Raw genomic sequence first — 133,113 nt, 5'->3', positions numbered from 1 at the left:
AGAACATGAGTTAATTTCGAACGTCAGGGGCGGGCGACGCAGGCGGAGTTTCACACATGCGTAGTGTGTAAAGAGGGCCCTTGCGCACGTGTCGTACGTACGTTCTGTGGTAGGTGATAGTGGACCAGGACGTTACAAAACGAAGGTAATTTTAGATATATATTTTTTGGGTTTTATGGTCATGACTTTGTAGCAAGCGGCCTATATGGCTTGATAGATTGATGAGGCCTACATAAGGAGAAGATGATGAGGGGTTAGCAGAAACCTATAATAAAAGTGTTTTTTGTCTTGTGACTTCATCTTTTCCAGATATAATGAATCCCCTATTTAAGGATCCAGAGTTCCTTACAGCTTTTATTTCGAAATATCGAGAGATGAGGAATTTGTGGGAGGTGAAACACCCTCAGTATTATGCAAAGCATGTGAGGAAGTCAACGCTGGAGAGACTTCTGGCCTTTGTCCAGGCGACCATCCCGGAAGCAACAATGGAGACATTGCTCAAGAAAATTGGGGTCTTGAGGAACATGTATAAGAGGGAGCATAAGAAGATCCAGGAATCAAGGAGATCAGGAGCATCAGCAGATGATGTTTATGTACCCAGGCTGTGGTACTACAATCAACTCCGTTTTCTGGATGACCAGAATGAAGCCAGGCCATCACTTTCAACCCTTCCCTCCACCCTTCCCTCCACCCTTCCCTCCACCCCAGCAGAGGCTGATGAGGAGCAAGCTGGGTCTTCCATCCTGGATGAACCAGATATGACCATCTGGAGTCAGGTAAATTATTTTAACAAATATTTACTGTACTAATATTAATGATGTTAACTGGATGTTATAATTGTCTAAAATAATTTTGCACTCAAAATTGTGTATACATATCAATTGACAGTAGTGGCTAAATATGTTTGGCACCTGCTTGAAATAATTAGGGTGTCTGATTAGACTCTTTTATTAAAGAGATGTATTCACATTGAATTTGCTATTCATGAGAAGCAAACTGTGTGTCATTGATGAACCCAAAAAAATATACTCAAACTATTGTCCTTTTTTTATACACAGGATGAGTCCATCCAGGAGGAATGTGGGGAAAGTGGCAGGCAGGAGGAGACCGGGCCCATGGACAGCCTGGAGGAGGCCGGATTCACCATCATCCTGGAGGAGGCTGGGCCCAGTGTCAGGCAGGAGGTGGCTGCTCCCAGTGAGGTGGCTGCTCCCAGTGAGGTGGCTGGGCCAAGTGAGGTGGCTGGGCCCAGTAGGAGCCTGACCGAATCCCAAGTGCCTCCCCTCCACCTTCCCAAAAAAAGGGCCAGGAAGGGGATGGTCACACAGGACGCATCCCTGCGCCTCATGCAAGAGGCCACCCGTTTTTTAAGGAGCCCCCCCGAAGCGGAAGAATCCTATGGCTGCTACTTAGCCAGCAGGCTTCTTCAGATGGATTGGGAGCAGCGCCTCATTTGTGAGCGCCTATTTGGGGAAACAATCCATAAGGGGCTGCAGGGCACGCTAACACAAAACACCCAACTACATGAGGCAGCCCCCCCTCCTCCTCCTCCTCCTCCTCCTCCTGCCACAACTGAAACACCAGAGCCACAGCCTCAAAAGAAGGCTACAGGGAAGGCTGCAGGGCAGCGTGGAGGAAAGGCTGCAGGGAAGAGAAGAAAGTGATGACCTGGGTTCAGTCTGGTCTGACAGAAGACGCAGGCTGTTGTAGGACCACAGTCTGGGGACATCTAGATCATCTGCTGGTGCTGTTGATCTCTGGGATTCTTGGACCAGATTGTGCTCCCTCTTATATGGACTCCGCAAGATCCCAATTTTCTGGTACACCTACTTTTTCCAGCGTTGACTTCCTCTTTATTTTATTTTGACCATGAATAAATGGATCTTTTTTGAGTTTAGCAAAAGACTTTATGTGTTTTCTTTTAAATCATTGATTTTACACACAATGTTAAATTAACAAGGGACAACAATCTCATTGAGTTTGGAAAAAACACACCAAAAATACATTACTAATGTTAATAATGTTCAAGTGGTAAGTCTTGAAAATAAAAAAATTTACATAACCAAAAACGGTGCTTTGGGTTAACTTTATCTAAAAACTAAAAAATAATCACTATAAAAAAAAAAAAGAATAATGGGTTCTTTGTGGTAACTTTACAAACCTAAAAAAAAAAAAAAAAGGGGAAAAAGTATTATTAGTATGGAAACATTGTTTTTAAAATGCATACTATATCATTCATGAGATCAAAGAGAAAAAGAATCCAGAAATCAGTTTGGGAGAACTCTGATTATGAACAGCAAAACACCTTCGTTCTTTAGAGCATTCGTAAAGAAGAAATAAAATGCGCTGCATTCAACGATCACAGATTTTGCAGCGTGATGAATGTGCTACCTACAATATGAACACTAGTTTTACTAGACCGAGTGCTTCCGTTTAGTTTTTGCTTATGAGCATGCGTCGTTTTTTTGTCCGTCGGACTAGCATACAGACGAGCGGACTTCGGGGTCCGTCGTAGTTACGACGTAAAGATTTGAAGCATGTTTCAAATCTAAAGTCCGTCGGATTTGAGGCTAAAAAAGTACGTTGAAAGTCCGGAGAAGCCCACACACGATCGGATTACCAGCCAGCTTTAGTCCGTCAGCGTCCGTTGGACTTTTGTAGACAAAAAGTCCGACCGTGTGTACGCGGCATTACTCTACTTCATGTTCTCCTTGATACTCTTAAATTGTATGTCTTGTCCTCCCATTCCCCCTTTCGCTCAGGTTTTTCTCCTCTCCACCTTTTCCCCTCTCCCTCTTGGCTCCGGGGTGTCTGATTGGAACGCTTTGTAGCATCACAACTCTGATTCCATGACCCTCCACTGGCTGTCCCTGAATGTTCAGGGCATGAACTCTCCCCAGAAACGGGTCAAAGTTTCCAAATATCTTAAACAACAAAAAATTGATATTGCCTGTTTGCAGGAAACCCATTTTCCTCTTCCTCCCACCCCAAATATTTTGTGGCAGATTACCCCCATGTTTATCTGGCTAATGGCCCTACAAAACAGAGGGGTGTCATGATGGCCATCCGTAAATCGGTCCCATTTACTTGCAGTAAACAAATAGCAGACCCAAATGGTAGATATCTACTCCTCCAGGGCAATATTCAAGACAAAGAAGTCACCATCGTGACTTACTATGCCCCGAATAAGAATCCAAGGCCCTTCCTGACCCACATCTGCTCCCTATTGAAGTCACACCAGAAGGGTACCCTCCTGCTGGCGGGCGACTCTAACGTGACACTGAACCCTTCTCTTGACAATTACCCATCGGACCACAGGCTCCCCTCCCAGGCCGCAAAAATATTCAATAGTGCCCTCCAAGCTCATGATCTAGTAGATGTCTGGTGGGAGTCCCACCCCCTGAGCTGGGATTACACTCACTACTCTCATCCTCATCATTCTTGTTCTAGAATAGACCACATGTTTGTATTAAGGAAACATCTCCCTCTAATAGACTCGGTCACTATTCTTGCTGCCCCGTGGTCCGATCATGACCCCATCTTGACGGTTTTTCAGTCTTTGCTGAGTAAACCGCAACGCTCCCCTTGGATCATGAACGAATCCTTAATGACATTCACAAGACTTCGGTGGAATATTTTAAACTTAATGCCGGGTCAGTTTCATCCCCGGTTACATTATGGGAGGCATATAAGGCGGTCCTTCGGGGCCACGTTATCCGCCTTGCGTCTAAACGTAAAAGGGAAAGAGTACAGGCTCGTCGTAACTTAGAACAACAATTGGAAGCCTTATCAGCGACCTTCAAAAAATACCCCACAGCTGCCAACCGCATTCTCCTAGACAAAGCCCGCACAGACCTAGACTTATGTTTGACTGACAAAGCTGAACGCACCCTGCGCTGGGCCCGACAAAAGTGGTATGTCAAAGCCAATAAACCCAATGCGATGCTAGCTAACAGACTGCGCACCTTTACCCCAAAATATACCCTCATTGCTTTGCACACTCGACATAACATCCTCACGGGCAACCCTCAACGGGTATTGGATGAATTCAGATATCGTCTTACTAAACTTTACTCTGTCCCTGAAAACTCTTCCACCCAGGGCCTTGATACCTTTCTGACAAAATTATTCCTACCTTCCTTGACTGAACCCCACACGTCCATTATGGATCGGGACATACAAGTCTCAGAAGTTCTTCAATGCATTAAAGAGTTGAAGGTGGGTAAAAGACCGGGCCCAGATGGTTTTACAGCCTTATACTATCGAAAATTGGCAGGTGTCATTGCCCCCATCTGACAAACATGTACAATTCAGTCAAGGAAGGTCAACCCTTCACATCCGATCTGCTGACGGCTAACATCGTAATGATTCCCAAACCAGACAAGGACCATTCCTCCTGGGCCAACTTCAGGCCGATCTCCTTAATCAATATAGATATGAAAATCTTGACAAAGATCTTGGCTAATCACCTTAACTCCTTTCTCCCACTTCTAATAAAAAAAGACCAGGTAGGCTGTCCCAAGGAGGCAAGCTAGTGACGCCATCTGACGTCTCCTTCAAATACAGCACATTGTTCATCATAGGTCCTTGGAAACAATGTTCTTGTCACTGGACATCAATAAGGCCTTTGACACTTTGTCATGGCCTTACCTGACGCAGGTGCTAACTCATTATGGATTTGGCACACCCTTTATGAGCTGGGTCTCAGCTATTTATGATGCCCCCCAGGCCAAAGTGAAATATTATGACTTTGAGTCGTCTCCCTTCCCTATTAAAAGGGGAATCCGCCAGGGCTGCCCACTTTCCCCGCTCCTATTCATCCTGGCACTCGAACCCCTGGCGGAGGCAATTCGATCCCACCTGGATATATCGGGGGGTGAAAATAGCAGGTACTTCCCACAAGTTGTCCCTGTTTGCAGACGATATTCTCCTCACTATTACTAAACCCAGACTCACCCTCCCAAACTTACTATCCCTTTTAAATACCTTTGCCATGTTCTCGGGCCTATCAGTCAACACCGCTAAATCTAAAGCAATGTCGGTCAACCTCTCGCCTCCGGAGCTAGATGCCCTAAAATCATCTTTTTCTTTCCAATAGTTAGACTCACTACCCTACGCTGGGGATTAAACTTACCTCAAGATACTCTGGCCTTTACCAAGCCAACTTCCCTTCACTTTTTGGGAAGCTGGCAGCTATGCTCACCTCCTGGTCTACCCTTCTGTTGTCCTGTTTCGGGAGGATAGCAACCATCCGTATGACCTACCTCCCAAAGCTGCATTATTTTTTTCGGGTCTTACCAGTTCACGCCCCCCCCCCCACATTATACGTATACATCAGCATAAAATCATGAAGTTTATCTGGGGTTCTACGAGACCTAGGATCAAAAAACAGGTTCTTTATGCCCGCAGGATCAATGGTGGCCTTTCAGTCCCCAACTTACACGCTTACTATGCAGCAGCACAAAAAACAGCAAATGCCGTTATGGGCCACCATTGAACTAGTGGACTCCCACCCGATACCATTGGCCTGGCTCCCTCGAGCCCATCGTCCAAATAATATTGGCCCATGTCTGGTCCACTCACTCTGGTTGTGGGACTCGGTTAAATATTCGGTGGGCCTGATCTCTCCCCACCTCCCCCTACTCCACCTTCTTCAGTGTCCACTATTCCCACCAGGATGCGATAACCCGTGGCAATTTACATGGTGGACGTGGCTTTGTGGATGTTCACTCCATGTTTACACCCACTAAGATTATCCCATACGCATCCCTACGATCCTCCCATGACATCCCCCTTAGGGAACACTATAGTTATATCCAAATCCGACATTTACTTCAGTAACTTACCAAGTCACGACCAACCCCCCTACACGTTACCCCCCTTTGAGAGCCTTTGTACATCACGACCCCAGTCCTCGGGTTTAATCTCCTTAGTATATGCTGCCATAATAGGCTCTAAAAAACACCTTTGAGGTCATATCAACTCCAGTGACCATCGCATTGTCTAAATGCTCCAAGAATGTACTCTTTTTGGAGAACGCCTACAAAGTGCTCTATAGATGGTACTATACCCTGGCCAGACTGGCAAGCTTTATTCCATCATATTCCCTCTTGTGTTTCCGTGGGTGTCCTCAGGAGGGTACAATGGCACATATTTGGTAGACATGCCCCAAGGTGAGCAGATTGTGGATCAGAATTTATGCACTTCTTCGTAACCTCTTTAGTGCAACCATAAGAAGGGACCCATATGAGGCACTACTGGGGAAACCAATCACGGAACTCCTACGACCAGAACGCCAACCGGCGTCACATATTTTTACTGCAACTAAGTTGACCATAGCAAAATCCTGGAAAACCCCGGCCCTCAGCTTCGAAGCAGTTAAAAATCGTGTAAATGATATCATGGTTAATGAGAAGCTGACAGCTGTGTTATCGGATACTCATGACAAATTTCTCCGGGCATGGCAACCCTGGGTGACGTATGTCCACCCATCTCGAATCGATCCAGCACTGCTCTCGCTTTAAGATGCCTCCAATCCCCCCGCACCCCGGGGCCTCCCCTTCTTTTCCCTACACCTATTTACCCCTCTGCACTATCCTTCTTTCTTCTTCTTGATTTTCCATATCCACTTTGTTTTCCTTTCTACCCACTCCATTTCTGCACTTCTTCCTTTTCTACATCCTCTTTTTTCTTGATTTCCTGACCCACAGGTTAATCTCTGTCGGGAATGGACGCTAGCTGAGAAAATTCCTTTTTCTCTTATTATCAAATACAGGGACATCTTATCTGGTCTCACATACGTTACATGGGACTCAGTAAGCTAAAACATATGCAATTGTAGTTAAATGTGTTATTATGATCTCGGTGTCCGCCGGGCTTTTGTGATAGCCCTTGAACTTTTAGGAACTGGTATAATTCTCTAGGTCCCCAACAAACAGCTTTTTGATAACTGAAATGTATGCAAGAACATTTACATGACATGTCCACTACAGTTTTTGTATTCATTTATTGATGTGTATTTTCAATAAAACCCTTTGTACAAGAAAACCTGCTTCAGAGCACTCTGGACCTCAGACTGGGGCGAAGGTTCTACTTCCAACAGGACAACGACCCTAAGCACACAGCCAAGATAACAAAGGAGTGGCTACTGGACAACTCTGTGAATGTCCTTGAATGGCTCAGCCAGAGCCCAGACTTGAAGCTGATTGAACATCTCTGGACATCTGAAAATGGCTGTGCACCGACGCTCCCCATCTGACCCGATGAAGCTTGAGAGGTCCTGCAAAGAAGAATGGGGAAAAAAAGCGACAAAAATAGGTGTGCCAAGCTTGTAGCATCATATTTAAAAAAGACTTGAAGCTGTAATTAGTGCCAAATGTGCTTCAACAAAGTATTGAGCAAAGGCTGTGAATACATATATATATGTGATTTTATTTTTGTTTTTTTATTTTTAATAAATTTGCAAAGATTTCAAACAAACTTCTTTCACATTGTTTTTTTGGGGTACTGTTTGTAGAATTTTGAGGAAAATAATGAATTTAATCCATTATATCTTTGGGAGCACATGAATGAGGTTTTATATATTTTACATTGAGTCAAGTGAAAATGTGAAGAGGTTTTGAAGATTACTGCGCTAAACCTATCATGTGAAAATCTGCTGACACTAAAACAAAGTCAAAAAGACATGTGGAAACACAGCGTAGCGTTAAAAAACATCAAACAGCATACTGTTAACGATCAGAAAGCAAAAAAAAAAAAACACTCAAAATAGTAATGGTATATACAGTGGAGAGTGACATAAAATACGGCCCAGTGATTAAGAACTAATATGAACGAAAAACTCTTACCAGGACCAACATGAAAATGTTGAAAAATAGAAAGGCTCCATATGGTGCAGGTCAAAACGGGGGATTTATTGAAAAAAAAAAAAAAGTACAAACATCTTTTCAGATGTGTACAATAATGTGATCAGAAAGTTTAAAAAGCAATGTGGGGAGCAAAAGAATGCAGGTCCGACGCATTTCGTCCTAACAGACTTCCATGGGGAACTGCAAGCCCCACAAAACGCATCGGACCTGCATTCTTTGCTCCCCACATTGCTTTTTAAACTTTGTGATCACATTGTTGTGCACATCTATGAATTGATGTTTGTGCTTTTTTTTTTTTTTTTACAATAAATCCCCCGTTTTAACCTGCACCATATGGAGCCTTTCTATTTTTCAACATTTTCATGTTGGTCCTGGTGAGAGTTTTCCTGTTGTGCTTCACCCATGATTGGATCGATTTCCAGCTGAGGTCCAGTTCCTTCCAAAGGCTTGTGCAACACTGGAATTCCTGGCTGTGGCCAATACAAATGTGAACGACTCTCTGCCACTGGCAAGTGAGTCTACTTTGTCTGGTAAGAGTGTATACCCCATTTCCTTGGTGAAGGACATTTTATCTCACACTATCTCTGGCGTTCCCACGACCAGTCATCTGTTTCCAGTCTTCCCATTTTTATTACAGAAGTTGATCTGGAGTTCTTTATATTTATGGACATTTATTTTAATTATATCACCTTAGTGGTGCATTCACGTTCAGATTAGTTCTTAATCACTGGACTGTATTTTATGTCACTCTTCACTGTATATTACCATTACTAATTCGAGTGTGTTTTTCCTTTCTAAACATTACAGTATGTTTAATGTTTTTTAGCTCTACACTGTGTTTCCACATATTTTACATTGATTGTGCTCAAGATAAAATTTGGTATTAGAGACGTGCATGCACCGTTTTTAAAGCAGCATCCATGAACAGAAAATCATTTGAAAGTACTTACACTGCTTGCATCTAAAAAATAAGAAACTGAATACAGCTGCAGTAAATTGTGCCTTTTATATCTGCTTGCAGGTCAGATTCAAAAGAAGATATATTGTAACATACAGGGGTTGCCATCACTGACCTACAAAATGCTAGCTTACTCTGAGACTTTCTCAATTACTGATATTTAAAGAACTCCAGGAATAAGTATTTTTTTTCCCCCATGCAGTGGGGCTGTGCCCGCACTGCATGGGTTAACTGTTGGTTTTGCCTAGGGATGAGGAGTGCGGAGATATACTTACCTGATCCTCCAAGTGCAAGACCCCCCCTGCATGTTAGTGGTCTTGTGCATGGACTGTTCATGACGTCATCATGCCCATAGATCGGCTCTGGACATGAGGACGACAGGAACAGTCCACCGCTGGGCGTGGTGGAGCGTTGTTTTCCGGAGGATCGCCCCTAGACAAAACCAGCAGTTAACCCATGCAGTGCAGTGCAATGCAGGCACAACACCACTGCATGGGGAAAAAAAAAGTAACGAGTTCTGCTTTAGGCATCCAGCTAGTGAAGATAGAGTTCTAGAATTGCATACCCATGGAGGGCATTTAAAAGCAATATTTAATATCATATTTGAAGTATATACTTCTTTCTAAAAGACACAGATTATCACAATAAATTTGTTCTTGGTCCAGGTCGTTTAGCATAGGTAGTTTTTAGGTACAGAGGTACCCCAAGCATTAAACTATATCAAAAGCCAAAACTTGTGTTTTAATTTTACAGTAAAAAAAAAAAAAAGTTAAAAAAAAAAAAAAAAAAAAATCGAAACTATTTAATGGCTTCCTATGTCCCCACTAGGGAAATTCACTCCATTTGTCCTGGTGACCACTGTCACAGAGACTGTAAGTGATGGGAAATCCAAAATTTTGAGTTGTCACCAGAACAAGAATAGATGCAAAATTCATTCATGGCGAAACCTAGCTCTTATTCCTCCTGCTCCACCCACATGTCAAGCCATTTTATATTTGGGTAAAGTTTTGCTGTGTTGAAGCTTGCCTGCCCTTCCAACATCCCACACATTCTTATTGGCCAGTGAGGCAACCCATCAAAGTGATGGACCAATACAAATTACCAAAGTGCAGATTTATTTTTTAAAATGTGAATGGGTTTAGTTTAGAACATGTTCTAAACCATATACAGTACACAAAAATACAGTATGATGTTTGTGTGTGTAACAGTATATAAAGCCATTTTTTTTATTTTTTACATAAAGGGCAGTGGTTCTCAACCCTGTCCTCAAGTACCCCCCCCAAAAGGCCATGTTTGCAGGTTTTCCTTTATCTTGCACAGGTGCTTTAAATCAAAGTCAATGGCTTGGTATTTTGGATAGCTATTTTATCTAAGAGAAATTCCCAAAACATGGCCTGTTGGGGGTACTCGAGGACAGGGTTGAGAACCACTGGAGTAGGGGAGGGTTAAAACTGCTCATTGCTGTCAATTTTTTTTTGTTTTTTATGCCATCTGTGTGTCATTAGGGAGATTTCCACTTACTGCCTATCTTGTAGACTCAACAGGACATGAGCGTACATCTTTCTAATGTGAGGGAAATCCCCTCTTAGTTATGGGAACAAAGTTCCCCCATTGGAATATTATCCCTGTATTCCTGTTTTGGTAGCAACTAAAAGTTTGGGATTTACCTTAAAGTGGATGTAAACCCTCACATATACCCAGTGAAGTGAACAGCCTCAGATGATACACAGGGATGAAACAAGGCCCTCTACAAAAGTTTTACATGTATATCTGCTGTCTTCAGCTTTATATATTCTTTAGAAAGTTCAGATCCTGTTAGATTTTCTCTTTCTGTTCAGCACTGCAGTGAAGCCTGGGCATACAGCCAAGACAGCTGATTGGAGGAAAGGCACACACCTCCTCTCCTCATAGGTAGAGACTTTCAGAACTGTTTGTTGAATAGTTGTGCTCATCTATTTATAGCATCCTCCCCAACACAAAAAACTCAGGCTGCTTTTATCTCAGTTGAGGAGAACTTGTCAAAAGTTATCAAGCTGATAACAGAAGAACAGAGCAGGAGAAAGCCACAGTACATAGGGCTTTTAAAATACATAAGAAAACACTGCTTATATATGTGCCCAGCTCAAATTTCATGAATCAGGTTTACATCCACTTTAATTTTCCTTCCCACTGACATTGGTAACCAATTTTCCCTCCAGAACTGGAACTGGAGTAGAAACCATCTAATGGGGACACTTGTACACACACACACACACACACACACACACACACACACACACACACACACACACACACACATACACACCGAATGTTTTTTTTGGTGCCGAAACCGATACCAAAAATAAATCTTCCTTGATCCCGAAAACGGAAACAACACCGATACCGAAAGTGGCTGTTTTTAAAAAATATTTTTATACAGGAGATGGTCAGAGACTGGGGACATGGTACAGGAGATTGTCACAGACTAGGGACATGGTACAAGAGATGATCAGAGACTGCAGACATGGTACAGGAGATGGTCAGAGACTGCAGACATGGTACAGGAGATGGTCAGAGACTGCAGACATGGTACAGGAGATGGTCAGAGACTGAGGACATGGTACAGGAGATGGTTAGAGACTGGGGACATGGTACAGGAGATGGTCCGAGACTGGGGACATGGTACAGGAGATGGTCCGAGACTGGGGACATGGTACAGGAGATGGTCAGAGACTGGGGACATGGTACAGGAGATGGTCAGACTGGGGACATGGTACAGGAGATGGTCAGAGACTGAGGACATGGTACAGGAGATGGTCAGAGACTGGGGACATGGTACAGGAGATGGTCAGAGACTGGGGACATGGTACAGGAGATGGTCAGAGACTGGGGACATGGTACAGGAGATGGTCAGAGACTGGGGACATGGTACAGGAGATGGTCAGAGACTGGGGACATGGTACAGGAGATGGTCAGAGACTGAGGACATGGTACAGGAGATGATCAGAGACTGGAGACATGGTACAGGAGATGGTCAGAGACTGCAGACATGGTACAGGAGATGGTCAGAGACTGCAGACATGGTACAGGAGATGGTCAGAGACTGCAGACATGGTACAGGAGATGGTCAGAGACTGCAGACATGGTACAGGAGATGGTCAGAGACTGCAGACATGGTACAGGAGATGGTCAGAGACTGCAGACATGGTACAGGAGATGGTCAGAGACTGCAGACATGGTACAGGAGATGGTCAGAGACTGCAGACATGGTACAGGAGATGGTCAGAGACTGCAGACATGGTACAGGAGATGGTCAGAGACTGCAGACTTGGTACAGGAGATGGTCAGAGACTGGGGACATGGTACAGGAGATGGTCAGAGACTGGGAACATGGTCAGAGAGTCAGAGACTGCGGACATGATAAAAGAGATCAATGCAGCCTCACCAGTGCCCGTCAGATGCAACCAGCCAGTGTCCCCGGTAGTGCAGCCAGTGTCCCCATTGCAGCCAATGTCCCCAGTAGTGCAGCCTGTGTCCCTAGTAGTGCAGCCTGTGTCCCCAGTAGTGCAGCCTGTGTCCCCAGTAGTGCAGCCGGTGAAGGGAGAGGAGAGCCGCTGCCTGCCACAGGACGGGTGATCTGTCTATCAAAGTGCCCGGACAAGGGGGAGGGGCTGTATGTGACGGCGCGCAGCGGGGAACACACAGCTATTGAAATGAAAGCTGTGATGTTCCCGGCGCTGTAATCAAACAGGCGGCGGCTCTCCTCTCTTCTACGATATAGGAAATTTGAAACACGTGACAAAATACACACAAAAGAATTTCAGTTACTTAATGATCAAACTTTTATTGGCAAGAGGTGTCTTTGAATCCACACAAAAATACTGCATATGTTGAAGATTAGTGAAATTCATGATATTCCTTTTGAAATTCAGTGAAAGAATGACCACTTAAAGACTAGACATGGCAAGGGCAAGTATCTTATGAAATAAAAAGAGATTAGCATAACTTTTTTTGTGAACTTATTTGACCATGTAGGTTAGACCTGTACTGAGAAAGTCATGGAGGCTGCCACTGTTAACTTTGTGCAATTTCTGGTTGCTGGGCTACCTCCAGCCTCAATGCTTTCTGGTCACTATTTTTACCCAATTTTTATTTTCCATCCATAACCATAAACATGCATACTTAGATGATATTAGCATACATAGAAAAAGGGTTCACAGAAAGAGGTTTTGGTGGACTGCTCTTTGAGGTCTATAGGTAGCTTCAATTCTTGATGGCTTTGTGAAAAACAAAGAAAAAACGATTTAAAAAGGAAGTTGTCAAAAGGAATTGCGGACTTGTTTGTAAAAGTGTAGGCTCCCAGGCTGACCCATGTTACTGACCCATAACAAGTATTAAAGTGGATGTAAACCCTCACATATACCCAGTGAAGTGAACAGCCTCAGATGATACACAGAGATGAAACAAATCACCCTACATAAGTTTTACATGTACATCTGCTGTCTTCAGCTGTATATACGGTTTAGAAAGTGCACATTGTGTTAGATTTTCTCTTCCTGGTTAGCATTGCAGTGAAGCCTGGGCATACAGCCAAGACAGCTGATTGGAGGAAAGGCACACACCCCTTCTCCTCCTAGGTAGAGACTTTCAGCTCTATTTGTTGAATCCTTCAAGGCTCTACTAATCTATTTATAGCATCCTCCCCAACACAAAACTCTGTCTGTTATCATATATGACGGAGAACTGGTCAGGAGGTATCAGGCAGATAACAGAAGAACGGAGCAGGAGAAAGCTACGGGACACAGTGCTTTGAAGAGAGGTAGCAAAACACTGCAGATATAAAATTTCACGAATAGGGTTTACATCCACTCTAAGGAAGAACTATCACCAGAGGAAAAAGTGGTAATTAAAAAAATAATTATAATATTATTAAATAAAACTTTCTAAATTAAATAATTCGGTCCGGCCCTTCCCATGGGTGGAGTTACAGCCAACACTAAATCCCGCCCCCAGTGCATACTACACTTGTCAGAAGCAGCCTAGCATAGTACCTGCTTGTGCTGTTGTCAGCTTGTGTTTTTGTAAATGAAAATGCTGCAATCATTCACCACACAAGCTGACAGTTTCCACTGAATAGCAGGCTGCAGCACTGGATTCAGTGTAAACTAAACAGGGAGATGGGAAGGTATGGCACTGCACAGCACTGTTTGATCTAACAGCTTAGGTTCTGTATACACTGCATGTCACGCCTCCTCACCTCCCGAGCTGTCACTCAGAAACCCACCCTGTTTTTGTTGATCAAGGTTGTCAAATAGGTAGGTATGTGGGTGGGGCTAGCTACCCAACACAACTCGGCAACCCCTGCATGGATTTATATGGGGACAAGTGCCATGTGCACAGGATCCCCTGGAAGGGTTAGCAAGCTATATTTATATAGCTATATATATATTATATTTTAAGCTATATTTAATTCTGGTGATAAGAATGTTAACAGGTACCTAATAAGGAAATGCTTGGTCAAGGGCAGTGACTCACTATTGAGTGCTGAGCACTGGGGGCCTTCACCTTTACAAACAAGCCCGCAATGAGAGCTCTCATATGTCTGTTAATTTCCCTAATTGCAGTTTGTGCATCAAACACATATACAAACCAATACTATCCATTAGGCATGTCATTTACAGTGTAAACTAAAATTATAACTTGTAATATTACACCTTAATTTAAGAAACCAGGATTTATTCTAACCTAGAAAGCTAATCAAATAAACTATTTTCACAGTCCCATTAAACTTAATTTACTGTAGTGATAGAAGCACATTGTACATAATTCTTCAGAGCAGAAGCCCCGTGTGTAAAAGTGAGGTTTGTCTTCAGAAGTTAAAATGGTAGCCATTTTGTTTTTTGAGAGCTGCAATTTTCTACACTGGAATGCTTCACACACTGCTGCCTTTAAGGCCAATGGATCCGTTCCCAGTGAGATTCTCAGGAAGCCAGCAGCCATCCAATATTTAGTTATCATTTCTGGGTGGACTTAAAAACGCCAATACAATCCGTTATGCAAATTAAGCCCTTTTAACATCCTGGGAAATATACTGATATTCACACAACAGAACATAATAATACAAATAGCAGAAAATTGTTATAGTATAATTTCCACTCCACCATGAATATAGTTGTATTGCAGTACAGCTGCAGTAGGAAAAGTGCAAAATCGCCTAGGAGGTATAAACTGAAACTTGGTTGATTGAATGCATTTCAATGATTTAAAGATTAAATATTTAACTCCTTTGTTTACTACTCTTGTGCAACCTTGTCTGTTTTATCCTGAAGAAGTTGCAATAAATATCCTCTATTAGGAAAAACACTGACAAAACAGCATGTTTGGCTAAATATAAATGGAATCATTAAACTGCATTATTTGAATTGAGTTTTAATTCCAAGAATAAAAGGGTACTGCAAGTTATTTTCGGTTTACGGCTTCCAGTAAGCGTAAAAGGTGAAGGAAGAGATTGATGACATCAAGATAGAGGTTGATGGAAGCAATAATGTGTTCTTCTGGGGACAATTTGTGCATCAGCATATGAGTATCATAGATGATGAATCCACAAAATAACAAAGCTCCTCCAGCAGCTAACACGATCTCCAGAGTCTCACTGTAGAAGAAAAACTGCCGAAAGAAAAAGTACAAAGAATGAGTATTACAATGACCACAGATGCATTAAAACTTAACCACCTCAATACAGGGCACTTTCACCCCCTTCCTGCCCAAGCCATTTTTCAGCTTTCAGCGCTGTCGCATTTTGAATGACAATTGCGCGGTCATGTTACACTGCACCCTAATGAAATTTTTATCATTTTTTTCCCCACAAATAGAGCTTTCTTTTGGTGGTTTTTGATCACCTCTGCGGTTTTTATTTATTGTGCTATAAACAAAAAAAAGAGGGACAAGTTTGAATAAACACATTTTTTACTTTTTGCTATGATAATTATCCAATTTTTTTTTTTTTTTTTTATTAAAACAAATTTTTCCCTTAGTTTAGGCCGATACATATTCTTCTACATATTTTTGGTTAAAAAAAAAAAAAAAATCACAATAAGCGTATATTGATTGGTTTGCGCAAAAGTTATAGCTATGTACATCCCTATGTACATGGGACACACCATCGGTCTCCTCTCCTCTGACAGGACGTGGATCTGTGTGTTTACACACACAGATCCACGGTCCTGCTCGGTTGCTGGGAAATCGCGGGTGCCCGGCGGACATCGCGGCCACCGGGCACGCGCATCGGGTCCCCAGTGACGCAGCGGACGCGCGCACCCCCTAGTGGCTCGGGAGGGCGGTCACGTCATATGACGTCTGCCCAGAACAAGAGCTGCCTCGTCCCACCGTCATATCACAGTGGGCAGGCAGCTAGTGGTTAAACAATGATCAAGCAACTATTCACAACAAAAAATTAAGAAACCGTAATAAACAGAAGAAAATAAAAAGCGAATCACCCACAAAATGTCACCAAACTTTTCAGTAGGAGGGCCACATGCACATTTTACAAATATTCGCAGGTCGAAAAAAAGCAGTTTTATAAATCAATGAATAACATAAATGAACTTGTTTTACTTTTTTGGAATCAGCCGGATGTGATTTGAAGCAAAAGATAAAGAACTTCAGTAAAACTTAGCAGAGTCCCCATTTACACCAGGGTCCTCATCAGAGCCATCCCCACATCAGACACCCCTTACATCAAGGTCTCCATAAGAGCCCCCACTTATATCAGAATCCCCATCAGAGCCCCTCCTTACAGCAGGTACCCAATTGCCCCCCCCCCCCTTACATTAGAGTTTGCCTTAGAAGTTCCCTCTTACATTAGAGTCCCATCAGATTTCCCCTTACATCAATGTCCTTCATCAGAGCCCCCCCCCTTATATCATGTCCGCATCAGAGGAGGAACCCAACCCTTGCTGCGGAATAGATGCAATCCTGCAGCAGGGCGGACTTGGCCCTAGGGCGTGGTTTGGATACTTCTGCTCTATGGGGTTCCACTGGGGTGAATTCTCCTGACTTTTTCTTGCTGGGAACATTGCTCACCATTACAGGAAGTTAAAGAAAACCTCCAAGGACACAGATTGCAATAAAGACAACTTTATTTTTTTATACTTGAAAGGGAGGGCTAATGTTTTTTAAACTCCGGTCAATGTTTTGTTTTATTTTCCCATACTTCCTCCCTGGTAACATCTTGGTCACCAGGATAAGAAATAGGGGAAATCTTTCCAACACCTCAGATACCAACAGGGGGCCACCATCACAATAAATATTGCATTTTGCTAATTGTTTGAAGTTAATGCATGTGTTAACAGCATTTAATACGTTTATTTTTTTTTTCAGTTTCTAGTGCCTTTTCTATATTTTTATCTACAATTTTCAGTGGACAATGACATGGGTTAGAACAAAACTATTATACTGCCAGTGAAGCATACGAGGGTCATCTGCGAGGGGCATCTAAACCCATAAACAGGAAATTAATGTGCTGTAGTCCTTAGATGAGGTGGCTGCATTAATTTTCTTTTTTCAGGCTCTTCCCCCTTTATTTTCACTTGGCAATCCTACAAACGATACACCCCATTCTCCTCTCCCCCACTGTAATTATTGAGGAAGCCACTAAAGTTGGATTTTGTGGTTCAGCCTTTATTCTTCTCCATGATATGGGGAATGACGGGATTTAGGCTGGGTTCACACTGATGCGAATTGGATTACTGTTTACCTGCATCAAATTCGCATGACAGTAGACTGTGACCGACTCTCAATGGAGCCGGTTCACACATCTCCGGAGCGGCCGTGGAGCGCATTGCACAAGGGTCCTGTGCATCTTTGGCTTTGTTTCAGGTCCAAATTTAGGCAAAAGTTTTGGCCCAGACCCCTGCTGTGAACTGCATCCGCACACAGTGTGAACCCAGCCTAGTAGTTTACACAAATAGGATTATTATTATTTCATCCCACAGGAAAAAACAAGGACACTGCATTTCTGGCAAGAGCAACAGATATTTTGTGTATTTGCTGAAAAGGCTTAGCCTGAAAATTAAAAATGAAGGCAGCCACCAAATCAAAGGACTTGTAAGCTGCAACATATAACATTTTATGTTCTTGGGCCTAAATTCATAATGTTGTATAGTGACATGGCTACAGTTATCAAAATACAAAACTGTTTGTCATAACGGCCCTTATTTCAGGAAAGGTGCACATCAAGTGATATCAACAGTTCTTTTAGACACACTGACAATATGGCCTAACCCAGGAAGGAGTAATAAAAAGTGCTTAATACTTAAAGCCTAACTCCAGTTTTAGAGAACTTAAAATATTTTACAGCATACAGTGCTCTGTTCCCGTCCCACTCTGGAAATAAAATCAAGTCAGGCTGAGCTCAGCCATTTACAGGAGGCTTTGGATTTTATGAATAAATACAAGGCTTCCTCTGCTTGGCTGAGGTGGAGATCGTGTCCTCTTCCGTCTGCCTCTCCATCTTAGCCAATCAGAGGACGCCTTGTATTCATTACAACTTGATTTTGCTCTGGAAGCAGGATGGGAAGTCCCTATCCTGCTTCCGGAATGCAGAGCTGTATACCATAAGTAGCTGAGACTAAATGCAGTGCTGACAGCTGCTGCATAGGTTAGTGAAGGAAATCGTTTATTTAGAACAACTTGGGCCAGATAAAAGTGGTCTCTGTGGCAGATTCGCCGCAAGATAACTTTTAATCAGTGGCGGGAGAGAGGCCCCCCTGCCGCGATCCAGTGGCCTCCGCCCCTTACTGGAGCTGTCGGCATCGGCGGAGGCAATCGGATCATTCCTGTGGCCTGGCATATAAACGAGTGAGGGGAAGATGGCCCCCACCCGTCTCCATATCATTGCAGTCAAAACGTCACTTTCACCCATAGCTCTTAAAGGGCCATTTAAAAAAAAAAAAAAAAAAAAAAAAAAAGTGTAAAAATAAAAAGGTAAAATAAGAATAATTTTTTTTTTTTTTTTTAAACACGCCCCGTCCCGACGAAATTGAGTGCAGAAGCGAACGCATACGTGAGTAGCGCCCGCATATGAAAATGGTGTCCAAACCGCACATGTGAGGTATCGCTGTGATCGGTAGAGTGAGTGCAATAATTCTAGCCCTAGACCTCCTCTGTAACTTAAAACATGCAACCTGTAGAATTTTTAAATGTCGCCTATGGAGATTTTTAAGGGTAAAAGTTTGTCACCATTCCACGAGCGGGCGCAATTTTGAAGCGTGACATGTTGGGTATCAATTTACTTGGTGTAACATTATCTTTCACAATATAAAAAAAAATTGGGCAAACTTTACTGTCGTCTTATTTTTCAATTAAAAAAAGTGTATGTTTTTCTAAAAAAAAAAAAAAGTGCGCTTGTAAGACCGCTGCTCAAATACGGTGTGACAGAAAGTATTGCAATGACCGCCATTTTATTCTCTAGGGCGTTAAAAAAAAAAAAAAAAAAAAGAAAAATTACTTACAAACCCCAAACATTATACATTTTTTTATTGCCTTTTCACAGTAGATAGTACAGTACAAGTTGGAGTTCGTACAAAACAAAAAACAGTAGGTATACAAAGTGTTAACACAAGACAGGTTATCAAGGTAAAAGCATATTTAATCATATTCAGGCTCTTCATAATGCAACATGAGATAGTGTCGCAGTGAGCTAAAACCTGTCACCCCCCTTCGGGTTCATACTGTGAGCAGGCTTTGAGACATACATTAGTAAGAGGCCCGCCCCTAATCCTGGAGAAGGGCTGGGAAGCTCTTTCGCGTGAAAGCTACTTGTCTTTTTTGGGTATTAGTTGACAGACAAACTCAAACTCATGCATACAGAGTAGCTCTTGGCACATTTACAAGCTGTTCTTGGCCTATACAGTCCTACAGTTGCCTCTGGTAGATTGGGGTAAACATCAGTATCACCACTGGAGGGCGAGCCCTTTATAAATTTATATCATCATGGATGAATTGTTTATACATCATATATGTGAAGAGGCATTTGGGGAGTTTCTCCAGATATCCCAGTATTTATGGAAAGCCGAGGCTCTCCCGTTCTTGTACGCAAACATCTTTTCCATAATGTATTGCGTGTTCATTCTGGAGATTACCTCCTCAAATTTTTGGGGACATCTTAGAGTGCCATACCTTTGCTAATGTAATACGTGTAGCAAATAGAATGTGCATAACCACTTTTCTCATTAGTGGGGGGAACTACTCAATTCCCAAGCTCAGTAATGCTAAAGATGGGGTTAATGCGCATCTATACCCAGTCGTTTTTGGGAAAAGGTTATATCCCTTATCCAAGAAAGGTCGTATCACTACACAGCTCCAAAGTATGTGAAGGAGATTACCAGTACTACTACAATCTCTCCAGCACATTGGTGAGGTGTTTGGATCCATTTTACTTATGCGTAAAGGCGCGAGATACCACCTGTGAAGCAGTTTCTGGGTATTGTCCCAGTGGTCTATACACGCTGAGGACCTACTATTATATTGGATAATTAAACGCCATTGGGGTAGTGTAAATTCTTTTTGTAGATCCCTTTCCCATTTTATCATGTTTGCTGATTTAACCTGAATATATAGGAGGGAGGTAGACTTATAAAATAAAAAGATATCCCTTTTATTTTGCTTGGTTGTTTGTTCTTGAGATAGTTCCATACCAATATAGGTATTTCTATAGGGTTGGCCCTATTCAAAATTTTATAGTGCTGTATCTGGTAGAATTTATATCTATCTAGTGCATCCGGATTTGTTAAGTCATCTGTAGAGAAGTGCACCCCCTTTTTTGCGCAGGATTGGGTGGATAGCCCCAGAATTAGGTATTCGTAGGATGTTAAGGGTACTGGCGGTGTACATATTGGTGTGTCAGCAAATTTTTGCTTTGTCAGCGAGGACCATGCTGCTGTTGTGGCTTGTATGGTCGGATAAGAAGGAATTGATGGGCTATGGTGCAGGCTGGCTGCTATTGCTAAGGCTGGAAGATTGTGCCCTGGGGTAATTTCTCTTTAAATTTGTGTCCACCTGTTGTCTGTCTGGCAAGAGAACCAATACTTCATATGGTCAAGTACAGCAGCTCTATAGTATTCTTGCGCATTGGGAATGCCTACGCCCCCAAGTTGTTTAGCTTTGTATAGCATTGTTAGTGCTATCCTAGGTTTTTTTCCCTGCCCATATGTATTTCCGCAGGCATATTGTCAGCTGCGAGAAGAATGGCTGAGGTATGGGAATAGGTAGTGTTCTAAAGAAGTATAGTAGTTTGGGCAAAACTTCCATTTGGTAAGCAGCAATCCGTCCAAGCCATGTCAGGTGGAGTTTGCCGATCTGGTTCAGTTCCTCTTCCACTTTGGTGAGCAGAGGAGGGTAGTTACTGGAATAAATTTTATTGGAGGATGAGGTCAGCTGAATACCTAAATAGGTGATCGAGGGGGTCCCAATTACAGGGGAGCTCCTTTTTAAGGTTGACTGCTTCCTTTGACATGTTTAGAGTGAGGGCATAACATTTAGTTGTATTAACTTTATAGAAGGAGACCTCTCCAAATGTGTTCAGTAGAGCTTGTATTGCTGGTATAGATGATTCTGGTTTGGTTATAGTCAGAATAACATTGTCGGCAAACAAACCTAGTATGCGACTTTCAGTGCCTATGTGGATACCTTGTATTGCTTTGTTGAATCTTATGTATTCTGCCAGGGGCTCTAAAATTGGTGAGAAAATGATCGGGGACAGTGGACAACCTTGACGGGTCCCTCCCGTTTGAGAAAGCAAATGGATCTCAGAGTAAGCTGGAAGTACAGACTCGGGCAGAGGGGCTGGAGTATAATGACATGATAGCTGAGTGGATCATTCCAGATATACCGAATTTATGCAAGGTCCTAGACAGGTATCCTCAATGGACTCTGTCAAAGGCCTTTTCAGCGTCCAGGGCTAGGAATACGCTAGGTTCCTTAGTCACTTCTGCAAAATGCAGTAGATTGAGCATTCTCCTAGTCCCGTCAGGTGCCTGTCTGCCTTTTACAAAACCAACTTAATCTAGACCTATGAGGGATAGGGTGATTTCCATTAATCTGTTAGCTAGGGTTTTGGCATATATTTTAAGATCTGTGTTCAGTAAGGATATGGGCCTAAAATCTTGGGGGAGTGATGAGTCCTTGCCAGGTTTGGGTAGTGTCACTAGGACTGCTTGTAGCATTTCGCTCAGGAAAGAGCCAGCTTTAGCTGCCCCGTTGAAAACTTTAACTAGTTTAGGGGTAAGCAGCTTAGTAAAAGCCTTGTAGTATTCAGCAGAAACACCATCAGCTCCGGGTGCCTTATGCATAGGAAGGGTCTTAATAATCGCTTCAATTTCCATTGCAGTAATTGGGGAGTTAATTTTCTACAGAGTGGTGTTATCAATGGAGGGTAATTGGATACCATTAAGGAAGTTATTGATCTCAGCTTCAGTGGGTTGGTGAGTGCCAGGATCATTGTTACGATTGTAGAGGGAGTGGTAGTATTCTTTAAATACATTAGCTATGGCTTTCGCATAAAGTGGCGTTAGTTTGATGGTGTTTTATTTGAGTGAGGTTGGAGCGTGCTTGTCGCTTTTTGAGTTGAGAGGACAGCAACTTCCCTGCTCTATTGTTTTGTGCATAATATGATAATTTAAGTCTTTTGAAATACATGTCATATTCCGCCCTAAGTTCCTGTCTCAGTTCCTCATGGCAAGAATTAAGTCTATTTAGTACCAGGCTGGAAGAGGAATTGGGGATTTTGTGTTGCGCTTCTAAGTCAGCTATGGATTTTTGCAGTGTTTTTTCGTTCTTTTTCTTTTCCCTAGAGGCAATTTGTATAAGAGTTCCCCTGATGACTGCCTTGTGTGCACACCAAACAGTTGTGGGGGAACAGTCACCAAGTGCGAAGTATTCCTGTATTTTTCCTTCAATCTCATCTCTTAATTCAGGCTGCAAAAGAAGGAAGGTATTATTGCGCCACAGGGGTTTGTGGGATACGGTGCTTGTATCCACAACCTCAATGGTGACCGGTGCGTGATCTGACCATGTGATGTTGTGGATATCCGCTTTGCCTATGGTCTGCAGGGTGTACACATCTGTAAGAAAGAAATCTATTCTTGAATAACTGTGAACCATTGAATAGTGTGTGTAGTCCCTTTCAGTGGTTCGGAGGCATCGCCATGGATTGAAAAGCTTTTCCTCTAAGCATAGAGAACCTAAAGTAGGTCTCCTTCTCCGAGAAACTGAAGAGGAATCAAGGACATCATTTAAGACCATGTTAAAATCACCACACAACAGTAAATTACCCTTCAACATCTGCTTAGCAAGCTTAACGACTTTACGGATAAACTTCAGAGGTGTTGGGTGCGTACAAGTTCACTAGGGTGTAGATTTTGCTGTTAAAGCGGAGTGTCACCTAAAAAAAATTTTTTTAAAAGTCAGCAGCTACAAATACTGCAGCTGCTGACTTTTAAAACATGGACACTTACCTGTCCAGGGCGCCCGCGATGTCGGCACCCGAGGCCGAAGCGTCTCTTCTTCCTCGGGTGCTGCCGCCTCCATCTTCGGAAAGGGAATCAGGAAGTGAAGCCGTGCGGCTTCACTTCCCGGTTCCCTACTGCGCATGCGCGAGTCGCGCAGCGCAATACGGATGGTCCCTGCTGCCTCTGGGACCCGTGTGTTTCCCAGCAGGCAGCGGGGGGGGAACAGGATGTGGCGTAAATACCCGCAGATTCTGCGGATATCTATGCCGGAAGTGGGTACAGATACCTGTAATATACAGGTATCTGTACCCCCCTCCCCCCTGAAAGGTGCCAACTGTGTCACCGGAGGGGGGGAGGAATCTAATGAGTGGAAGTTCCACTTTTGGGTGGAACTCCACTTTAAGTTCTGCAACCAGAATGATAAAGCGCCATTGCTGTTGAAGTAAGGAACAGGATACAGAGTCCTTGACAGCAATGAGTACTCCATTTCTTTTGGTTGAGTCATTAGCTGTGAAGACTTGTGGAAATTTGACATGTGTGCATTTCGGAGGGTTGCCGATTTCCAAAGAGTTCTGCGCTTGTATGGGCTATTCAGGCCTCTCACATTAAATGCCATTAGTTTAAGATTCATTTGAACCATAGGCAGTGCATTGTCGCCATCTAGTGGTGACATTTGGTATAAGACGAGATGAGACTTCAGTGCAGGAAATGTGCATGTGCTGAGGTGAAATATTTTGCATAACCATTAATGAACAGAGTCCTTCAAAACTAAGCCAAACAAAGATAGTCACTAACTTGCTAGTCACAATTATCAACTACTGTTGAGAATAGAATACGGGAAACATCACGTATATAAATGTGGGGTTAAGAATAAGTCAAATATCAGCCGAACAACGGGCATTAAATAAAGTGTCACAGAAAACATGTGCTGAGGCCAAAAGGCACCAAGGCTAAGTAAACTTTGAGAAGGGTGCCGATGCCTGTGTATAGGCCGTGAGGCTCTTGTAGTGAAGCACTAATTGTCTCTCCTGTTATGGTGGTGGTTGTCATGTTGTTCCAGGAATGGCTGCGGATGAGCAGTGTCGCCTGTCAGCAGGAGCAGATGCCATTTCTGGAGGAGTGCCATGCCTCTGTCTAGAGAAGTGATGGAGTACGATTCATTCTGCATTTCCACTAGCAGTTTGGCCAGGAAGCCCCGTTTGTAGATAATTTTGTGGTTACGCAGGATTTTCGTAATTGGCACTAGATTATGTATCGCCAGTCATGGTAGCTTGTGACATGTCGGCGTACATAGCGATGCCTGCAAAGGGGTCTGGTAAAGCAGGGTGTTGCCTGGAGTAACGCATTAATTGATCTTTCACATGGTAGAAATGGATTCTAGCCATCACACCCCTTGGGGTTTTTTCAGGTAGGTACGATGGTTATGGCAGCCTGTGGGCTCTATCTATGACAATGTCAGCAGGCCCCAGGGATGGGAGCGCAGTTGTCATAAGCTTTTGAAGGTATGAGTGCAGTTCAGCTGGTTTGACAGATTCGGGGATCCCCCTAAATTTGAGGTTGTTCCTGTGGGACCTGTTCTTGATATCCACCATTTTGAGGAGCTTGGCTTTGATCTCAGCTTCCACATCAAAGTGGGCATCTACCAGCTCATTGTGCACTAGAGTAAATTACTCAATTTTTTTTCTCCACATACTCCACTCTATTGTCAACTGCAGTTATTTCTGTTTTTGTGGATTTCATAAAAGCTGCCATATCTTGTTGGAGAGCCCCCCCTTAATGTTTGCAGCATCTCCTTCATTGTAGTGTCAATGATGGGTTGCCCTGTGGTAGGGAATGTATCTAACTGCTGGCCGCATGAGGGAGATTGCTCCATTTCTCCCCCCTCCTGTTCTGTGTCATCCTGCACACCTCCCTGCTCCCCCAGCCTCCATTTTTGTTTAACAGGACTGTTGAATGCTGAGGATGGCAGCGGATTGCCTGTATCAGGCGACTCACCCCCGGATGGTGCTGGATGGCTGGACATGTTAGCTGATGCTGTGGGAATACAGGTCCCAGCACCGGCACCATCTTGGATCAGCCGGTCCGTCACAGGAGGGAAGAAGTCTGTTAGTTTCTGTGGTCCCTCTCTTTCCTTTCTCTTATTCATCTTGCCCCTGGTGTTCTCCACTATCTCCCCTCTCTGGTGGTGCGATTTTTGAGCATTTGTGCGCTGTGAGCTGCTGCATGAAGCCCGTTGTTGCAGAGCTAAGCTCTCACACCGCCACCTGCTCTGGCCGCCGGCTCCACCCCTCCTAAGTAATTTTCTAGCAAAAAAAAAAAAAAAAAAATGTTTTTAACATGTCAACAACAATTCCCAGAAAGAGGCTTGGCCCTTAAGTGGTTAAAGTTCAGTAAAACATGGAGTTAGGCTTTCAAAAACAATAGACATAATGCTCACAGTCTCATATCTGCGAGGAGATCCCAAATCAACCATTCGATTAACATTAACGTTGCAGGTTCAAAATCTGCCCCAAATGTTAATTTCTTTCCCTGAGCACCAAGCAAAAACTGTCAAAAATCACTCACTGGCTTTTGTCTTCTTACAAAACACTCTAAATAAAGCTTACCCTAAGAAATCCAGCAAGGATCAAAATCCATAACCCAGCAAAGAGCCTACAAAAGTAAAACAAACAGTTAGTATGTCTGCAAAGATTATTTATCCAGGTAATTGTATAGCTAGCACTGGTTAGTCACATTCAACTAGTCTTGTTCTGTAATGTTGAAGAATTTTAGCAGCTTATCGAAGCAGCTTCTTTAGTTGTAAGCACTATTAGCTACACAATTACTACAGTTAGTAGTTTATGCTTTTTTTAATACCTTTACATGCGCCGTGTAGTAGCAAAGCATAACTATGTATCATCCCACAAAACCCAGCAACTCTGTGCCACTAAACTACCATAGCATAATATGTAACACATGTGAAGGAACTATTGTAAATACCCTCCTATATCTACCCTGCGGTGTTAGGCTGGCTACATACATTACTATCCACTTTTAAATTTACCAGCATCTATGTATATCCACTCAGGTAAGACCTCACAATGCATTGTTTTTGATAAATATAAATCAAAGTGCACATTCTGATTGTAACACGTGTGGCCAGCTTTAGTGGTCCATATGAGCTTATATATATATAATAATTGTTTACTATACTATAATTGTATAACTATAATATAATAATTGTTTACTGTTTAATAATTGTTTACATATATAAAATGTAATTGTTTACTGTCCTAAAGCCGTGTACACACGGGCCAAAAACACGTTGAACGGAAAACCTATAGTGTGTACCAGGCTTAAGAGACAAGGGTTGTAAACACTACAGTTGGCCTATATTTATTGTGTGTTTTTTTCAATAAATGCAGATAGATAGCAGTTTAACAACAAGATGAAAAGCGTGTGATCAACCAGTCAGCTTCCTAATTAGTAAATAAAGAAAAATATGCATATCAAGAAAAGGTTTAACTGCTATGAGAGGATGATAGAAGGAATGCCCTAAACCTGGGTATATGAATGCATGCCCTGGCATGAAAGACACATAGATGTATATATAGATTGGACATTAATGCAGTATTAAGCTACAATATAATTGTTTGCTTTTGGGTTTATCAATTCTTAGATCTGATGACTGTATGAATTTCCTTTTTTCTTATATTTTCACTTTGTGATCCAGCCAGTAAGTCTGTTGTTTTTCACAGTAACATCTGCAACAGTATGTATCAGATTACATGGATGAGACAAACCATTTAATAACACTGGCAGGAATGATTAAAATGATCAGCATTTATTTATGTAAAGCTTTTATTTTAAAAGGAAAAAAAACTGTTTGCTGTAACTGCTTATAAAGTATTAGCTGGAGTTCAGCTTCAATTTGTTAGTTTATTTAAACCTGCAAGTACATCTAACACTCCCCTCCCACGAGAGACTGACAATGCTGCTGTCCAAATCTGCCCCCCCCCTTTTTTTTTATATGAATGGAAAATAAGATAGTGAAGAATGATATGGAAGGAAATAAATGTAAGAGTAATTGTATGGAATGGATACAAAACAAGTAAGACAGGGATGAATGGAATATGGTAAAGAAATATATGTCAGATGGTTTAGTTTAGAACAGGTCATTAGAAATTAATATAAAGTGATGAAAGATATTTATATGCATTTGTATAATTGTTTTAAAAATTAATAAAAAAGGAAGATTAAAAACAAATCTGCCCCCCGTGCACACACACACATCCAAAGTGGAGGCACTCTAGTACAGGGGGTAGGTTACTGGCCAGATCAGCAGGGGAAAACAGAGGGAAAAAGCCTAAAAAGAAAAGTAATAAAGCCACTACATCTAATGATTGGTAAACGGTTCGATTTTTAGTTTTGGGTTTAATACAACTGTATTGCTGGATGCGTGGAGTGTCTATATGCTTGCTAAGATATAAACAGAAAAACTTGGTATTCTGGAAAGGGATCTTAAAAAGGATTTTCAGTCCAAAAAAATAAATTAAAATAAAAGTCAACGGCTCCAAATACTGACCTGTTCTTTGCTGGTCTTCAGGTTTCCAACGCAGCCATTTTGGATGTGGGAAGCCAGCTACCACTTTCTGCAGCTTTACAGCCGGGCTCCCCACTGCGCTTGCTCAAAAGACCGCAGCCTCCTGGGACCTGTAAGGTGTCCCAGGAAGTTGCAGGCAGGGAGCGGGGGTGCCAAACGTCTGCCCAGATTGTCTAGACGTGCTGTGCAGAAGTGGGTACCTGCTAGAAATAGGTATCCACCCCCTGAATAAAATAAAATAAAAAAACCCTTCCAACAATGTTTGGAGGGGATCAGAAAAAGCATAAGTTCGCTTTTCAGGTGAAGTTTTGCTATAAGGTAGGACTTCTGTTTATTGTATTATTTTGTATACACTCTGCTGGACTTGTAATATGTTGCTGGGATCCAATAAACGCTACACTTTCTAGAAAAGGACCGAGGTTGACTGGAATTTGCTAGGAGAAAGTTACATTCTACACATCACTTCCTGTTTCCATAATAGTAATAATAATCATTTATAAATTATTATTTATTATTATTAACAACAAAGTACTACAATATTACTAATACTGAAGTGTGAACGGCTAGTATTAGATTTGTTTCTAAATCATTAAAAATTAAAGTGGCATGAAACGCATAAAACCAACTTTACATGTTCAGTTTAACTGCACGGATAACAGTGTATGCAAACGACTGCAATCCTATTGTTCTAAAGTGTCTGCAAACAAACATACCCAGCTCCAAACTTGCTGAAGTCTTTCTTGGTCTGGAAAGTGTATGCAGTAAGGCCAAGGAACACAGCACCAGTCAGTATAAATGCCTGTATAACCACAGCCACCTCATAGAACGTCACTGAAAAATACATACAAATGGAGAAATCAATGGAAACATCCAATAAATGAGCAGAAATATACAACACGTAAAAAACAATAGCCATAGATCAAAAGCTAAAAAAAGAATCAGTTACCTGCAATCCCAACAGTCACAGCTTCCAGTAAAGTCTACAAAATAAAGATTAAATCAGTCAGTAAATTCCCATCTTTCCAATTACTAATGAAATATATTAGCAGCTTGGTAAATGTCCAAACTGTTATGCCGCGTACACACGGTCGGACTTTCTATCCTACTTGGTCCAGCACACTTTCCGACGGACTTTGTCCGCCAGGTGCGCCGGACTTTAAAACGGACGGACTTGCCCACACACGCCCGGACTTTCCGGCGGGCTAAGTCCGCCCGTCTTTCCGACGGACTTTCGCCGGAGTTCCGGCGGACTTTCAGAATGAACGGACTTGCCCACACACGGACAAGTCCGTTCATTTTGAACGTGACTCAGGTGCGACGGGACTAGAAAAGGATGTCAATCTTGCCGCTTTTATCGGCGAGATTGACACCTTGCGAGCCCCGTCGTGGGGCATACCAGGCCCTTAGGTCTGGTATGGATTATAAAGGGAACCCCCTACGCCGAAAAGACGGAGTGGGGTCCCCCCTAAGGTCCATACCAGACCCCGATCCGAGCACGCAGCCTGGCCGGTCAGGAAAGGGGGTGGGGACGAGCGAGAGCCCCCCCCCCCTCCTGAACCGTACCAGGCCACATGCCCTCAACATGGGGGGTGGGTGCTTTGGGGGAGGGGGGCCGCCCTGCGGGCCCCCCCCACCCCAAAGCACCTTGTCCCCATGTTGATGAGGACAAGGGCCTCTTCCCGACAACCCTGGCCGTTGGTTGTCGGGGTCTGCGGGCGGGGGCTTATCGGAATCTGGGAGCCCCCTTTAATAAGGGGGCCCCCAGATCCCGGCCCCCCACCCTATGTGAATGAGTATGGGGTACATGGTACCCCTACCCATTCACCTAGGGAAAAAGTGTAAGTAATAAAACACACTACACAGGTTTTTAAAATATTTTATTAAACAGCTCCGGGGGGGGGATCTTCCTCCGGCTTCGGGGGTCTTCTTCCAGCTTCGGGGGTCCCTCCGCTTCATCTTCTCCCGGCGTCCGGTTGGTTCTTCTCCGCTCTCTTCTCTCCAGTTCTTCGGCCGGCTCCTCTGCTGTCTTCAGGTAGCTCTCTTGCCAGCAGGGGTCCGGACTTCTTGTCTTCTTCTCTTCTCCAGATGTTGACACGACGCTCTCTCCGGCTGGACTGCTCTCCGAGGGCTGCGTTGTGACTTATATAGGCGGAGACCCCGCCCCCTTTTGATGTCACGGTCCCTGGGCATGCTGGGACTGTGACGTTTTAGGGGGCGTGGTCACTGGGTGATGTTGACCACGCCCCCTAAAACGTCACAGTCCCAGCATGCCCAGGGACTGTGACATCAAAAGGGGGCGGGGTCTCCGCCTATATAAGTCACAACGCAGCCCTCGGAGAGCAGTCCAGCCGGAGAGAGCGTCGTGTCAACATCTGGAGAAGAGAAGAAGACAAGAAGTCCGGACCTCTGCTGGCAAGAGAGCTACCTGAAGACAGCAGAGGAGCCGGCCGAAGAACTGGAGAGAAGAGAGCGGAGAAGAACCAACCGGACGCCGGGAGAAGATGAAGCGGAGGGACCCCCGAAGCCGGAAGAAGACCCCCGAAACCGGAGGAAGATCCCCCCGGAGCTGTTTAATAAAATATTTTAAAAACCTGTGTAGTGTGTTTTATTACTTACACTTTTTCCCTAGGTGAATGGGTAGGGGTACCATGTACCCCATACTCATTCACATAGGGTGGGGGGCCGGGATCTGGGGGCCCCCTTATTAAAAGGGGGCTCCCAGATTCCGATAAGCCCCCGCCCGCAGACCCCGACAACCAACGGCCAGGGTTGTCGGGAAGAGGCCCTTGTCCTCATCAACATGGGGACAAGGTGCTTTGGTTCAGGAGGGGGGGGGGGGGCGCTCGCTCGTCCCCACCCCCTTTCCTGACCGGCCAGGCTGCGTGCTCGGATCGGGGTCTGGTATGGACCTTAGGGGGGACCCCACGCCGTCTTTTCGGCGTAGGGGGTTCCCTTTATAATCCATACCAGACCTAAGGGCCTGGTATGCCCCGCGCTCGCCGCAATAGGAAAATTTGTTTTTCCTATTGCAGCGAGCGCGAGATGCAATACCCTGCCCTCGTGTCGCATCTGGTCCGTCGGACCAGCATACACACGAGCGGGCTTTCCGTCGGACCAGCACACACACGAGCGGACTTTCCGCCCGAAACTGAGTCCGGCGGAAAGATTTAAAACTTTCTTCAAATCTAGGTCCGGCGGGCTTTTGGGAAAAAGTCCGCCGGAAAAGTCCGCCGGCGCCCACACACGGGCGGATTGTCCGGCACACTCTGGTCCGCCGGACCAAGTATGCTGGAAAGTCCGACCGTGTGTACGCGGCATTAGAGGTTTTTTTTTTGAAGGACACATTGGAGGAGATTTACTAAAATGGGTGCACACCGAATCTGGTGCCACTCTGCAATGAGACCAATCAGCTTCTAGGTTTTATTGTCAAAGCTTAATTGAACAAGCTGAAGTTAGAAGCTGATTGGTTACTATGCACAGCTGCACCAGATTCTGCATGCAACAGTTTTAGTAAACCTCCCCCTTTGAGGCTAGGTTCACACATACCCGAATCGGATGTGTTTTGAACCGCATCAAATTCGCATGACATGTGAAAGAACATTGGCGATGAATCAATGGGTATATAAATGTGTATAATACAACAATATATAATCCTGCACTAATGGATAAGTAAACTAAATGAATGTAGTGTTAAATATGCAAACAAACTTAAAATTAAATTAATTAAAATTAATGGTTGCCGCTCTCAAAGGTGTATGTGCCTTTAAATGTGAAAATCAATATAAGAGCGCTACCCAATGCTAATTATACTAAAACACAGTTACCATTGTGCAACAAATAATACATGGGGGGGGGGGTCTAATTACGGGTTTTTATACCTGTCATAGCATTTTAACATGTGAGTGGATAAAGATTTGTTTTTTATGGAATAAACGGAATTACGCTATATTGCTCTTTCTCTGCCATTCATTTATACCGTATGACCGCACACTGAGGACAACCCAAGCCACAGTCAGAGATATAGCCAGAGGGACAACAGAGCCCAGCCATCCACACAATTGTTTGTGACATCTGTCATGGGAGTCCTTAGTATCTGGTGAGTGAGAGGGCACGCAAAGGGGAGCACGGACTGCACAGTTAAATCTCTTTTTCACCACTTGCCACTTTTATTTTGCACAAAGAAAATTTGAAACTGCACTTTGAAGATTGTGAAGCCTTTGAACTTTGATGAATTCATGAACTCTATATGGACTTTATTCATTATTTATTGTCGTGTATTATTTGTTGCACAATGGTAACTGTGTTTTAGTACAATTAGCATTGGGTAGCGCTTATATTGATTTTCACATGTGAAAGAACATTGCTTTCTATTGTGCCTGCTCACATATGTCCAGTGCAGCCGGAGTGCGGATTGTTTTCTGAGAAGTGCAGTCCGGCTCAGGTGCAAATTCAGGCCCATTGATTTCTATGGGAACGCTTCTGAATCGCACATGTCATTCAGTTGTGAACAGGATAAAATCCTGACCTGATCCTGATCAAAAATTGACCTGAACCACTGAACAACTACTTTGTCAATTAGCTGGGAAAGCAGCTTCAATTCGCACCGCACATGTGTGAACCAAGCCTGAATCAAGTCATAAGTTTTAGGCTGGGTTCACATATGCTGCGGCCGCGGCTCACAGCATGAGGTCCGAGGCGTCCCTGTTCACCGACTCAGGTCCAAATCTTTGCCCGAATTCGCACCCGAATTGGAAACCAAAGACGCACAGGACCCTTTTTAAATGTGGGCCGTGGCTGCCCTGGAGCTTTGAGAGCCTGCCACACTCTTCTGTCATGCGAATTGGATGCGGAGGGGAAACCCAGCCTGAAAGGTAAAAATTTTTTAATTTTTTTAAAGTTTTGGATAGAGTGGAGATGGATTAGAACAACTGTCAGTTTTTATTGCTGTCTGCGCCCCCCATTAATGACATTCACCCTATTTGTCCGGTTTACCATTATCATTGAAAGTGAAAATAAAAGAAAACCCCAAATTTTGGGTTGTCCCCAGAAAAGTAATAGAGGGGAAATCATCCAATCGGGACACTAGTGCTGGTGACCCAGGGGTTCCCCAAAGAATGCCCTTCATTTTCTGAGATTTCCTCAAACTACCTGTTTGGCTATGGGACAGGGAGTGAAAGGAAATATCTGGGACACAGATGGCAAAAAGAAAAAAAAATAAATAATCGGACAGGGGTTATACCCCTCCCTTACTCAATTCAAAATGGGAAAAAAAAAATAAAAAAAAAAAAAAAAAAAGGAAAAAGGAAGACGTTTGGCCCAGAGTTCTACTTAAAGGGAATATCCTGAAACTGAAGCCATGCAGCGTAATTCTCATCAGTCATCAGAACATTTTAAGATGTTTGTTAACTTAAATCATGCCTGAATCAAACACCTATTAAAAGGACTTTCTTGTTTGGCTTTGACAATCAGGTGATCATTAACCACTTCAATACAGGGCACTTTCGCACCTTCTTGCCCAAGCCAATTTTCAGCTTTCAGTGCTGTCACTTTTTAAATTACAATTGGGCGGTCATGCTACACTGTACCCAAACTACATTTTTAGCTTTCTTTTGGTGGTATTTGATCACCTCTGCGGTTTTTATTTTTTGCTAAACAAATAAAAAAAAAGACCAACATTTTTGAAAAAAAAAAAAAAAAAAAAAAAAAGACTTTTCTTTGTTTTTGTTATAAAAATGTTTTCTCCTTCACTGATGGGCACTGATAAGGTGGCACCTCTGAGGTGGCACTGATAGACGGCACTGCTGGGCACTGATAAGCGGCACTAATAGATTTCACGGATAGGCATCACTGGTGGAACTGGCAGGCATTTTTCATTGGCACTGATTGGCATTTCCCTGGTGGTCTAGGGTGGCATACCTGGTGGTCCAATGTGGTGGCCATCCCTGGTGGTCCTGGCAGCATCCTGGTGGTCCTGGGCGGGCATCCGAGGGGGGGGGGGGGGCTGCACTGATAAACAAACAGCACAGACCCCCTCGTCAGGAGAGCAGGCGATCGGCTCTCCTCTACTCGCGTCTGTCAGTTAGTCTTTTGTGGTATTTGTGGATGAGGTTCTTTATCTTCTCAAATGGTAAAGCTGCCCTTTCCTCTTGGCAAAAAGTCTCCAGTTCCTGTAAATTCTTGGACTGTCTTGCATGAACTGCACATTTGAGATTTCCCCAAAGTGGCTCAATGATATTGAGGTCAGGAGACTGAGATGGCCACGCCAGAACCTTTACTTTATTCTGCTTTAGCCAATGACAGGTCGACTTGGCCTTGTGTTTTGGATCATTGTCATGTTGGAATGTTCAAGTACGTCCCATGCGCAGCTTCCTGGCTGATGAATACAAATGTTCGTCCAGTATTTTTTGATAACATACTGCATTCATCTTGCCAACAATTTTGACCAAATTTCCTGTGCCTTTGTAGCTCACACATCCCCAAAACATCAGCGATCCACCTCCGTACCTTTCATCATAGGCCTTGTTGACTCCTCTCAAAATGTAGGGTTTATGGGTTGTGGCCAAAAAGCTCAATTTTGGTCTCATCACTCCAAATTACTTTGTACCAGAAGGTTTGAGGCTTGTCTCTGTGCTGCTTGGCGTATTGTAAGTGGGATACTTTGTGGCATTTGCATAGTAATGGCTTTCTTCTGGCGACTCGACCATGCAGCCTTTCTTCAAGTGCCCTCCTTATTGTGCATCTTGAAACAGCCATACCACATGTTTCCTGTATTTCATCTGAAGTTATTTGTGGGTTTTTCTTTGCATCCCAAACAATTTCCTAGCATTTGTGGCTGAAATTTTAGTTGGTCTACCTAACCATGGTTTGGTTTCAACAGAACCCCCCATTTTCCACTTCTTGATTAGAGTTTGAACACTGCTGATTGGCATTCTCAATTCCATGGATATCTTTTTTATACTTCTTTGCTGTTTTATACAGTTCAACTACCTTTTCTCGCAAATCCTTTGACAATTATTTTGCTTTCCACATGACTCAAAATCCAGAAACATCAGTGCAGCACTGGATGATAGATGCAAGGGTCTGTCAGGAGTCCAGAAACTCATTGACCTTTTATACACACACTAATTACAAGCAAACAGATCACAGTTGAGGATGGTTACCTTTTTATAACCATTCAACCCCTGTGTGTTAACTTATGTGCATGTTATCAGGCCAAAATCACCAGGGTGTGTAAACTTTTGATCAGGGTTATTTGGGTAGTTTCTGTTGCGATTATGATTTAAAAAGAGTAAACACAGTTGATCGATAATAAATGGCTTCAGCCAAACACTAACCATGAGTGAAAGAAAAGTTTTTGTGTTATCATTCATATTCTCTGAAAAGTGGCCAAGAAATCATAAATTCTGCCAGGGTATGTAAACTTATGAGCACAACTGTACACACATGCAGTATACATGGCATTCTGTCTATTCTATTCCCCACAGAACGAACAATATTGTTCAAAAATCAAAGACACATATGGTTGTTTGTATACCATTGTCAAAACTATGATATGAAATGCTGTTGGCAATATTTCATAAGTGGGTAGCTATTCTTTAATTATACTTTTAGAGTTGTGTAAAATCTGCATGTTGTTGCATACATACAATATCCACCATCTTAAAAAAAATAAATAAATAAAAAAAAAAAACAAAAAAAAAACACCCACTTACAAAATTCAGATTAACATTTATTTTACCAGCACAGACTGAAATGAAATAGAGACTTACAAATCCAAATAACAGATACAGGTTCACTGGATGTTGATGCCTGTAGATGGTCAAGGCAATAATTGTACCTAGAGATCCGATGGCACAGATTAAAAGTAAAGCAGGGCTAGAGATAAGACAAAATACATGAGTTAAAGAGCTTTCCTAATTTATTTGTACTGTATAAATTATCCAAACTAGTGTTGACATTTTCAAGATGTTAAATACCACAATACTGAAGTTAATGCTATTACTAGGCAAAATCACTTTTCCTTCATGCTGGCAGGCAATCAGCTCATGCAAGGCACCATCTAATTTGTGTTTATTTCATAGAGTTTAGCAGCAGAAAACACCTTACTTATTGTGATGCTATCTCTCACACATTACTAATTAATCAATGTTGCTGCTTTTGGAGCTTCGTTTATTACTGTCCATGCTTAGTGACACAAAAGATGAAAAAAAAAAAAAAGTGGGAAGCAAAATCTACAACATCAGAAATATAGTATTGCAAACATTGATATGAATGCTGATAGGACATGAGAATAACATGGATCGGACAATATGACTTTGGAAGGACTGTGATGCGAGGCAAATGACAGCATTCACAGCCACACTGCAGTAAACAGGGCCAAAAGAATGTACAAGGTCGTTATCATCTGCCTAATGAGATACCTGAGGCTATTCAACTGCCTCCTCACACCTGGCCAGCATGGGGCCTGAGAGGTGATGAATTGGATGGACACGCTATCTGCTCAATCAGAGCATGGGAGAGGAATGAATGATGTACTCCAATCCATAAAGTGCTCCAAAAATTAGAGGTGCGCACCACCCCCTCCTGTGTCCCCACTCACCGGAGGGAATGGACCCTTAGCTGTTCAGTCTAGGGGTCGTTTCAGGCTTATATTGGTGGCCAGGGATGGCAGCTTAACATCAATTCACCAGGCAGCTCTCACATGCTCATGATAATCATCCATAGAAATTAGGAACTTATTCTCTCTGGAGAAGAGACGCTTGAGAGGGGATATGATTTCAATATACAAATACCATACTGGTGACCCCACAATAGGGATAAAACTTTTTCGCAGAAGGTAGTTTAACAAGACTCGTGGCCACTCATTAAAATTAGAAGAAAAGAGGTTTAACCTTAAAACTACATAGAGGGTTCTTTACTGTAAGAGCAGCAAGGATGTGGAATTCCCTTCCACAGGCGGTGGTCTCAGCGGGGAGCAACAATAGTTTCAAGAAACTATTAGATAAGCACCTGAACGACCACAACATACAGGGATATACAATGTAATACGGACATATAATCACACACATAGGTTGGACTTGATGGACTTATGTCTTTTTTCAACCTCACCTACTATGTAACTATGTAAGTAAATCCAGCCCTTATTCTAATGGGGCGTACACATGGTTAGACTTTTCGGCTACAAAAGTCTGACGGGCCAAATCCGGCGGACAATCCGATCGTGTGTGGGCTTCCCCGGACTTTCAGCGGACTTTTCCAGTCGCAAATCTGACGGTCTTTAGATTTGGAACTTGCTTCAAATCTTTACGTCGTAATTCCGCCGGACCCAGAAATCCGCTCGTCTGCATGCTAGTCCGACGGACAAAAACCCATGCTAGGACAGCTATTGGCTACTGGCTATCAACTTCCTTATTTTAGTCCGGTGTACGTCATCATGTACCAATCCATCTGACTTTGGTGTGATCGTGTGTAGGCAAGTCCGGTCGTTAGAAAGTCCGTCGAAAGTCCGTCGAACAGGCTCTCAGACTTTTGTAGCCAAAAAGAATTAGTCGTCCTTTTATCGGAAGCGAGACACCCTAAACAGAGCACATGTTACAAGAAGGCAATCATCATTTGAAATATTGCAAATGTGCATTCTTGACATGTCTTTAAAGGGAGGTTCTCACCAAATACCTTTTTCTTAAATTCCTCCTAACAAATTGCAGTTGCAATTCTTGTTCCTACAGCAACATCCAGTGCCTTGAAAAAGTATTCATACCACTTGAAATTTTCCACATTTTATCATGTTACAACCAAAAACATAAATGTATTTTACTGGGATTTTTTTGTGATAGATCAACACAAAGTGGCACATAATTGTGAAGTGAAAGAAAAATGATTAATGGTTTTCAATACAATAAATATGTGAAAAGCGTGGTGTGCATTTGTATTCAGCCCCTTTACTCTGATACCCCTAACTAAAGTCTAGTGGAACCAATTGCCTTCAGAAGTCAACTAATTAGTAAACACTTGTGTGTAATTTAATCTCAGTATAAATACAGTTTTCTGTGAAGCCCTCAGAGGTTTGTTAGAGAACCTTAGTGAACAAATAGCATCATGAAGGCCAAGGAACACACCAGACAGGTCAGGGATAAAGTTGTGGAGAAATTTAAAGCAGGGTTAGGTTATAGAAAAATATCCCAAGCTTTGAACATCTCACGGAGCACTGTTCAATCCATCATCCGAAAATGGAAAGAGTATGGCACAACTGCAAACCTACCAAGACATAGCCGTCCACCTAAACTGACAGGCTGGGCAATGAGAGTATTAATTAGAGAACCAGCCAAGAGGCCCATGGTGGGAGAATCTGTCCACAGGACAACTATTAGTCGTGCACTCCACAAATCTGGCCTTTCTGAAAGAGTGACAAGAAGAAAGCCATTGTTGAAAGAAAGCCATAAGAAGTCCCGTTTGCAGTTTGCCAGAAGCCATGTGGGGGACACAGCAAACATGTGGAAGAAGGTGCTCTGGTCAGATGAGACCAAAATTGAACTTTTTGGCCTAAAAGTGAGTGAAACGCTATGTGTGGAGGAAAACTAACACTGCACATCACCCTGAATACACCATCCCTACCGAGAAACATGGTGGTGGCAGAATCATGTTGTGGGGATGCTTTTCTTCAGCAGGGACAGAGAAGCTGGTCAGAGTTGATGGGAAGATGGATGGAGCCAAATACAGGGCAATCTTAGAAGAAAACCTGTTAGAGTCTGCAAAAGACTTGAGACTGGGGTAAAGGCTCAAATTTTGATTTAGTTTTAGTCATATTTTAGTCTTTTGACTAAAATGCCATTTTAGTCGACTAAAATTGAATGGGTTTAGTTAAATTTGAATGCATTATTTCTATAGAACTGCCAAACATTATATACTTCTGGTATAAAACAAAAAAAATCTTATAAACATGTTTATTATTTACGTTATTAAGGTTTGAACACTACAGACACAGATTTAGCCATTGTGATATAAAATTCCATTTAGTTTTAGTTATAGTCTTTTGACTAAAATGCCATTTTAGTTTTAGTCATATGAATTGTTTTAGTTTTAGTTGACTAAAATAGTATTATCTCAGTCGTCGAAAATATTTTAGTTGACGATATTAACACTGCCTCCCAGCAGGACAACGACCCTAAACATACAGCCAGAGCTACAGTGGAATGGTTTAGATCAAAGCATATTCATGTGTTAGAATGGCCCAGTCAAAGTCAGGACCTAAATCCAATTGAGAATCTGTGGCAAGGCTTGAAAATTGCTGTTCAGACGCTCCCCATCCAATCTGACAGAGCTTGAGCTATTTTGCAAAGAAGAACGGGCAAAATGTCACTCTCTAGATGTGCAAAGCTGGTAGAGACATCCTCAAAAAGACTTGAATCTGTAGTTGTAGTGAAAGGAGGTTCTACAAAGTCTTGACTCAGGGGGGCTGAATACAAATGCACGCCACACTTTTCACATATTAATTTTAACACATTTTGATAACCATTAATCATTTTCCTTCCACTTCACAATTATCTGCCACTTTGTGTTGGTCTATCACATAAAATTCCAATAAAATACATTTACATTTTTGGTTGTAACATGAAAAAATGTGGAAAATTTCAAGGAGTATGAATATTTTTTCAAGGCACTGTAGCTGTATAACTACAGGTACTGATCTCTGATTGCTAGTCTTGCAGATTTGGTGATGCCACTACTCTTCTCCTCGTTAAAAAAAAAAAAAAAAAGCGTACCCAAGGTCCTGGAGAAACGTCTCTTAAATTCTGCTTCATCCATTCTGAGTGTTTCTGAACCTCTCCTGCTGCGTCTTGATTATTCCTCCAACAGTCAGTGTAGCAGTTCTGACATGAGGAAGAACTCCTGCTCCTCCAACAAGATGGTCATCTCCACGCAGAGACACAGGGGTTGATTTACTAAAGGCAAAAAGACTGTTCATTTCGCAAGGGAATTTTCCCCAGAGATTAGTGAATGAGGTGAAGCTCAATCATGTGCAAGCAAAAATATTTTTTTTTTTATCTACATTTTGTCTGCACAAGATTGGGTATTCTTTGTAAAATGAATTTTCACTACAGTATACTGTATTCTCCAAACTCTGAAGAAAATGTCCTTGCAAAGTGCAGCAGCCTATTTGCCAATGATAAATCAAACCCACAGTATGGAGCAAGGTATGATAAGTCAGTACTGAGGAAGACTTGTCTTTTGCCCACTGTTGCCTATATTGGGCTCAGCTTCCACAGCTAAGGTAAGGCATAGCAACATACCATAGTAAAGGTGCAATTTAACTTTGTCATCTATAGTAGTCATTTTGACATTTGCATCTATGTAATTCACATTCATGTAGAATAACAAAGACACCAATTCACATTCATGTAGAACAACAAAGACACTATCCTACCTTTCATGAACAAAGGTCTTGATTGGGTCACAATAGAGGAATACTGCAGCTGTCACTGTGGTCAGAATAATTTGTACAGACAAAATGGAATAGACCTTCCGTAGAAAATCTAGTTAGGAGAAAGAATACTTTGGTAAATATGGAAATAAAGCATCAGTACGAAAAAAACAATACATAACAGAGAATTTTTTCCTCTACAACAGAGAGTTTCTCAACCTTTTTAACAAGCAGGACCCCTTAAAATAACTCACAAGTCTCAGGGAACCCCTAACAATAGTTATTGCATCTTGAGCTCACAGCACGTTAGCATGGTAGTAAGGGGAAAGGATGTTCCTTACGTTGGTGGTCAGTGGAAATAATGCCCTCTTTACGGAAAAGGGAAAAGTCCTGAAAGTTGCACATCTCTGCAAAATCAAAGTAAAAACGGTGTATGACAGCCTCGGCCCGGGCTGGTTGGAGCCCAGGCTGGAGCTGTCATACACCTTCTTACGGACTTTCAGGACTTTTCCCTCTTCCATTAGATGTCTACAGCTGGGACAAGCTCTGTCCTTGTCTGCACCCCAAGCCTTTGCTACATAAGAGGACCTGGTGAAGCCTTGAGCGGCACCTGTAAACTTCGTTTGGGTCATACCTGTTGATCCTGCCATTAATCTAGCAGTGCTGCACTCTAGGAGGAAGTGTTCTGTAGTCCTGTCCTAGGGTGACAATGCTGCTGCTCTATAGATACAGTACAGTGAGTGAGCTTTGTAACCCTAGGACAGGAAGTGTGTTACTGGCCGGATCACTAGTTGGAAGTAAAGGGAAAATAAAAAGCTGAAAAAAGAAAATGAATGCAACCATTACATCTGAGGACTCATAAGCTGCAATATATTACATTTTTGTTCTTGGGTTTAGATACACTTCCATAACTTGGGAGACTGAGGTTGATTTATTAAAACCACTTGCCGACCGCCTAACTGTAAATGTACGTCATTGTTGTTAAATATGGGGGGTTATAGCAGCAGCTAGTTACCATAACGCCGGTATCTTTTTTCAGTCAGGCCACCGGCTTTCAGATAAAAGTGGTCCCAGTGGCGGATTTGCCGCCAAATCACTTTAGTAGGCAGCGGGAGCGGTGCCCCCCCACTGCTTCCCGGTGGTTTCAGAGCTTATCGGAGCAGTCGGTAAACCCGGAACCCATCTAGTGCAGCTGATGGCTATGCAGGAAGCCAAGTGAGGGCAAGATAGCCCCTGCTCGGCTCTATGCCCACGGAGGACCAGACTGACCTCCTTCACTTCTGGTCCTCGATCAGATTGACAGGATTTTTTTGTTTTTCTTAAAGTCAAAATGACATTTTATTTTTTTTGCTTTTTAACCACTTACCGACCGCCGCACGACGATGTACGTCCAAACTTTGGCGGCGGATATCGTTGTTATGGCAGCAGCTAGCTGCCATAACCCCGGTATCCCCGTTTTCGTGCGGCGGCTGGCTTTCAGATAAAAGTGGTCCCTGTGGCGGATTCGCCGCAAGATCACTTTTATCGGTCCACGCCTCTTAAAAAGGCACATTTTTTCAAAAGTCATTTTTTTAAATGACTTTTTTTTTTTTAATTGCATTTTAGTGTAAATATGAGATCTGAGGTCTTTTTGACCCCAGATCTCATATTTAAGAGGTCCTGCCATGCTTTTTTCTATTACAAGGGATGTAATAGGAATAAAAGTGACACCATTTTTTTTTTAAAACAGTGTAAAAATAAATAAAATAAATAATAATAAAAAAAAAATTTTTTAAACCCCCCCCCCCCCCCCCCATCCCTACGAGCTCGCGCGCAGAAGCGAATGCATACGCGAGTAGCGCCCGCATATGAAAACGGTGGTCAAACCACACGTGAGGTATCGCAGCGACCGGTAGAGCGAGAGCAATAATTCTAGCCCTAGACCTCCTCTGTACCGCAAAATATGCAACCTGTAGAATTTTTTTAACCGTCGCCTATGGAGATTTTTGAGGGTAAAAGCTTGACGCCATTCCACGAGCGGGCGCAATTTTCAAGCGTGACATGTTGGGTATCAATTTACTTGGCGTAACATTATATTTCACAATATAAAAAAAAAAATTGGGCTAACTTTACTGTTGTCTTACTTTTTTATTCAAAAAAGTGAATTTTTTCCAAAAAAAGTGCGCTTTTAAGACCGCTGCGCAAATACGGCGCAAAAAAAAGTATTGCAACGACCGCCATTTTATTCTCTGGGGTGTTAGAAGAAAAACCATATATAATGTTTGGGGGTTCTAAGTAATTTTCTAGCAAAAAAACCTGTTTTACACATGTAAACACCTAAAATCCAAAACGAGGCTGGTCCTTAAGTGGTTAAAAAAATGAGAGATCTGGGGTATTTTTGACCCCAGATCTCTCAATAAAGAGGACCTGTCATGCTTATTTCTATCACAAGGGATCGTCAATTACGTCCAATTCTTTTATTGAAGAATGATTACAACACAGAAGACAGTGCAACGTTTTGGATTCACGCAGGACCCCTTCGTCAGGCATGTGTCACATGCCTGACGAAGGGGTCCTGCGTGAATCCAAAACGTTGCACTGTCTTCTGTGATGTGATCATTCTAAAAGAATTGGACGTAATTGACGATCCGTGCTGTGCTGGCAAATATGTACATTTAATGCCACATACCATACACCCCCCCCCCCCATTTTTTTTCCCTACATTCTCTCTCTGTCACTCACCTTCAATTAATTTTTCTCATTTCTTCCCATTCCAACCTCCCCCATCCCTGAAAGTGGAGCCCTGGGATATGTAAATCTTGTCTAAATACAAAAGTCATGTGTATGCTTTCATAAATCCTGTTGTGCTTTCTGTATTTATTCCAGATCTGTGCAGCAACGCAGTGTGAAACTTCGCCTCTGTGCAGAGCTTCCTGTAAAATAGACTGGTCAACACTGCTCTCTCTTCTTGTGCAGGGACACTGGTCTTGTCTCTGCCTTCTCCTGTAGTTTTCTTCAGGCAGCCTGTGGTGGATGGGACCTGCTGGGCCCCTCACACAGTACATGTACAGCACCATGGTGATGTCACAGCTACTTTTACAAAGTAATATCTGAGTTTGCAAAGGCATTTTGTGCATGCAAAATGTATAGCTCCCATTCCTATTAAGGACTATATTTATATAAACATTTGTGTTTCTGGAGTTCAGCTTTAATTACCTACTGATTCACATAAATCTCCATATTATTAAATAAAAGATATGATATTTAAAGCTCTGGACCATGTTTCTTCCATGTCAACACATATACCTGAACATGCATAATGTTGTAATTATATTGAGGCTTCCTCATACAAGAGATTAAAACTGAACTTGTTGCTAATGGTATTGATAAGAAAAATCAGAATAAGACTGGTCCCCAGAAAAGGTAACAACTTTAGCCAAGAGAAGTATGGAGGCGGTCATTGCTGAAAGTGTAACAAAAGTCAACACCCCAGAATGATGTACATCAAGTTTCAATTCTCAATGGTTTCATTCTGCTTCTTCAAAAATTCAGTGTAATTCCCAAACATACCTTAGAATCGTTTCAGAGATTACTCTCTGCATTCAGTTCCTTTAGGGTTCCTAAGCAGGTGGTACAAGCAATGGGTTTAGAGTCCATTTCAAAGAAGGACATGCAGCTGATCAGGGCTGTACACATGCCGCAGCCAAGATGCTTCGCATCCATAGCAAAAAATAAACAGCATGTTGCATTCAGTGGGAGATACTGCAGGTGAACATAACTCATTTAAATGTATGGGGCCGAGCCGCAACTGCCTGTCAAACACCTCTGGAAAGCGATTGCTTTTTTTAAAAAGGGCAGAGAAAATTGAGTACTGCCTGTGATCCTTTTTTATATTTATTTGCACTAACATACAATTTTTCAGGACAAGCTTTCAGGGTACGTCCCCTTCTTCAAGGTCCAAGCAGTACTGATTCACAATAGTTTTAGCAGAATGTTAAAATGTTAAAAAACAACACAATCTCTGAGGGAAAGGAAAAAAAAACAAACACATACAAATCAATGTATATGGCAATGGTAATAAAGCTAGCTGCATAGTTAGTGAGATAAGACAGAGGGATAGCAGCAAGGGCTTCCACATGTATGAATGAGCCCCTATGCCAGTGTCTACAATTAAAGCGATTGTAAAGTCTTGTTTTTTTCTATTAAAATAACAAACGTGGTATACTTACCTGCTCTGTGCAGTGGTTTTGCACAGGGCACCCTAGATCCCCCTCTTCTCAGGTCCCTGGCTGGAGCACCTGGCCCCCTCCCTCCTGTTGAGTGCCCCCACAGCAAGCAGCTTGCTAAGGGGGCACCCGAGCCGAGCTGCAGCTCCGTGTATCCATTCAGACATGGAGCTGTGGTTCAGCCAACCCCTTCTCTCTCCTGATTGGCTAACTGAGTTTGATTGACAGCAAACAGCACCATTGGCTCCAGCTGCTATGTCTCAGCCAGATGGGAGCATCCTGGATGGCCGAAGCACTCGTGGACATCGCTAGATGGGGCTCAGGTAAGTATTGGGGGGGAGGCTGCTGCACACAGAAGGCTTTTTATCTTAATGCCTAGAATGCATTAAGATAAAACGTCTTCTGCCTTTACAACCCCTTTAGCTCTCTTTAAAGCCACCCATTCTAATGTACTGAGAAGAGCGTGTAAGTGATTGAGTGAAAGAACTCATCCCTTTAGATGATGATGATTCCTCCCTATTGGTCACTGGATGATGCAGATTTTAGCTGTGTTGATCAGTTATTTGGTTACTGTTCCAGAAGCATGTGAGATAGCAGATAAAATAAAATCATGGAACGGGCTGACTGCATAGCTAAAGCCTAAACCATCCACTGGCAAGCTCTCTTTCTGGAACATGCATGTCTAAAAAGGTCTTTGGGATCTATGCTTTCATTCTTTGCTCAGACAGAACAGCAGTACAGTGACTGTGAGCTCTACAAGGAACCATGGGAGATGTAGTTTTGCAATCAGCAGGAAGCTGATGTATTACCCCTCTGCTGAATGATGGAACTGCTGCACATAGCAGTTGTAGTATAGGAGCACATACAAAGAGGAGGCATAAATAAATCGGGGTGTGTGTCAGCGCAGCCATGAGATGAGAACTGTGGCCCTTTAATGAAGGGTCAATGGATCTGTATGCTCAGAATGATACGACAACATTAGTAAACATCCTTTAGACCCCTTTCCACCGCATTAGTGGTAAACGCCGCTAGTTTTAGCAGCACTCTACCACTGTTATGGCGGGGTTTTTCAGCCGCTAGCAGGGCCCTTTTAACCCCCGCTAGCGGCTGAAGAAAGGTTTAAAAGTGCTCATGTTGCGGCGTTGCATTCATTTCAAAGGGCAGGGGCGGTTTAGCTCCCAAACCAAAGATGCTGCTTGCAGGGCTTTTTCTAACGTCCCGCAAGCGCACCGCCCCAGTGTGAAAGGACTCAGGCTTCCACACTGGGGAGGCGTTTTTTTTAGCGCTAAAACACCTGAAAAAAGTGACATCATCACGGCTCTGGCCAGTCACAGAGGTGGAGCCCGCGAACCCCGGAAGCAAGATAGGTGAAGATGGAAGTGGCTGCGGCGCTGACATCACGGCACTGGAAAAACTTAGTTTTAAGGTGAGTTTTACATAATGTGCTAGTATGCAATACATACTAGCACATTATAACTTTACCTTGCAGGGAGGAAAAAAAAATGTCTAGCGGTATACACCGCTTTAAGGCTGTTTTTGCCTTACTGTTTCCTCCTGTTACATCGTCAGGAAAGAAAATCTCCCCACTGGGGACACCACAAAAAATAAAATAACAGATGGGGGTTTAACCCTTTCCCTGACCTAGCCAAAATGTTAACTACAGATTTGGCTATACATACACTTTTAAGCTGGCAAAATACGATACAATCTCCTTTCTATTTACCAAAACTATGTAATATGAGTTAAACAACAATAATTACCTAAACAATTAATTATGTATCATTATAATTAAATATAATTACCTAAACAACCCATTCAACTAGTATGAAATCAGAGAGGCCCTTGTACTACATAACTGATGGTAGATCTAAAGCTGGCAATACACTATACAATCTGATTTTACAATCTCCTTTAGATTTTCCAAATAATTAGAGGACATATGTTAGCTATCCAACCATTCTGTATCCAATCTGGCTGGTCCTTGCACTACATAGTTGAAGGTAGATTGAAAGGAAACTGAAAAATCAGATTGTGGGCAGATCTAACCATACCAGGCTATAATGGATTGCTGTACAACAGGTAAGATCGGTCACATTTGGACACACAGATTCAGGCTCACCCATACGGATATGAATACTGGCCGAGGCGACGTTAGACCCATAGTTGAAGTCATCTACGATGGAGGACATGGGATAGTGATCAGCAGACGCCATGATCACAGGTTACCTAGTTGACAAATACGGATTTTCCCAGTCCAGACAAGCTGGAAACGCAACAGGAAGAACGGCAGCCAATAAGAAGCAAGATCGTCATCGAGACACTGGATTTGGTGCGTATAGGCATACGTCGGAGTATAGCAGCCATTTTCCTGAAGACCATTACTATCCGCTCTTGTTAGAGCAGCACTAAAATCTTTCTGACGCCTTTGTTTCTATCTCTTTACTACTAATGTTATCACACGGGGAATATAGTCATGGTATACTATAACGCATGCCATCACGCCCGGTCACTCCACTATGGAAGCCCCCTCTAGTGTTCCCATTAGAGAGTTTCCGTACGGACGTCATTTCCGGGGCGGTGCTTTGTACAACGTGGGTTCTCGTGTGCTGGAAGGGTAAGTGCTTCAATGTGTCTGTCGTAGGGTGCGTACACTGCGTGTCCAATTAGGTGGTCACAGTTGTTGACTACACCTAAGTACTGGTTGGTGGGTTGGGGTTTTTCTTATCCACTTCAGCCCCGGAAGATTTTACTCCCTTCCTGAGCCCTTTTTACAATTCGGCACTGCGTCGCTTTAACTGACAATTGCGGGGTCGTGTGATGTTGTACCCAAACGAAATTTGCATCATTTTTCCCCCCACAAATAGAGCTTTCTTTTGGTGCTATTTGATCACCTCAGCTGTTCTTATTTTTTGCACTATAAACGAAAAACATGCAATGATTTTGAAAAAAAAAAACGTATATTGAGTGGTGTGCGCAAAAGTTATAGCGCCTACAAACTATGGTAAAGATTTATGGCATTTTCATTATTAATAATAATAATATTTGTTTTTACTAGAAATGGCAGTGATCTGCGGTTTTTAGTGTTACTGCAACAGACACATCGGACACGTCTCACACATCTTTGGGACCATTGACATTTTTACATCGATCAGTGCTATAAATATGCACTGATTAGTGTATAAATGTCATTGGTAGGGAAGGGGTTAACACTAGGAGCGATCAAGGGGTTAAATGTGTGTTCTCTCAGTGTGTTCTAACTGTATGACGATAGGACTAACTAGGGGAGGAGACATATCATTGTTCCTACTTAGTAGGAACAAACGTCATGTCTCCCCTCCCCTGACAGAACAGGGATTTGTGGGTTTACACCCACAAATCCCTGTGCTGGCTCTTGTGCACACGTGGCCGGTAGGGATCGGCACCCATGCGCATTGGGTCCCCCGCTGTGCAGCCGACGCACGCCCTCTGGCGGCTCTTAAGCCCCGGTTCACACAGGGGCGGCACGACTTGCAGGTCGCCTCACCAAGGCAAACTGCACACGACTTCCACGGCGACTTGCAAAACGACTTCTGTATAGAAGTCTATGCAAGTCGCCCCCAAAGTAGTACAGGAACCTTTTTCTAAGTCGGTGCGACTTGCGTCGCTCCTATTAGAACGGTTCCATTGTACAGAACGGGAGGCGACTTGTCAGGCGGCTAGGTCGCCTGACAAGTCACCCCTGTGTGAACTGGCAGTAAAGGGAAACCTGTACAAGGTTTGGCGCAGGGATGCCATTCTGCCCCCCCCGTAAAAAGACTTGAGCCGGTCGGGAACAGGTTATGGATAAAGCACATGTCACATTGACAGGGCAACACAACCTTTTTTAAAAAATTAAAATAAGGATATTATACTAACCTCCTATTTTGCCCCCCCCCCCCCAGCACTTTTCCCCTCCTGCATGTGCCAATATAGCAAGCTACGTGCTATGGTGGCAGGTGTGTGTGCTCGCTCCCGAGCCGGGCTGTGTATGTCCATAGACACACACACACCGTGGCTCAGCCACACCCCCGCTCCCTCCTCACAGGATTTGACTGCCGTTGGCTCCCGCTGCTGTCTGAGTCTCCTGTGAATGCAGGATAATGCGAGAAGAGCTGCAGATGGGACAGTGCTGGATCAAGTGGTGACTCGGAAAAGTATTTAGGGAGGACTGCACACAACAAGTAGTAAAATGTTTTTTTTTTATCCTTAATGTGGAGTTCCAGCCTTTTTAACCACTTGCTTACTGGGCACTTAAACCCCCCTTCTGTCCAGACCAATTTTCAGCTTTCAGCGCTGATGCAATTTGAATGACAATTACGCGGTCATGCAACACTGTGCCCAAATGAAATTTTTATCATTTTTTTTAACCACAAATAGAGCTTTCTTTTGGTGGTATTTGATCACCTCTGCGGTTTTTATTTTTTGTTAAAAAAATTTTAAAAGACCGAATTTAAAAAAAAAAAAAATTATATTTTTTTAAATATTTTTTTATAAAATTTTGCAAACAGGTAATTTTTCTCCTTCATTGATGTACGCTGATGCGGTAGCACTGATGGGCACTGATGGGTGGCAATGATGGGCACTGATGGGTGGCAATAATGGGCACTGATCAGCACTGGTTGGTTACACTGATAGGCAGCACTGCTGGGTGGCACTGATTGGCACCACTGGCGGGCATTGATAGGTGGCACTCATGGGCACTGTGGGCACTGGCAGGGGGACACTGGTGGCACAGATGAGGCAGATTGCCTCTTCCTCTTCGGGACCGATGTCCCTTGCACATAAGCCAATGACGGCTTTTTCGTGAGGAGGAAAAAAAAACTATTACCGAGCTTTTGTTTACATCATGTGATCAGCTGGTAAGGGGTCGGGACCGGCCCCTTACTCGGATCTGTGATCAGCTGAGTCTCAGTGACTCGGTGATCACAGTGTGCGCCCACAAAGGGGAGGTCCACGCTGTGGCCTTCATTCGGCTATAGCGCGGACGCCAAGAGGTTAAAAAAAACAAGACACACAGCCCCCCCCCCCCCCCCCCCGCGCGCGCGCGCGCTGGTCACATCTTATAATAATACATTCCGGCATATGTAGTAAAGGAACTCTTTTTTTTTGTTCTGCAATTTAGTCGCTATCACCTCTTTAGCAAACGTGCTCCCATCCTCAGTGTGGACATCTGAAGCCTGCTCGTAGCTCCTTCTGGGATACGGTGCTGCTGGCCACTCAGCATGCACCTCTCGATTTCGCGCATTCACATTGCGTACAAACCACGGTGCACTCGTATTGCGGAGTCTGTCCATTGACAACACTTATGTCCCAGGAGCCAGCAGGTGGCTGGATGTGACGTACCTCACTGAGGCGAGGTACAGCAGAAGTGCACCTAATAGCCAAAAAAAGTAATACGTTTTGGAAAAAAAAACATTCAGATGATTAATGGCAATGTGATCAGCAATGAGGGGGGTGAACTTCAAAAATTGGGTGCAACTCCGCTTTAACCACTTCAGCTCTGGAAGAATTTACCCCCTTCATGACCAGGCCATTTTTTGCTATTTGACACTGCACTGTTTTAACTGGCGATTGCGCAGTCATGCAAGGCTGTACCCAAACAAAATTTATATAATTTTTTTTCACACAAATAGAGCTTTCTTTTGGTGGTATTTGATCCCCACTGGGTTTTTATTTTTTTGCAATATAAAAAAAGAGCAAAAAGTTTGAAAATATGTTTTCTGCTACATGATTTTGATTAAAACAAATCCCAATAAGTGTGTATTGATTGGTTTGCGTATTTATTCTACTAATGGCGGTGATCAACAACTTTTATAATGGGACTACAATGGTGCAGAGGGCAATCTGACACTGGGGGGAACTGGACACTGGGAGTCCCACCGAAAAGGGGGAAGCTCCGCTTGTTTGCCTCCGCTGCCACATTTGGCTCCTTTTTGGAGGGGAACTGGGTACTTGGTTTTGATTGGTAACCGCTCCCACTTCCGGCTGAGCTAGCCGTGGCGAACTCAACCAGAAGTTCGGCTCCTCCTTCCTCCGCCGCCGTCTCAGGTGATGACATCGCTGGATACATGGACAGGTAAGTGTCCTAATATTAACTAGGGTTGCACCGATACCAATACTAGTATCGGTGCTGATTCTGAGCATTTGCACAAGTACTTATACAGGCCATTTTTTGCTATTTGGCTATTTTTCCACTGGCAATAGAGGTAGATGCACTGGTAATGCTTTAGGGACCAGTTCTCCCTTATTGACAAACAATTACAAAGATCTTGCGAGCTACCTAATTAAATATCCCTTATCTCTCTGTGATATACTGACAGCTGCTAGCACCCATCATGCCGCACACTATCCTGGGACCCCATCACCCGCAATCCACCTATTTTTGGCCGTCGCAGGAGCTGACACAGCGAGAGTGCTTGACGCTGTCACTGCCTGCCAAGAAGCCATAATGTCCTGCCAAACCACCCTGACCACCAGGATTGAGGAAGTAAAGATGGACATCTTTCTGGTAAGACAGGACTTCCAGTAGCTAAGGGACAGAGTTAAGGACACAGAAACTCGGCTGAGCACTGTGGAGAATTCCCTCCCTCCCCTCCAGATCTCCACAGACAGCATGCAGCTACAAGTGAACCAACTGCTCCAAAAGCAGGATGTAATGGAGAATAGGCTCAGAAGGAGCAACCTGAGATTCATCGGACTGCCTGAGGGAGAAGAGGGAGCAGACCCATCTTCATTCCTGGAACAACTTCTGTGCATCCCATATGGTAGTGAGGCCTTTTTCCCTATGTTTGTTGTTGAACGGGCCCACCACATGTCTGGGAGACCACCCCCGGTCGGGGCCCCACCTCGCACATTCATTGCAAAATTCTTAAACTATAGAGACCGGGATACTATATTGCGCCTAAGTAGAGAGAAGGGAAATATTCCTTATGGCAATAAGATGATTATGGTGTATCCAGATTTCTCTGCATGAGTGCAGGGAAGACCCAAAAGCTTTCTGAAGCTAAAAGAGGCCTCCATATTAAGCACATTAAGAGATCTTTGTTTCTCATCCTTGTTTTGCAGGAATGAGAAACTGACAGATCACTCCCTCTGTACAGAGCTCTGTATTGTTTACCAACACAAGATCTCTGGGCTGTGATTGCACACAGCTGATCAGCAGGTCCTAGACATGGATCTTTGGCCAGGACTTGCTGACAGGCTCCTGCTGTGTGCAATCACAGCGGGTGCTGGGCAGGGGGCGCTCATCAGTGTGCCTGAAACCCAGAAGTAGGCAGCAACATTTGGCATGCCTATAGCGACTGCCCGTCCGCAGTACATTGCTGGCTAAAGTGGTTAAAGGATAAGTTCAGTTTTGGGAACATGTTACATGTTCCACCCGTTTTTCTGGGGTGGAACAAGTAACATGTTCCTGCTCCTGCAACCCGAGCTCTCGTTGTGACAGCAGTATGGGGATAAATTGTCACGTTTTGAAAAGAGCACAGCTGTGCAGGACTCTGCGCACATGGTCTCATAGTTCATTGATTTTTCAGAATTCTGTGAATGAATGTCAACTACAGACAGCCTTTGTGGCTGTCCGCGTGTAGTTCTCAATTAACTACCATTGATTCTTCCTGTCAGTGTGCAACTGCCTGCCTGTACGAGGTACAGACAGCTTGCATTGACAGTCTGCAGGAGACCTGCATGGTATCAGCGATCTGCTAATCACTGGTGATCTTTCTGATGGTGCTGATGCTTTCCAGACTTCTAAAAAAAAAAAAAAAAATGTTAAATGTTGCAAATTTTTTTTTACCTGCAATAAAATGTGCATTTCTTATGTTTTTTAAAAGGTGAACTTTAATTTAGGGAATGCATTAATGTAAAAAAAAAGTTTTAACTTAAGAACCATTTTAACTAAAAATTGCTCTGAAATGATAGCTAAAAGTTAGCTATTCCGTTAATAATACCTAAGATATTCTTTGCAGGAAATTGATAAGGGGTCCCTGGTGAAAAAATTGCCTTTTTTTTTTTCTTAAGGAAATCAGATTTATTCTCTTTGTGATTGTTAACTCGCTAACTTAAAGCGGAACTAAACTCTCTTTACAGCCAAGGAAACTGCCATTTCGGCTTCTGTTTGATCTGCAGTGCCGCCTTCATACAGAAGGTGACTGTGGGTAAAAGCACAAACTTTCCACTAAAAAGAAGGCTCAGGTGACAGTTTGTAATCCAAGAAGAGTTCCTTGTGTAAGCAACCAGCTTCAAAAACCTACATCCAAGTTCCATAAGAAGAACTGGACCCCCAAGTCCTCCAGAAAAAACAAGCCACTGCCAGAGGCAAATTCTGCTCACAGTGAAGGGGTGCCCTCACTTGTGCAGGTGGGGAAAAGTCTATTGGCCTTTGTAGCTGCCTGGACTCAGTCACGGGCGACTGGGTCTGCAGCGTGGTGTCCAGAAGCTACAAGCTACAGTTTTGCTGCTTTCTCCCTCCACAATTTTTGCACTCAAGGGTATCTTCAGGACCACAAAAAGAGTGGCTTTCTTTGTGGCCTGGCAAAGATAGCTGTCCCTAGGGGACATTGCACCTGTTCGGGAGATGAGAGGTCTCGTGTCTTCTGTCCTAAGCTGTTCACGCTTCCTAATGCAAATGGACATCCGGCCTATTCTGTAACTCAACAAGTTTCTGAAGGTACAGAAATTCAGGATAGAGTCCACCTGGTCACGGATTGCTTTCCTTCATCTGGGGGGATTAATAGATATCATGGATGCCTAACGCATTAAAATTATCTTGCCTCACCAGTGGTTTCTGCAATTCGCCATGGAGTATCACTGCTAAAGAGTGTTTACCAATATGTTGGCTCCAGTCCTAAGGTTGTTGAAAAACTGGGGTATCCCAATTATGGGGTACCTGGAAAACCTGCTTCTCAGCGAGCACTCTGCTCAAAAACTGGCATCAAATGTTCAGCAGATAACAGATGGTACAAGTCCTGGACAGGTTCAACTGGTTGCCAAAACCGTCAGAAGTTGGCTTTGGTTTTGACACAACATCTGAAGTTAAAGTGGTTGTAAAGGCTGAAGGTTTTTTACTTTCATGCATTCTATACATGAAGGTAAAAAAAACCTTCAGTGTGCAGCTCCCCCCACAGCTTCCCCTAATGCTTGGGAGACGGGGTCCTTCAGTCAAAGGTATTTGAAGAGATTTGTCTGCACTGGGGGACACCAAGATATGCTCATATTCAACAACAAACTGGGAAGATTTGTGTATTGCATAATGGGTCTTCAGGCATTTACGGTGGACTGCATAGCGGTAACTCACATTCCCACATACAGGGGGGGGGGCATTTTGGAGCATTTTCACTCATCACACATAGGGCAGCCTATCCAACTGAATGGGCTGCCCTACACACAGCAATCTCCCCAAAGAAGCTTCAGAACTTTTTTTTTTTTTTTTTTTTTAGAGTGGAGCTTGGTGCATGTTTTGGTGCAGTGCATTCTGAAATGCAAGGAAACACACAGATGTGAATGGAGCCTCATTGTTCTTGTGTTAGCGCACCAATTTCACTTTCAGGACCAATTCCAATTCACATCTAGCATAGTTAGGAGCACACATTTTGTGTCTGTTTTTTCCTGTGACACGCAGAGGGCAGCCTGTTGATTTCAATTGGCTGCACTACATGTGGTTAATGGGACGTTTTGTGGGTTGTGGTTTTTTTTTTTCTGTATGTTGTGCAGCATTTGCCCATCTTTTTTCCACATGGCAAAATGTGTTTTTGCTTCTGTTTTTGGTGTGCCGTTAACAATTAATGGCACTTAAACAAGCGCAACTATTAATTTTAGGTGTATGAACATGGCCATACACTATGCAATCTGATTTTATATTGTGTATTTAGTGAGAAGGATGATCGCTGATTGCATTTCATTTCAAAAATGTGCACCTGGGAATAGGTGGGTGAATGATGCAGGGTGTGTGCTAATGAGGTCAGTTGGTCAACTCCTTCCTGTGTCATGACCTAAAGTCTGATCAGGAAGAAAGACATTAGAAATGGAAACGTCTGGAAACATGGATTGGGACAACAAAAGTAAGTGACTGTAGATTTAATGGAAAGCTTTGATATTTTTGCAAAAAAAGTACATGAACGCTTTATTGCTGCATAGGGGAGCTGGAATTTAGAAAATAAAAGTGTACAAAGGTTAACTTACCCTTTAACTTCAAATTGGACAGTCACAGGCTTGTGTACAGCCTTGGATTTAGGAGCTCCATTTATTGGGAGCTTCAATCATAAATGATTGAAGGCTAACAAAGGTACCCAATGACGTGCCTGCACTTTAACTATGTTGTTAACTTAGAAATGTGTTATGCCAAGTAAGGTTCACTTTAAACAGACCTCAGTAGTAGTTGTTTACATGCGATTCCTGACATCATTTGTATGCTAATATTGCACTTTTTGTTATTTTTTCAGAAAATAAAATGGCCAAAAGTCTAAGAAGCAAATGGAAGAGGAAAATGAGGGCAGAGAAGAGGAAGAAGAATGCTCCTAAGGAACTTGCCCGCCTAAAAAATGTTGTGGCAAAAGCAAACACAGATGCGTTGATGGATGACATAAAAGAAATAGCAACTGTTGTAACGTCTAAAAAGTTGAAGGATGAAAATAAAATGGAACTTGATGCAATGGAAGGTAGTAGACATTCATATATTGGTAGCGTTAAAGTGTTTTTTTCTCTAAAAACAGTTTAAATGTTTTATGTTGCTTTTTTTTACACAAGCCCTTGTCAATGTAGTCTCTATTTTTTTTTTTTTTTCCTTTTGGTGCTGATAAATACCTGATGATCCTGTATCAAACTGACCATGCCAAGCATGGAAGCAAATCCATGCTAGTGCGGTCAGATTGTGTCCCTGGGATTGCTGGCAGGAGATATAGGATGCTATGCCAATGCACAGGGTTTGCTTTTATTTCCCTTAGTCAGTTTAGGTGCCACACCCACTGCCCAGCCCTGCTTTGTTAATGTCCCTTGGATTACTGCTCTGAGAAACAAGACGCTCTGCCTGCATCCTTTGTAGTCCGTTTAGGTGCCTCATCCTGAAGTCTGTGATAATTGACAGAGGATTCCAGGCAACATACTTTTCTGCTGTGCTTGATGTCACAAACTGCCCGCCCACTCTCTATGCATACACACCCCCTCTATGAGAAGAGAGCAGATAACGGGAACTGAGCAGTCACTAGACCACGGAAGTTAACATTTGAAAAAGGTACTAAACTTTTATTTTTTTAAAAAGGAAATGTGGTAATTGGAAATGTTTGCTGTGTCTTTTTGAAGTTGTGTGTTCACAAATCCGTGTGTATATAATATGCAGAATGAGAGGAGAAATGAGCAAGTGATAGTGCACTTTTTAGAAACATGCAATGCATATCATAGCGCACAGTGCAGTGGTCAGGAACTTGTAATACATAGGGGTTGATTTACTAAAGGCAAATAGTCTGTGCACTGCAAGTGCACTTCAATTGTACTGCAAGTGCAGTTTCTCTAGATCTGAGGGGAACATACATGTGAAAAAAAACAAATAAAACCGCATTTTTGCTTTGTACATGATTGGATGATCGAATTCAGCAGAGCTTTCCCTCATTTCAGAGCTTCCCCACCAATCTAGCACATGCACACATGTGTGTGCACTTGCAGTGCACAGCGTGTTTGCCTTTATTAAATCAACCTCATAGTATGACATACAGAGTGCAGTGAAGTGGTTAGGAGCATGTAACAAATAATACGTCACAGTGTCTGGAACTTGTAAAACATAGTGCACAGAGTGCAATGGTCAGGAACTTGTAATATGTAGTATGATATACAGAGTGCAGTGAAGTGGTTAGGAGCATGTAACACACAGTACAGCACCCAGCTGTGCAGTGGTCTGCAACTTGTAAAGCGTAGTGCACAGAGTTTATTGGTCTGGAGCATGTAACGTACATTGCATCATTTTACTTTGACCACACGCTGAGCATGTGGGTGTGTTTCACTAAGCTGACATGGTAGTCTACTCCTTTGGGAAGCAAAAACATTGGCATACCCAAGCTGGGGGAAGGACAAGATCTAAAAATGTCACCAATGTATTACTATACTTGCCTTCACTTTGTCTCAGAGCTCTGGCCCCTGACATCTTTGGCCTGTCTGCTTCCAGATACCAATCTTCACCCGTTTTGATTGGTCAGGCCGAGATGATGTTGCTCCCAAATATGTGTGGGAATTCATTAATCTTTTCCTAAAGTTCCACTTCAACTGCAGTAGAAAAAAAGCAGACAGGATTTAGATTTGTAGCGGAGATGTGTACATCATAGAACTGACTGGACAGAAGTTTTCTGCCAGGTAAAACTGCACCCTTATACAGTTGTGCTTATAAGTTTACATACTATGGCAGAATTTATGATTTCTTGGCCATTTTTCAGAGAATATGAAGGATAACACAAAAACATTTTCTTTCACTTAGTGTTTGGCTGAAGCCATTTATTATCAATCAATTGCGTTTACTTTTTTTTAAATGATAATGACAACAGAAACTACCCAAATGACCCTGATCAAAAGTTTACATACCCTGGTGAATTTGGCCTGATAACATGCACACAAGTTGACACAAAGGGGTTTGAATGGCTATTAAAGGTAACCATCCTCACCTTTGCTTGTAATTAGTGTGTGTGTGTATAAAAGTTCAATGAGTTTCTGGACTTCTGACAGACCCTTACATCTTTCATCCAGTGACGTTTCTGGATTCTGAGTCATGGGGAAAGCAAAAAAATTTTCAGAGGATCTGTGGGAAAAGGTAGTTAAACTGTATAAAACAGGAAAGGGATATAAAAAGATATCCAAGGAATTGAGAACGCCAATCTACAGTGTTCAAACTCTTATCAACAAATATATACCGCGCTGTCTCAAAGAAAAAAAAAAAAAAACTAAAGCAGCCAGCACAGCAGTGGATAAAGTTGCAAAAATGACAAATTGGGTGAAATATGCAGCGCTTATGTGACCATGTAAACCATAACAAATAATATGAGTACAAAAAACGTGAATAATAAATTATGTGCTCAAAAATACTCCAAGCAGTCCTCTATTATGACATGTGATGTCTCTAAACAAAGGAACTTGGACGTGTGATGTCCAAAAAGAAGTAAAAAGGCAGTGACAAGCTTCAGTCATGTGTGATGATAATCCTCAACCACATGTGGATATAATATAGTGACAGTCTTTAACTTCAAATATGTATGGTGTAATAACAGTTAATAGTAGGTCCACCACCAAAGACACCAGAAGCTGTTTACCAGAGGGATTGAACTCAAATAGGTGTACACCTAGTGAGTCAATCAAGCTTTGTGGTATAATATACCAAGGGGATCAGATGCTCTATCCAGATATGACCTCCAGATGGACCTCCAAACAAGTGTAAGGTATGGATGGACTCAGGAGATATAGGCAGTCAGCCCCATCATTAAAAGAAAGAGGAAGGCATATAGTATGGAAATTTTAATACATAAAAAGTACATTTCCATACGGAGTTACACTATATGCCTTCCTCTTTCTTTTAATGATGGGGCTGACTGCCTATATCTACTGAGTCCATCTATACCTTACACGTCCAAGTTCCTTTGTTTATAGACATCACATGTCATAATAGAAGACTGCTTGGAGTATTTTTGAGCATATCATTTATTATTCACGTTTTTTGTACTCATATTATTTGTAATGCCGCGTACACACGGTCGGACTTTTCGTCTACAAAAGTCCGACAGCCTGTCCGACAGACTTCCTGCGGACTTTCGGCGGACTTGCAGCAGACTTTCTAACGAACGGACTTGCCTACACACGACCACACAAAAGTCCGACGGATTCGTACGTGATGACGTACACCGGACTAAAATAAGGAAGTTCATAGCCAGTAGCCAATAGCTGCCCTAGCATGGGTTTTTGTCCGTCGGACTAGCACACAGACGAGCGGATTTCGGGGTCCGTCGTAGTTACGACGTAAAGATTTGAAGCATGTTTCAAATCTAAAGTCCGTCGGATTTGAGGCTGAAAAAGTCTGCTGAAAGTCCGGAGAAGCCCACACACGATCGGATTACCAGCCAGCTTTAGTCCGTCGGCGTCCGTTGGACTTTTGTAGACGAAAAGTCCGACCGTGTGTACGCGGCATAATGGTTTACATGATCACATAAGCGCTGCACATTTCACCCAAACTCTTATCAAGAAGTGAAAAATGAGGGGTTCTGTTGAAACAAAACCACGGTCAGGTAGACCAACTAAAATTTCAGCCACAACTGCCAGAAAAATTGTTCGGGATGCAAAGAAAAACTCACAAATAACTTGAGGTGAAATAAAGGATTCTCTGAAAACATGTGGTGTGGCTGTTTCAAGATGCACAATAAGGAGGCACTTGAAGAAAGATGGGTTGCATGGTCGAGTCACCAGAATAAAGTCATTACTAAGCAATTGCCACAAAGTATCTTGCTTACAATACGCCAAACAGCACAGAGACAAGTCTCAAACCTTCTGGCACAAAGTTATTTGAAGTAATGAGACCAAAATTGAACTTTTTGGCCACAACTATAAAGGCTGCATTTGGAGAGGAGTCAACAAGGCCTATAATAAAAGGTACACCATTCCTACTGCGAAACACGGAGGTGGATCGCTGATGTTTTGGGGATGTGTGAGCTACAAAGGCACAGGAAATTTGGTCAAAATTGATGGCAAGATGAATGCAGTATGTTAGCAAAAAATACTGAGGGAACATTTGCATTCATCAGCCAGGAAGCTGCGCGTGGGACATACTTGGACATTCCAACATAACAGTGATCCAAAACACAAGGCCAAGTCGACCTGTCATTGGCTACAGCAGAATAAAGTGAAGGTTCTGGAGTGGCCATCTCAGTCTCCTGACCTCAATATCATTGAGCCACTCTGGGGAGATCTCAAACGTGCAGTTCATGCAAGACTGCCCAAGAATTTACAGGAACTGGAGGCTTTTTGCCAAGGGAAATGGGCAGCGTTACCATCTGAGAAGATAAAGAGCCCCATCCACAAATACCACAAAAGATTTAAAGCTGTCATTGATGTTAAAGGGGGCAATACACGGAATTAAGAACTGGGGTATGTAAACTTTTGATCAGGGTCATTTGGGTAGTTTCTGTAAACACAGTTGATTGATAATGGCTTCAGCCAAACAACTAACCATGAGTGAAAGAAAAGTTTTTTTGCGTTATCATTCATATTCTCAGAAAAATGGCCAAGAAATCATAAATTCTGCCAGGGTATGTAAACTTATGAGCACAACTGTATCTACTAAACTTGTGTATTTTTCAGTTTGCCTGAAGGTCAACTTTAATTTTTATGGGTTAGGTGTATACAGATAAACGGAAGAATAAGGGTAAGTGTTAAGGTGAGATTTGGGGTTGGAATCGTGGGTGATCACACAGCAAATCACTTTTGTCAAGGTGGCAAATTTACTGTGCTGGGTTTTTTACTTTTCTGAAAAGTAACCTACAGAGAAACTTACAGAATGAATTGAAATCTATTTTATTCTACGGCTTTTAGAATTTTTGCTGTAGTATTCCAGCCCAAGGTGGTCAGCGCGGCATTGACTATACGCTTAGTTATATAGTTATGTTATATGTTAGTTTGGTTAAAAAAAGACACTAGTCCATTTTAGTTCAACCAGTAAAATAAAAAAGGAACACAATAAATCGAAAACACTCATATAAACTATCCTAAACAAAAAGTGGATCCAGAGCAGTAGTCTCCAAATTGTGGCCCACAGGCCGGATGCGGCCCTTTTGCTTGCTCTTATCCGGCTCTTGGGGCATTGTTCCTCCTACTCATACCAGGCACTATTCCTGCTACTGACACCAACAATAGGGTATTATTCTTCTTACTGACACACAGTGGGGCACTATTCCTTCAACTAATACCAATGTCGGGCCACTATAACAGGCACTATATGCTTTTTTTTTTTTACTCTCACTGACCAGAAAGGCTGAGACATTGTCTACTCCCATTGTCTACTGGAGCATTTTCTATTCCCACTGGCCACAGTCTGGCCCCCCTGAAGTCTGAAGGACACTAAAGTGGCCCTTTTGTTTAGAAAGTTTGGAAACCCCTGATCCAGCAAAAAAAAAAGTGATAAAGCATGATCCTAGTCACTCCTTCCTCCTCTCCCAGGAGGCATTAGGATATTCCCTGGATCAACTACCCTTGATGTTATTACATCTAAAAATGAGTATCCAGGTATAATTTGCGCATATAGAAAAGCAACCAGCTCTTTTTTAAAACTATCCACAGAGCTGACAAGAACCAGTTCTTGAGGGAGTCTATTCCACATTTTCCCAGCTCTTACTGTGAAGAAGCCTTTCCGTATGTGAAGGTTAAATCTCTTTCCTTCCAGATGTAAATAATGCCCCCTTGTCTTCTCTAATCACCTGAAAGTGAATTCCTGCACCAAGTTCATTATATGGACCTCTTTTGTACTGTATTTATACATGTTGATCATATCCCCCCTCCAATGCCTCTTCTCAAGAGTGAATAAATTCAGTTCCTCTAATCTTTTCTCATAGCTGAGCTCCTCCATGCCTCTTATCAGTTTGGTTGCTCTTCTCTGCACTTTCTCCAGTTCTCTGATTATCCTTTTTGAGAACTGGTGCCCAAAACTGAACTGCATATTCCAGATGAGGTCTTACTAATGATTTGTACAGGGGCAAAATGATATTTCTCTCTCTGGAGTCTCTACCTCTCTTGATACAAAGGATTTTGCTCGCTTTGGTAACCGCAGCTTGGCATTGCATACTATTATTAAGCTTATGATCTACCAGAACATCCAGATCCTTCTTCACAGCTGATTCCCCAGTTGCACTCACCGTTAAGGACTTGAGCTTCCCCATTTTCCTTTGTATACACAGAGCTGAAGAAGGTATTTAATACATTTGCATTCTCTGTCCCCAGCAACCAACTCAAACTTATCTAGTCAAGGACCTACATGCTTAGACCTGACCTTTTTTATTGTCAATATAGTTGAAGAATTTTTGGGGGGGTTTGTCCTACTTTCACTTTTCTGTCGTTCGTTTTCAGTTTTTGCAGCCTTGATTTCCTTTTTACATATTCTGTTTATATTCTGTGACCTTTTAAATGATAATAATGTTCCTTCTATTTTTATATTGTTTTTTAAATATGGCCGTGAGCCACATAGGTTTTAAACTTATTCCCCATGAGAATATATTTTGCAGTGTTTGCATTCAGTCGATTTTGAAGCATTCCCACTTCTGTTCTGTGATCTTTCATGACAACATTAGTGGGTTGGTGTAATGTGCTCTTGAAAGTATTTTTGCAGTGGTGGAGACAAAGTGCCTGTGATTAAGGATGCTCTGCAAAAATAAGTACACCATGGACCTGAAATACTACGTAGCAATCTCTGCACATGATGTCTGCCAGGAAAACATTTTTTGAACCGAGAGCAACAGCCCCATTATTTCATACGTTTTTATTTTTCTTCGCTACTTTTAATCTGCCAGCAGCAGAAACAAGAATATAGACTTATATGAAAAAAAGTACAACAAATGATTGAATAGATAAGTCTATTTCAATCATTTGTTGTACTGTTTTTCATTACAAAGGAGAAAACATGACATCCTTTTATTTCTGACCACCAAGGCTGTAATGTGCTGTAATTTGGCTATTTGTGGGCTGCTTGTTCTATTGCCCAAATCTTGTCATGCTCCTTCAGTCTTTTGGCATCGGCAAGCTGTTTTTGAACCACAAGAATTGTAAAGGGGGGATGTTTTTAGTTTATTGTACGGTTTTTAATAAATCATTTTATTCATTTTGTGTGAAAAGCCCCAAGAGAGTGTCCGTTTTGGAGACTGTGCTTTGGGCTAGGCAGCAATTGTCGTAGTTAAACACTCCCTGTTTTTTTGATGGCTGAGATGGGGGTCTATTCTGGATAAGATCACTAATTGTATCACGCATCGCACAATTCCCTGCCAGTAGAGCTCAAAGCCGCATTTTACCATGCGGGTAGTGTGAACCTAGCTAGAATTTTTTATTTTTTTATTAATTTTAATTTTATGCAGTCACAAAGGGGGCTGATGTGATAGCATAGTGCAGACTGTCTTAGGCCCTTAATGTCACCCCTGCACTCTGTTGTAGCCAGGCAAGCACAGACTGTGCTCCAGTGAGCTTCTTCCCTGGGCAGAGCAGATGGGAATTGACAGCACTGAACCTGGAAGTGCTGAACACTTCAAGGTTCATTCATCAGGGGAGATCAGCAAATGTTCGCTGATCTTCTATCTGTCTGTTTTGACACCCAGAGATCTTGGTTACCCAGGAGAGATGGGTAAGCCCAGGATACATATTGTCAGCATGTTAAAAAGCCAAGAGAAAAAAATGTAAACATTGCAGCCGGGAGTTTGTTTACATGCACTGCTGCTGACGTATAACTTTCTATGGCAGAAGCAAATGTGTCCTCTGTCTTCACACATTATGTCCCTAGGATATGCTGTCATTTTGACCTCCAAGGTCCTGATCATATAGTAAAGCTGCTGTCATCGTCTCTTGCAGCACTGATTTAGCATCAGTGTTTGTTGACATTTAACCACTTCAATGCAGGGAATTTTCACCCCCTTCCTGCCCAGGCCAATTTTCAGCTTTCAGAGCTGTGACACTTTGAATGACAGCTGTGTGGTCATGCAACACTACCCAAATACATTTTTATAATTTTTTTTTCACACAAATAGATCTTTTCTTCGTGATCTTTAATCACTGCTGTTTTTTAAAAACTTTTGCAAAACAAACGAAAAAAGACCGAAAAGATTGAAAAAAGAAAACCCTTTTTTTCTTTCTGGTATAAAATTCTGCAAATCTATCTTCATTAATTTAGGCCAAACTCTACACTGCTACATGTCTTAGGTGAAAATAATCCAAATGAGTGTTTATTTTTTAGTCTGTATGAAAGTTATCGAGTCCACAAACTATGGTGAAAATCCATTAATCCTGATGTACTGACATACAGAAAAAAATCTCATTTCTTGAGGCATACAAATGCCAGTACAGATATTTTTTTTTTTCTTTAGGCAGCTCAAGGTATTTAGTAAGAGGCATGGCGAGTTTTTGAAAGTTGTAAATTTTTGGGAAAATAAAGACATTAGAAAAAAATATTTGCATACTGTCACCAGTGCTGTATAGTGTCATCATATAACTAGTGTGGCAGTGATCAGGGACACTGGCTGGTGACCGTATGGGGAAAATAAAAAAAAAAAAATGTGTAAACACACAGATCCCTGTTCTTTCAGGGGAGAAGAGACTGATCGTGTGTTTATACAAAGTATGAACACCGATCTCTCTTCCCCTAGTAAGTCCCATCCCCCCTTCAGTTAGAACACAGTTAACCCCTTGATCGACCCCTAGTGTTAACCCCATCCCTGCCACTGACATTTATACAGTAATCAGTGCATTTTTATAGCACTGATCGCTGTATAATTATCAGTGGTCCAAAAAAATGTGTGAAAAGTGTCCAATATGTCTGCCGCACTATCGCAGTCCTGATAACTTTTGCGCAAACAAATCAATATATGCTTATTGTGATTTTTTTTTTTTTTTTTTTTTTTTACCAAAAATATGTAGAATACATACATATCAGCCTAAACTGAGGAAAAAAAATGTTTTTTTGAATAAAAAAATGGGTATATTCTAAATATGGGGATATTTATTATAGCAAAAAGTAAAAGATATTGTGGTGTGTTTTTTTTTTTTTTTTTTCAAAATTGTCGCTATTCTTTTGTTTATAGCGCAAAAAAAAAAACCGCAGAGGTGATCAAATACCACCAAAAGAAAGCTCTATTTGTGGGAAAAAAAGGATGTCAATTTTGTTTGGGTACAGCGTCACACGTCCGTGCAATTGTCGGTTAAAGCGACACAGTGCCATATTGCAAAAAATGGCCTGGTCATTGAGCAGCCAAATCTTCCAGGGCTGAAGTGGTTAAAATGGAACAAAACTGTATCTAAGCACCACAAACTGAAAACACTATTCATTTTTAATATTCCCCATCCATCTACTGTATGTTGCCATGCTTTATTTTGTTGAAAAACTCTCCCTGGCATTTCTAGCTGTGGCCATTTTGAGTAATTGGTGATTCATGTAGCATTTACATCCTGGAATCCATCTGTCCTTAGCTCAGGCATGCAGGCAAGTGGATGTTGATGGGCTCTGGATGTTGGCCTAGACCAGAAATCAGAAAACAACTAAAAAGATGTAAACAAAAAGGTTTTAAAATAAGTAATTTAATATACCTACATATATATCTACAAACTAGTTAATGCTGATTAAGAGTTTAGTTCTGTTTTAACATAGAACTAAAAAGAAAATGTTTTTTTTTCCCATTTTACTAAGTGTGTCCCATTGGGAAACTTTCTCTTAACTTCCTATCTTCTAGTCAAACCATGAAGTGAGAGGGGATTCCTCTAAAGCCAAATTTCCCCTCTTCCCATTTTTTTTTTTTTTGGTGACCGCCCAAATATAGGATTTTATTTTACTTTCACTCTTTGTGATTAATGGTAAACAGGGCAAATAGAGAAGGTGACTCTTCGTAATGGAGCACATACATCACTAAAAACCTGACAGTTCTAATTCCTCTCAACAAAAAAGCTTTGCCTTTTAGTTATACTTTAAAGTGATTGCAAAACTTTATTCTTGTCCTTTTAACTATAGATACTGTAAATATCTCCTAAACGTGCACGTTTAGGAGATATTTACTATATATGCAGCCGATGACGTCATCGGCCATGATGGCCGTTCCTTCAGAATCTTGTGCCGTAAATTGCGGCGCCTCCACATGTGCGGGCGTGACATCATCGTGGCTCCAACCAGTCACACAGCCGGAATCCGTGGACCCAGAAAGAAGACTGGTGAAGATGTAAGCGGCCACCAGCGATAAGACCAGGAGTGCTTCGTTTTCAGTTAGGTTTCACATAATGTGCTAGTTTGCGATGCATACTAGCACATTATGGCTCTACCTTGCAGGTCTGAAAAAAAAAAGATACCCAGCAGTTTATAGCCGCTTTTATCCCTAAGTAATGCCTTTAAATAGACATAATTAACACTTTCCTCTTGCTGTTTTACATGGCTAGTTTTTCGTACATTCATTTTGGTGGGGTTTTTTTTTTTTTTTCTTTGCTTTTTTAAGCTCCACATTTACAAAATTTTAATATTTTAAAAATTGAACATGAGTACATTAACCACTTGCTGACCGCTGCACGCCAATATACGTTGGCACAATAGCAGTGGTGGGCAAATGGGCGTACCTGTACGTCCCCTTAAATTGGTGGGGTTATCGGGCGCGTACAGCATGACCACGGGACCCGCTGACTCGATGTCCGTCGGTCTCCCGGCGATCATGTCACAGAGCCGCAGAACGGGGAAGTGCCTGTATTAACAAGGCATTTCCCCATTCTGCCTTGTGACATGACAGAGATCATGTCAGTGGAGGAACGTTAAGAGGGAGCAGTGGCTGCTACCTATGGAGCTGCATTGATCCAGGTTGGAGACTGCATCTAATTAGCTAAATAGAGCCCGGGGGTGGCTCCACAGCGTGTTCTGACACAGCTAATCACTGTGTCACACGCTCTAAGGTGAGCGCAACCACTTTGGGGGGTCACCGAGGCACACCGGAGCATGGTTTTGCAACACTTGGATCAAGCATGCTGGATGACACTTAATTTGGACATTTAAATGCAATTTTTGGACACTAATATATGCACATTTTTTTGGGGTTATTTTAAATGCAATTTGAGGACACTGTTATATGCACTTTTTTGGGCGATTTTTTTTTCACAGATACTTTTACAGGCCTATTTAATTTATATATGGTTCACTGGGCACTTTTGTGTATTTTTATTTATTATAATTTTTTGTCCTTTACTTATACAATAGTATATGCATGTTTCACTTTATAAGAATCAATACACGTTTTTTATGAATTTATGTATACATTCACATATCTATATTTATTTGCACAGTACACTTGTATGTGATTTCATGGTTATATGTTGGAAAATTCATACTTAGTTTTATGTGCACATCGCACTTCTATGCGATTTTGTGAAAGCACTTTTTATAATTTTTCAGTTATATATTTTTTTCTGGTATTATAGTCACGTTGAGAAGTTCATATGATAGTGTGATTTACTCTAGCACAGCGCATTCTTGTTCTATAATGACAGAGATCACTGCTCCCTGTCATCGGGAGCAGTGATCACTGTCATGTGAGTTGTAGCCCCCCCCCCGCACACAGTTAGAATCACTCCCTAGGACATGCTTAACCCCTTCATAGCCCCCTAGTTGTTAACCCCTTCCCTGCCAGTGTCATTTACACAGTAATCAGTGCATTTTTATAGCGCTGATCACTGTATAAATGACCATGGTCCCAAAATAGTGTCAGAAGTGTCCAATGTGTCCGCCATAATGTCGCAGTCACGATAAAAATCACATATTTGGGGGATATTTATTATTATATTTATTATAGCAAAAAGTAAAAAAATTTTCAATTTTGTTTGCGTGCAACATCGCACAACCGCGCACTTGTCAGTTAACCACTTGAGCCCCGGACCATTATGCTGCCTAAGGACCAGAGGTCTTTTTCCAATTTGGCACTGCGTCGCTTTAACTGCTAATTGCGCGGTCATGCAATGCTGTACCCAAACTAAATTTGCGTCCTTTTCTTCCCACAAATAGAGCTTTCTTTTGATGGTATTTGATCACCTCTGCAGTTTTTATTTTTTGCGCTATAAACGGAAAAAGACCGAAAATTTTGAAAAAAAATGATATTTTCTACTTTTTGTTATAAAAAAAATCCAATAAACTAAATTTTAGTCATACATTTAGGCCAAAATGTATTCGGCCACATGTCTTTGGTAAAAAAAAAAATGTCAATAAGCGTATATTTATTGGTTTGCGCAAAAGTTATAGCGTCTACAAACTAGGGTACATTTTCTGGAATTTACACAGCTTTTAGTTTATGACTGCCTATGTCATTTCTTGAGGTGCTAAAATGGCAGGGCAGTACAAACCCCCCCAAGTGACCCCATTTTGGAAAGTAGACACCCCAAGGAAATTGCTGAGAGGCATGTTGAACCCATTGAATATATTTTTTTTTTTTGTCCCAAGTGATTGAATAATGACAAAAAAAAAAAATATTTACAAAAAGTTGTCACTAAATGATATATTGCTCACACAGGCCATGGGCATATGTGGAATTGCACCCCAAAATACATTCAGCTGCTTCTCCTGAGTATGGGGATACCACATGTGTGGGACTTTTTGGGAGCCTAGCCGCGTACGGGGCCCCAAAAACCAATCACTGCCTTCAGGATTTCTAAGGGTGAAAATTTTTGATTTCACTCTTCACTGCCTATCACAGTTTCGGAGGCCATGGAATGCCCAGGTGGCACAAAACCCCCCCAAATGACCCCATTTTGGAAAGTAGACACCCCAAGCTATTTGCTGAGAGGCATGGTGAGTATTTTGCAGCTCTCATTTGTTTTTGAAAATGAAGAAAGACAAGAAAAAACATTTTTTTTTTTTTTCTTTTTTCAATTTTCAAAACTTTGTGACAAAAAGTGAGGTCTGCAAAATACTCACTATACCTCTCAGCAAATAGCTTTGGGTGTCTACTTTCCAAAATGGGGTCATTTGGGGGGGTTTTGTGCCACTTGGGCTTTCCATGGCCTCCGAAACTGTGATAGGCAGTGAAGAGTGAAATCAAAAATTCACGCCCTTAGAAAGCCTGAAGGCGGTGCTTGGTTTTCGGGGTCCCGTGCGCGGCTAGGCTCCCAAAAAGTCTCACACATGTGGTATCCCCGTACTCAGGAGAAGCAGCAGAATGTATTTTGGGGTGTAATTTCACATATTCCCATGGCATGTTTGAGCAATATATCATTTAGTGACAACTTTGTGCAAAAAAAAAAAAAAAAAATTTGTCTCTTTCCCGCAACTTGTGTCGCAATATAAAATATTCCATGGACTCGACATGCCTCTCAGCAAATAGCTTGTGGTGTCTACTTTCCAAAATGGGGTCATTTGGGGGGGTTTTGAACTGTCCTGGCATTTTATGCACAACATTTAGAAGCTTATGTCACACATCACTCACTCTTCTAACCACTTGAAGACAAAGCCCTTTCTGACACTCATTGTTTACATGAAAAAGTTATTTTTTTTTGCAAAAAAATTACTTTGATCCCCCAAACATTATATATTTTTTTAAAGCAAATGCCCTACAGATTAAAATGGTGGGTGTTTCATTTTTTTTTTTTCACACAGTATTTGCGCAGTGATTTTTCAAACGCATTTTTTGGGGAAAAAACACTTTTTTAAATTTTAATGCACTAAAACACACTATATTGTCCAAATGTTTGATGAAATAAAAAAGAAGATCTTAGGCCGAGTACATGGATACCAAACATGACATGCTTTAAAATTGCGCACAAACGTGCAGTGGCAACAAAATAAATACATTTTTAAAAGCCTTTACAGGTTACCACTTTAGATTTACAGAGGAGGTCTACTGCAAAAATTACTGCCCTCGATCTGACCTTCGCGGCGATACCTCACATGCATGGTGCAATTGCTGTTTACGTTTGACGACAGACCGCCGCTTGCGTTCGCCTTAGCGCGAGAGCAGGGGGCGACAGGGGTGCTTTTTTTTTTCTTTTTTTATCTTATTTTTAAACTGTTCCTTTCATTTTTTTTTTTTTTTTTTTAATCATTTTTATTGTTATCTCGGGGAATGTAAATATCCCCTATGATAGCAATAGGTAGTGACAGGTACTCTTTTTTGAAAAAATTGGGGTCTATTAGACCCTAGATCTCTCCTCTGCCCTCAAAGCATCTGACGACACCAAGATCGGTGTGATAAAATGCTTCCCCAATTTCCCAATGGCGCTATTTACATCCGGCGAAATCTAAGTCATAAAATGCTCGTAGCTTCCGGTTTCTTAGGCCATAGAGATGTTTGGAGCCACTCTGGTCTCTGATCAGCTCTATGGTCAGCTGGCTGAATCACCGGCTGCATTCTCAGGTTCCCTGTTGAGACAGGAGAGCCAGAGAAAAACACGGAAGACGGTGGGGGGGGGGGGGGTGGGGGGCATTCCCCCTTGTAAAAGCAGTCTAGAGGCTAATTAGCCACTAGGATTGCTTTTACATGGCTGGCTGAAAAGAATGATACCAAGATGATACCTAAACCTGCAGGCATCATTCTGGTATAACCACTCAAAGTCGTGAATGGCGTACCTGAAGACAAAAAAATGGTTAACAATAAAGCACAGTAAACGGTAAAGTATAAAAAATTGCATACCTGAAAAGCAAACATGATAAAACATAATAACAATAAAACATTGCAGAATAGAATACAGTAAAAAAGAGCAGAACAATAGAGAGAGAACAATGAAACGACAACTATTTTTTTTTATTTTATATATTTTTTTATTTTACACTTTTTTTGTAACTAACTTTTATAACAGTAACCGGTTCCAGGTTCGGGTCTCTCAAAATGCGATGGCATCTTGGGAGACCCTGTGAAAGTGTGCCTAGTCTGTGCAATGCTGTACCCTACGCTAATACTCAACTAGTGAATGGTAGCGTTCAAAACATTCACCAATGCAAAGACCAGGATTGTCAGGACAGGAGGGACAATAATAGCGGGTGTCACGCCTATATCCGCGCTTGCTGCAGACACAACATCTTTTTTGGGGGGGTTCGTTGGGTAGGGGTACTCGGGAGGACATCAAGAAAATGCCTCTCATGCAGCCGACTGCATTTGGTTGGGGATGTGAATGGGGGAAGTACGGGCGCTGCAGAAGCGGTGGGTTCCCAATTAGGATTGGCGAATGCAGCAGGAAGGGCATTATGGGCACGACGGGCCTGTGTTTGTCTTCTTGGTGGCAGCGCGACACTACTTGTGCTTGCCACCTCACCAGCTTGAACTGCACTTATGGGACTCGCCACGTCACCAAGTGTTACTGCAGTGCTGGTTTGACTACGACCGGGGTGTACTAGGCCGCTGGCGCTTGCCAGTTCAATAAAAAGCTACCAAAAAAACTGTTAGCGATCGCAGGGATCAGGCCTGACTCTGCGAGCGCTGCAGTTATGCATTTAGTGTTTTGTAAGTGACAGTGATCGATCGATACTGCACTTGGGTGGGCTGGGCGGAGGGGCAAAACGCAGGTGCTAGCAGGTATCTGGGCTGATCCCGCTAACACTGCGTTTTTGGGAACCCTAAACTGCTGGGGACGCTAGTATAGATCTGATCGGATCAGATATTGATGCGTTCAGATACTATACCACTAAGGGAGGCGTATGCTGCGTGCGTGGGTGTTAGCGGTACTGGCGCTAATCTGACGCTGCCTGGGGCGACGCATATCACCGCCGGGCGATCAGGGGGCTAAACCTTTATTCGGTAATAAACGGCGGGTGCCCTGACACTATAAAAAATAAACAAACTAACCAGCGTCAACCGTAACAGTTATACGGTGATCAGTGGTGAAAGGGTTAACTAGGGGGCCATCAAGGGGTTAAAGCATTTATTCGGTAGTATATGGGGGTCCCTGTCGCTATAAAACGCTGACGGCGAACCTAAATATTTACGTCCCTAACTAGTGTCACCAGCGACACTAATACAGCGATCAGAAAAATGATCGCTTAGCGACACTGGTGACGGGGTGATCAAGGGGTTAAAACTTTATTAGGGGGGGTTAGGGGGGTATCCTAGACCTACAGGGGGCTAATACTAACTGTCCCAACACTGTAACTGTCACAAACTGACACCAATGCAGTAATCAGAAAAAAAAAAACAAAAAAAAACTGCTGGTGTCAGTTTGTGACGGGGGGGGGGGCGGGGATTGGGGTGTTTTGTGTGCCTGGCATGTTCTACTGTGTTGTGTAGTGTTGTGCACTCACATACCTGTCTTCTCTCCTCGGGCCGGAACAGAAATTACCGAGCCGAGGAGAGATGAAATCATTTCCTTTACTGCTGTTTAGCATACAGCAGCAAAGGAATGGTTCGATTGGCCGGCGGCGATCGCGAGGGGGGGGGCCACGAACGGATGGCCTCCCCCTCACCTCCGATCGCCGTGGGACAAGATGACCGCCTCGGGCACCGGGGGGGGGGTCCGATCGGACCCCCCACCCGCGGAAGGCAAATCACGTACATGTACGTGATTTTGCCTGTCCGTGCCGCCTTGCCGACGTACATCGGCGTGAGGCGGTCGTCAAGTGGTTAAAGCGACGCAGTGCTGAATCGAAAAAAAGTGCTCTGGTCAGGAAGGGGGTAAAATCTTCTGGGGCTGATGCGGTTAACCATGCTTTATTGCAGAAACATGATTTTGGACAAATAGTGAAGAACAGTTTTTTTTTTTTTTGTTTTTTTTTTTTTAATCCATGGTAACACTGTTTTAGTCATCACTGGTCAAACTGGAAAGAAGTATATTTTTATATGTGTGCAAAGTGTGTTTTTATGTCCCTATACCTTATGAGGTTATTCCCAAATCAATTAAGTTTGTAACTGAAGTGTAAAAATACTTCTGGTTAACAGCTGTGGTTCTAGTTCTGATGTTTTCATTTCTCCAATAGGTGCGTCGACCATGAAAATGGACACCGATCTAAAACGTAACAAGAAGAGCCTACTAGACCAGCACGGCCAATATCCTGTATGGATGAATCAGAGACAAAGAAAGAAGCTTAAGACAGAGCGTACTAAAAAGAAAGGAAAGTCAAAACGGCCAAAAGGACTGGCGTGGTAGAAACCTAGTGTGTGCTTCCTTTATATTTTCTCGCTTTTTTTTTTGGCAAAGGTAACTTTATTGCCTCACTATACATCTGCTTCAAAACCCAATCACCAGTTTCTCTGGCTGAGTAACAAATTAGAACATCCAGCATGTGAATCAGAAACATTTTAATTTTTTTTTCATCTTTGTGAACATTCTTTCCTTCTACTCCTACTGCTGATTGTTTCACATGAGTTTATATAGAATAATTGTAGCAGTGGCCCAACACACTTGGATATTATGGCAATCAGGAGACTGGATTCTCAAGCTTGCAGGAAAAATACTTTAAAATGTATTTCTTTTTGTATAGGTCCTTAAGTCATGATAAGGTTATAGACAAGATTAAAAAAATATGTTTTTATTGTGTTGGTTCAGATCCCAAAAAACATGCGTTGCATTTCTATGATCAAATATGTATTTTTTTGAAAGGTTGAACCATAAAAAGTATATTGTACCGTTTTGTTTTGTTTTTTTTGGATTTAGCTTTATTACTATTTGTTCTAAGGCTTCATTCATGGTTCTCCATTTTTCATGTGTTGCAGTGCTGTGCATTTTGCACATTGTATCTCTATAAAACATTTGTTATATCTGTTGTTGAGTGGGTTAAATTGAACCCAGATATTCAAAATGTAAAAGTCCTGTCTTACAGCTAACACCACAAAGTGCTTGTTAAAGTGGGGTTCCACCCAAAAAAACAAAACTAACGGAAAAATTGTAAAAAAAAAAAACAAAAAAACATTTGAATATTTTTTTTTTTTTTTACTTGCCTCTAAATGCCTGTTGCTAGGTGGTCCCTCGTAGTCTGCCTCTTCCTTTGTCTGGGCTGGTGACATCACTTCCCCCCCAGGCACAGGAAGGGCTTGGCTCTGCTCCCTCCCTCCTGTCAATCATCTGGGACCCATTACAGGTCCCAGGTGATTGAGCGGCCAATCACCGCGCGCAGTGGGTGCCAGGCTGTGAAGCCACAGCCCGGCGCCCACAGTTGAAATGCCAGCGCCGACGAGCGGAGGAGGGGGACGAGCGGGGCTTCGATCCCCCACATCGCTGGACCCAGGGACAGGTAAGTGTCCAATTAAAAGTCAGCAGCTGCAGTATTTGTAGCTGCTGACTTTTAATTTTTTTTTTTAATGGAGCCCCTGGGTGGAGCTCTTCTTTAAGATTTTTATAACCCTCTTGTGTGCCTTCAGTAGCTAGCTTCACTTTATTCTGAGGTCACACTTCTAATAAAGGCCACCAACTCCTGTTCATTCATCCAGTAAGAATGGCCTATATCACACAAGTGATTCTGTCAGAGCAAATGTTACTACGCTTAGGCAGACTAGCAAGATGTCTGCCTTTCAGTAGTGAGATTTGGCTATGTTCTGGGCCAGCAAAGGAGTAATTCTTTTTTTTTTTTTTTTTTTTTTTTAAATCAAATAATTTTTTTATTTTTATTGTTGAACATACAAACAAAACATGTCAAATTAGTCCTTAAATTATCAAGAAATACGAAAAACACACACATTAAACAAACCTTGCACCTCTCGGACTAAAATAACGTAATATTTAATAATCAAAACATAATAGAAGCGTTTTACGCAACAAATTAAGCTCCCCTAATATCAGTCATCAGACTTATGGCAATTCCTCCATGCAGCATCAAATTGTCATTCTTTTGCATACTAGTTTATTCTCTTCTGCTCCTCGCCTTACTACCCCAGCTCTTTACTCCCTTCTGTCTCCTCTACCTTCCCTCCTCTCTGCTAGATACCCCATCATATAATTCATTACTAGGTTCTATCCAACATGACCATATTTTGCCAAACCTTTGGGGTGTACCTCTATGCTTATATGTCAATTTTTCTCTCTTAAGTATATAGTTACGTTTCTTAAACCATTGTTTATGGATTGGGGGGTTAGCGGATGTCCATTTTTGTAAAATAACTTTACGTGCTAAGTATAAAGATCTTATCCACATAGTATGCATCTCTGCTGATAATGTACCATCGGGTATTATTCCCAGTAGTGCTAGTTTGGGCATCCCTATTATTTCAGTGGAGCATAGTAAGTTTAAGTTTATAAAAAAAAAAATTTCCAGTAACGATGAAGCTTTTGACATTGCCAGAGCATGTGGATAAGGGAGCCATTAAATAGAGAGCATAGTGGGCATGAAGGTGTTATATATTTTCCCCAGGCGTAAAGTTTTTGTGGAGTGTAATAAGTCCTATGTATGATAGAAAGCTGAGATAGCCTTTGGGAGGGCATAAGAGATGTCCTAGGGCAGTGATGGCGAACCTTGGCACCCTAGATGTTTTGGAACTACATTTCCTATGATGCTCAACTACACTGTAGAGTGCATGAGCATCGTGGGAAATGTAGTTCCAAAACATCTAGGGTGCCTAGGTTCGCCATCACTGTCCTAGGAAGTGTTTCCAGGGCACGTATCCAGTCCTCATCTAAATCCTCTATATCCCCTTGCCACCGGGCAAAACTATTTTTATGTTTTTCAGTATTCTCTATTGTTTGTAAGTTGAGATAAAGGTCTCCTATTAATCCTAATTTCGTGCAGGTAACCGAAGTTGCTTTTGTTAATATTTTAGAGTATTTGTACTGTAATTGGATTTTTAAGCTTTGGATTTGTAATGCATGACGTATTTGAAGATATTGGTAGAAATTGTTGTTCGTTAGCTGGTAGCGGTCTTTTAGTATATTAAAAGGAAGTAAAACATCCCCTTCATATAACCGATACAAATATATTATGCACGCCTTTTTCCAATCTAAGTATTCAGTTCACATAGATAGTAGTTATCCCATATGGGCATATGTTTCGTATAACCCCTATGCTGAGTGATATTTCGCACTGCTTCCCATACCCTTTGAATCAAATAGAAAGTAGGGAACCTTTTTTTTATCATAAAAGTGGTACGCTACTATTAGTTGAACTAAAGGGTATTTTTTAAGTTGTGATGTTATTATCGTCTGTGTAGGGTCCTCCATGTCCACTACCTCCCTTCCATGCCAATGTTGTAATTGTGATGCAATGAAATATAATCTTGCATTAGGTAACGCATTTCCCCCCTTATCAATGGGCTGTTGTAATATTTCAAGTCTTATTCTAGGTTTTCCACCCTTCCATACAAAATCCCTAAAAACCGACTTAATAGTCCTAAATAATCATAGTGTCCAGTGACTTAGGCCCAATTTTTCAGCCACTGTTTAACAGGGGCGTGTAATTACAATTTTTAATGCAATACTTTGCAGCAGGGCTTGTTCCTGCGTTCCAACTAGAGTATCTGTGAGGAGTTGCAGTGTTGTGGCACCAGTGCCTAAGGCCCAATTTTTAAGCCCCTGTTCAACAGGGACATGTAATTAGAATTCTTGATCTAATATTTCACAGCAGGGCCCGTTTCTGTGCGCACCAAGATTAACTGTGAAGACTTAGTGTTGTGGCACCAGCACCACCACCACCAAAGGCCCAATCTTTCAGCCCCTGTTCAACAGGGGCATGTAATTACAATTCTTGATATAATATTTCACAGCAGGGCCCGTTCCAGCGCCCACCAAGAGTAACTGTGAGGACTTAGTGTTGTGGCACCACCATCACCAAAGGCCCAATTTTTCTGGCCCTGTTCAACAGGGGCATGTAATTACAATTCTTTATCTAATATTTCACAGCAGGGCCCTGTGAGGGCTTACAGTGTTGAGGCCACAACAACACCTAAGGCCCAAATTTCTGCTGAGTATATAGGGCAGGCCCCTACTTTCAAACATCCAACTTACAAATGGAAGGAGACAACAGTAAGTGAGATGAAATCTACCCCATAGGAAAGGAAATCCTCTCCTGTAAGAGTTAATATGGGAAAAACTTTTCTCCTTTCCACTGATGCTTTATCACCAATCCTTGTTTCACTAAAAACCCCAAATTTTCAAAAAACATTTGTCATTGGGACAAAAAGTGAAGTGAAATCTTCTGAAGAGGAGCACAGACAGCAAAACAAATGTCACAGGGGTGATAACCCTTCCCTATGTTTTCCAAAAAGCTTAAAATTTTTTGGCTGGCGCTACACTTTAAAAATGTACCAGTTCAAAATTACAAACAGATTCTACTTAACAACAAACCTACAGTCCCTGTCTTGTTTGCACCGCCTGTATACTGCTGTTCAGAGTATATAGGGCCTGAAGGGCCCCACGCCTTTCCTTTTTTTAATTTGGGTGCGGGGTTCCCCTTAATATCCATACAGGACCCAAAGGGCCTGGTAATGTACTGGAGGGTACCCATGCTGTTTGTCTCACTGATTTTCATCCATATTGCCAGGACCCGACATTACATTAAAGCCGCAAGCAGTTTTAAATGACTTTTTTCCTTTAAAAATGTCATTTTGTGCAGGGACTGTTCTAAGCACGGGAAACACGCGCCACTTTACAGGCATACTATAGACACCCCCCAGGTACGATATTTAAAGGAATATTTCGCTTTTTTTTTTTTTTAACTTAAAACATCATTAAAATCACTGCTCCCGAAAAAACAGCCGTTTTTAAAAGTTTTTTTTGCATTGATACATGTCCCCTGGGGCAGGACCCGGGTCCCCAAACCCTTTTTAGGACAATACCATGAAAATTAGCCTATAAAATGAGCACTTTTGATTTTGATTGTTCAAGTCCCATAGACATCAATGGGGTTCTAACGTTCGTGCAAATTTTCGGTCCATTTGCAGGTTCTTTTCTAATAGAAAAGACTAGAATAGAAAAAACAATAGAACAGAAAAAATATAATATACCGTATTTATCGGCGTATAACACGCATCGGCATATAACACTCACACCAAGTTTAGGAGGGAAGTTTAAGGAAAAAAAACTTACATTTAAATGCCCATCAATGCAGCCTTATTGGTGTCCATCTGCAGCCTTGTCAGTGTCATTGCAGCCTTTTCAGTGTCAGTGCAGCCTTGCCCCAGTGTCCATTGCAGCCTTGTCAGAGCAGCTTTGCCCCAGTGCAGCCTTGCCCCAGTGGTCATTGCAGCCTTGTCAGTGCAGCCTTGCCCCAGTGGTCATTGCAGCCTTGTCATTGCAGCCTTGTCAGTGCAGCCTTGCCCCAGTGGTCATTGCAGCCTTGTCAGTGCAGCCTTGTCAGTGCAGCCTTGCCCCAGTGTCCATTGCAGCCTTGCCCCAGCACAGCCTTGCCCCAGTGTCCATTACAGGCTTGGACAGATTTAAATATGCCGCCGAGATTGCAGGGACTCGGCGGAGCGAGCGCCGCCGAGATCACAGAGACTGGGCGGAGCCGAGATACACATAGCCGAGTGTACTCTGCTCTTCTCAGCGCCGCTCACAGTCACGCTCAGTCCTGCCCTATGATGGACATAACACAGGTCCAATGGCGGGACTGGGCGTGACTGTGAGCGGAGCCCAGAAGAGCCGAGTAAACTCGGCTATGTGTATGTCGGCGGCGATCGACCCACTCACAGTCAGCGGGGATCGGCGTATAACACGCACTCACGATTTTCCCCTGATTTTAAGGGGAAAAAAGTGCATCTTATACGCCGATAAATATGGTATATATTGGTGTGTGTGTGTGTGTGTGTGTGTGTGTGTGTGTGTGTGTGTGTGTGTGTGTATATATATATATATATATATATATATATATATATATATATATATATATACACATATAAAACCATGTTCCGCAATTGAAATTTGGTACAGAATGAATTTGAATAGAAAATAATAGACAAGAATAGCATAGAAAAACAATAGAACAGAATAGAAAAAAATATAATATATTCTATTCTAATCTTTTCTATTGGAAGATGGTTTTTTATATATACAGTGGCTTGCGAAAGTATTCGCCCCCCTTGAACTTTTCAACCTTTTGCCACATTTCAGGCTTCAAACATAAAGATATAAAATTTTAATTTTTTGTGAAGAATCACCAACAAGTGGGACACAATTGTGAAGTGGAACGAAATCTATTGGATATTTTAAACTTTTTTAGCAATTAAAAAACTGAAAAGTGGTGCGTGCAAAATTATTCGGCCCCTTTACTTTCAGTGCAGCAAACTCACTCCAGAAGTTCGGCGAGGATCTCTGAATGATCCAATGTTGTCCTAAATGACTGATGGTGATAAATAGAATCCACCTGTGTGTAATCAAGTCTCTGTATAAATGCACCTGCTCTGTGATAGTCTCAGGGTTCTGTTGAAAGCGCAGAGAGCATCATGAAGACCAAGGAACACACCAGGCAGGTCCGTAATACTGTTGTGGAGAAGTTTAAAGCCGGATTTGGATACAAAAAGATTTCCCAAGCTGGTACAGCAAGGTGCCACAAAAGATTTCCCAGCATAGAAAAACAATGGAACAGAATAGAATAAAATATAATATATATATATATACACTATATTTTATTCTATTGTTTTTCTAGTCTATTCCTTTCTATTATTTTCTATTCTAATCTTTTCTATTCAAAACAGAATAGAAAAAAAAAAATAAATAAATATATATATATATATATATATTTTTTTTTTTTTTCTATTCTAATCTTTTCTATTTGAATTCAAATTCATAGTGTACGAAATTAGAATTTTGGAAGATGTGTATATATAATATTTTTTCTATGCTGGTCTATTGTTTTTCTATGCTATTCTTTTCCATTTTTTCTATTTTATTCTAATCTTTTCTATTTGAATGTGAATTAATTCTATACGAAATTCGGAAAATGGTTATATAGAAATAGAATGAAATCAAATTCTATAGAAAAGACTAGAATAGAAAAAACAATAGAACAGAATAGAAAAAAAATTATATATATATCAATATATATATATATATATATAAAACCATCTTCCGAAATTGGAATTTGACACAGAATGAATTTGAATAGAAACGATTAGAATAGAATATATATATATATATATTTTTTTTTTTTTTTTCTATTCTGTTCTATTGTTTTTCAAAGCTATTCTTTTCTATTACTTTCTATTATATTCAAATTCACTTTCATTCTATACGAATTTCAAATTTCGCAAAATGGTTATATATAGTTTACTTTTTCAAATTTGGTCAAATTTTTTCGAATGTGGTAGAATTTTTCGAATTTGATAGTTTTTTTCTAATGTGGTCTAATTTTTTCGAATACGGGCGAATTTGAATACGAAAACTAAATGAATCCCGAAAACGAATGTAATGAATGCAATGAATTTAACTAAACGAATTTAGTTAAATAACAAAACGAAACTAAACAAATGTTTTCATCCTGCACATGTCTATGGCTCGGTTCCCAGTACAGAGACACTGGGGGCAGTATCAGACCTAGGTAAGTATGATTAGGGAAAAAAGGCAAACCCATACTTCTTCTTTAAACTTTGATAGTCCAAGTCTATTTTTTTACACCTGCATATATGTAGTGTAATTGAACCAAATCTACTTGTGTTTCAACCCTAAAACCGTGTTTTGCTGCATTTTATTTCCCTATGTATTGTAATTGAAAAAGTTAACATTTGGAAGGCTGGATTAGACTTATCCACAAACTAACAGACTATAATAAATCTGAACTCTGAGCAAATCGCTCAATCTACAGTTGAAGTGCACACTCCTTAAGATTTTTATCTGTCATAGGATTTGTAATTCTGTCTAGCCAGTTTATTTATTTTTTTTCTGGATTCATACACCACTGTGAGGCCGCACAGCGGGGGGGGGGGGGGGGGCGTCACTGCCCTTTTTTTTTTACAGTGAAAGAAGTACAGTTTTGTCAGCTTACTGCCAGTAGTCTTCTGATTGGACAGAGAAGAATAGTAACACTCTGGTAAGTCTTCAACTCTACACTCTCTTTCTGTCAACATGTGCGTGTAGCAGAACTTGGTTCTGCTGCCAGCCCACACCCACCTCTTCCCGACTGTGATGCCAGGGATGGCAGAAGGCTGATACCATGTAAGATTCAGGTACTTATGCTAGCTGTATTACAAAATAAATTTCTCTTGTTGACCACATAATGCACATATATACAGAGGCAGAGCAGGTGGCCTTAAAGTGGAAGTAAAGGCTTTTGGTTATGTTTAACCTACAGGTAAGTCTAGAATAAGGATTTACCCATAGGTACTGTAAATATCTCCTAAACATGCACTGTGTAGGAGAATTATTACTTGTGAAGCCTCCGGTGACATTACCAGCGCATGCGCTCTGAAGGAACAGCACACCCATGCCATTCCTTCAGAGCCCTGTGCCGTGAACAGTGACTCCAGCGCCCATATGTACGAGTTACGTTATCGCGGCTCGTCAATTCAAAGAACTGGAGCCCACAAACCCGGAAGGAAGACTGGGTGAAGATGGAAGCCCTGCCAGGGTTGACAGTGCACTGCTGGAGGACTTCATTTTAAGGTAAGTTTCACATATTGTGCTATTATGCAATGCATACTAACACATTATAGCATTGCCTTGCAGGCGAAAATTATAATTTTTTTTTTTTTTTTCATCTCCCGCGTGTGTCACCGATTTAACACCCACTAAATGCATAATGCATCCATGGGGTTCCAAGGCCCACTCAACTGACCAAGTGCTCCCATCAGACACCCACTGCAATCAAATGGGTGCCTGATCATGTGAGTGCTGACAGCCAATTACAAAGATCATGTGACTGGGAAGCCACATCCCACGTTAACACCCACTTAAAAGGCTACCAGGAGGTGGCAGCAAGGGGTTAATTATATCTAGGTAATACACACCTTCAAAAAAATGTGTTATTCATCCACCTGGAATTCAGCTTTAAATAGTCTAAGCAAAACCAAATGCTGTTTTCACAATGGTAATAAACATACAGTCTTTTTCAAAGTTTGTCCTTTTGTAGATCCCCCCCCCCTTCATTTTACTTTAACACATATTACTGAACATACAGGGGAGCTGAGAAACATCAGTGCTGCTTGTGTTGTAGCCAGAGATCACAGGATGTGTTCAGTTTTTCATGTTTATTATTAAAAATACTGTCCCCATACTTCTAACGCTTCCCTGTCCTGATAATACATGTGCTGCGTTTGTTTGAATTTGGCTTATATTTTACTGTTGCTTCAGTTGCCGAGGTAGTCTGCAGTATGTTGCGGAGACATTTAAGTCTTTCATCACATTAAATAGTATCCACATGTGAAGCAACACCTGCAACCCTTTACATTTTGTTTAAACCATATGATGTTTTTCATGTATATGTTATAGTGCCAGTCTAGTGGGGGCTCCTCCGGTCTATTGATTTTTTATTGTATTGCTCTTAGTACAAGGCTACACAAATACCACACAAGTTACTAGCTCACCACAATAGACCTGTGTTATATTAAGTGTACAGAATGTTTACATATGCCTGCTTTCCTAACCTAACACTGCTTGTTCTATGTACTGTATGCTGTTTGCTTTAAAGACTCCAGTGATTTGATTGTCTTCGTGACTGGGTGACCAGAAGGACCTAAATTCTTGGGACTGCCTCTGGTTTAAGTTGGGCTTACCATGACTGCAAAGGCTTGGTCTTGAAATATTTTGTAGTCAGATTTTAGTTAGGCAGTTATAGTACACAAATCTATATATTATGTAGTCACAATGAATTCTGCAATGCTTGTTATGGTCAATCTGAATGGGGGGGGGGGGGGCCCACACCCCTCGCTATATAAACTCCTGCTTGCAAAATGAACCATCATGAATTTCCGCCGACGGTACACACATAAGCAGCCTCACTGGACTGGGTGTTTTTTCCCTTGAAAAAAACCTATTGGTGTATGACTCGCTTGAGGCTCTGTAACTCCCCACCCCACCAGTTCACTTTATGTGAAGAAGAGTATCTTCTGCTCTTACAGCGCCTTAAAGTGTTCACACCCCTTGAAATTTTCCACATTTTGTCATGTTACAACCAAAAATGTAAATGTATTTTATTGGGATTTTATGTGATAGACCAACACAAAGTGGCACATAATTGTGATGTGGAAGGAAAATGATAAATGGTTTTCAAATTTTTTTTACAAGTAAATATCTGAAAAGCGTGTTGTGCATTTGTATTTAGCCCCCCTGAGTCAATACTTTGTAGAACCACCTTTTGCTGCAAAAACAGGTGCAAGTCTTTTTGGGGATGTCTCTACCAGTTTTGCACATCTAGAGAGTGAAATTTTTGCCCATTCGTCTTTCCAAAATGCCTCAAGCTCTGTCAGATTGGTTGGAGAGCATCTGTGAACAGCAATTTTCAAGTCTTGACACAGATTATCAATTGCATTTAGGTCGGATTTTACTGAGCCATTCTAACACATGAATATGCTTTGATCGAAACCATTCCATTGTAGATCTGGCTGTATGTTTAGGGTCGTTGTCCTGCTGGAAGGTCTCAAGTCTTTTGCAGACTCTAACAGTTTTTTTTCTAAGATTGCCCTGTATTTGGCTCCATCCATCTTCCCTTCAACTCTAACCAGCTTCTCTGTCCCTTTTGAAGAAACGCATCCCTGCAACACGATGCTGACATCACAACGTTTTATGATGGGGGCGGTGTGTTCAGGCTGATTTGCAGTGTTAGTTTTCCACTACACATAGTGTTTTGCTTTTAGGCAAAAAAGTTCTATTTTGGCCTAAACTGACTAGAGCACCTTCTTCCACATGTTTGCTGTGTCCCCCACATAGCTTCTTGCAAACTGCAAAAGGAACTTCTTATGGCTTTCTTTCAACAATGGCTTTCTTTTTACCACTCTTCCATAAAAGCCAGATTTGTGGAGTGTACAACTAATAGTTGCCCTGTGGACAGATTCTCCCACCTGAATTGTGGATCTATGCAGCTCTTCCAGAGCTACCATGGGACTTTTGGCTGCTTCTCGAATTAATACTCTCCTTGCCCAGCCTGTCAGTTTAGGTGGACGGCCATGTCTTGGTAGGTTTGTAGTTATACCATATTCTTCATTTTCGGATGATGAATGAAAAACAGTGCTCTGAGATGTTCAAAGCTTGGGATTTTTTTTTTTATAACCTAACCCTGCTTTAAACTACTCCATAACTTTATCCCTGACCTGTCTGGTGTGTTCCTTGGCCTTCACGCTGCTGTTTGTTCACTAAGGTTCTCTAACAAACCTCTAAGGGCTTTACAGAACAGCTGTATATATACCAAGATTAAATTACACACAGCTGGACGCTATTTATTAATTAGGTGACTTCTAAAGGTAATTGGTTCCACTAGATTGTAGTTAAGGGTATCGGGGTAATGGGGGCCGAATACAAATGCATGCCACACTTTTCAGATATGTATTAGTAAAAAATTTGGAAAACCATTTATCATTTTCCCTCCACTTCACAATTATGCCCCACTTTGTATTGGTCTATTACATAAAATCCCAATAAAATACATTTATGTTTTTGGTTGTAACATGACAAAATGTGGAAAATTCCAAGGGGTGTGAATACTTTTTCAAGGCACTGTAGATGTTGCCTTTTCATTTGCAGTAAAAAAAATCCTAATGCTGCTCAAATGTATCCCCTCCCCTTTACAAACCACCTACTGTTAGCTGTAAAGTGTACCTGCAAAAAAAAAAAAAAAAAGTAGATTTTCACTTCCCTATACGTTGCATCACTGGGCGTGACATCACCCCCCTTTTGGGAAAAAATCCTGGAGGATGCAGAGTAGACTAAGGCCTGATTCACACCTATGCATTTTTAGTGCTTTTTGCATTTTGCAGGTTTGCACTACAGAATGTGTGCCAAAGAAACCATGTTAAATCCTAGTACACACTAGTACTTTTTTTTTTTTTTAGTTCAACCCAGCAGGGCTCTGGAGGAGCTGCTGTACTATCTGATACTGGTACTATCTGATTTTAGTACAGTATTACTGGTACTATCTAATGTTAACAAAACACTTGCCACTACCCTCATCTATAGCTGGCTATCACAGTAAGCGGCATTGGGGGGCTAAAACAGGTTACAATAAAATATATGTACACAATAATTCTGCGCTACCTAGAAGGGGGAGTAAAAAAAGCAGCTAACACAACCAGCAAGTGTAGAGAATAACAAAAAGACAAAATAAGTGTAGCGCTAAGGGAAGGGATCTGAAAATAAAGTCTATGGACTGGCAGTTCCAAGTTCGTGTACTAAAAGGAACATCCTTGGAGAGAAGATAAAAAGTCCTCTGGAACGGATCTCAACAAGGGTGCAAATCATCTGTAGGGGGAGCCCCCGCACCACCAATAAAAATGAAAAGGCTTACCAGACTTGGTGGACCCAACAAGGCGTACGCCAGGTGGAGTCAATCAGGCTTAGGTGGTGCTGGGCTAAGGTTGGTCCGGAAGGACAGGGGTGGTGAAGTAGCTTCCACGTGGTTGTGTTCTTCAATCGTGATCAGGTCCAAAGGTCGTGTCCTTGGATGGTCCCAGCCTCCTAGGAGACTCACTGGATTTGAGCCGACTGCTCAGATTTAACTTTCCCACCAAGCCTTTTAATTTTTATTGGTGGTGCGGGGGCTCCCCCTACAGATGATTTGCACCCTTGTTGAGATCCGTTCCAGAGGACTTTTTATCTTCTCTCCAAGGATGTTCCTTTTAGTACACGAACTTGGAACTGCCAGTCCATAGACTTTATTTTCAGATCCCTTCCCTTAGCGCTACACTTATTTTGTCTTTAGGTTACAATAAAAGCCTGGGGAATGGGGAAAACCAAAGCCTACTTACCACCAGCTTGCAGACAACCGAATAAACCTGTCTAACAGTATGCATTAAAAAACAGGGGTTTAGTCCGCACGCATTTGCAAACGCATGCGTGAGCCACGTCACGGCACCCTGGTATCTGTGGTCCTAACACTAAAATATGAATGTCCCCACAGTGGAAGCACATGCATTCTGATGGATAAATGAGGGCAGGTGGACTGAAGGGGAGCCCACCCCTTCTTAAAGGTACAGGAGCACACCAAACACCCAGCAAATAGCACAATGGCTGCAAAGGTGTTGGTGCGCTGCTGGACCAATACAAACACCAATGTGATAACAAAAAACTTGCCACCACCCTCATCTATAGCTGGCTTTCGCAGTAAGCAGCATTGGAGGGCTAAAACAGGTAACAACAAAAGCCTGGGGAATGCCCAGGAAAAAAACAAACAACCAAAGCCTACTTACCACCAGCTCGCAGACAACTGAATAAACCTGTCTAACAGTATGCGCTAAAAACAGGGTTAGTACAGTGATCTCCCCTGCCGTTCTATTGTGTTTTGACAGGCAGACCTTTATCAGTTATGCCCCCAATGGCTGGCTTCTTTCGGACCAACTGCAGTAGGCTGAAGGCCTGATTCACAACTAGCAATTTTTAGTGCTTTTTGCAGATTTGCATTACAGTCCATTTAACATGGTTTCCTATATAACACGTTCTGTAGTGCAAATCTGCAAAATGCAAAAAGCACTAAAAATGCATAGGTGTGAATCAGGCCTTAATCTCATGAGAAGACTCTCCAGTCCATTGTAAGAGCATCTTCTGGCAAGATTTTGATTGCACTGTGTTCCCCTAGGATGGAGCCGGAAGGAGTACAACCTCATCTTCACCTAGTAATCAAAGAAGATCCAGACGGCCACACTTTCAACGCTATAATCCACCTTTATTAAAGAGTCACAAACATAGCAGCATACAAATGCTATAGTGAGCTCAGTAGGGGAGAAAAGGTTGCTGGGGGTCACTAGTTAGCATGGAGGCGTCTCCTTCGTTATTGGAATTAACCAGACAAATTGCTCCACTAACAGGACGGCCATGCACCACCACCCACAGAATTGAGAAAGCTATCAATCCTTTCCGTGTCTGGCCTGGGTGAGATTTCCCGTGTTGTCCCATAACTCACCTAGGTGCCATGGAGGTAAGTATAAACTTTTTTCCTTACTGTTAGATTTTACATGTACTATCCCTACTAGGTGATTTGTGAAGGGGGAGGGAACCCAGGCAGTGTAATCAGACCTTGCTTTTTACTGCATGGTCCACTTTAATGCTCTTCAGATGTTTTGATTTCGCTGCCTTGAATTTTCATTACTTTTCTCAGCATGGTTATGACATTTTATTGATCTTCTTTAGAGACAATGCATTACTTAATGTTTATTTGCTGGGGTTCCAGATGCTTTTCATTTTAAGTTAAATTCACACAGGATGCTTTCAGTCAGGGATCTTTCACTTTAGTAGCTCTCTGTAGTTTTGCTCCTTGATCTGTTCTGGACAGTTAGATCTTCAGAATGTTTTCATGACATAAATAAAAATGAAATCAGCTGACAGTGTGACCTGAGGACACAAAGGGGTGCAGGGTGAGCCAAACATCTGAATTCTGCACTTTAGCATTCATAAGAGTTAGGATGACATTTTTAGTACATTTCTTTAAAATAAATGGAAATGTTATTGTGTTTTTTCTTTATCGTACATCACGGGACACAGAGTCTCAGTAATTACTGATGGGTTATATAGGGTATAACTAGGTGATTGGACACTGGCACACCCTAGACAGGAAGTTAAACCCCCTATATAACCCTTCCCCTTACTGGGAGTACCTCAGTTTTTTTCCAGTGTTTTAGGTGTTGGTCACAAGTAAAGTTGTGCTGAACTCCGCTGGAATATCCTCACTGGGGCAAGCCATGCAACTGGATCCATTCAAGGTGTCTTCTCCAGTCCGAATTGGATGGTACCTGGGCCTCGTATCCGAAGAAACAAGGTTTTACCTGTGACGCTTCCCTTTTTAGAGAGCTGGACCCCAGGATCCAGTATTAGGTTTTTTTCAGCCATATTCCTGGTGGGGTGCTTTACAGGCCCAGAACTGCGGATCCCCCTATTCAAGGGGGCCCCAGTCTCTGAAGGTTTTCTTTTTTAGTACGCATTCCAAGTAATCATCAAGGAAAACTGCAGGAGCTAGCATTATATTACTCTGCACTGAACTTTAACCACTTTAGGACCAGCCTTTGCAGTTATGGTATGTCAGCCGCTTTAAGAGCTCTAGGGGGCGTGTGCAACGCTGGAGCCAGTGCTCGTGGCCGGCGGTCGAGATGCCCGCCGGCCACCCGCAAACGCTCCACACAGAGACAGAACGGAGATCTGTCAATGTAAACAGACAGATCTCCGTTCTGTCAGGGGAGGAGAGACAGATCTGCTGCTCCTATAGATTAGGAACACTTGTGCAAAATAATGTCCTTATAGGTGACTTTCCAAATTAACTTGTGCAGATTTTCCAAAGTGACTTATGCAGAAACTTGATCACAGCTTCTGTGCAGAGAAGTGAATTACACTTGTGCTCCCCTCTCACTTCCAAAATCACCAGATAGCGGCACCCCTGCAGGGGTAAATTGCATGTAGACAGATCTACCTTTGGTCTCGGTGTCCAGTGGAACCACCGCTTCTGATGATGAAATGCGTAAGCAGGAGCTTGGAACTTGGAAAGTCTACTCGGTCTATGGAATGCACGCTGTCCCAGACCTATGGATTTTCTTTGTAATTGTCCCTGGTATTAGCTGAGTGCCAATTTTTAAACTTCTGTTTGACACTAAAACTTTTTTATCGGATCTACACTGTGAGCGTCAATCTTTCCTATCCATTCACATGTGGACATCCCATGATTTAATGCGGTGTGGAGGAGGCTCTTCCACTGGACACTGAGACCAAAGATCTGTCCACATGCTGCCACAGGGGTGCTGCTATCTGGTGAGTGTGGAACTGAGAGGGGACCACGAACGTTATTCACTTCTCATCACAGAAGCTGTCATCAATTTTCTGTATAAGTCACTTTGGAAAATCTGCACAAGTTATTTTGGAAAGTCACCTATAAGGAGATTATTTTGCATAAGTCACTTTGGAAAGTCACTATAAAGACAATATAAATGTGTCATTTTTTTTGCTGCCGCCACATGGATTATTATAATTTTTGTATTCGCACTATATATATATATATATATATATATATATGTGTGTGTTTTTCTATGAATCAATCGTTGATTATAATTCATCCACAAGCACTTTTCACTTCTCTAATTAGTACCTGTGTTGCACTTAATGATTTATATGAAGGCTGATATATATGAGCATCTATGAGGATTTTGCACTGACCGACCTTGGTCACTATATATTTGAGTTTTTTTGCAGCGCTACTTACCCTGCTATGTATCTAAAGATTCAATTTTAGCATTGCTGAACAATAATCACAATATAGTCACCCTTCTTTGAAGAGAATCACAGATATAAAATAAAGTAGATGAGAGCCCAATCACTAAAATCTGACAATCTTTAATTGTAAAGAAATCTTTTGAAAACTACAGCTTTTGTTAAAGGAATACCTGGTGATTCTGCATTAAAGAACCTTTTTCAGGCACTTCCTGCTATTAGTTGTGGGTACTATACAGTTGATTATTGGGGACATCTATTGAAACTTTACACATAACTCAATGAGCACCCTGAGAAAGTGATATGAGGACATGGTGACAATTCTCTGTAATGCTATTCACACTCATTACATAAAACATCAAATGCCCATTCATTGTGGCAGAAAGTAGAAGGCTTTGATTACACATCAAAGGCTTCTAGCAGAGCAGCAAGTAAAGTCTAGTACAAACGATGAGAAAATCGGACGAAAAATACAGCTGTGGGAGTAATCGTCCAATAATCTATTCGTTAGTACACACACAGTTTTCGAGAGACACTCATGACAATTCATATGAAAATATGCAGAGGGGCAAGTACGAACATATTTCTTGTACGATAACAGTACCAACGATTTTTGTGTAATTAGTATGGTATTTGTACATAAAAAAATCATGTGACCAAGACCACGCATGCTCAGAAACAGAAGACTAGATTACCATACAATAGAACACATTACATCACTTCCGAAGTTGTATTTTTTCATATGAGAATTTCCATAACTTTAGTAACTGGTTTTTAATGTGAGACTGGTATGCAAAAAAACATGGAGGATCATTCCTCAAATATTTTCATCATGTGTACGAGGCTTAAAGTGGATGTAAACTCCATTCATGAAATCTAACCAGGGCACATATATCTGCAGTGTTTACTTATCTCTCTCCAAAGCACTAAGTGCCGGGTCTTTCTGCTGCTCCGTTCCTTTGTTATCAGCATGATAACTTCTGACAAGCTCTCCAACACAGGAGATAAAAGCAGCTGGAAATTTATGTCAGGGTGGGTGCTTAGAGATTAGCAGAGAGCTTGTCTATTCACAACACAGCTCTGCAAGTCTCTTCGTTCCTCTGCCTGTGGAGGGGGGTGTGCCTTTCCTCCAATCAGCTCACACAATGTATGCCCAGACGCCACACCCAGTGCTGAAACAGGAAGAAAAATTTCTAACAGTGTTTATTTTCTAAAGGATATATAAAGCTGTAGACATCAGATATACAGCAGATATACAGTGCCTTGCAAAAGTATTCACCCCCTTGGCTTTTTACCTATTTTGTTACATTACAGCCTTTAGTTCAATGTTTTTTTAATCTGAATTATATGTGATGGATCAGAACACAATAGTCTAAGTTGGTGAAGTAAAATTAGAAAAATATATACATAAAACTATTTTTCAGAAATAAAAAACTGGTAATTGGCATGTGCGTATGTATTCACCCCCTTTGTTATGAAGCCCATAAAAATCTCTGGTGCAGCCAATTACCTTCATAAGTAACATAATTAGTGAAATGATGTTCACCTTTGTGCAATCTAAAAGGCACGTGACCTGTTATTACATATACACATCTTTTTGAAAGGCCCCAGAGGCTGCAACACCTAAGCAAGAGACACCACTAACCAAACACTGCCATGAAGACCAAGGAACTCTCCAAACAAGTAAGGGACAATGTTGTTGAGACGTACAAGTCAGCGTTAGGTTATAAAAAATTATCCAAATCTTTGATGATCCCTAGGAGCACCATCAAATCTATCATAACCAAATGGAAAAAACATGGCACAACAGCAAACCTGCCAAGAGATGGCCGCACACCAAAACTCACGGGCCAGGCAAGGAGGGCATTAATCAGAGAGGCAGCACAGAGACCTAAGGTAACCCTGGAGGAGCTGCAGAGTTCCACAGCAGAGAGTTGAGTATCTGCACATAGGACGACAATAAGCCATACACTCCATAGAGTTGGGCTTTATGGCAGAGTGGCCTGAAGAAAGCCATTACTTTCAGCAAAAAACAAAATGGCAGATTTGAGTTTGCGAAAAGGCATGTGGGATACTCCCAAAATGTATTGAGAAAGGTGCTCTGGTCTGATGAGACTAAAATTGAACTTTTTGGCCATCAAAGAAAACGCTATGTCTGGTACAAACCCAACACATCACCCAAAGAACACCATCCACATAGTGAAACATGGTGGTGGCAGCATCATGCTATGGGGATGTTTTTCAGCAGTCGGGACTGGGAAACTGGTCAGAGTTGAGGGAAAGATGGATGGTGCTAAATACAGGGATTTGTGTGATTTGAGGCTAGGACGGTTCACCTTCCAGTAGGACAATTACCCCAATCACACTGCTAAAGTAACACTTGAGTGGTTTATGGGGAAACATGTAAATGTGTTGGAATGGCCTAGTCAAAGCCCAGACCTCAATCCAATAGAAAATCTGTGATCAGACTTAAAGATTGCAAGCGCAAATCATCCAACTTGAAGGAGCTGGAGCAGTTTTGCAAGGAGGAATGGACAAAAATCCCAGTAGTAAGATGTGGCAAGCTCATAGAGACTTATCCAAAGCGACTTGGAGCTGTGATAGCTGCAAAAGGTGGCTCTACAAAGTATTGACTTTAGGGGGGGTGAATAGTTATGCACATTTACTTTTTCTGTTATTTTGTCCTATTTGTTGTTTGCTTCACAATAAAAAAAAAAAATCTTCAAAGTTGTGGGCATGTTCTGTAAATTAAATAATGCAAATCCTCAAACAATCCATGTTAATTCCAGGTTGTGAGGCAACAAAACATGAAAAATGCCAAGGGGGTGAATACTTTTGCAAGGCACTGTACAATTAAAACGTGTGTAGGTATATTTGTTTTAATGTCTGTGTATCATCTGTTCACTTCACTGGGTATAGGAGACAGTTTACATCCACTTTAACCACTTCCCGCCCAGCCTATAGCAAAATGACGGCCGGGCGGTGGTTCAGTTATCCTGACTGGTCGTTATATGATCGCGCGCATCGCAGTGGTCTGTGGTGCAATGTGTCAGTCTACACCAGTCTGGGTAAAGAGCCTCCGTCGGAGGCTCTTTACCATGTGATCAGCTGTGTTCAATCACGGCTGATCACAATGTAAACAGGAAAAGCTGTTGATCGGCTTTTCCTCACTCGCATCTGACAGACGCGAGTAGAGGAGAGCCGATCGACGGCTCTTCTGACAGGGGGATCTGCGCTGAATGTTTATCAGCGCAGCCCCCCGCCGATGCCCACATTAGACCACCAGGGAAGGGGGCAACATGTGTATGGCCAGGTATGTACCCCATGGCCATCCACCTGTGCAAATGAATGCCCAATCTGTGCCAATCAGTGCCCACAAATGGGCACTGACTGGCACCATTATGTAACAAATGACATCAGTAATGCCTAGCAATGCCACCCATCAGTGTCCATCAGTGCCACCTATCAGTGCCCATCCGTGCTACCTATCAGTGCTACCCATAAGTACCCATCAGTGCCGCCTACGAGTGCCCATCAGTGCCACTTATGAGTGCCACCTATCAGTGCTCATCATCAGTGCCACCTCATCGGTGCCCGTCATTGAAGAAGAAAAAAAAATTTAACAAAAAGAAAAACTTGTTTTTTTTTCAAAATTTTCTGTATTTTTTATTTGTTGCACAAAAAATAAAAATCGCAGAGGTGATCAAATACCACCAAAAGAAACCTCTATTTGTGGGAACAAAATTATAAAAAATTTGTTTGGGTACAGTTTTGTATGACTGCGCAATTATTCAAATTGCAGCAGCGCTGAAAGCTGAAAATTGGCTTGGGCAGGAAGGTGTATAAGTGCCTGGTATTGAAGTGGTTAAGACACGGGCCGTGGAAACCTAAGAGGTACTTTTCCACTGCCCTTGACTTTTTCAGATATCTGTTTTTTTCTTAAAGTGAAAATTTAATCAGAATTTAATCAGATCACTTCAGGCTGTCCCCTTTTGCAGTTATAGCAAAACATTAAAAATAAGTACAGTACCTATACTGTGTAAAATCCAGTAATACACTGCACATGCCCAGTTTCTCTCCATTTTTAGGTAATGCTGAGTTTGTAGAGTCTGATCTGCTGACATCCGTAAAGCAGAATTAAACTCTTCTATCCTTTGCAGCCAAGGAAGCTGCTTCTGTTGGATGCTGCTACATTTTTCATGCCTTTCCTAATTTTTTCTTGCCCCTACTTAGATCTATTATAAAGGTCATGCAATGTACATGACAATATATACGCTTATCGTTCCATGTTATCTCTGAGGTTTAATATTACCACACAGATATATTCCCCTACATACTCTAATGCTGGTACATTGACATATTTGCACGTATTTTATCGCGGCCTTAATCACCGGTGTGAATGTAGCCTAAGGTCTGATGCACGCTGCAGCTGTCAAACGTGTGTTATAAAGGTATTTAACATTTTTCTTTCTGCCATTAAGTGCACCTCTTTGTTAGCCTATGTGTCCATGCACATATAGGCATTTATAGGTGTTTAGGGGCAGAAAATTAGACGCGCCAAAATCACATTCGGGAAAGGAGCATTTTGGCAGAAAAAAATTGCCCAATGCGCCTAAACGTATGCAAACAAATGTAAACGCTCCTAAGCACTAGGCGCGTTTAGCACTTGAACATTAATTTCAATAGCCAGAATAAACTAATATCTTGGCCAATGAAATGAATGAACGCCAAAAATGCTTCATGCGCTTGAACTCATTTAAACGAGTTTGAAAAACACAGGCTTTAGGTGCATTTTTAACGCCTCTTTTCTCCTGTCAGGAGTAATGCCGCGTACACACGATCGGAATTTCGGCCCACAAAAGACCGATGAGATTTTTTCGTTGGAAAATGCGACCGTGTGTATGCTCCATCAGTCTTTTGCTGGCGGAATTCCAGCCAGCAAAAGATTGAGAGCATGCTCTCAATTTTTCTGTCGGGAAAAGTTCCTATCCGAACATGCGATCGTTTGTGAGAATTCCGACGTGCAAAATCCCTACGCATGCTTGGAAACAATTCGACACATGCTCGGAAGCATTTAACTTAATTTTCTCGGCTCGTCGTAGTGTTGTACGTCACCACGTTCTTGACGGTCGTAATTTCAGCAAACTTTTGTGTGACCGTGTGTATGCAAGGCAAACTTGAGCGGAATCCCGTCGGAAAAGCCGTCATATCTTTTTCCGAAGAGAAATCCGCTCATGTGTATGCGGCATTCAAAAGAGGCTAGTATGCAGGAGGCTTAAGACCCCTTTCACATTGGGGCGCTTCGCAGGCGCTACAGCGCGAAAAATAGCGATGCAAAGCGCCCTCGAGGGCTTTCACATTGGAGCGGTGCGCTGGCAGGACGCTAAAAAAAGTCCTGCTAGCAGCATCTTTGGAGCAGTGAAGGAGCGGTGTATACACCGCTCCTTCACCACTCCTGCCTATTGAAATCAGTGGGGCAGCGTGGCTATACCGCCGGCATAGCGCTGCTGCAGCAGCGCTTTGCGGTGGTTTTAACCCTTTCTCAATCGCTAGCGGGGGGTAGAAGTGCCCCGCTAGCGACCGCATAGCGACGCGAAATTGACGGTAAAGCGCCGCTAAAAATAACGGCACTTTACCACCGACGCGCCCTCCGCCCTAGTGTGAAAGGGGCCTTAAAGTAGATGCAAACCTTAACTATATGATATTTAGCTTGAAAATGTTTCATTGTCCCAGGAACAGGCGTACCCATTGAAAGATGTTCTCTCCTTTTGTTCTAGTGGCAGTTGTAAAATGTACTTTTTAATTATAATAACAATGGTGACCAGGGCAAATAGAGAGAGAGAATGCACCCATTCGTTTTTTTCCCTGCATTTTGATAGCAGACCGTTACGGACCTGAGTTTGAACTACAGACAGCCAGGTAAAAATGGACATTTAGGTTGTACACATCCTTTTCTTTTTTTTTTTTTTTACAGACCTGGAGTGTTAAGAGAATGTAAACCAGTGGTTCTCAACCTGGGGTCGGGACCCCCTCGGGGGTCGAATGATGATTTGCCAGAGGTCACGGAATCCTTGGCTGTTCCTGAAGCCCGCACTGCTCTCCCAGCCTTTTTGCGGCCCCCAGTAGGGCTGTCCGTGGAGCCTGTGGCCGCCCAGCTTGGCTGTTCCTGGAGCCCGTGGCCGCCCACTTAGCCTCTTCGCAGCCACCCATTCAGTTCATGGCATGGTTGGGGGACAGAGACTAGAGGTCAGCTGACTGGTGAGGAATGTGAAGTGGGAGGGGCTGGAGGAGACCCTATCTCCTGATTTCGACATAGGTGTCACTGTTACGAGACACCACAAAGTCGGAGACACAGTGAGTAACACTACCTGTGATTATAGTTGCCATTAAAAGTCCCCACTACAGTTCTCAGATCAGCAGATGAGCTTGATCAAGAGCACCTAAGTTGGCTGATCAGAACTCCCCCCCAGCATTGCCACGCATCCGAACTCCCTGCCAGCACTGCCACTTATCCCAACTGCCCGCCAGCAATGCCACTCATCCCATTCCCACCAAGTAGTAAGAGAAGGAATAAAAATAGAGAATACATGGAAGCGAAAGGAAAAGAGGGGGAGGAACAAACAAAATGGGAGAGAAAAAAATAATAAAAAGAACAAGAAAGATGGCTAGAGAGAGGGATGGGGAAAAAAACAAGAAATTAGGATAGAGAAAGAAAGGAAAACAAAGAGAGTATTACATCCTAAAATGTACCATAAGGGGTTTTAATATTGTACGAGTGGAAGAGACTCAGGGAGCGCTAAATGTCCATTAGGGTCCAAATTACTTGTCTTGCCTTGGGTGCTGACACCCCATGCTATGAAAATAATTTCACTGTTAGGGGTCCCCACAACTTGGGAAATTTTATCAAGGGGTCATGGCACTAGTAAGGTTGAGAACCACTGATGTAAACAGCCACACATCTGTTTACGTCCGTCTTCCCATAGATACACAATCCGTTCCACCTGAAAAATTGACCAGGTGGACCTGATCAGGAAGTCTGTGTAAAAAACCCCCAATGTATTTTTTTTTTTTTTGAGTCACTCTGCACATGCTCAGTTTGGTATGTATTGCTAGAGTTTGTTTTTTTCTTGGGAGGGTGCATGTGATCAGCACAGGGCCAATCAGCAGGGTCAGGGGTCCTGCAGCCTCATAGGACAGTCAGAGGAGAATGAAAACACCTCCTACAACCTTTAACCAAATACTGATAGAAGTCCCAAGACTGCTATATACTGCTGATGAGAAAAGGTATTTAGCCATTTATGTTTACTAAATTAATTGCATTTCTATGTTCTGTGTACTGTGGGAGATCAGATATAGCGAACGCAGGGTCCTGGGTTTAGTAACACTTTAAAACAGATAATGAAACATATGTAGTGCCCCTCAGTAGCCTACTGGTGTTGGGTAAATTTCGTTTTTGGCCTCCCTGTAATCAGGGAGAGCAGTTATAGTTTGTTAGTGTCTGTTCTAGGTTCTGCTGATGTAAGCTCAGCTACTTTCCCCTTCATCCCACTGAGCTCTGGGATATAGTGGGTAGAAGAGTGATGGCAAACCTTAGCACCCCAGATGTTTTGGAACTACATTTCCCATGATGCTCAACTACACTGCAGAGTGCATGGACATCGTGGGAAATGTAGTTCCAAAACATCTGGGGTGCCAAGGTTCGCCATCACTGGCTTAGACCCTGACCTACATATTCACGTCTCTTCAGCCAATCCCTGGTCAGGAGACCAGCAGGGGGCTGAGAGGGGTATAAATAGGCTGGGGCATGGAACAGCTTTCTCTTGTTCCAGGGGGAGTAAGACCCAGCCTGAGGGCTGTGAAATCCCTGGGAGATTACCTGTAGCTTCATAGAATTCTTTTTGGTGTCCCAGCTCCAGCTTGGGCTGGGAGACCTCTAGCCTAGCACCCTGAAAGCATGCAGAAAGCTCCCCTGAGGATCCAGGGCACCGGCAACAAGTTTGGTTTATTTTTTTGAAAGCCTATGGCGTGCATAACACACCCAAAAAACTTCACCCGGTGCCAAAAAAATGTGCACACACATAAAGAGTGGTCACAAAAAAGTGCAACGGGTACACAGACGTGCCAATTCCCTGATCCCCGGGGCGTTAGGCTCCAGACGGGGACAAAGGTACATTACAATGGTCTATCTGGCCGAAACCAGACAGACCCCGTTCGCTGGAGGGTCTGCTGAAACAGAACCCACCCAAGTACTAGGTAGGGCTCCCCCGAAGGGAGACCCCATGAGATAGGGCGAACTAAGCCAGAAGGCCATGTCCACCCCTTCCCAAGACTTTCAGGGCTGGCCCGAGGACCCGTCCTTACTCGTCACACAGTGAGACAAACGTGTACAAGACGTGACAAAACAAAGCATAGGTTCAATAAATAAAAGAAAGTGGGGAAGGGATAGTGGAGAGGAGAGTGAAAAAGGTGGCCATTAGCACTGGCAACAAGTACAGAAGATGACTGGTACTGCAGGTGACAACATAGTATACAGGACACAGTGAGTACCTGCCATTCTTTTGCCCTATTTGGGAGAGCCTTCCACAGTACATCCAGGATTGTTTTGTTTGGAATCCATTTACCCTTCATATTCAAGAAGGTGGATCTCACCCTGAAGGAGCAGATCAGAGTTAAGCCTGGTACACACAATGAGATTATCGGACAAATGATCGTCTTTTCCTTTTCTTTTTTTACATGCTAGTCTCATATCAAAAATGAAGAGAATTCTAAAGTTACAAAAATTCTCGTACGACAGAATAAAAATTTGTAAGTAATATAATGTATTCCATTGTATTTGTATTGTATTTTCAGACTAAAACTGTACTGAATAAACGAAAATCATACGAGAAACATTTTCATGTTTGTCCTTTCGGATAATTTCACATGAACTGTCGTGATCAGCTCACAAAAGCTGTGTACTAACAATCAGATTATTGTTCGAAAGTTGTATTTTTCGCCCGATTTTCTGATCATGTGTACTAGGTTTTAGAATCCTTCATTACTATTTTGTTAGATGTTTTTGGAGTATCTCAAGGGTCACCCTATCCCTGTTCTTTCAGCAAAAATAAACTGCAAAAAGACATGTACAGCCTGTTTTCTGACTCGATTGACTGTGAACTACCGTGTGCCTGGCTACTGTGTGCTTATTAGGGAATGGAACCTGGGACCAAACAGCCAGACCAGTCTGGGGTCCACTCTACACACACAAGACAAAGAAATCCTTTCATAACCATACGTTGATTTAGCATATTGCATTCCATACAAACACATTCGTAAGTCACCCTAGGATTGCATACATTTTAAGAGATGAGTGATTTGAAGAATAGGGAAGTCCACTACCAATATATACTTATAAAAACACTGAGCTATATAAGAACAGTAGCAATGGGAGGAAAAAAAGTAGTATATGCACCAACGCATGCATTTCAATACGTGCCATTGTTCTACTAATCCAACTGTATTTTATAGAAAGCCAGAAGGTGGCAGCCTTGGCTTGAAGTAGATATACATTCAGGAAAACATACCATAAGGTCTGATTTAAAGGGCTCTGCGGACAGATGAATACACTAACAACAACTTTTACCAAGTATTATTCCTCCTACTAACATAACTACTACTATGCTTTAAAGCATTCTGAAATCTGGGGTGTGACTTTTTTTTTTTGCTGTTTATATTTAAATAACAAATATAATACAAAATACAATAGCTCACGCGGTGGTGGTGCACATTGTTTTAAACTTTATATTTTATTCTTTTATGTTCCAACTACCGTTACAAATTAGTTATGTGTATATTTGCAACTAGTACAAAAATAAAATATAGATGATGCGTTTGTCTGTTCTGCTTAATATAACAATATAAAATTAGGTTTTATAAATACTTTGACAATCTGCAAACAATCGTTGTGCCTGGTCTAACGTGGAGGTGGAATCCATTACAGGAAGCCATGTGGGATGGTGGCTTTGCTGAATGATGATTTTTTTTTCTTTTTTTAATATCTAAATAATAATAAAACTGTCTGTTTTGTATTGTTTTGTCCGTCGATCCGTTTTTTTTAATGCCAAGCGAAGAAAAGGCGATAGACTTTTGTGGCCGTCAGAGGCATTACACACAAAGACAATTATACATTAATGTATCTGAGAAATGTGGGAAAGAGCTCATGGGAGAAGTACTGGGGCAGACCACCCAACTCTGTTCACATGTTTAATTACAGTTGTTAGCTCACTTCATTTGTGATCAAAGCTGAATTGGAACATATGTCTCCGTTGGTGAAACGTAAGTTGCAAGATCAGTACATATGGCACATTTAAAAGGAGGTGAAAAATAGTTTTAGGGAGCTGAAACAAAAGGTGATCATTAGGGTGAAGGAAGGAGGCTGCTTTGATAGAGTTCATTCTGAGGACAGCGCCTATTCAGAATGTGCAGACACTACTTGTAAACAGACACTGATGTTCTCATCAGGAAATGTGGAAAAAAAAAAAGAGACAAACCCAGGGAGAAAGTGCCTAGAGATAGGAGAAGTTAACACTGCACTAGTGTGATTCTCAGTATTAACCCTCTAGAGGCAAAATGTAACTCCTTGCAGCTTACCAATCCTTAATTTACTTTATTTTTAATCAGATTTTAATTTTTTTGAGTGCAGCTGCAATGCGACTTAATGCGAATCTGATACGTTTTGTTTACTGTCAGCCAGCAGGGATGAGCCATTGGTTCTTAGGAGCCGGCTCCTTTTTTTTTTTTTTTTTAATCACGCGGGTCAGCGGCCGGTGTTCATTGTGATCGGCGATGGATTTACATTGGGGGGACATTTTTCTGGTTCAATCATTTTTATTGCAAATATGTCAAAAAATTTGCAGCAATACAAAGAAAGCACCTAGTTCGCCCACGCAGGGGCTATGACTGGCGACATAAAGAACATAGTCTTGTATACATAACATAAATGAAGGAGGGAAGGCATCGGGGAACATTTTTATTATATTTTTAATAAAACTTGTTTACATAGTCACCCATTTACATGGGAGTGGCGGGATCTGAAGCGAAAAGTCACCCCCTGCAGCTCCCCAACCACTGGGCCATGGTTCAGGGAAAAGGCCCTTGTCCTTATCAACATGGCGACAAGGTGCTTTGCCAGGGTGGTCCCCCGCAGGGCAAAGTGCCCCTTTCATGTTGAGGGCATGTGGCCCGGTATGGTTCAGGAGGAGGAGGGGGTACTCGCTTGTCCCCCCGCTTTCCTGGCCTGCCGGTTGCATGCTTGGATAAAGGTCTGGTATGGATTCCGGGGGACCCTCACATGACATCAGAAGGGGGCGGGGTCACCCGGTTATGTTACCAGGTGGCCCCACCCTCAGCTATATAACAGCTGTCAAAGCAAAAAGGCTGCAGTCAGCGGGAGCCTCCCATTGAGGCAGAGTTTTTCCATTTTTTTTCTCAGGTCATCAGCGCTGTAATCGAAGATGAATGGACATCGCAGGTCAGTTTTTTAATTTTAATAAAGGAATTGTCCCAAACTGTCTACTGTTACTTTTTTTACACTTTTTTTGGTGAATGTGTAGGAGTACAAAGTATCCGATACCCATTCACATGGAGGGGGTGGGATCTGGGGGTCTCCTTGTTAAAGGGGGCTTCCAGATTCAGATAAGCCCCCCCCCTCCCGCAGACCCCCACAACCACCGGGCAAAGGGCTGTGGGGAAAAGGCCCTCGTCCCCATCAACATGACTCACCAGACCTGAAGGGCCTGGAATGGATTTTGGGGGGGACCCCCACGCAATTTTTTTTAAATTTTGATGCAAGGTTCCCCTTAATATTCATACCAGACTCAAAGGGCCTGGTAAAGGACTGGGGGGGGGGGGGTGACCCACGCTGGTTTTTTTCAGAAGCGCACTGCAGTTCATTAACATGGTTTCCCATTGGACACGTTCACATCCATGCTTTTTTCAGCCGCTGTGTATTTGGAAAGGGTAGGGGTCTTTTTTTTAACGCAAAAACTGTGCTTTTTTGGTTCAATATACTTCAATGGAGAAGCTGCAGAAAAGGATTTAATGTGTTTTTGCAGCAATTTGTGTTCTTTAATCTGGCCAACAACAAAATGGCCAAAAAAAGCAAGAATGCAAATCGCCGCAAAATCACGTGCGCAAAAATCAAAACACACAGCAAAGAGCACAGCAGAAACAGATCAAAAGCAAACTGTATAGGTGTGTAGCGAGCCTTATGCTGGCCACACGGACGAGAATATTCAGACAAAAAATCTTTGTACATTTGCTGAATGAAAGAATGTTGTTTAAAATTTTCACTTGTTTTTCACATTCTGTTTTTAAAATGAATGTAATTTATGAACGAAAACCACCTACACTGTCTGAAAATTCCTTTGACCAAGAAGTTTTCTATTTCCAAATTTTCCCATCACTGTGGTTGAAAATGAACGTCGATTTGACCCCCATCAACGATTAGAAAATCGAATGAATGTTCTTAAAGTGAAATTTTTTTTGAAGGAAGACATTTGATCTCTGAGTCTGATGATATTTATCAGATTCACCCTTTAATAGCATATACAGTATATCTCTCCTCTAAAAGCATGTACAGTATATCTCTTCTCTAACAGTTTATACAGTATATCTCCTCTAATAGTATGTACAGTATATCTCTCCTCTAATAGTATGTACAGTATATCTCTTCTCTAACAGTTTATACAGTATATCTCCTCTAATAGTATATACAGTATATCTCCTCTAACAGTTTATACAGTATATCTCCTCTAATAGTATATACAGTATATCTCCTATAATAGTATATACAGTATATCTCTTCTGTCTGTTATTCTCAGAGTGGATTAGATATTTTGCTCTCTTACCATATAGTTGGTTATTTGTATTTACCACTGCATAGAGATATTTACGAATAAATTGCCTTTTTTTTAAACTTTACATATTAATTAATTTCCGTGCCTGTCCTGAAGCACGCTGATCTCTGGCTCCCTGACGTCCTGGCTTGTCCGACTATCCGTCCCGGTTACCGAACTCTGGCTATGATTTGACTACATTGCTCTGTTTACCTTTTACTGTTATTATTAATAAACAAGTGTGATTCTAGCTGCACTTCTGTCTCGGTCTAATTCATGGTTTCTGACAGTAGGCGAAGGCCCTGAATTCAGAAGATACAGTCAATCCACTTGTTGGTAATATTTTTTCCAGGTTGGATGAGCAGGATCACCGTATGGATCAGTTTGCCTTAGCATTACATATGCTCCTGAATCGCACGGCTCACCTGGAATCTCCCACTGTTGCTGCTCCGCTACAACCTGTGTTGCAGGCCGTCCCTGCTGCTGCTCCAGCAGGGATAGCCGCCTCGAGTATTACCTCTATAAGAGGTATGTCTGGTTCCACTCCGCTTCCCCAGCGATTTGATGGCGATCCAGTTCAATGCAGAGGGTTTCTCAATCAGGTTGAGATATACTTTGAGATGCTGCCCCAGGCGTTTCCCATGGACAGAAGCAAAGTAGGTTTTGTGATATCTTTGCTTTCTGAGAGAGCCTTGGCCTGGACAAACCCTCTATGGGAAACGCAAAAGCCCGTTGTCCTGAGTTACCCAGAGTTTGCGGCTTCCTTTAAAAGGGTATTTGACATTCCCGCACACTCCCTTCTGCTGCCAAGCGCCTCATGCCCATCAAACAAAGTACGAGAACTTTTGCTGATTATGCCATTGAATTCTGTACTCTGGCAGCAGAGGTTGCGTGGAACAATGAGGCCCTTGTGGCTGCTTTTTCTCATGTTCTCTCGGATACCATCAAAGATAAGATAGCAGCCCGAGATATACCCACTGAGCTGGAGAAGTTGATCGCGTATGCCATCCTCATTGACTCCAGACTCAGAGAAAGACTCTCTTTTAAGGAGTGCTTGCGGAAGCCTCCTGTACAGTTGTCTCCGAGCTTTGCAGTACCACCCTTGCCTCCCTCACCTCCCATTCCTCCTGGTACTGAGTCGGTCAGTGAAGATGAACCCATGCACTTGGGCTTCACACGTCTCTCTGCGGATGAGAGAATCTTTAGGAGGAGGGAGAGATTATGCCTTTATTGTGGCCAGGCAGGTCACTTTTTGAAGGCTGGTCCTACCCGTCCAGGGAACATCCGAACCGTAAGGTCCTGTAGCGGACAGACCTTAGGTGGTGCTGTTTTGTCCCCAGTTATCCAGAAGGATAAGCCTCTGGTCCCAGTTATCCTTTCTTGGTCTGATTTGTCCGTCGAGATACAGGCTCTAATCGACTCTGGGGCTGCAGGCCTGTTCATTGATGCTGCTTTTGTATCTAAGCACTTGATTTCGCTGCAGCTTTGTGCCACTCCACTTGCCATTGAGGCTCTTGATGGGAGACCTTTACAGCCTGCCCATGTGACTCACGAGACTGTTCCATTGTCCATGACCATAGGGGCTCTTCACCGTGAGATAATCCAATTCCAAGTTATTTCCTCACTTAAATTTCCGATGGTTATTAGTTATCCTTGGTTACAGAGGCGCAACCCCTGTTTTGATTGGCTCCATGCTGAGGTTCTCTCCTGGTCACCACAATGCAGCAAGACATGTTTCCAGAATGTGGCTAAGGTCCTATGCACCTCTTCACTCTCCTCCCTACCACGTTTTTAGCGATGTCTTTGACAAAGGTCAAGCCGGTACTTTGCCTCCACACCAGTGATATAATTGCGCAATTAACCTTCAACCTGGGTCCATACCCCCTTGTGGCCAGGTTTACCCTTTGTCGGTCTCGGAGGATAAGACCATGGAGGAGTATGTTGCAGACGCACTTTCTTGAGGATTCATCCGCAAGTCCTCGTCTCCTGCTGGTTTCTTCTTTGTGAAGAAGAAAAGTGGTGAACTGAGACCTTGTATTAATTATAGGGGTTTCACTCATTTCACGATTAATAATGCTTATCCAATTCCGTTGATTACGGAGTTATCTGACCGCCTCAAGGGAGCAATGGTTTTCATGAAGCTGGATTTGAGAGGAGCATACAATCTCGTGAGGATCAAGGACGAATGGAAAACTGCGTTTAATACCAGAACAGGCCATTATGAGTACCTCCTGGTGCTATTTGGTATTTGCAACGCTCCGGCAGTTTTCCAGGAATATATCAACGATTTCCTCTGAGATTTGTTGCAGCTATGTGTGGTGGTTTAGCTCAACGATATCCTCATTTTTTCCAAGTCCCTAGAGAGCCACCACACAGATGTCTGTCATGTGCTTCAGAAGCTGAGAGAGAACAATCTCTATTGTAAATAGGAGAAGTGTGAGTTCCATCGAGAACAGGTTAAATTCCTGGGTTATGTCATTTCCATTGTCAATTTTTCGATGGACTCAGAGAAACTTTCAGCAGTCCTACAGTGGCCCCGACCCGTGGGTATACGTCCTCTGCAAAGTTTTCTTGGTTTTGCCAATTATTATCGAAAGTTTATTCGTAACTTCTCGTCTCTGGTCAAGCCCCTGACTGATATGAGCAGGAAGGATGGCAACCCTCAGAGTTGGTTCCCGGAGTCCAAATTAAGGCCTTTGAGAGTCTCAAGGCTGCCTTTGTTTCTGCTCTGGTGTGGGCACATCCTGATCTTAAGTTACCCTTTATCCTCGAGGTTGATGCTTCTGAGACTGGAGTTGACGCCCTTCTGTCTCAACGCCCTACCTCTCAGAGCGCTATGCATTCTTGTGGCTACTTTTCCAAGAAATTGTCACCTGCGGAATGCAATTACGAGATTGGGGACAGAGAGTTGTTAGTGATCATTTTAGCTCTTAAAGAATGGAGGCATCTCATCGAAGGTACCACTGTGCCGGTTCTCATTCTTACTGACCATAAGAATCTCGCATTCTTGTCTGAGGTTAAATGCCTCTCTCCCAGAAGGCATGGGCTCTTTTCTTGTCAAGGTTCAAGTACATTGTCTCGTTCTTACCTGGTACTTATAATGTAGGGGCTGACGCTTTGTCGCAACAGTTTTCCTCCACTTCCATGATGGAATGAGTTCCTGATCCTGTGATTCCTCCTGATCGTATTCTGGCGACAGTTCGCACCAGTCTCACTTCTCCTTTGGGTGACAAAATTCTTGCTGCTCAGGTCCATGCTCCTCCTGAGAAACCTTGTGACCGTTGTTTTGTTCCTGAGAGTCTCCATACTGCTCCAGACTTACCATTCTCCCAAGGCTGCTGGCCACGCTGGGAAGAATCAACTCTTTTGGGCCATTTCCCAACAATTCTGGTGGCTTAGTCTATGTGCTGATGTAGCCGCCTTCGTAGCTGCTTGTTCCGTGTGTGCTCAGAGTAGGATACCATGACACCTTCCAGTGGGCCTCCTACAACCCATACCCAATGGAGAGAGGCCTTGGACCCACCTGTCCATGGATTTCATTGTGGAGTTACCCAACTCTCAGGGCAACACAGTTATCCTTATGGTGGTTGATCGGTTATCGAAGATGTCTCATTGAATTCCACTTAAGAAGTTGCCCACATCTAAGGAACTGGCTTCCATTTTTGCTCGGGGGGATCTTTCGCTTACATGGGCTACCCAAGGTGATCGCCTCGGACAGGGGTAGTCAGTTTGTGCCCCTGTTCTGGTAAGCCTTTTGTGCACAGTTGGGAATTCAGCTTTCTTTATCCTCTGCGTATCACCCGCAGTCTAATGGGGCCGCAGAACGAGCCAACCAGTCCTTGTAGCAGTTTCTACATTGCTATATTTCTGACCACCATAACAACTGGTCAGACCTCTTACCTTGGGCGGAGTTTTCTCACAATAGTACCTTGAATTCTGCTTCCCGATTGTACCCGTTTATGACAAACTATGGTTTCCAACCTTCTATGTTGCCTGACTCATTTGTTCCGCAGAGCATCCCTGCATTAGAGGAGCATCTGTGGTCTTCGTTCCAATTGGGCACAGGTCCGGGAGGCTTTGCGACATGCCAATGATAGGTACAGGCTCCATGCTGACCGCTGATGCCTGCCTGCACCTTCCTACTAAGTTGGGGAAAGGGCCTGGCTGTCATCTCGCAACCTCTGACTTCCGTGTTCCCTCACTGAAATTGGCACCTCTGTTTATTGGGCCTGTCGGTATTCTCTGCAGTATTAACCCAGTGGCTTATGCTTTAGACCTTCCTTCTAATATGCGTATCTCAAATGTATTCCATGTCTCCTTATTAAAACCCTTGATCTGCAACTGCTTTAACACCTCTGTGCCACGTCCTCACCCAGTACAGGTTAAGAACCATGAGGAGTATGAAGTACAGTCCATTGTTGACTCCCATAGGTTCTGTGGGCGCATACAGTACCTGGTGCATTGGAAAGGGTATGGTCCAGAGGAACGCTTTTGGGCCTCATCCTTGGACATACATGCCCCTGTCCTTCTCCTTGCTTTCCATAGACATTTTCCACTCAAACCTGGTGGTCCTCCGAGGGGGAGGGGTCATTGAGGAGGGGGTACTATAAGGGCTGGGCTCAGCCCTTCCTTCTCAGAGCAGGCCGCTCAGCTGTCGGTTAATTGCCAGCTGCAATATTTTCCACAGTGACTCTCCTGATGATGATATCCTGTTCGTCAGTCCTGCTGGTTACTTAAGCTGTTCAGTTCAGCCCCTCTCTGCCTTCGCCTTGGTCAACACATCCAGAGACTCTCTCCTGTACCTGTTGCAGACTTGCTTGGCTGACGTCCCTTCTGGTTCCTGATCCTGCTTGCAGTTCCACTACACTGAGTCTCCGGTTTCCGAAATTCCTGGCCTGTCCTGAAGTACGCTAATCTCTGGCTCCCTCTGGCTCCCTGTCCCGTTTACCAAACTCTGGCTATGATTTGACTACGTTGCTCTGTTTACCTTTTACTATTATTATTATTATTATTATTAAACAAGTGTGATTTTAACTGCACTTCTGTCTCGGTCTGATTCATGGTTTCTGACAATAGGGAACACTGGGGACTCTTGGAACCCTGATGCATAGAGGAATGCTGGGGACTTTGATATAAGGGGAAGCTCTTACATAGTTGCATAGTTAGTTTGAAAAAGACACAAGTCCATCTAGTTCAACCAAAAAAATAATAATCATACAATCCCATATACACAATCCTTCACCCACAGCTGATCCAGAGGAAGGCGAAAAACCCCAGCAAAGCATGCACCAATTTTCTACAGCAGGGGAAAAAAAATCCTTCTTGATCCCCCCGAGAGGCAAATCGGATTTTCTCTGGATCAGCTTTACCTATAAATGTCAGTACCCAGTTATATTATGTACATTTAGGAAAGAATCCAGGCCTTTTTTTAAGCAATCTACTGAGCTGGCCAGAACCACCTCTGGAGGGAGTCTATTTAACATTTTCACAGCTCTTACTGTGAAGAAACCTTTCCGTATTTGAAAATGAAATCTTTTATCCCCTAGACATAAAGAGTGCCCCCTTGTCCTCTGTGATGACCTTAAAGCGAATAACCCAACACTAAGTTCACTATATGGACCACTTATGTATTTTGAACATGTTGATCATATAACCCCTTAATCTCCTCTTCAGAGAGAATAAATTCAGTTCCTTTATTCTTTCCTCATAGCTGAGCTCCTTACTTACTAATGATTTATACAGGGGCAAAATTATATCTCGTTCTTTGGAGTCCATACTTCTCTTATTACAAGAAAGGACTTTGCTCACTTTGGAAACTGCAGCTTGGCATTGCATGTTATCATTGAGCTAATGATCTACCAAAACCACCAGATCCTTATCCACTATGGATTCCCCCAGTTGTATTCCCCCTAGTAGGTATGATGCATCCATATTTTTAGCCCCAAACTGCATAACTTTACATTTATCAACAATAAACCTCATTTGCCACATAGTCGCCAAATCAGACAGTGCATTGAGGTCAGCTTGTAAATTTGAGACATCCTGTAAGGACATTATTACACTGCATAGCTTGGTGTCACCTTCAAAGACAGAAATGGTACCTTTAATCCCAGACCCTATATCATTTATAAAGATATTAAAACGTAAGGGTCCTGACACTGAACCCTGTACACCACTGATAACCTTAGACCATTCAGAGTAAGAATCATTAACCACTACTCTCTGAATTAGTTTTTTTTAGCCAGTTTCTTATCCATTTACCAATTGATCTTTCCAAGCCTGTAGACTTTACCTTACACAGTTGTGTCTGGGGATTTATGTCAAATGCTTTTGCAATATCCAAGTATACCATGTCCACAGTCACCCCTCTGTCCAAGGTTTTACTTACTTCCTCATCAAAAGAAATCAGATATGTTTGACAACTTCTATCTTTCATAAATCCATGCTGTTTGTTGCTTAACATATTTTTTTCCAGAAAGAACTTGTCTATGGGGTCTTTTATTAAACTCTCCCAACAATAGAAGTATCTTCCCAACAATAGATGTTAAACTAACAGGTCTATAATTACTTGGTAAAGACTTTGATCCCTTTTTAAATATGGGCACCACATTTGCCCTATGCCAATCCAGTGGTACCATTCCAGTCATTAATGGGTCCCTAAAAATTAGAAACAATGGCTTTGAAATTAGAGAACTCAATTCTTTTAGGATCCATGGGTGGGTGCCATCTGGTCCAGGTGCTTTATCCACTTTTATTCTGTCTAAATGTCAGAAACCATGAAATCAGACCAAGACAGAAGTACAGTTAAATCACACTTGTTTAATAATAAAAGTAAAAAGAACTAACGTAGTCTAAACGTAGCCAAAGTTCAGTAACCGGAACGGATAGTCAGCCAAACCACAAGGGATGTCAGCAAAGCGAGTCTTTAAACAGGAACGCAGGAGAATGTCTCTGTGATGTTGACCAAGGCGAAGACAGAGATCCTCTGGATTGGACGGCTTAAGTGGGCAGGACTGACGAGCAGGAAATCATCAACAGCTGAGTAACTGAGCCCAGCCTTGACTCTAAATATTTTTATAGCTCATTTGTATACACAGATCTGAAGAAAGTATTTAATACATTTGCCTTCTCTTTGTCCCCAGTCACCCACTCTAGATTATTTTGTAAAGGGCCTACATGCTCAGACCTGACCTTTTTACTATTAATATATTTAAATAATTTTTGGGGGTTTGTCCTACTATCTTTTGCAGGACGCAACCTGGCAAGCCGCAGGGAAAGGGGGGGATGAGAGAGCGGCCCCCTCCTGAATCGTACCAGGCCACATGCCCTCAACATGAGGAGGGTGCTTTGGGGTCTCCTAAATCAGGTCCCTGAATAAGTCTGTAACATAACAAAATGTGGAGAAAGTGAAGGGCTGTGAATACTTTCCGGATGCACTGTACCTGTAGGTATAAATCAAAATACTAACTTTATTACTGCTTTAATGTAAATGTGGACCTTGTCCGGCAGGCATACAGGTATGTCTGAATTAGAAAACTGGCAGAACAGAATTACAAATTTCTTGACAGGTATGAATATAGTGTGACACCCTAGCACTGAAGATATCCTGTCACCACAAAAGGGATTGAAGTCTACTGGCTGGTTAGACACATTAGAAAATTTCTGCTGCATTATAAGATCTGATGTGTGTATTTTGTAATATGATTGAATTTCACTCTAATTTTTGGTGGCACAAGTTACAAGGTCTATGGCTACAACAATGCTGTCATGCAGGAGCCTGCTAGAGTTGGAGATGTGTATATGCTGTTGATTTGATCCAGTAAAAGAATTACCACATTAGGCATGGGGGAATTGCACACTATGAATTTTTATAATTACTTTCACAGTATGTTGGCATGATGGTATTGTCTTCTTGTGTGAGTTAGCGCCCTCATGACCGGAGGCCATATTTCCACACTGGGCTCCACCGGATTTGCATTCCTTTCACTTACCAGTGACGCCTGTTCCTGCACCAACTACAGAGACATTTTGAGAGATACTGCGTTGAGTGCAGTTTCTCTCTACCAACTCTTTTACATACGTTACCCAACACACTTTACTCTCTAAATAACCCTAACCCAAAAGCAGGGAGAGAAGCTGCTGTATACTTTGTAAGGCTCTGCACACTATGGTCCAGACCAAGTCCCTAGGACAGTTCTGTTTTGCAGCTGACCCTAAGGCAGGAAACCTGCAACTCAGAAGTGCAAACCACACAGCCTCCAGACTCTTCCTACAGAACCTCCATGTCCTGACCAACACTGCCACCTCTCATAAGCTGGCTGTTCCTCCTTCCCTTTACTTCTCTCTCTATACTACCCAACATGATGAACATTTACACTCCATTCCTCATTCCCATTCACTGTAGGAGCACAATCTCATCCTCTTCACAAGTAATTCAGATCAGACGTTGTTACTAAATCAGAATGTATTTTACTTAAGTAAAAGGCATTAGGATCAATACTTCCATTCTGTAGCACCCTCCTAGATAGGCTGCTAGGATGATAGGTAATTTTAGTTCTTTTTGGCCCCTGTGTATTTATTGGAGCAGTTAACAATTTCTTTGGGCTGTTCTGCATCTCACAGATTGCAGGTTTGACTATTTCCACCAGCCTTCTGGAACATAGGGGCTGGGAGAGTCAAATGGGGAGCTGGAATATTTATTGTGCTTTGGCCAATCCTTGAGGAGGTGTGCTCAGTAGGTGGCTGGAGAGAACATAAAAAGCCTGAGGTCTGGAGCAGCCATGTTCTTGTACTGTTGGAGAAGTTCCACAGCCTCAGGGACTTCTACCCCTTTGAGGCAGTTCTGATGAAAATTGCTGATGTTCAAGGTCCTAGCTATAGCAGAGCTGGGGGTCTATTCCTAAGGACCTTTAGAGCTACTTAAGTGACTTCACCTAAGGATCTGGTCTGGAGAACTCACTGAAGAGTGCCTGGTGAAAGCTGGAAAGTAGCTGTCCTGTGGCATCATGAGTATTAACCTCTCTCTCTCACTGAAGAGTGTCCGATGGAAACTGGGAAGTGTTCAGCTGTCATATGACATTGTAAGTACTGACCTGAGCCCATGATCCTGGTGACTGTGTGCTGTTTTACTTTTGGGGTGATAAGTGTCAGTAAAGCTCTTCCTCTCTGAGACAGCTCTTACATGGTCTCAGTCCTGGCCTCTCCCCTTTTATCCCTGGTTTATATGTGAAAAACAAAGTGTAGCGCTAAATATAAAACGATACGACAGTGGTGAACTGAATTTGTTAGTGTGTGGCACATGTAGACATAAAATGTAAACATGCAAAGTACACATACAATAATCACATATGCAAAAAAGGCAAATCGGTGAGGATAAGGTTCAAATGAAAATACACAAAATGAACTAATTATTAATGAATATAAACACGAATTATTCTGAACACCTCTGTTCTCCCCGGTCACCATTTTTGGCAAGTGGGTCCACCTTATCTGGTAAGAGTACCCATCTACATATTTTTAACAGAAGACCTTCCTGTTCTAACAGTCCCACAGCCAGATTCACTTTGTTGTATCATCACCATCTTTATAGAGGACTCACAAGTCATTTATTCGATGGACACACTTCTTAGGAAGTTTATTAATTTTGGGTATTTTCATTTGAACCTTATTGTCAAGTTCTGGATGTGAGGACAGATTGCAGAGAGGGCGTCCCTTGCGGCTAAGTGCAGCGTAATCCTGGAAATGAGACAGGGAGTACGGTGTCCAAAGGTGCACGGGTTGCCTGAGTGCTATTGCTGGGTAGCTGGTAGCAGGGAGCTGCTGGGGTGAGCTGGTGAGGTTGATAGGGCAACCGTGCAAGAAGAGATCCCAGGTATGGAGCCGTGGAGCAACCAGGAACGGAGTCAGAGCCAGGCCAAAGGTCATACACAACAGGAATCAGTCCGAGATAAGGTACAGCAGGATAATCAGGAACAGATTCGGTAGCCAAGCCAGGGGTCAAACACGAGAGGATAATCAAGGTACAGATGCGGAGCAGGAGAGTTGTCAGGTCCAAGCCGGGGTCAATGCAGGCGGAAAACAGGAGTAGTCAGGCAAGACAGGTGGTAACAGGAAGTAGGTATAACAACAGGCACAGGAGACACAGGAAGCTGAGGATAATCCAATGACCAGTGTATACGAGCAGCAGGCTTAAATAGACCAAAGGGCGCCAATAATTACCACGATGCACATGCGCGCTATAGCTAGCTCCCGCTGTTGCGCACCTGTGTTCACCCGTCATTGTGCGCCTACGTGTGCGCAAGCGCACAGGGATTCGCCTGGTGCCACCATGATGGATACTGGCAGAATTACCCGTCCTGCGACTGTTACCCTGACACTTATCCTCACCGATTTGCCTTTTTTGCGTATGTGATTATTGTATGTGTACTTTGCATGTTTGCATTTTATGTCTACATGTTCCACACACTAACAATTTCTGTTCACCACTGTTGTATTGCTTTATATTTAGCGCTACACTTTGTTTTTCACATTTGGTTGGGTCTTTGTTTTAGTGTCAGCAGCTTTTTCTTTTTATTGGTTTAGCGCAGTGATTTCCCCAATTTTTCCCATGCCTGGTTTATAGACTGTTAAAAGAAGTTTAGCCTAGGAAAGCGTGTCCTCCTGTTACTGTGCAGCATTTTTGGAGTATCCCATACCACCCCAACCACTCTCTTTAATGTTTTCAACTAACATTTTTTCTTCACTTAAAGTGGCATTAAACTCAAAAGCAAACATTATTTATATTGTAGCAGGGTGTGGCCTAGCCCCGTAGGAAGATGGCATGTCAGGAAAGGTTTCACCTGCTGGTGGTGCTGTCAGATCTTTGGGCCGCAGTACTGGTGTCCACTAGCGGGTGTCTCCTGGTAGTCTGGAGCCGACATCATCTCCTGCAATCAGGCATCACCTGAGACTGAATGCAAGAGGTGTGTATATATACCAGGCAGATGATCACACATTTGCCTTGGTATTTTCCTTGAGCCCTGACCTGTGTTTGCTATTCTGAGACCTGTATTCCTGAATCCTGTACCTGTACCTTGTGACCTGTGTTCCTGAACCCTGCATCCATCCCTGGACCCCTGTCTTGCAGACTTATTCCTTCCTCCTGTTGTCCTCTCCCTGTCCCGTCCTGCTCCCTGTTCTGTCTGATTGATCTCTCGTGTATGACCCTGGCTTGATTACATTTATGATTATATCTTACTGCTGCATTGAGAGAGTTATTATTGTGTGTCACTGTGGTTGTTTGCTGGTTTGCTTTTTTTTATGTCTTATCCTTTTAATAAATCTTACTATTATTACTTTACATGCATTTTGGTCTTCTCTATTGCAGTCCACACATTTCTGGTTGGATGCGGTTTATGACATAATACCAAGGCCAATCCTGACCAGAAATGGCTGCTTAGGGAAGCCATTGTGGTTCTGTTTTGGCTAACATGCATCCAGAGGAAGTTACTTATTATTCTCTGCTGGTGTCAGAGGATGGGGAGTACTGCCGCCAGATATTGAAAGAGTGGGCCAGTGACCAGCTACTAGAGTGTATCCGACTGGCTCATTCCCCTAGTTGATTAGGGCCATATGCTGTTTGCTGATCAGCCTATGATTCAGGTGCGTGCAGAGCTAGCCTTGTCCAGTACTCCAAGAGGCAGTGATGATTTTTCTCCCCCCCTTCAGTTTTGATGAGGTTGAGTCTCTGGTGTGGTTAATAGAGGATGACCCGGTTTCTTTCTTCGAGCATTATTCCTCATGTTCTCAGCAGGTGTTATCAGAGTGTATTAACGCAGTGTATTGACTGCTGAGCTCTGATGAAGAAGGGATGAGACCTTCGAAACGCGTAAGCGAGCAGTGTTATATATTCCTCGGGAACACCTTTGGAAGGCTTTGTTCATCATTTATACCACTTATTGCAAGTTGATGTCCAAGGTTTATGGCACATGATTCTTTACTGCTTGTGAGTAATTTCCTTTATCATTTTACTTAATAAATGTTTTACAAAAGATAATGCACATGGCTGGTGCGCCCTTCTCTCTTTTTATTTCTTTGTATTAACGCAGTGCAGTCCCTGGTTAGACAGGCAGTATGTAAGCTGAATTTTGTTCAACCTTTACTACAGGCATGGTCAGATCTATTACACTCAGTCAGATTGCAACAGCCCATTCCTGCTGCCAGAGACCTGCCTGCTCAGTGGTCTCTTTCTCCATCACCCACGGCAACCACAGTCACAGCCCAATATACCCTGCTACCAACTAAATATCAGTATCCTGTTTACACTTGCTGCACCTATCCTGCCTTTAACCCATCTACCTACTCTCTACTGCCTGCAGCAATTCCACAAAGATCCCCCTTAGTAACTGCTCCCTCTTTCTTACCATGCTCAAACTCTTCTCTTCCATCAGCTGCACCCCCTATTTATAGCCCTGCAGTCACCTACAAGGCTTCAGTGGCTAAACCCCAAAAAAAAAAAAAAAAAAATAAAGTTTTTTCCAACCCGTACAATCCTGCCATTATCCAATCCTGTCTCCACACCAGCCAATCTGCTCCAGCCTGCTTCCACGCCAGCCGATCTGATCCAGCCTGCTTCCACGCCAGCCGATCTGCTCCAGTCTGCCTCCACACCAGCCAATCTGCTCCAGTCTGCCTCCACACCAGCCGATCTGCTACAGTCTGCCTAAACGCCAGCCGATCGGATGATCCGATGCTTGATGTGCCTCTGCCTGCTGCCCAGCTTGATGTGCCTCTGCCTAGCTTGATGTGCCTCTGCCCGCTGCCCAGGTTGATGTGCCTCTGCCCACAACCCGGCTTGATGCCATGGACTTTTTACAGCTGCGACTAGTTAGAGCAAAGTTAGAAATCTTTCCTGATACTGTCAGGAAAGACTTCACCTTCTGGTATTCCTCTAACACGTAAATTGCCTGCAATTCTGGCTGAAGCACACCGACACAGAGCCCAAATTGTCTTTTTACAAGAGACCCATTTTAAACTAGGCTCCATTCCCCGTTTAACTAAAAGGGGCTTTCCTGAGGTCTATCATGCCCCCTGTGTTGACTCTAAAACTAAGGGGGTTTCAATTTTGATGGCTAAGTCGTTTATGTTTCACCTTACTGACCAAATGCTGGACCCTGAAGTCAGATTTCTCTTTTTGAAAGGAACCTGGAAAGATAGACCACTGACACTGGCAAATGTATATTGTCTCAACTCCAAACGGGTAACCTTTATAAAAGACACTCTTTTGAAACTTGCTTCCTTTCAGACGGGCCTGTTATTCCTGGGGGGGGGGACTTTAAAATAGCTCATCTCCGCATAATTGCTAGAGAATGGACTATTTCTTTATACATCAGGCAGACCTGTCCTACCTTTATGATGCTACCATTGAAAACATGGTGCTCTCTGACCATCACCCAATTACATTAACCTTACGATTCCCTTTAGGGGAGATGCCTACTAAACTGTGTAGATTAGATGTTTCCCTTCTGGCCGATCCTAGAGATGCGGAAACCATCAGACAGACGCTCAGCGATTACTTTCACCATAATGACACGCCAGATGTATCTCACATGACTCAATGGGAGGCACATAAGTCCGTGGTACAGGGACCAGTGTTGCCAATCGCCCGTAGATTTATGGGCAGCCCGTTAACCCCTTTTTCGGGCTGCCTGTTAAAGTCTGTTACAGCCACTGGTGCCCGTAAAAAAGATGGGCACGAGCCGACCATGCAACTGCGCATACGCCGTTCCGAAGCTGGCTGGGCTCGGGAAAGCTTGTACGTGCCGCCCGGCGCCATTTTTGAATAGATCAAGAGAGACCACGGCAGCCAGCGACTCCTGTCCTGCAGGCTGCAGTGTCCTGAGAAGCCGGGTGTGAAGGGTTGGAAACCTGTGTCATTAGCTCCTTCCTGTTAAACGACGCCAGGTATCATGGCCCAGCAGGTCACTCTTTTTGAAAGGATACAGCACAGGTCAGGCATGTACATATGTCATCGGTGGCTACCGAGTCTGGAGAAGCCGGTAGTGAACGGTGATTAAGCTGTATAAGTAAAGCTATACTTTCACACTGTTCTGAGCATGATGCATCCATTAATCGGTTTAACTGAGAGGATTTTGCGTGAGTCTGTGCCATCTTGGAGTCTTGGAGCTCGGTTGATGAACTGGTAAAAGTGTGGAGAAAGCAGGTGGTATCTGGTACCGAAGTATCTCTCTTTCTTCCCCGGGAAATCCCTGTTTTTGGACATGATATTAAGGGCAGTGGTGGCTAGTGTTAAAAAAATTTGGGGGGACGCAAACAAACCTCTCCTTACCTGCAAACGGGAGCCTCCAGCCTAGGCTGTCCTGGCTCCCCTGATACCTGGCAGGCAGCAGCTTCCGCGTTCCAAATCTTCTGGGATGAGAAACTGGAAGTGACACAATGGTGAATTTTGATTTGCTAAAATCAGTGTGGAAGGGGCACAGAGCACTGCGTCCAAGCACAGCATTTAACAAGCTAATTAGAGCATTAGGCTTGAATAACATGCTTGTTAAAAAATGACGGAGATAATAGACAGCTATTAGTCCTGCTCCCCGCACAGTGGAATGATTTATTTTTAAATACATTATAATATGACTAACATTTTTTAACTTTAAGATGTTAAAAAATGTTTGTCATATTATAAGTTATTTAAAAATAAATCATTCTGTGAATATGAACTTTGGGGGGCGGCACTGAATTTTGGGGCCCTTATAGACTGGCCGCCACTGATTAAGGGGATGGTAAATTGTAAAATACTGTATGTGCTCCTGAATGTGGTAAAGGTGTTTAAGATGTGGGAGCTGCTGTGGTATGCACTTTATTTAGACATGCTCTGGACTTGCCCCCTCATGCTAATATATATTTATAAGAGAAAACCTTATAATGTATATTGCATAATACTCTGATTCAATACATTGTCGGCAGCCTCTGTCCACCTCCTGTAGTATGTCCGCAGCCTCTGTCCACCTTCTGTAGTATGTCTGCAGCCTCTGTCCACCTCCTGTAGTATGCCCGCAGCCTCTGTGCACCTTCTGTGGTATGTCCTCAGCCTCTGTCCACCTTCTGTAGTATGTCCGCAGCCTCTGACCATCTCTTGTCTTTTATCATGTCTGCAGTCTCTGAGAGGATCCCAGAAAGGAGTCAAGAGTGGGAGCGCCGCCGGGATGGGGGTTACGGGAAGAGACAGATATGTGTGGACTGTGGAGAGGAGACTATAGAATAAAGCCAGAGCCGCCAAGCTGGAGCCATCTGACTGAGCCCTGCACGGTGCACCTGAGAGGAGGTCAGTGACAGCGCCACTAGGCCAGTCTGAGGGGGGTCACTGATGTAAGAGGGGGTAAATACAATAATGTAAGGGGGCACTGATATAAAGGTTCTCCCTATATTAGTAATCCCCCCTTACCTTAGTGTACTCACTCTGCAGAAGGTGGTCTCTGGTCACCATCCTGCAGACTCTGATGTAAGGGAGAACTCTGTGCTGGCTGGGTTATAGTATCCTGACCTTCATGTAAATTAAGAAATATGTTTTTTGGCTTTTGTTTAAATTAAACACATTGCTAATAGCACTAGCTATGTGTTTATAGTTCAAATATTGATATTTGCACTGTTTAGCACCAAAAGCAGTCATTTTAAGTACTTTTTCGCAGTGTCAGTAAAGAATGTGGATCCATCAGTAAATGTCATGATTTTTTGCCAGTAAAAATATTGGTGCCATTTGTAAATTTTGGCGTTCTGCCAGTAAATTTCACTTCAGGGGGGTTGGCAACACTGACGGGGACACCTGCTTGCTATAGCGGCTAGGAAAAAAAAGGAACACCAAGCTTTAGAGTTGACCCTTTCAGACAAGATAACTAAACTAGAAGCTCAGCATAAATGTTCCCTAGCTACCCAAGTAGCGAAAGAATTAGCAGATACGTGATCACTTTTGTTAGAGGAACTTTTTAAAAGGACAGGGAGACGTCACGTACTATCGCAAAAACTGTTCTATGAGCAAGATAACAAGCCTGGGAGGCTCTTAGCCAGGTTTACACAAAAACTTACCCTCGCCTCCACAGTCCATCATATAATTGATGGACCTGGGATGACCCACTCAAAACATTAGGACATTGCTTAACAGTTTCTCTGCTTTTACAGCAAACTATAGAATCTTAACGCAAATTAATCTAATCCTTCAGATAACGAGGCTCGCTCGGAACTGATACGAGACTTTCTTAGCAAATATAGCCCTAGCACTCTATCTACAAGCTGCTGGACTGCTTTGGACACCCCGTTGTCCTCAGAGTAATGGGAAGAAGCCCTGAAGGCCATAAAGCCTGGCAAGAGCCCAAGGCTGGATGGCTTCTCGGCACAATATTATAAATGCTTCGCTGACCTCCTGGCTCCACATTTCCTTAAAGCCCTTAACACGTTATCCACTACCCCTTGCCCTTCTGGTACCTTGTTAGAGGCCTATATCTCAGGGATCCCTAACGGGAAATAAAGACCTCACCAATGTAGCCAATTATCGTCCGATTTGGTTTCTGAACATGTACGTAAAGCTTTTCTCTAAGATTCTGGGAACCTGCTTAGCTTACCATGTACCCGCCTGGGTGGGCCTGGATCAGGTAGGCTTTGTCCCTGGCAGGGAAGCCAGGGACAACACCATTAAAGCCCTGAACTTACATCACTGGCTCACCTTTACCCATCAGGAAAGGTTTTTTTCTGGCAATGGATGTGGAGAAGGCATTCGATTGAGTGGCCTGGGACTATATGGATGCGGTTTTGGAGGCTCTTGGATTGGGGAGCTGTATACGTGCCTTCATTGGATCCCTTTATGTCAATCCTAGAGCTAGAATCAAAGTCCATGGTCACTTGTCAGATGCCTTCCCCATCCATAATGGAACTAGACAGGGTTGTCCTCTTTCACCCCTACTTTATATCCTTACATTGGAACCTCTTCTATGTTGCAACCGGGGGCCAACCCAAATATAAAAGCTATTGAGGTCCATCAAAGCGAGTATAAGATTGCCGCCTTTGCCGATGATATCTTGCTTTTTCTTTCATCACCGCTGACGCCACTACCCAGCCTTATGCCAGTTCTAGAACAATTTAAACGTATTTCAGATGTAAAAATCAATTACTCAAAATCATTCGCACTGAATATCAATTTAACGGCCAACCTAGTACAACAATGCCAGACAAATTTTCCTTTTAAGTGGAAAGCAGATACTATCACCTATCTGGGTATCCAACTCCCTGGTAAACTAGAAGAGTTATATGATAAAAACTTTTTATCGGAACTGAAAGCTATCCAACAGGATCTTCACAGGTGGGATGTACCCACCGTTTCTTGGTTTGGAAGGGCCTCTATACTAAAGATGGCTGTTCTTCCCCGCCTATTGTACAAACTACAGACTGTCCCGATCCGCTTACCGCCCTTCTTTTTTGTGGCCTACAAGAAGATGTGTAGGGCCTTCCTGTGGGGGACTAAATCGGCACGCTTCGGGTGGGCGAAGCTGGTATTACTGAAATCTAAGGGCGGAATTGGCCTTCTTGATCTACAGCGCTATTATTGGGCAGTTCATATGACTAGGGTTGTGGATTGGAGAATTAATTCGCATTACAAGGGCTGGGTGAATCTTGAGTGATTAATTGCAGGATCTGAGCTTCGCTCGATTCCCTGGTTCTCCAAAGAGCAGGTACCACCTACCCTTCACACACATCCACTCATTGGGGCGACTCTTCATGACAGGATCTGTAAAGTCCACACGCTTTCAGCCACGGCATGCTTGATTACCCCTATTAGAGGTAATCGGTACTTTCCTCCAGGATTGGCTAAAACCTACCTCTCAAAGGAATGGCCATATGCGGAGATGCAAGCGAAACATTTCTTACGCAGGGGCAAATTCATCTGGCAGCAAGAGCTTGCAACGTTATCCAACACTAAATCTTTCCCTTTTTGGTCCTATATCCAACTAAAACATTTTCTAGATGATCCGGTGAATAGAGAAAGTTACATGAAAGCACATACGGTTTTTGAATCCCTGTGTTCTAGCTCGTAGCCTCAGAGTCATCTGATCTCGGCATTATATGCATCCATGTTTGGGGAACCATACGCTTTGTTACGCTCAGATCATGCATTCTGGCAATCCGTCTTAGACACAGAAATAGAGGTAACTAGCTGGGACCGCATTCACTTGTTTATACACAAGGGGTCCCTGAATGTCAACCTGCAGGAAAATGGGTATAAACTTAAAACACAATGGTATAAAACACCAGATCTGCTTCACAAGATTTTTTTGACCATGCCAGATCATTGTTAAAGATGTGATAAGGAAATAGGCACTTTTCTCCACATTTAGTGGACGTGTCCACTGATTCAGCCGTATTGGAGTAAGGTACATGAAGTAACGATGGCCATCTCTTCGCTCCCACTTGAGTTTTCGCCAGCACAGTACCTCCTTCATCTCTCTAAAATACCCAAAAAAAGATATTATAAATCGGTAGCTATGCATATGATTAACACTGCTAGGCTGTGTGTACCGGTACATTGGAGGTCCTCATTGCCTCCCTCATTCAAAGAATGGGCATTACGTATCAACCGTATAGCGGCAATGGAGGAGCTGATATACACCTCACAAGATAGAATCTCCAGCTTTTCGGCTATATGGGAGCCTTGGATCGCTTATAGCAATTCCGAGCTGTATCAAGATTTGATTCCAAACCAACGATTGATATATTATCATGGTACATTGTTCTTCCTGATGTTAAGTCTGGTGCATCTGGTGAACATGGTGGACCTTGTATGACATATATACTAGCCAGCAATGGATGGAGGGGGTAGCTGGTGGTTATCCCACACCCTCTCTGTCGGTACAATCCCCCCCCGTTCCCCTTTTTTTTTCTTCTTTTTTTTCTCCCTTTACCTAAGTTATAGTTTATGGAGGTAGTGGGGTTTGGGGCTGACTGGGGTAGTCAGCTCAGACCCTCATACCGTCAGTAACTGCCTGAACGACTAAGAATACAAGTAGTTCTGCAGACCTTGCATTTTCGGTTGGCCCTGATAGGTTTCTAGATAACTAGACTGCCAACATGGAGAATAATAACTGTTATAATGTTACTGGAGAGATTACTGCATTCTTCAATACATGAAACTGATTACTATGTATGCCTGGTAATTAGGGCTGAAACAACAAATCGATTAATCGACAACTAATCGATTATGAAATTAATTGATTACTATTTTCATAATCGATTAATCGGCCAGTAACATAATGGGGTTAAAAAAAAAACGCGCCCTTTATAGTACAAAAAGAGCAAATAATCGCTACTGTAGATGTTACTTTCACAGTTCTACAGTAAAAAATGACCCCCTTACAGTAGTGATTATCTGCTTTTTTTTTTACTATAAAGGGCTAATTTTAGTTTTTTTAACCCCATTATGTTACTAAACGTCTTAGACCTGGTTCACATCTATGTGTTTTTTGGTGCTTTTTTTGCAGAAGCGCACTGCAGTTCATTAACATGGTTTCCCATTGGACACATTCACATCTATGCTTTTTTCAGCCGCTGCATATTTGGAAAGGGTCAGGGACTTTTTTTTAACGCAAAAACTGTGCTTTTTTGGTTCAATATACTTCAATGGAGAAGCTGCAGAAAAGCATTTAATGTGTTTTTGCAGCAATTTGTGTTTTTTAATCTGGCCAACAACAAAATGGCCAAAAAAAGCAAAAATGCAAATCGACGCAAAATCACGTGCACAAAAATCAAAACGCACAGCAAAGAGCACAGCAGAAACAGATCAAAAGCAAACTGCATAGGTGTGTAGCGAGCCTTATGCTGGCCACATGGATCAATTTTCAGACGAGAATATTCAGACAAAAAATCTTTGTACATTCGCTGAATAAAAGAATGTTGTTTGAAATTTTCACTTGTTTTTCACATTCTGTTTTTAAAACGAATGTAATTTATGAACGAAAACCACATACACTGTCTGAAAATTCCTTTGACCAAGAAGTTTTCTATTTCCAAATTTTCCCATCACTGTGGTTGAAAATGAACGTCGATTTGACCCCCATCAACGATTAGAAAATCGAATGAATGTTCTTAAAATGAATTTTTTTTTGAAGGAAGACATTTGATCTCTGAGTCTGATGATATTTATCAGATTCACCCTTTAATAGCATATACAGTATATCTCTCCTCTAAAAGCATGTACAGTATATCTCTTCTCTAACAGTTTATACAGTATATCTCCTCTAATAGTATATACAGTATATCTCCTCTAACAGTTTATACAGTATATCTCCCTTAATAGTATATACAGTATATCTCCTCTAATAGTATATACAGTATATCTCTTCTGTCTGTTATTCTCAGAGTGGATTAGATATTTTGCTCTCTTACCATATAGTTGGTTATTTGTATTTACCACTGCATAGAGATATTTAAGAATAAATTGCCTTTTTTTTAAACTTTACATATTAACTAAATTATACACCACACTTTTTTTTTTTAAGGTTATTAACCGATTAATCGATTAATCGAAACAATAATCGGCCAACTAATCGATTATGAAAATAATCGTTAGTTGCAGCCCTACTGGTAATCTCCATTGTTTTTTGTGATCTGTATACTAAGACATGATGTGCTGCAAATGGAACCATTTTTTGACTATAATACTCTGTATTGTTCTTTAAAACTTTTAATAAAATCTTTATGCAAAAAAAAAAAAATAATAAAAAATTATATTGTAGCTCACCAAATCTTGGAGACTGCATTAATTTTTTCCTTTATTTTTGCCTTGTGATCAAGCCAATAAGGCTGTTGTTTTTGCAATACAACAAGTTGTCCCGCAGATTCAGCAATTACAGGGGTGGGGTAAACCATTTAACACTAACAGGGGCATGGGTGTCCGCAGGTAGGGGCAAGGGGGGTCAAGTGCCCCCCCCCCCCGTGGAATCAGGGATCAGATCTTAAATCCAGTACAGTTGCGTCGCTATTGGGGTGCAGGCAGCCCGCACCCGGGTGCCACCTGCCAGTGGGGTGACACCATCAAGATGCTGTCAAGTCCTCCCATCAATGTAGTGTGACTTTGGCTCTTTTCTCTGCTCAGTCCAGCAGAGAACTCGGCGGCGCTGTGACAGGAGAAAGGCGAGCTGCGGGCTGTCAGAGGTTTCCCCCGCTCGCCCCCCCTTTCTCCCATCAGGGAGAAGAGACGGCGACTCTCACCAGGTTCCCCGCCCAGCTTCCTGCCTGCTCCGTTCCTTCCCTATTGGCCATAACTGAGGACCAATCAAAGGAGACTAGGAGAGGAGAGCATCATGGGACATGTAGTCCCAAAGATTGGCGGCCCCATTTTCCACAGGGAGGAGGCTACAGCTCGATCAAGAGAGAGATTGAGAGAAGCCAGAGAGAAAGCCACGCTGCCCAGTGCCACCAGAGAGAGAGCCACACTGCCCAACACCACCAGAGAGAGAAAGACTGAGCCACTACCAGGATACAGACATGCTACACTACTGACCAGAGTCGCCTCCGGGGGAACCCAGAGTGAGCGATCGTCCAGGCGGAGTGATCACTGCTGTAGTTTCACTTGGTCTGGTAAGAGGGCCTCTTGGCCATTATCCATTACTCATCCTAGGGACTGTACTACGTCTGCAGTCTCTGACCATGATAATGACATTGTCGAAAAGGGGCGGTGCATGGGTGACCCTAAAATGATGTCCCCCCCCCTGAAAAAAGTTCTGCGGACGCCCCTGAACAGGGGTGCTTACAATGATCAGCTTTTATTTATGTAAAACCTTTATCCTAAAAGGCAAAAAAATGTTTCTGTAACTGCTTAAAAAGTGTTAGCTGGGGTTTGACTTCAATTTGCTATCTAAATCTGCTAGTGCATCTAACACTACCCTCCTCCCAGATTGACAATGCTGCTGTTCAATGATCTAATGGTGTCTCTGTTGCTCCTTATATACAGGAGGTGTGTTACTGGCCAGATCTCTAGGTGAAAACAGAGAGGAAAAACCCTAAAAAAAAAATGAATGTGGTCACCACATCTAATGATTGGTAAGCTGTAATATATTATATTTTGGTTTTCATATTTAATACCGCTTTAACTTTATTGCTATCACAAAAGGGCCAACAAGCCCTCTGAGTATAGTATTGGGCAGGTGACAGGTATTTTTTTTGATGACTTTAGGGTCTTAATGTCTTCCCTGCCCTCTGCCCCAGCCAAACCAACTCAGACTGTGCTCCATTAGATGTTTACCTGGCTTTGAAGCAAGAATTTTTGTGAGCTCTGAATCTGGAAATGCTCAGAGATGAGTGTTTCCTTGTTCACACTCTGCAGAAGACATTGGGGAACAGACATTTGGTCAGACACTTCCTGTTATGGGGAGATAATTGTCTTCCAACTGTGCTCACATGTTGTCACAATGTTACATGCCCCTCTGGGGGACATGACAAGAGGCTGTGCTGGCACACATTGCACACAGACATGGTCCACTGTTGTTATCAGGAAGCCAGTCCAGAGTAATAATTATTATTCTTATTATTAAACAGAATTTATATAGCGCTGGCAGTTTACACAGTGCTTTACAACATAAGGACAGACAGTACAAATACAATACAATTTAATATAGTAGGAATCAGAGCCCTGCTTATCCAAGCTTACAATCTAATGCCCTGTACACACGATAGGATTTTCCGTCAACAAAATCCTTGTTTTTTTTTTTCCGACGGATGTTGGCTAAAACTTGTCTTGCATACACACGGTCACACAAAGTTGGTCAGAAATTCCGAACGTCAAGAACACGGTGACGTACAACATGTACGACGAGCCCAGAAAAATGAAGTTAATAGCCAGTGCTGCTCACCTGCTTGATTCCGAGCATGCATGGAACTTTGTGCGTCGGAATTGTGTACACAAGATCAGAATTTCTGACAACGGATTTTGTTGTCGGAAAATTTGAGAACCAGCTCTCAAATTTTGCGTGACGGAAATTCCGATGGAAAATGTCCGATGGAGCCTACACACGGTCGTAATTTCTGACAACAAGCTCCTATCAAACCTTTTCCATCTGAAAATCCTATCGTGTGTACGGAGCATGAGGGGGTGGGTCAAGAGATACAAAAAGGTAATATGTGGGCTGATGGAGAAAATAAATGTGCAGTTGTTAGGTGAGGGCCAGATAAGCTTTTCTGATGAGTTTTCAGGGATCATCTGAAAGCGGATAGAGTAGGAGATGGTCGGACAGATTGGAGTAAAGCATTCCAGAGAATGGGAGAGGCTTTGGAGAATTCCTGGAGGCAAGCATGGGATGAGGTGACAAGGGAGCTAGAAAGCAGGAGGTAATGATGTGCAGTTGACATAGGAGCAAGTGCATGTAAACAAGGAGTGCAAAAAGACATAGCACTATGATACACTGTAGTATATAGTGCCTGGGTGGTCCCCTTAGTTTGCCTGTAAAGTGGCGCATCTGTATTGTGTATAGAACCCGCTGCAGCAAAACTGACATATATAAATAAAAAATTACATTTAAATATATTTCCTTTCCCCAACTGCAAGCCATTGCCGGGGTACTCGCTTGTCCCCCCCCCCCCCTTTCCTGATCTGCCAGGCTGCATGCTTTGATAAGGGTCTGGTATGGATTTTGGGGGGACCCCACACCAGTTTTTTTCACATTTTTGTATTGCCAGCAGTGTTTTGTTTTTTTGTTTTCATTCCGCTGTCATCGGAAAAGCCGTTGACAGCTGAAGACTCATTTGTTGTTAAGGATGCAGCGGCCGGCTTCCTGGTTCACTCCCTAACAACCAGCTGTTCACGATGCCCTGATTGGGCAAAGCCTTGCACCTGACCAGTGGTCAGGTGCATTGCTTTAGCTAATCAAGGCTTAGAATGCACTGTGCATCGCGCAGTGCATTGTGGGGTGCTCGGCAGGCGAACATCCCACCAAGCGCCCCGCAAATTTGGGTGTTCGCCGAATGGGCAATGTTCGGCCCGAATCTATGCTCAGTCCGAACTGCTCGCCCAATACTATTGATAAGGAATGCAGAAGCAGAGTACACAGGGTAACATAGTCATCTCATATGTGGCTGGAGTGTCAGAAAAACAGTACAGTGAGGTGCACAATTTGGACATAGTTTGCAAGAGGCATGACAGTGGCCATCTAGGTCAAACTGGAACAGCAATTGCTAAGCAGATGAGGGAGTCCTCAACACCATCTGTCGCCCATCAATAATGCCATTTTTACATATTTACCCAGATTATTTGACAATTCACACCTTCAGCAATATAAAGTAATTAACACAAATCCCAGACTACACGGCACCATGGTAAATGCATTGTGAAATTAGAACCGATTCTAGGGCAATCAACATCTGTCTTGGAATATTCCACGATGATTGGATTAAGGTGACTAAATTAGCCACCTGGCTACGAATGCTGGGGGACATTTCCGCCATTCATTGGAACTAAAGAGGCTTGTGTGCGATGAAACATCTTTAACATTTTTGAAATAATCCAGTTAAATGTGACTTACTACAACTAGCTGCAAGACATGGGCATAGCAAATGCAATTGCAACCTCGCCCATGTTCCAGGGGGCCCATGCAGCCTCACCAGTGGCTTATCATACATGGGGGCAAAGTGTGCAGTGCATCCATGGATGAGACTAGCCTGAGACGCTGCAGCTGTGCCTATCAATGCTCGATCCCTTGCTCCTGTCACAGAGATCTCTTGCTGGAGTTTCAGGCAGCTTTTCTGGGGGTGGTAACTGCATCTCTGGTGGTGGTGGGGCGCTAACGTCATCCACTGGAGCCCCGAGAAGGAAAGGAAATCTTCACAATGAGAGAGAGAGATGTGATTTTGAGGTGAGCTCTGTGAATTTAGGGAAGCAGGGGACTTGTACAGACTGGGGGTGAATTGTACAGACTGGGGGGAACTTGTGCAGACTGGGGGGACCTGTACAGACTGGGGGGACTTGTACAGACTGAGGGGGACTTGTGCAGACTAGGGAGGCATTTTTGCAGACTGGGGGTGGTATTTTTGCAGACTGGTGGAGGACTTGTGCAAACTGGGAGGAAACTTGTGCAGACAAGGGGGGACACTGAGGGAGGGGGCTTGTGCAGACTGAGGGGGGGCTTGTGCAGATTGGGAGGGGACTTGAGCAGACTGGGGGGAGCTTATGCAGACTGAAGGGACGGACTTGTGCAGACTGGAGGGGGTCGTAGGAGTATCTTGGCCTGTGGTGGAAGCGGCAGATGGTAGTGGGGGGCCCCAGGTTAACTTGCATTGTTTTACCTTCATGCATAGAATGCATGAAGGTAAAAAAAAAGTTTTTAGAACCACTTCAAAGAAAGGAAACCAACCCTGTAATACATTAATGTGCTTTTACTTAACAAGAATGCTGCTTAGGCAAACTACTTACCGTTATCAGTTTCTGTCTACTCATCCTACCTACCTCCTGAAGAGAGCACACCCTCACAATCCCGAATTTCTCCACATCCAATTCACATGACAGGAGAGTGTGACCAGCTCTCAATGGATCTGGTTCACACAGGTACGGGGTTAGTGGTCCACATTTAAAAAGGCTCCTGTGCGTCTTTGGTTTCAATTCAGGTGCAAATTCAGGCAAAAAAATCAGACCTGATTCGCACATGAATCGGTGAACAGGGATGCACTGGACTTCAAGCTGTGAACCGCAGCCGCAGCATATGTGAATCCAGCCTTAGGCATTCATTAAATTGGTCCTCAGTGCTGCATACAGCTCTTGCAAATAGCCTGAAAAGCAATCGATCATACCTACTCCACAGCAATGGACAGCTGGTATTTAACACCTTCTCCATGCTTTGTTTTTCAGTAGAGAAAGCATGAAGAAAGTCCCAGCCAGATGTGGACACCACCTTCTTCTCTGCCTTAGGCCGGCCATACATGGTTCAACTCTCGGCCGGTTCAGCAAGAACTGGCCAAGATTCAAACAGTTAATGGACAGGCTGAATTTACCAAGTTGATCGATCGATTCTCTGTGGTCATATCTTTCTTGTGAATGAAGAGACAGTCTCAGTCAAGTTATGATGTCATTCCTATTAGTGTACTTAGATATGATGTGTTTTGAACACAATGCAGAAAGTACACATCCCACTGTAAGCACCAGTATATTTGCTTAAAAAAGTGTCTTTTTTTATGACATTATGGCCATTTTAGACACAAACTATTTCTATTGATGTTATTTTTGGTGCATTTATGCTTATAAGTCCACCCAGACCATGTGTAGCATTACCCTAATACGATATCCTAAACCATGGGGCTCCGATGACCATCATTTTGTGCCCTCTTGGCACTGCACAGCCTTTTCTTGATAATCTTTCCGGCCAGAAAATGTACCCTCTGCATATAGATGATGTAATTTTATATTTGTTTCAATAGAAGGCACATTGATAAGATTGCCCCTGAAATAATGGCAACTACAATTTACCTGTGCACAGTTAAGATCGCTTATAAGGACATTTACCCTTTAAAACAGAGCAGTTGGCAAATAATAAAGTGTCACTAAACCCACATCATAAAAACTATCAATAAATGCTGTATTACATACTGTTCATACTGACTCAGTCACTATGAGATTAGTTTTCTCTATTCTGCAAAAAACATGGTTGATCCTGCTCTCTATCTCCACCTTCTGTTTATGTCCCCAATTTAAATGAAAAATAAAGTGTAGCGCTAATAGATAATGCAACATATAATGTGTATAAGAGAACATAAAACCGTGTATGAAAAGAGAGAAGGTGCACAGGGACTGGTCTCTCATAAAAATAAAAATAAAAACTTTTAACAAAAAATGTATATATTTTCATCAGGCGATTACAAATCGCAGGGAGAAAATTTGCAAGTATGTTAAAAAAACGTGCAATTCGGTATAGAGTGCAGAAACAGCAACGTCAACATATAACAGTGACTTGTAAAAAATGTGCACATATAAACACAAGCACTAAAGGGTCTTGTATAAATTGGACGAAATAAAAGTCCCACAAGCGTCACTAGTGCAACAAAATGCAGTGAAAAGGTGACGTATACAGTCTTTAGATGAATGTTTTCAATGGTGGATATACACCCTGGAGTGCCTTCACCATCAAGAACGCAAAAGGAGAAAGGGATACTCTTACCAGGAGCGATGGACCCAGCTCGCCTTATGGTGGTGGGTCAATAAGGCATGGGAGCGAAGCCCAGAGGACGGGCTCTCAGGACGGACTGCACGGCACCTCTCCAATCAGCCGATGGAAATCCAGGACGCCAGATATATGCAGAAAAATTGCCCCACTAAGCCGGAAACAGCTCGATAGGCACTTATCCTCCAGGTAAGAAGTATAGGATTTAGCAGTATAAACAAAAAGAAAAAATCTCCACATGGTGTAAATTTGTAAGATAGGATTTATTATTAGCAGTAAAAACGGATATCCAAAAAGATTTATTCCATAAAAACAGATAAAAACAGCGCAGTGAAAGGTGGCCACAGCCGGCGTATTGTACCCTATGCGTTTCGTCTTAAGAGACTTCAACTGGGGTATTGTCCCCAATTTAGGTAGGGATTTTGCAGCTGCGGTGGCAAGTCTCACAGTTTTCAATGAGTTTCTATGCTGAGTATTTCCTCCCAATCACATTCGAGCAGCCCATGTGACTCAGGTATATGGCAGAAACCTATAGGTGACTTGAGTGCTCACAGTATCTTCAGGTGACTTTTGTGCTCCCCCTCAAGGGTCCCTACTCACTGGATCCAGTCACCCCAACAGGGGTAATACGCATCTGGATATAATCAATGCGACCAGTTCACCACGGTATCTGCTGTGGCTGTTCCCAAAGCATTCCTCTGACTCCAGGTAGATTGGGCGTGATCCTTATTAAACGCCTGCAAAATCCCTGTAAAATCCTTTTCTTTGAGCACAAAAGTCACCTGAAGACATTGCGAGCACTCAAATCACCTATAGGTTTCTGCCATATACCTGAGCATTACCAGACTTACACCTTATATGAACTGTTATTTACTCATTTATATGAGAACTGATTCCTTATCATATATACGGGCGTATATGTGCCTTTGAAGTGTGGTTTAACCCTTTCGGACTCTGTCACATCCCCATAATATGGTTATCATACCTGTGACCCTCTGATACATTTTCCTTGGATGTGTTTCACTTGTTTATATTTTATTTTTTATTTTTCATTTTGGTAGCTGGATGCAATATTATTAGGATTATCACTTATATTTGTTGCACTGTGTGTATTACCCTTCACGCACTTGTGGTATGTAGTTGCTAGGATGTACATGCCACTCATTTATTTTACAGGCTTGCACATATACATATACTAGGTACTTTTAGGTCGTGCTTTGCAGTTACCACATTAGGGGCTTACCTGCACTGCAGTTCACTTACACGTTTTATAGGGTGTATGTCTTCTATCATCACACCTATACACACCTCACAGGTATACCTATACATGAGGTACTGACTTTTTATCCTATTTCTTTATAACGTGAATATAATGGAGGGTTCACCTCCCTCTTATTCTAAGACACAGGCTGGAGGGGCGTGACACAGCCTGTCACTGGCAGAAATCTGCCCACACCATGTTATTTAAAAAAAAAAAATAAAGACTTAATTTCAAATATTTATATTTGTATGACAACTTAAAACAATTTATTGATATTAATTATTTATTTTTACTCTGTGTTCTAAATACTGTTTTTTTTTTTTGAACATGTGACCAGCAGCAGAGGATTAGAAGCTCCCCCTGCTTATGTTTCCCTGCAGAAAGGCTGGGAAAGAGCTGGGTCATGTGACAGCTGTATATTGATTAGGAAAAAGATACTTAGATGTTTTTCCATTAAAATAATGACAGTGCCATCATCCACATACATAAATATAAAGAAAATGTAAATTAAGCAGTGTGTGTTTAATATCACTTAAAGGACACCTTGTAGTATTATGTATTAATTAAAAATCATTACATGCATTCTACATGCTGCTAATATAATTATCAATAACCTACCTTTTTATATTAGCTTTCTCGTACGCATTTTAGGCACTGGGACCTGTATTAGGAGTAGTTTAGACTTATTAAAGGTTTACAGGTGGGAAGAAGCTTACCAGTAGGCAATGTTTATTTGAAGCTAAATGAGCAGGCTGGAGATAGGGCAATGACCCAAAAGCTGAAAAACTACAAGCGAAATAGCAGTATCACCCTCTAGCTAATGTGGCAAGTTTGTGTAATTGATCATACTGTAGCAAGCAAAACAGTTTACATAAACACTATAAATTTGTACTGAGTTGTTTCCCACAATTTTTTCTATAATAGTATGATTTCCATAATAAATATGCCTTTATAGTAAGCATGAAGATATTGTGTCTCAAATGGATTTAGCCAAAAATCAGGCCCCTAGACAATTCAAATTCCGTACTTCCACCATACAATAACAGCTAGTTCTAGTTTACTTGATGTGTCTCTTCAGATAGTGAAGTCCTCTGCCTCACATGAAGGGTAAAAACAAATCCATGAAAAACACATGTGCAATTTCAGTATAATAACATAAAATAATCCGTCGTATAAAAATATTTCAAACATGTAAGATGGGAAAACTGCATTTATTTGGCTTGAAATTACATTCCCAAACAAAGTTTGGTTTCTACGCCATTAAACAAAGTTTTATAGAAATGACATTAAATATTTTATTATCCGCTAAAGCATAAAATGCACTTTGACATACAATACAGACTGCAGATGTTACTTTGTATACCTATAAAAGTAGACATTTTTGTAACGTTCATCTATTCTTTGCAGAGGTCACCGGTTTTTCATCTTTTAATGGCTAACTTTAGACAATGAAGATTACTGAAATGGCTTGATCACATATGAACATTCTTAGGACGGCACCATATAAAACTTTAAACCACCTTTATGTTCAGGAAGCAGTATGGTCAAAAGGCAGGTTAAATAGGTGGTGGTATGAGTTTTTGAAATGAACAATGAAAGGTAGATCTACTAAATGTAAGCGAGTCCTATAAGTTGTCACTCACATTTACTTAAGATAAACGCCATCCAAAATCGGTGTTTTTCTTATGCCCCGTACACACGATCGGACATTCCGACAACAAAATCCATGGATTTTTTCTGATGGATGTTGGCTCAAACTTGTCTTGCATACACACGGTCACACAAGTCTTGTGGGAAATTCCAAACGTCAAGAATGCGGTGACATGCAACACGTATGACGAGCCGAGAAAAAGGAAGTTCAATATCCAGTGCGGTTCTTCTGCTTGATTCCGAGCATGCGTGGAACTTTGTGTGTCAGAATTGTGTACACACGATCAGAATTTACGACAACGGATTTTTTTGTCGGAAAATTTGAGATCCAGATCTCAAATTTTGTGTGACGGAAATTTCCGATGGAAAATGTCCGATGGAGCCTACACACGGTCGGAATTTCCAACAACAAGCTCCCATAGAACATTTTCCGTCGGAAAATCTGACCGTGTGTACGGGGCATTAGTGTCACCACAGGATGACTTATAATCATAAGGGCAGCCCTGTAAAGAGGATAATTTATACTTACCTTTCTAGTGGCCCATGTGTTGACATGCAGCTGCAGTCTGAGGGTACCCCGTCAATGGCCACCATCCTATTCTAGGTATATCACTGTAACTGAAAGAGGTATCACTTTAACAGAGCTGGTTTACCCTACTTGTTCTGCATTATGTTATTATAAACCGGCAACTATAATTTGGCTTTATAATGGCTACAGAAGTTGGATTAACTTGGAAAACCTGGTAGGAATATCACTTTATTAAATTTTCAGAGAGATACAAGAAGACAACATGTGATTCATTTTGCTAGCAAACACTGAAAACAGAAACATCACTTCCAAGTGAAGGTGGATTCTTTATGCTCACAGTATCAGAGCAGTAACATTTATTTCTGCCCTAGAACTTGGCCGGATCAATAAAATTACAAATAAATGTACAGCTGGAAATGACATAATCACATATCTGAATACCTGCAATTTGCTGAAGGTGTCAATACTGAGTCAGACGGGGTGCATTACAGGGTTCTGAATCATAAGCTCCAAATATATCAGCACCTGAATTGGTACCAGGGTGAGAAAAGGTTTCTTATGAAGGTCGGTTTATTTTTTTACATAACATTTTTGGAAAGGATATACAGTGCCTTGAAAAAGTATTTATACCCTCCACATTTTGTCATGTTACAACCAAAAACGTAAATGTATTTTATTGGGATTTTATGTGCTAGACCAACACAAAGTGGCACACAATTGTGAAGTGGAAGGAAAATGATAAATATTTTTCAAATTTTTTTACAAATACAGTAATTATGTTAAAGGTGCAGCGTGCATTTGTATTCAGCTCCACCGAGTCAATACTTTGTAGAACCCCCTTTCGCTGCAATTACAGCTGCAAGTCTTTTTGGGGATGTCTCTAGCAGCTTTGCACATCTAGAGAGTGGAATTTTTGCCCATTCTTCTTTGCAAAATAGCTCAAGCTCTGTCAGATTGAATGGAGAGCATATGTGAACAGCAATTTTCAAGTCTTGCCACAGATTCTCAATTGGATTTAGGTCTTATTTAGGTCAAAAACAGGGACTGTGACGTCACAAGGGGCAGGGTCACCGGGTGACATCACCCGGTGACCACGCCCCATGCCTATATAAGTCGTTGCGCACCGTGCACACAGCATTACAGCGGGAGAGAGCATCGTGTCAACATCGGAAGAAGAGAAGATAGCGGAGGAGCCCAGCA

At 42.5% G+C, this 133,113-nt stretch overlaps 2 protein-coding genes across 2 annotated transcripts; one reads left to right on the top strand and one right to left on the bottom strand.

The window, feature by feature from the left end:
* Window positions 1-12,623: 12,623 nt before the first annotated feature.
* On the bottom strand, window positions 12,624-46,839 carry TMBIM4 (transmembrane BAX inhibitor motif containing 4). Its single transcript, XM_073620134.1, has 7 exons — window positions 46,637-46,839; window positions 40,316-40,424; window positions 35,664-35,769; window positions 28,841-28,874; window positions 28,608-28,725; window positions 25,919-25,964; window positions 12,624-15,471 (listed from the first exon to the last, which is right to left on the bottom strand). The coding sequence occupies exons 1-7, from the start codon at window positions 46,728-46,730 to the stop codon at window positions 15,265-15,267; spliced, it is 714 nt and encodes a 237-aa protein (XP_073476235.1). The 5' UTR covers window positions 46,731-46,839; the 3' UTR covers window positions 12,624-15,264.
* A 137-nt stretch (window positions 46,840-46,976) lies between these two features.
* Window positions 46,977-72,804, top strand: LLPH (LLP homolog, long-term synaptic facilitation factor). Its single transcript, XM_073620135.1, has 3 exons — window positions 46,977-47,131; window positions 54,972-55,187; window positions 72,152-72,804. The coding sequence occupies exons 1-3, from the start codon at window positions 47,008-47,010 to the stop codon at window positions 72,319-72,321; spliced, it is 510 nt and encodes a 169-aa protein (XP_073476236.1). The 5' UTR covers window positions 46,977-47,007; the 3' UTR covers window positions 72,322-72,804.
* Window positions 72,805-133,113: the final 60,309 nt, after the last annotated feature.

Source organism: Aquarana catesbeiana, linkage group LG03, assembly GCF_042186555.1.
Source record: "Aquarana catesbeiana isolate 2022-GZ linkage group LG03, ASM4218655v1, whole genome shotgun sequence".
Lineage (NCBI taxonomy): Eukaryota > Metazoa > Chordata > Amphibia > Anura > Ranidae > Aquarana > Aquarana catesbeiana.
This window is presented reverse-complemented; position numbering and strand designations above follow the sequence as displayed.

Excerpts from the sequence above, each read along its gene's own strand:
- TMBIM4 (XM_073620134.1), bottom strand. The coding sequence starts at position 46,730 with ATGGCGTCTGCTGATCACTATCCCATGTCCTCCATCGTAGATGACTTC. Across the intron at positions 25,965-28,607 it reads TTCAGCAAGTTTGGAGCTGG|GCTCTTTGCTGGGTTATGGA; the intron begins GTATGTTTGTTT and ends TTACTTTTGTAG. Across the intron at positions 15,472-25,918 it reads TCCTTGCTGGATTTCTTAGG|TTTTTCTTCTACAGTGAGAC; the intron begins GTAAGCTTTATT and ends TTCTTTCGGCAG.
- LLPH (XM_073620135.1), top strand. The coding sequence starts at position 47,008 with ATGCCATCACGCCCGGTCACTCCACTATGGAAGCCCCCTCTAGTGTTC. Across the intron at positions 47,132-54,971 it reads GGTTCTCGTGTGCTGGAAGG|AAAATAAAATGGCCAAAAGT; the intron begins GTAAGTGCTTCA and ends TTATTTTTTCAG. Across the intron at positions 55,188-72,151 it reads GGAACTTGATGCAATGGAAG|GTGCGTCGACCATGAAAATG; the intron begins GTAGTAGACATT and ends TTTCTCCAATAG.